A 135,071-nucleotide genomic window follows, 5' to 3' on the forward strand; every position below is an offset into this window, starting at 1 on the left:
ATTCTGTTTGTAAATCACTATTGACAAAAAATACTTCAGCATTTCAATAGATACCCTAAATTTGGTTTAAGAAACAGTCTGTTCTAGAAAGACTATGACTAAGATATGAATGATGAACTAAAGTGAATTAATGAAGTATTAGTGCTCAGACAAATCCTTGCTCATTGTTATAAAATGTCAAAGGTCGGAGTCCTTTGCTGTGTAGAAGTGGGTCAGGGGAGAGAAAAACCTCCCAGGTGGAGAAAATCTCAACTGGAGAATGTCCCAGTTGAGCTTATGTGTTCCTCACGACTAATGCAATTCCAAATAGCTTCCTTTAGCTCCCATAAAAGAGCATGGAAGCAAGCACATTGGCACCCTCTCCTTGAGCAGTGATTGTCTGGTGTGAGGCATGGAAGTTGCCTGGGAGGACTTGACCATCAAGATCCTCCGAGGCCCTTAACATAAGAAAGCTGTGTGTGTCCTGGGACACATTCGCACTCCCCAAAGTTTCAGCATGAGCTGACTTTATCACAGTGGTAGGTTTATATAAAACACTATTCAGTAACAATGGAAAGTTTGTCAGAAGGTGCCTATACATACGCAAGTATTCATTTACATTTTGTTCTAAAAGCTCCATCACTGAGTCAAGCATCTCTATAATCAGATGGGGTGGGTCCTCAAGGTCTTTTAAAAGAGAGACAAAGAGGCTCATCCCAGGGGAAGCAAGTAGAGCCCCACAAGCTTGTTCTAGGACAAAAGCAGCCTCCTGGGAAGTGTTTTTAATAAAATCCAACTTTCAGATCATCCCCTGATCAATCTTCAAGTCATAGCTGACTTCTCAGAAGAGGAGGCTGCCAAAAAAAAAAAAAAAAAAAGCTGCCTCAGCACAGGTTCCATGGAAGACAAGTCCCTTGGTGGCAGTGGTGACAGAGCTCTCAACACAGGCTTGGGAGGCTGTGAAGGCACAGACACTGATGGCCAGAATCAGCAGAACCTTCAGCGGCTATCTGGGGCATCAGTGGTGAGCCACTAAATTTGGCAATGCTGATGACCATGATAACAAACCAAGGAGCCACAAAAGAGAAAAGAATGGCAGCTGTCACATCGCAACTAAGGATGATGCTGTGCACAGTGCGAACCCTCAGCGGCTCTGAGAACTATCTACGGTGGAGTTTAAGTTGGGAGTGGCGGGCTTCCCTAATAGCTCAGTTGATAAGGAATCCACCTGCAATGCAGGAGATCCCAGTTGATTCCTGGATCAGGAAGATTCTCTGGAGAAGGGACAGGCTCCCCACTCTGGTATTCTTGGGCTTCCCTTGTGGCTCAGCTGGTAATGAATCCTCCTGCAGTGCAGGAGACCTGGGTTTGATCCCTGGGTTGGGAAGATGCCCTGGAGAAGAGAATGGGTACCCACTTCAGTATTGTGGCCTGGAGAATTTTCCATGGACTGACTGTATGTATAGTCCATAGGGTCAGAAAGAGTCAGAGAGGATTGATCAACTTTCACTTTCATTGGGGGAGGGTGGTGGCAGGTGGTGGGGGTGGGATTGGAGGCGAGGGCTCACATCAGAGACAAAGAAATACAATAAACTTTTGCTTCCCTCTCCCCAGTTCAAGACTGGTGGGATATGGGAAACAAAGGACAGAATAGAAAAGTCCAAGTTTGTGGAAATGCGAGCTATAAATCTGAGATTCAGTCATCCGTGCTTACAGAAAGCCCAAATGGGAAAATTTTTAACAACATGCCACTATACAGCTGGCAACATTCTCTACTCAAGCTTGTAAATTATAAATTTTTTTGTTGGACTCAATTTTTTTCTTGATTCTTCTCCCCTAGAATGGCACTGCTTATCTCCATAAATATTATATGCTAATTTAGTGCAATTAAAAATGATAAAATAATAAATTAGATAAAGTAGGTAGTATGAAAAATAGTAGTACTATAGTATTATCATTTGAAGGAAAAAATTTGGATTTTCCACCACCTCAGCTCCTGCCAAAATCTCTGCAGCAGCTAATAAGCCCCACAGATGCCAAGAGCACAGGGTCCACTAATTTTCAACTGTGTTTCCTGTTGAACTTTTCCTGATAGAATTCTCACTCCTGCTCACTTCTTCATTGACGGGTAGCAGTGCATTCTTCAAGACCCATAGTTAGGTTAAATGGGCGTAAGAATCAGTTCTATCTCTCAGAAACACAGGCATCAGATGAGACCAGGAGACTATACTGAAGATATATGTAAATTCCTTCCCCCCATATTTCCTACTTTTAAAGGTATGATTGCGTTTATGTATTTGGTTTCGGCTCTGCTGGCTCTTTGCTGCTGCGCGGGCTTTCTCTGGCTGCCGCGATGGAGGCTGCTCTAGCTGTGGCCATGGGCTTCTCACTGTGGCGGCTTCTCTCATCGTGTCGCATGGGCTCTCGGGCTCATGGGCTTCAGTAGTTGGGGTGCGTGGGCTCATTAGTTGCAGTTCCCAGGCTCTAGAGCACAGGCTCGGTAGTTGCGGCTCACAGCTTTAGTTGTTCAATGGCAAGTGGGATCTTCCTAGACTAGGGATTGAACCCATGCCTCCTGCATTAGCAGGCAGATTCTTTACCACTGAGCCACTAGGGAAGCCCATATTTCATGCTTTAGAGTACCTATTCACCACTACCCCCAGCTTAAAGGTAGTAGCCCTGTAGGCCACGTGGCCCTCTTCCCTGGCCTTAGCTGACGAAATGCCAGAAGGACAGCTGAGCCAGGCTGGACCAGCCAGATTCTCTTTCACAGGAATTTGAGAAACTGAGTCATGCACCCCTGGAGAACCAAGCTCGAAGTTGATGGAGACTTGGGGTCCAAGATTATACTCAGGAGTAGCCCTGATGGGTGTAAGCAAGTGAGTGGATGGAGAAGCCAGCCCACAGAAAGAAGAATGAAGTGGCCTTTCAGATAGAAACAGGCAAGAATCTGCATTCCCCCAAAGAGGAGAGATAGTGGGAGAAACTTCTAGTAACTGTCTAGGTCCCATACATCTCAGCTCAAAGGTACTTCCTATATTTGGTGTTAATTCTTCTATGAGTGAGTGAAAGTCTCTTTGCGACCCCATGGACTGAGGCTCCATGGAATTCTTCAGGTAGGAATACTGGAGTGAGTAGCCATTCCCTTCTCCAGGGGATTTTCCTGCCCAGGGATCAAACCCAGGTCTCCTGCATTACAGGCAGATTCTTTACCGTCTGAGCCACCAGGGAAGCCCAAGAAAACTGGTGGGTAGCCTATCCTTTCTCCAGAGTATCTTCCTGAATATTCTAATATAATAAACCTACTGTTCTTGTTTCAGTTTACTTACTTTAAGTAAGTTTTTGTTGCCTGCAAAAAAAAAAAACAAATAATAATAATCAGAGAGATAATTGTAAAATCATAAGATGGAAAGCACCATGTAAGATTGTCTTTGAGTGTCACCTAGGACATGGCAGCCATTAGGGAAAGGCAAGAGCAGTCCAAGTGCACTTTCCAGACCCCGAAAGTGACTGACACCCTCATAAATAAGGTATCAGGATCTGGAGACAGCCAGAGGAACACCCTGTGTGGAAAAAGGTTCAGATTCTTGACAAGGGCTGGTATTCACCACAATTCTTGTTGGCTATGTGGCAGAATCCAAATGTACTCTACTAAAGCAGATGGTGACTGCAGCAATGAAATTAAAAGACGCTTACTCCTTGGAAGAAAAGTTATGACCAACCTAGATAGTATATTCAAAAGCAGAGACATTACTTTGCCGACTAAGGTCCGTCTAGTCAAGGCTATGGTTTTTCCTGTGGTCGTGTATGGATGTGAGAGTTGGACTGTGAAGAAGGCTGAGTGCCGAAGAATTGATGCTTTTGAACTGTGGTGTTGGAGAAGACTCTTGAGATTCCCTTGGACTGCAAGGAGATCCAACCAGTCCATTCTAAAGGAGATCAACCCTGGGACTTCTTTGGAAGGAATGATGCTAAAGCTGAAACTCCAGTACTTTGGCCATCTCATGTGAAGAGTTGGCTCATTGGAAAAGACTGATGCTGGGAGGGATTGGGGGCAGGAGAAGAAGGGGACAATCGAGGATGAGATGGCTGGATGGCATCACGGACTCGATGGACGTGAGTCTGAATGAACTCTGGGAGTTGGTGATGGACAGGGAGGCCTGGCGTACTGCGATTCATGGGGTCGCAAAGAGTCGGACACGACTGAGCGACTGAACTGAACTTAACTGAAAGCAAAGGGAACTGTGTTAGACCCCCAAATGCTAAGTCCATGGGAGGAGGCAAAGGGAAAGGGAGCCAATATCAGGCTTGGAAATCTGTCTTATCTCAGCCCCACTTTCCTTTGTATTAGCTTCATTCTCAGGCAAGCAACCTACCATGACGATAAGACAGCTGGCTCCCGGCAGCTCCAGGTTTAGTCCTGCCAGCTTAGTAACTCCTACCAAGAATGCCTCATAGCTTATAGTTCCAGGCAGACTCCCAGGGATGGTTCTGATGGGCCTGATTTGGGTCATGTGCTTACCCTGAGCCAATCTCAGCTGCTGAGGGAATGCAGTATTTTCTTTTCTTGGGCCTGGGGTGAGGGAGTGGTGCCAACCTCATCTGATTCACACAGACTGAGAGCTGGGTCAGTTAGCTGCCAAAAGAAAATCAGTGGGTGGTGTACCCCAAAATAAAGAGGAAGTCATCCCAGGAGATACCCTGAGCTTGAGCTTCTGAGACTTGAAGGGAGCTTGAATGAGAAAGGAGCTTCCTTTAGAAAGGAAAACCTCTTTATTTTAAAATGGGCAGAGGGACCAAAAGACTGATGGGCATTGGTTACATACAGCTGGCCCTTACCCACTGCACAAATATTTATCAAACCCCTACCACAGAGAGAGGGAAAGAGGTACCTGTGGATGAGTTAGTCACTGTCCTGAGGCTCAGCCTCCCCACCCAGTCTCATCACCAGCTCCCTGAGTCATCCCATGCCCCACCCAGTGAGTTTTGCCTTTCCCACAGTTTTCTTGAATCTCCTGGGACAGATGGCCAGCTCTTGGAGCTGAAAAGGAAAAGGGGTGTCTTTCAGAAAGAGGAGTGCCTCTCCCATAAGCAAAGCTCGCAGAAGAGCTGGCTCAGATGGGTGGGGGTGGTGGTTATTAACTTAGCAATTCCTGATGTATTTAAAATCACATTTTCTCTCTTATAAAAGACTGATTCATAGGTAACTTCTGCCTTTTTCCATTTCTGTTTAAAAACACACACACAGAACACTTACCATCCTTTTAGATCCGTACAGCTCAGATAGCTCTTCCTGCTTGAAGCCTTTCCTTTTCCTCCCTTCAGTCTTCTTTCTCATTTACCTGAGAGGCAGAATGTATCACCTCCTGTACTCTCATAGCACACTGTCAATGTCACAGTTACAGCACTTTTCACACTGTGTGACGGCTAGTCCACCAGGCGGTGGATGCCTCAGAAATGTCAGGAAGGATGCCAGGCTTTTCTTGGGCCCCAGCACTGGACTCAGAGTCTGGTACATAGTCCTCCACAGATGTCAGTGAGTAAAAATGAGCGAACTGTTACAGAGCTCGGAGGTGGAAGAGGTGGAAGATCCTCTATATCAGAGTGTTTTCTTAGAGGTAAATGGACCTCTGTGAAGTAACTAAGAAACTTTTTCTTCTTAACACAATCTTGAGTAGCTCTCTGTGGTAGATAATTCAGGGCCAAGAATATACACACTAAAAGGAACTGTTTTTCAGTAATTGTATAGGATGTGAAGCCTGAGATCTTACAACTCACTTTAAGGGAAAACTACAACAGCTTAATTACTATCGTAATGCATGCAATGTTTGGATACAATATGAAACCCTTATTATACACTTTACAATTAATTTGCAATTAATTTAGATATGCATTTGTGCTGTACAGAATAAAATGCAGAAGTGTAAATATAAATGATGAATAATAAGCCATAATGGACTATCAGGATCTGGGATCCTCTAAAGAACAATAGGCCGTTTGACTTTCTAGTTGGAAGTCATTTGCCGCTGCTGCTGCTAAGTCGCTTCAGTCGTGTCCAACTCTGTGCGACCCCATAGACGGCAGCCTACCACACTCCCCCATCCCTGGGATTCTCCAGGCAAGAACACTGGAGTGGGTTGCCATTTCCTTCTCCAATGATTGAAAGTGAAAAGTGAAAGTGAAGTCTCTCAGTCGTGTCCGACCCTCAGTGACCCCGTGGACTGCAGCCCACCAGGAAGTCATTTGGGGGTGTTTAAATGGCAGCCCACTCTAGTACTCTTGCCTGGAAAATCCCATGGATCATGGAGCCTGGTAGGCTACCGTGCATGGGATCCCAAAGAGTCGGACACGACTGAGCGACTTCACTTTCTCTTTCACTTTCACTAGATGTGTTTGGAGAATTAAAAACACTCTATTATTCCAAATAATAGCAAAAAATCACAGTTAAAAAGGGAGAGGAATTCCAACCTCTTTCAGTATGTCATCTTGCCACTCTCCCTGGTGAATGAGAGGCAATGTTCCCATTTACTCACTTTCCATTTAACAAGTGCTGACTGGGCATCTGTTGTGTGCTACATGTTTTCCAGGTGAAGAAGATGGTGGATGGAAATGTAAGTAACTTGCCCTAAGCACAATGGACTGAAGCTCATTAAAGAAAGTGAGGAGGACTTCCCTGGTGGTCTAAGGGCTAAGACTCCACACTCCCAATGCAGGGGACCCTGGTGGTCTAAGGGCTAAGACTCCATACTCCCAATGCAGGGGGCCCTGGTCAGGGAACTAGATCCCACATGCTGCAATTAAGAGTTCACATGCTGTAACTAAAGATCCTGCATGCTGCAACTAAGACCCAGTGCAACCACATAAACATATATATTTTTAAATGAGAATTTCTAACTTCTTACTTACTCATTCAAAATAACATCTTCCCAGGGACCATTGTTAAAGACTCTTGTCTTTGTACACTTTCCACTTTACAACAAGGTTTTCCATAAATATCTCATGTAGTGTCCACAGTAACCCCTAGTGTAGATAGGACTATTATAGATTCAGTGTTGCAACTGAAGAAGTGAAATAAACTATCCAAGATGACACCAATGGTCAGTTATTGAGCCAGGACCAGGACCAAGGTTCCTGATTCTGAGTCTAGCTCTTTTCCCAGTTATTCTGCGTTTAAACAGGAGGTCAGACTAGTGTAGCTAAAAATGGTTTTAGAATTCAACTCTGGCAAAGACATGCCATCAAGAATCTTTCTCAAGTGTGATCTCATCTATATTTGCATGGGGCCATGAAAAAATACCTGCCACCCACTATGTATTTTCTGGGCCTTCCCTGGTAACTCAGCTGGTAAAGAGTCCACCTGCAATGCAGGAGACCCCAGTTCAATTCCTGGAAGATCCCCTGGAGAAGGGATAGGCTACCCACTCCAGTATTCTTGGGCTTCCCTGGTGGCTCAGACAGTAAAGAATTTGCCTGCAATGCGGGAGACCTGGGTTCGATCCCTGGGTTGGGAAGATCCCCTGGAGGAGGGCATGGCAACCCACTTCAGTATTCTTACCTGGAGAATCCCCATGGACAGAGGAACCTGGCAGGCTACTGTCCATGGGGTTGCAAAGCATCAGACATGACTGAGTGACTAAGCACAGCACACATAAAAAAATGGAAGGAGAGATTGTGGTCATTGGCATCCATCCCTTCCTCCAATAATATCTCTTAATAACTGTTAAAGACTTTCTCCATTCACAGAATCCAGCCATGAGAAGATGAAACTGTATGTGGAACATTGTTGATAAACTGGAGGCCTCTGAAGTTGTGCTTCTGCAAGCTTTCAACAACCACATCAAAAATGCACTAGAGTTTAAATCCTTGGATGCTTCTTAAGTGCTCAACCGGCTGCTTAGAATCAGACACAAAAATCAATGACATATGTCCTTGAAGAAATGAAAACCAAAACACTTTTAGCTTTGCCAAGTCAAGTTTTTCCTGAAGTGTTCCTTGGAGTGAGGTTGATATTTAGCATTCTCAAGTGAGCTGTTAAGCCCTGATGCAATATAAATAGATATAAGTTAGTGGCTGGTGACAGGGGATTTTACTCACGTCTGTCCCTCTGCCCTCTGTCTAGTCTGTATTATGGCCAAACAGCCTGTAATAAATCCTATCCACTCACAGGGCCTGGTGACTGTAAGTATCTCTCACCAGAGCCATTAATGTGTTAGTACCTTCGAGGTAGGTCATTATCTGTGTTGGTGGTCTGTTGCAAACTTTGAAGAGTTGTGAGAAAAGGAAAAAACCTCCAAAGAGTAAGTGATGCAATTTTCTGAACTGAATTGTCTCACTGTTGAATTCATATTACTGAACTGAACTGGGGTCCATTCACCTGATGTAAGCAAAGGCAACCTGACACCAGTTGTGGTGAAAGAAAGTACAGCGTTTATTGCAAAGCCAAGCAAGGAGAATGGCTGGTTCGTGCTCATAGATCTAAACTTCCCAGTGGCTTTTAGGGAAGTGTTTTAAAGACAGTGCGAGGGGTAGGGTAGCAGGTGCCTGATCAGCTTGTGCACAATTCTCTGGTTGGTTGATGATGAGGTAGCAGAGTGATGTTTCAGGAATCTCATGTTTGACGATGAGATAATAGGGTGATGTTTCAGTAATCTCAACCATCAAGCTTCTGGTTCCAACCAGTTTGGGGTCTACATGCTGATGGTCAGCATGTCATTAACTTCTTCCACATGATAGGGATTTTATTATCTACAAAACAGCTCAAGAATATGACTCAGGATATTATCAATAGCCCTTGAAGAGAAACTGAAGATCCTTAACTTGTTTTGTGGCAAACTATTATTTTTGTCTTGCTTGACAGTTTTCCTTTGTTCCTGCATGTTCTCAGTTCTCTAATTAAATTTGCTCTTTGGAATTCCGAGAGGGCCTAGGAGACTAAAACTTTTCTACAAACAAGAGGGACATGAGGAGTGGGCCTTCCCTTGAAAGTTTCCCTCAGGGTCCTGTCAGTTTTATGCTGAAGTCCAGTCCCTAATATGAGGATATTTGGAGATCTGATTTGGGGTGGTAGTTAGGTATAGACAAGGTCATGAAGATATGGCCCCCATGATGGGATTAGCACCCTTATTTTTGAAAAGACACCAAAGAACTTGATTTCTCTCTCTCTCCCTCCCCCCATGTTCATGTACTAAGGAAAGATCATGTGAGGACAGAGCAAGGAGGCTGTCTCAGCTAAAGGATACAGCTCTGACCAGACACTGAGCCTGCTAATCTTAGACTATCCAGCCTCCAGCACTGAGAAATACATTCCTGTTGTTTAAGCCACTCAGTTTTAAATTTTGTATGATAGCCCACGCTGAATAAGATATGTGTATAGTGAAAGTGGATTAAATTTAACACCAGAAAACCTGGCTCATCTCTTATCCTCACTTAACCTCTTTGTGCCTCGGTCTCCTTATCTGTAGAATGGGGAACTATGAATAACTCTCACTCCGCACATCATTTTAATTTTGTATTGGAGTTTAGCTGATTAACAATGCTGTGATAGTTTCAGGTGGACAGCAAAGGGACTCAGCCATACATATACATGTATCCATTCTCCCCACCTCCTTGGGTTTCCCTGGTGGCTCAGTTGGTAAAGAATCTGCCTGCAATGCAGGAGACCCAGGTTTGATCCCTGGGTTGGGAAGATTCCCTGGAGAAGGAAATGGCAACTCACTCCAGTACTCTTGCCTGGAAAATCCCACGGACAGAGGAGACTGGTGGGCTATAGTCCATGGGGTCATAAGAGTAGGACATAACTTAGGGACTAAACCACCAAATTCCCCTCCCATCCAGGCTGCCACATAGCAATGAGCAGCTTTCCCTGTGCTATACAGTAGTACCTTGTTGGTTATCTATTTTAAATATAGCAGTATGCACATGTCCATCCCAGACTCCCTAACTATCCCTCCCCCTCTTCCTTCTTCCCTGGCAACTATAAGTTTGTTCTCTAAGTCTGACAACATCAGAAGGTTCTTGTGAGAATCCAGTGAGGGAAGATTTATAAATTGCCAATAGAATTGCTTTTTTGATCTACTCTTGAGGATCTTTAGTTTCATGACTCAAATGATGTGTTGTTGAGAATCTGTCATTAAAGTTGAAATGGCAAAATTGTGTAGGAAAAATAAAAATGGAAAAAGAGATTAAGAGCTCTACAAAATATTTTTATTTTTAAAATGCTGGAGGTCTGAACCCATGCATGCTAATTGTTTTAAGTGAATGAATTTTTATGGTTTGGTTGTCTAAAAAAAATCTGAGCTAGTTTGAATTCCTGTATTAGAACTCAAGAAAAATCATTGTAATTCTTTTTGCTATGTTATGTGTTATTTTATATTTTATAGTATTCTTTAAGGTATTTGAAAGCTAACCCACCAAGCTCTTCTATCCATGGAATTCTCCAGGCAAGAACACTGGAGTGGGTAGCCATTCCCTTCTCCAGTGGATTTTCCTGACCCAGGGATCAAACCCAGGTCTCCCTCATTGCAAGCAGATTCTTTACCATCTGAGCCCCAGGGAAGCCCTCTGAACTGAACTCATGTGATCACAAATGGCACCTTGTGGTACATGTGATATTTTAGCCTAGCTGTTATGGACTGCATTTCTTACTTTTTGAAAGTATTTTTTTAAATTTTAGGACAATTTAGATTTATTAAAAAATAATGAAGCTAGTACACAGAGTTCCAATAAACCCCACACCTAGTTTCCCCTATTATCAATACCTTAACATTAGCATGATATATCTGTCACAGAAAATGGACCAGTATTGACACATTATTAATAACTAAGGCTATACTTTATTCAAATTTCTTTAATTTGTATCTAATCTCCTTTTCCAGTTCCAGGGTCCCCTGTAGAATATCACGTAACATTTAGTTACACCTTTTTTTATGTCTTGAGAATTCTGGGCAGTGGTTAGTACTTGGCACTTTCACTACTATGGGCTCAGGTTGGGGAACTAAGATCTTGTGGCGCAAAGTTAAAAAAGAATAGTACTGGGTCAGGTATTTTGTAGAATGTCCCTCAGATGGGATTTGTCTGATGTTCTGCTCATGAGTGGGGCTTCCAAGGTGGTGCTAGTGGTAAAAACCCACCTGCCAATGCAGGAGACGTGAGAGGCACGCGTTCGATCCCTGGGTGGGAACGATCCCCTGGAGGAGGACGTGGCAACCCACTCCAGTATTCTTGTCTGGAGAATCCCATGCACAGAGGAGCACGGCAGTTCACAGGGTCATAAGGAGTTGGACATGATTGGAGCAACTTAGCATGCACACACACACACTGCTCATGGTTAGACTGGAGTTATGGGCTTTTGCGAGGAATACTGTTACAGACATTCCAATCACATGAATTTGGGAATACTCTAGGAGAGAGTCAGGTAATTCTCTGGAGTAAGGAAAAATCTTTGTCCTGAAGCACCATGGTCTGCAGTGGACATCTAACACCTAGAGAAGTGAGAAGTGTTATCCATACAAAAAGAAACTTATAGCAAGATCTATTCTAGACCTAACTAATCCCAAGAAGCCATAGATTGCCACAGGTCTGTTCACTATCTTAAATCCTCTTGTTCTGAAGTCTTTCAACATATCTCCTATAGTAAGTTTTCTGTGGGGAAAAGATATTCAGTTTATTATGGAATTTAATGGGAAAGAAGTGTTTATTCATTTTTCTAAGAATCATTACTCAACTAGATATCTGAAAGCTCTGTAGTATCCTGAACACAATTATGTACTGAGAAGAACTCATAAGTTTGCTGCTGACAAGCATGTACCTGTGTGTGCTAAGTTACTTCAGTTATGTCTGACTCTCTGCAACCCCATGGACTGTAACTGGCCAGGCTCCTCTGCCTATGGGATTCTCCAGGCAAGAATACTGGAGTGGGCTGTCATGCCCTCCTCCAGGGGAACTTTCTGACCCAGGGATCGAACCTGTGGCTCCTGAGGCTCCAGGATTGCAGGCGGATTCTCTACCAGTGAGCCACTGGGGAACCCTCAGGTACCAGAGAAGAGTCAAATTAATGGTGTCTCTACCACACCAAGCACCTGGGACATTTTAAAAATGGAGTGGCAACTCCAGTATCCAGACCAACGTTGTGCTGTGACAGGCTGATACTACAATTCAGAGAACCAACTCTGAATTTGAATCTAAGAAAATGTAGGAATCCTGAACTCCCAAGACTTAGCTACCTTACTTAATTTCCTGCAAAGATTGTGCTATTAGTGAAGGGAAAACAATTTTCCAAATATAGAAAAAATATAAATGTTATATAGTACACATGCGTATGTTCTGTCTGCAGTTTGATTTTTGCAGTTGACAGAATGTCTCCATGTATGTGAGTGTTCAGTTACTCAGTCTCTTTATAATCCCACTATAATCTTTATTCAGTTCTGTATAACAAAGCAGATTTATTTATTTACTTAGATTCTATCTGTGCATTATTTTATCTCATTTAATCCTATCTGTTGCAGGTACTCACTGTCCTATAAAATAAGGAAATTGAGGCTTAGAGAAGTTAAGTAACTTGCTCAAGATACACAAATAAAGTCAGGATTCAGGACCAAGGCAAGGACTATTTGACTCCCGAATCTCAGCTCCTACAGGGTTAAACTACATTTGTGTCCATAAGTTATTTCAAAATGCCTTCTGTGTAAGTAAGCCACATGTCTTTTCTTAGAAGCTCTTGTAATTTCCATCCACATGGCATGTGCTTAATCATACTTGAAAATAAGGAAAGAGGGATTTATTTATTACCACTGTCAAGGTAATAAAAAAAATCCAATTGTCTCATAATAATTGACTCATAGGCTAAAAAGGATTCTGGGACCCAAGTCCACTCTATGGAGGAGTCTTACCCCCATCAGTTCAGTTCAGTTCAGTTCAGTCGCTCAGTCGTGTCCAACTCTTTGCAACCCCATGAATCGCAGCACGCCAGGCCTCCCTGTCCATCACCAACTCCCAGAGTTCACTCAGACTCACGTCCATCAAGTCAGTGATGCCATCCAGCCATCTCATCCTCTGTCGTCCCCTTCTCCTCTTGCCCCCAATCCCTCCCAGCATCAGAGTCTTTTCCAGTGAGTCAACTCTTCGCATGAGGTGGCCAAAGTACTGGAGTTTCAGCTTTAGCATCATTGATTCCAAAGAAATTCCAGGGCTGATCTCCTTCAGAATGGACTGGTTGGATCTCCTTGCAGTCCAAGGGACTCTCAAGAGTCTTCTCCAAAACCACAGTGCAAAAGCATCAATTCTTCGGCGCTCAGCTTTCTTCACAGTCCAACTCTCACATCTATATATGACCACAGGGAAACCATAGCCTTGACTAGATGGACCTTAGTCGGCAAAGTAATGTCTCTGCTTTTGAATATGCTCTCTAGGTTGGTCATAACTTTTCTTCCAAGGAGTAAGCGTCTTTTAATTTCATGGCTGCAATCACCATCTGCAGTGATTTTGGAGCCCCCCCAAAAGAAGTCTGACACTGTTTCCACTACTTCCCCATCTATTTCCCATGAACTGATGGGACCAGATCCCATGATCTTCGTTTTCTGAATGTTGAGCTTTAGGCCAACTTTTTCACTCTCCACTTTTACTTTCATCAAGAGGCTTTTTAGTTCCTCTTCACTTTCTGCCATAAGGGTGGTGTCATCTGCATAACTGACGTTATTGATATTTCTCCCAGCAATCTTGATTCCAGCTTGTGTTTCTTTCAGTCTAGCATTTCTCATGATGTACTCTGCATAGAAGTTAAATAAGCAGGGTGACAATATACAGCCTTACCCCCATATCACCAAACAATTCTCAGACACCAGCTAGGTGCCCAACAACTCAACCCAATTCTGGTACCATCTGTCAGGAGACAGCTTCAGATTCCATAGGTTGAAGGCTGGGTCCTATAGGACTCCCCTCAACCCCCAACTTCAGATGCCAGATGCAAACCCAGATTATCAAGTGCGCTTCTGACCTATCAGCCGTAGATTAGTATTTCCCCTGTACCCCCTCTTTGAGTTTGATTAATTTGCTAGGGTGACTCACAGAACTCAGAGAAACATTTTACTTACTAGATTATGTGTTTATTATAAAAGAATGTAGCTCAGGAACAGCCAGATGGAAGAGATAGCCAGAGTAAGATGCAGGGAAAGGGTGTCTTCTCCCCAAATATCCATATGTTCACTGACCCATAAGCTCTCTGAACTCCATCTTTTTGGATTTTTATGGAGGATTCATTCCATAGGCATGGTTAATTAAATTATGCCACTTGTGACTGAAATCAACCTCCAGCCCCTCATTCCTCCCCAGAGATCATAGGTGATGCTGGAAGTTCAAATCTTCTAATCACGTGATTGGTTGTCCTGGTAACCAGCCTTCATCCTTTGGTGCCATGTAGATGTCACCCCACTGACAAAACCAAAGACACCTTTATCTCTCTCAGCATTTAGGGAACTTGAAAGGTTTTAGGAGCTCTGTGCCAGGAACAAGAGATAAAAATCAAATATACATTTCTTATTATAAATTACAGTATCACAGATGCCAACAGTAAGATAAGGGAAGGCCAATCATTCAACAGCCCCGTTAGCTGAAACTATAGTGACTTGAACCTCCGTGTCCTAAAACAGCATATTAATGAAAAATCCGAGGTATATGGAAGTCAACAGACCAGAAGATGATCCCCACTGAAAGATAGTTTGTTATAATTCCCAAGGGGAAGGGATATGATACTAGGAAGCACCAGGGTCAGTCAGGAAGAGGAAGGAGAGGGAGGAACTGTGGGCAAAAGACTTTATGGTCATTTCCATGGAAGAAACAGGTGAGGCAGGGGAGACAGGCTTAGAATCTGCTAGTGTGAGTACTTTCAGCAGGCTCTGGGCAAAAGGGGCTGTCCCTAGGTGTCCATAGCCCTGGAGGAATCAGGGCAGGGGGATAGTAGTCCCAAATATGAGAACTTGATAAAGGAGGTGGTTGGGGGTGGGGGCTCTGGGTTGGCTGGTTGGTATTTGAAAATCATTGGTGGGCAAGTTTACTATCTCTAGGACTAGCCTAAATCCAGGAGCTAGAATCCCATGAGGGTCAGCAAGACCCTAAGATATCAAAACATCAGAAAACAGAAAATAAAAGATACGTAGTTAGTACACTCTAGCTAGAGGATCTCCAGTTCTTCTAAGTTGGGACGGGCATTCAAATCTACCCATAAGCTAAGTAGAAATATCCCAAGCTAATTCAGCTGTAAACAATGGAGATGGGTCTTAATGCCCTGTAAGAGAACCTCTTACATGTAGAGGAAGAACAATAAAAACAAGGCAATGTGTCTCTCCTCCTGCCCTGCAGATAGGTTCATATGTACCATTTCTCTAGATTCCATATATATGTGGCAATATACAGTATTTGTTTTTCTCTATCTGACTAACTTCACTCTGTATAACAGATTTTAGGTCCATCCTCATCCCTACAAATGACCCAGTTTCGTGCCTTGTTATGACTGAGTTATATTCCATTGTATATATGGACCATATCTTCTTCATCCATTCATCTGTGATGACCTAGAGGGGTGGGATGGGAGGGCTGGGGGGGAAGCTCAAGAGGAAGGAGATATATGTATGCATATAGCTGACTCATACTGTTGTACAGCAGGAACTAAAACAACATTGTGAAGCAATTATACTCCAAAAAAGAAAAGTAAAAGAATTTTTAAAATAACAAAAACCTAAATATTGGTAATGACAACTGAAAGATCAAATGCAACTATCTGAGCCTAGACTGTCTGGGTTAATTTAAAGGACTTGCCGCAAGCCAGTGCTTCCCAAGAGGACATAAAATTTAGCACCCATCAACCATTACAAATTAACATTACAAAGATATCATTTTTTTAAAATCCAGTTTATTAGCAAGTTACAGTCTCTACACTAGCGTATGTAGTTCAAGTGCACGCACACACATATACACATAGTAATAGCTTGCCTAAATGTGAGCTCAGCATCAGATACCACCCACCCCTCCCCCAACACACACCAAACCACAGATTCTCAAGAGTCTGTGTTCAATGGGTCCAAGTTGACATGGCTGAAATGGGTCTTTTGTTTTCCTCAAAAGCAATGAGATATATGAAGACAAAGTAAAGTCAAACCTGCCCATTTTGACTTCACAGCTTCCTTAGGAACAGAAGCAGTATTTTCAAATCCAACAGTGCTGTTTACTCCAGGAAATGTTTTCCTCATAGTCACGGCAAAATCAAACACCACAGTATCTCAAATCCAGCAAACACTTTATTCTCCTCACTAATGTCTCAAAACCTTTGGTAGCCAAAGCCTGGAAAAAGCCCTTTGGCAATAAACGTGAATGTTTTACAAAGGGTAGAGAGAAGTTGTAAGAGGATAAAAGTTTCTGTTAACTGCATTGGAGTATTTTTCTTTGGTAGAGTCCTCAAATAAACTTGAATAAATTATACACAATGTCGATAGAAGTAAAAGAAGTAGTCTGTAAAGAATTTCCCGGCAAAATAAGGGTCCGTTGAACAGTCAGCTAAATCCTGTCAGAAGGGGAGTGGAGGGAGAGAATGATTAACATAAGAATTAGTTGTAATTAAAATTATCTACTTATCTGTTTGGAAAAGGAAATGGCAACCCACTCCACTATTCTTCTCTGGGAAATCCCATGGACAGAGGAGCCAGGTGGGCTACAGTCCATGGGGTCTTAAGAGTCGACACAACTTAGTGGTTAAACCACCACCACCACCATTTACCTCTCTATTTATTTAATGGTCCATTTCTTTCTCACTGAAGAGAAAAAAAAAAGAGAGAGCTTACCGGTGCAGCTACCCGGAAATGGTACCCACTGTCGAAGAGTGGTGCTACAGGGAGGCTCCAAATGTGCTGATATCCCTAAATGATGAATGAAAGAGACACCCATCACATAACTACATTTTACTCTTCGCTGGAAAAAGCCCAGGCTGAAAAGCATGCCCTTGACTGCAGTAGGAGAGGTGTTTGTGGCAACAGTTTTTGATGGTGTTGTTGGAGAAGTCTGCAGCTTCCAAAGGATGCCCAGAAGATGCTGAACCAAATCCTGTGACCAGAGTCAGCAAAGGGAAACACTGACATGTGACTCATGGCATCTCTTTCTTTGTGAGGATCAGAGGCTGTGCCACCATTACAGATGCGCTTCTGGAATGCAGAATGCCGAGGAGCTGGCAACTGTTACCTGTGTCATCTCCTGGGAGACTTCCTGTTGACTTTCCATCCCTTTGGCCTCGATTTTACTACGGAAACACATATTTCCAAGGGTGAACTTGCACTGAAAGACTATCAGTGGCTCTGTCGTGCTTCAAGAGACAAAGGGAAGAAACAGCAAATGGAAAAGCAGTTATCAGCGCCCACAGGCTACACCTTGAGAAGAAGAGGGGCTTATGGGAACTTAACTTTGAAATCCATTCAAACTTCCAAATAAGCCTGTTATTACACGAAACTCATGAATGCCAATATACTAGTTCACATCTCATTATAATAGAAAGAAACTCAATCTCAGATCACTACTATTGTCGACTAAATGCTGGTGTCCCCCACCCCCCAAATTCGTATGTTTAAATCCTAACCTCCAATGTGATGGTGTTAGGAGGTAGAGCCTTAAGGAAGTGACAGATCCTGATGGTGAAACCCTGATGAGTGGGGTGAGCGCCCTCATGAAAAGGACCCCAGAGAGCCCTCTCACCCCTTCTGCCATGTGAGGACATGGAAGACGGCTACTTATCAACCAGGAAGTGGGCTCTCATCCTATATCAAATCTGCCAGTGCCTTGATCTTGGACTTCCCAGGCTCCAGAACTATGAGAAACGAATGTCCGTGGTTTAAGCCACCCAGTATTGCATCGTAGACTGGAACTGACTAAAACTAAAACTGAGGCAACATACGACAGTCCTGAAAATCTAGTGTCCTGACTTAAGCCACTTCAACATTAGAACTTCTTCTCTCCATAGATTTTAAAAATAATTTTGAGGTATGTCCCTTGTCTTTGCAGTGGCAGCTGAATTTGCTTTCATCTGACATTTCCAGGATTTGAAATTCTGCAAACTTCTGGTCTGGATACGTCTCATTTGAATCAGAGAGGCAGACAACACAGGTATGGGTGTGGGGAGAGCCCCATTAGGAATTATCAGTCCTTATCCCTGGTGGCTCAGAGGTTAAAGCATCTGCCTGCAATGTGGGAGACCTAAGTTCAATCCCTGGGTCGGGAAGATTCCCCTGGAGAAAGAAATGGCAACCCACTCCAGTATTCTTGCCTGGAGAATCCCATGGACGGAGGAGCCTGGTGGGCTACAGTCCACAGGGTCGCAAAGAGTGGGACACAACTGAGCAACTTCACTTTCAAAGCTATCAGAGTGGAAGACCTGTCAGAAAGAATGGTTCTTCTCTAGAGGTTGGCCTGGGAATCATCGTCAGGAGGTCGGCCCATCTCTGGGACAGCCTACAATCTTGGCTGAGTATATGTGTTACTTTTAGATCACCACTGTTAGAAAAAAAAAAAGATTCCTAAAGCCTGATTTATTGTGGGAGAGCCAGTTTCAACCCCTGGGTCGAGAAGATCCCCTGGAGAAGGGAATGGCTACCCACTCCAGTATTCTTTCCTGGAGAATTCCATGGACACGAGTTATAGTCCATAAGGTTGCAAAGAGTTGATCATGACTGAGTGACTAACACCCACTTTTCAGTGGTTCAAGATGGCCTTCTGCCACTCCAAGGGATATACTACTTCAGCTTACTTCCTTCCATCGAAGCTAGGGACAAATGAGGAAACGCTGTCCCAGGCAGCTCAGAGAGTGCTAGAGAATAGTACACTTAGCTTTTGCCCTGCCTGGTAATACGGTGGATTCTGAGTCATGAAATTTTAGCTGCTTGAAAAAAGACCATTTCAAGGCAAGCAGTTGGCTTGTGTTATTAGCTCATTGTAGAAGCAAAGTTGATGAAAGAAGGAGTATGAAGTCTGAGTGAAACAGAGGAAGAGGCCAGAATGGAGTGGCAGGAAACGATGGAGGAAGAATAACAGAGCTGGGGAAGCAGAGGGAGAGAGGGGAGGGCAGAGGAAAGGGAAAGAAAGGGAGAAAGGAAAGAGAGGGGAATGCGGAAGGGACAGAGGAGAAACTAACATCAAGAGACATAAACGCCATCTTCATGGTGAGTACCTCACTTCATAACGTCTGCGGTAGTCTTTCTAAAGTACCATGATTATTCAAAATAGCTGATAAAATAGATTCGAGTTTTGTGATTTTGGAGGAAAGGTAGTCATAATGTGAAGTGCCTGCTGTGTGCCAGGACGGGGCAATGTTCTTATGGGTCTCACCTCACTGGGGAGGCAGGAAAGTGATGGTCGAATGGAAGGGCTGATTGGAAGCCCATCTCCACCACTTATTTGCTTTTTCAGGACAAGCTTTTTGACCTCTCTAAACTAAGTGCTCCCATCTGCAAAATATAAACTAGAAAAAAACACCAACCTCAGAGGGTTGTTGTGAGGACTATATGACCCAGTAGTAAAGTGTAGTGTCTGACATAGTCTGTGCTCAGCAAATGGTAGTAATTAATTTTGCTATTATTATCACTGATTCTCACAGAGGCTCTCCATGTTATGGTATAATGTCAAATTCATCTTATAGATGAATAAACAGGAGTTCAGTGAGGATAAGTGGTTTTTCCAAGATTACAGAATTAATAAGTGATGGGGACAAAATCTGAACCCCAGTCTGCCCAGCTCCAAACTCTGACTCCATTTTTTTAACTCCCCTGGGGGGAAGTAGATGGTGTCTGCATCAGCATTGCTCCCAGGAGCTCACAGATATGTGCAGCCCCCGCGTCCAGGGAACATGCTATTACTCTAGCTCCCCCCCCAATTCAAAGGGACACAGCCAAGGGCAGTCGGCAGCCTGAGAACATCAAATCCAAGGTCAGGCTCACTTTGCAGGTGTGAGCATACAGCCCAGAGCCTTTCTATCCCTTGGAAGAAGCTTGGAAGGCCCCAGGCTTCATTTTGAAAATCCCTCCCTCAAACTGGCCTACCTCTCAACCCAATCGTTGTTCTTTAACTGAAAACTTTCTACCTCCTAAATTATTAATAAAATTGTGAAGGAAACTCAGGCTTGGTATTCAGATAATAAAAACATAATTATAATATATTAAAAACAGAATTATCTTTTACAGCTATGAACTTACTTGATTTCCAGAGAGAATTTGACATTGGTAGGTGTGTACTTATTAACAGGAATATGGTAATAGTAATTTCCAGACCTAATTAAGGGAAAAAATAAAATCACAAATCAAAATATGCAGGGAAGGATTCAGTCTTTTTTCTATTTTTGTATACTACATAAACTGTGAAATAGTCTATTATATGTGATAGATACAGAAAATCAAGTTTAACATGGCATAGTTTCACGTTTTTCAGAGATATACCTGTTAAATTTCAAAGTGATCTCTTTCAGATTCAAACTCTATCAAATATACCACAAACAGATTCATGGTTTCTTAGAATACACAGAAGAAATGATGGAAAGTCAAATCCTCAACCAAATGCACAAAACTAAACCAATAGGAAATGACTTCAACTTCCCTTAAGGAGACAGAGATTTCAGAAAACAAATGAGGCAAAGGCCTCAAACTTAACAGTCCCTCTGGAAAGCACTGGAAATAATAACTACCAGCTTTGATACAGTAAATCACTCCCTTTTAGACAACATCAGCAGGAAATACCAGGTACTTTCAAAAATGGAATCAAGTAAAATTATTACAGTCCTAATTATCATTGAGTAATGGAGAAAACCACAGGATAGAAATGCTTATACAGGGATTCCTCCTACCCTTGGGGAGGGATGGTTGGGAAAAAGGGGGAGTTCCTTTGATTCATATTGTAATGAAAACTCAAGCAAAAAGGCACATTGTATCTAATACAAGTTCTTATGACTTTCCTATCCCTTTAATTATATACAGAAATAAAACCAGATAAATGGGGGAAAGGGCCAGTCATTTTAAATTCTCTTTAATGAATACTAAACTGAGTTGTTACAAATGAGAAAGCAAAACTAAAAGCAATAGATGTGAATTGGGACCAGGAGGACTTTGTCCTCCTAGAGGAAGCTTAGATAAATAGAAGTCATTTCCTGCTATGTGCCTCCCAGTATCTGCGTGCTTCCCTGAAACTCAACTACTAGGTAGTAAATATGCTCATCTTACAGCTGGGAAACAGGTACACAAGGAGAATGGACTTCTTGTCAGTTGGAATTTGAACCCAAATCTTCTTACTGTTCATCATCACATCATTCTACCAAACCAATTAATGTCTGTCTCTGACTTGTTCAGGCTCACTGAACCTCAAGTTCTTCAACTTCAAAATGGGGATAAGTAATACCAACCTTGTTTGATTTTGTGAGAATTCAATGAGATAATGAATGTAAAGGTCATAAACAAATAATAAAGTGTCATACAGGTTATTTTCAAAAATCAGGTCCAGGAAATTCCCCAGTGGTCCAGTGGTTAGGATGCCCGAACTCTTACTACATGGGTTCAATCCCTGGTCGGGGAACTAAGATCCTACAAGCTGTGTGGCACAGCCAAAAATGAAAAAAAAAATATATATATATATATATAAATGTTTTTATAAAAGTCAGGACCATCAGCCTGAAGACTAAGCTATATCAAGCTTAAAAAGAAATAAGGCTGAGAGGACTTCCCTGGTGGTCCAGTGGATAAGACCCACCTGCCAGTGCAGGGGACATGTGTTCAGCTACTGGTCCGTGAAGATTCCATATGTGACAGAGCACCTGAGCCTGTGTGCCACAACCACTCAGCCCACACGCTGTAACTCCTGAAGACTAAGCACCTAGAGCCTGTGGTCTGCGAAATATGCAGCCTTGCCTGTAGGCTGAAATATGAGCAGGCTTAACTAAACCAGTGAATACTTAGCAAATAAAGCCTCTCCATTCCTAATACCTTCAACTTGCATATTGTGTCTACTGAAGCTTCTGTGCTTGCCCTCTATGCTTCTAGATTCATCCTTATCTTGATGCATATGATACACAAGAGATGAACGTTGCTGTGAACTTTTGCAATGCCTAGATTTTTTTCCTCTTAACTGAAAAGGTTAGGATACGCTCTGTTTTTTCAGCATTTAAAATAATGATATCCCTTGTTATTAAAATATATAAATGTCAGCTCACTCGTAGCTCAGAGCCATCAGTAATAATGTCTTCCTTTTCTATAAAATTAACTAACAGCTCTGTGCCTATGGTATGTGGCCTCCAAGAGCGGCCCCCTAAGCTTTTTGCTCTGGACTTACCCATTAAACCAGGAGATTTTAATCTTTGGAGCCATGGCTTATTGACATTTGCTAATACCAACCATTTTACGATTCTCTCGTCCACCATGTAACAAATGTGTTTTCCACTTGAGGAGCCGTGTAAGCACACATCGATTTTGCCATGTAACATCAGCTTTCATTCCAATCTCCAAAGCCCTGAGCCCTGAGTAAATTCCAGAAACAATGGGAGATAGTGGGGAGGCTTACACACCCGCACTGGAGGCTTCTACTGCAATACCGCTGATCTATTATTTGCTGGATTTCCATAATCTGAATAGAACTGATGGTTGTATCAATCCCTGAATTGAGAAGAAATAAAGAAAGTAAACTCTTCTGCAGAGGAAAAGAGCATTGTGCTCCAGTGCAGGCTCCAAATTACAGAATGTGAAATAAGAGTTTTCTAGATAAATAGATTCCATTCGCATTCAAATGAGATAAAAAGAGAAGGGGAGAAGGCTTTTGTTGCTGTTATGGTATATTTTAAGAAAACTGAAAAAATAAAATAAAACCCAAGCTTCAATAGATAGCCCCATAACATCCAAAAGAGAACCTGGATCATTGAAGTCCTACTAAGTTGAAATTTATTGAAAATGGACAGTGCAATGGGACATGCGATCTGGCCAATAAAGAAAGATATATTTTTTCAAGAAAACAGAAAACCAACTAAAAACTTAGCAGAAGAATAGGAGAGCAGGAAGTTCAAATAAATTATTAAAGATCAACCACAATGAAGATCAACCACAAATGCCTAGCAATATGCAACCATTACCAGCGCTTCCTTAATAGTTAGGTTGCCATTGATTACAAAACAATGTAATCCCCACAGGCGTTTGGGGCGGAGTGCAGCCCCCATCCCTGTGCCTCTCTCCAGTATCGCTTTCGTAGCTTGTTCTTACTCTGCCTCGCTCCACAAAGCCAAAGAAGAGGGTCACTTCAATCTGAACTTACAATCACTCCTCCAGTCGATGTTGGTTTGTGCCTCTGCTGCCAAGAATGATGCGCTTCTGCCTGTTGAAGAGGAAAGTGTCTGTCAGTCTTCGAGCTTGTTCAGGATGAGAAGAAACCCAGCCTGTGCCCTAGCTTGTCAGTCAGTCGAATCTTTCTCCACCCTTTCTCTCTCTCACTTTTCAACCCATCACATCCCTCTGCCACTATTTGTTTGTTTGCTTTAATTGATGTGACTGTGCCAAGTCTTAGTTGCAGCATGTGGGATCTAGCTCCCTGACCAGGGATCAAACCTGGGCCCCGTGCACCGGGAGCATGGAATCTTAACCTCTGGGCCACCAGGGAAGTGCTCCCTATGCCATTCTTACAGATCTGGTTTATTGTCGCTCTTCTCCAAAAAGCCACCTGTTTTGGAATGAATTAAAGTCCTCCAAATTTTCACACATGTAGCCCTAACCTCTGATACCTCAGAAAGTGACTGTGTTTGGAGTTGGGCCTTTAAAGTAATAATTACATTAAAGTGAAGCCGTTAGGATGGACCTTCATTCAATTTGTGTGGCATTTTTATAACAAGAGGAGATTAAGACACGAAAAGCCTTGTGTGTATGGAGGAGAACATTTGCAAGGAGGCAGAGAGAAGGCATCTCTCTACACCCAACTGTGAGCTTCTGGAACACGGCCTCTTGTTCACTGTTATATTCCCACATTCGACAAGGCCACACTCAGCTGTGATGCTCAGTACATAATTGTGGAAGGATAGAAGGGGGGACGTCAGGAAAGAGGGAGGAAGAGAGAAGAGAAAGCCAACTGTGTATCTTCTTTGAGCCCATGAGTGGGACTTCAAGGAATCAGACCTGGTAACCCTTGAATCTTGGACTTCTAGGCTCCAGAACTGTGAGAAAATAACTTTCTGTTGTTTAAGCCACCTAGTCTATGGCATTTTATTTTGGCAGCTCCAGCCAACTAAGACACCATCCTGAATCAGATCACTGCAGCTCAGAGCTCCAGCCTTTCCAGTGAAGGGTGTATTATTATTATGCTGTAGTGTGTATTATTACTGAATCCTCAAAGTGGTGACCAGTTAGTGATATCTTCTCTATCACTGTACCAGTGGGCTATTATCTCTGTTTTGTTACTTAACTTTCATGTATTTTCGCCCTTTCTCAACACCTCCAGGGCTTCCCTGGCGGTCCAGCAGTTAAGACTCTCGCTTCCACTGCAGTGATCATGGGTTTGATCCCTGGTCAGGGGAACTAAGATCCCATGTACTGAGCTTTCTTCTGAGCGGGGCAGTCAGAAGAAAAGAAAAAAAAAGAACTCCAGAATAGGGAACCTTTATTAGCATTCTTTGAATTATCTATAACTCCAAGCATAATGTGATCCACACAGAAAAAAAAAAGCGAGCTTAAGCTTCCCAGGTGGTGCTAATAGTAAAGAACCTGCCTGTCAATGCAGGAGATATAAGAGACAAAGGTTTGATCCCTGGTTTGGGAAGATCCTCTGAAGGAGGGCATGGCGACTCACTCCAGTATCCTTGCCTGGAGAATCCCACAGACAGAAGAGCCTGTTGGGCTGCATTCCACAGGATCTCACAGTCAGACATGATTGAATGGACTCAGCACACACGCAAAGTAAAAACTGAGCTGAAGTCATCTGAGAAGAAGAATCAAATCACTGCTGTGGGGCCAGAGTTTACTGATGGGGAAGGAAGCCAGGGGAGTGGTTATGATCGTCAGAGCCAAAAAGGCATTTTAAAAGCAATTTTGAAAAGGTAACCATTCAGATAATAGTTGTTAAGCCTGTGGAAAAAAAAGTGTATCTTTTTAAAGTGGATAGTGAAAGCCACCATTTGGTGAGTTGCTAAGCTAACCTCACGAAAGAATTTTAAAGTGTTTCAATAATTTCTTTAAATTTGCAGATTTTTTCGAGTAAATGTCCTCTTTATTGCAGTCCTTTATTTGCATTAAATAATATCTATGTTTTTCAGTATAATTTTGGGCAAAACACAAAGACATTAACCTTGTTTAACAAGAGATATAAGTTAATACAACATGTTCTGCTTTCATGGGAATGAAAAAGAAACAAGATGTGAATGTATGGAATTTCAGGAGAGAAAGCAAAGCTACTGTGTATTCCTGAGTGTCTCTGCCTGTCCTGGTTAGTGGTTAGTACTTCTTACATGAAGTGGAATGGCTGGTTTACTTATCCAGTCACCCAACTGTGAACTTTTGGAACACTGCCTCTCACTCATTGTTGTATTCCCACATTCGACAATGCCAGTCTCATCTGTGGTGGTCAATACATATTTGCGGAAGGATAGGAGGGACGTCAAGAAAGAGGGAGGAAGAGAGAAGAGAAAGCCAACCATGTATCCTGTAGAGAAATGTTTTCTCTTCTGCATTCAAAGAAGAAACCCCTAGGGGCTGGGTGCAGAGGGATGCTGGGGGTAGATGAGGAAGCTGGACTTTTTCATCTCATTAGCAAGTGGGAGTGAGACAACTGGAAGGCAAGGCCAATTTGCTGAGAATCTTCCCCAGTGTGATACTTCTCTTTGAGAAGAAATGGACCTTAATATATACTAATTTTCTAGAAAATTGAATATTTATTTCCCTTTACATATAAATATATGTGCTGTCTAAAAAGCCTCAAGATTACTTGGATTCTAGCTCTTCAAATAATAATTTTCAAGCACATGTTTCCTGCTATGAGTTTTGTTTATGATTACTTCCATAGAAGGCTAATTTACAAGGCAAATGAGGCATAAAGAGAAGGGGAAATCAGACTTATGTATCCTGTTTTTCTCCTTACCTTTTATTCTATTTTCCTGCTGAATTTGCAGGAAAACAGCTCATTTATAAAGTCTGGCAGCCGAACTACAGAGTTGCCTTATTTTATACAGAAGCGTGTTTCCACATTCCTGGAGACATAGAATCCTAGGATAGGATTTAGCTTCTGATGGAATAAGGTATTTTTTAATGGTAATAAAAGGGTGAAGTTGAGCTTGCAGCTTAGAATTATGAAAATGGCTTTTCAAAAGCAAGATTGGAACTAAGAAATGTTGTCTCCTATAAAACACCTCTACTTTGTCACTTTTCTGAGGCAAAAGTGTTCAATTCTGAAAGACTGGCTATTGGAAAACTATAAATTCTCCTGTAGTCATACAGGAGTAGCTCTCGTTTTATAAGAGCCTTCTAGCAATATTCCCTATAAACTTAACATACATTCTCAATGGTTTTCATCATAGAGTTGGAGAGGTATTTCACAATCAGCAGATGAGATCTCCCCATAAGCTAAATTAGAAACTTCTGAAGAAGAAAGATTTAAGATGGTGTCCAACCAAAGCATATCCTGTTGTGGTAGAATGTGTATATTGCATTACTTGTAAAACCATACTGATGGCTGAGTCCCAGTACAGCATCTTGGATACCTTTCTCTTTCCTGATTGAAATAGACTCAGGCCAAGAAACAGTCAATAAGCCCAACCAATCCATGACTGAGTCCTTTAACACAGGGAAACATTTTCTTTCAACCACTGGCTCGTCTCAGATCTGGTCTCCAAATCAAAGTAAGCATGACTTACAGATGTTTCTTGCTGTGTGAGATTTTCAAAAGCTTTACCAAATCTCCTAAAACTTATATAATTCTGTTGGTGCTTTTTCCCATAGGCGCTTAACTTTTCAATATCTAATTCTGTTGCCTGTTTTAATCTTTATTAGTTCCATAGATTAAAGTCTACTCCATCATACTCAGTTCCTCAGAATATAAGTTGAATATTTTGAAGTACCTGCTTTCCACTTGTTAGTTTTACTCAAACCTTTTATTAAGCATGGGAAGAGGGGGTATAACCTTTCTGAGACACTTTAAGCAATCAACTCAGGCCCAAAGGAAGAATAATGGCTTGAGCTCAACATGTCATAAAAATGTCAATTTCCTTTTGTTTATTTTACTAGTATTCTTACTCTTCAGAAAGGAGGCTCATAAGTGTGTTATGGGGCTTGGTAAACTATGAGATATTACTCCACATCCTACTGAAGGTTATTCTACATTTTTTTTAATTGAAAAATGTATTTGTAAATTTGTAGTTGGTCTAAATGCCCCAGAAACACCTGATTGAAACAAATATTTGCCTGACTTTCTCCGCTGTTGGATTTAGAAACATGGTGCCCTGGACAGAGTGGGGAGATGGAACATCAGCAGGGGGGAAAATACCTTTCTTCAGACCCCCAAAAATATCCTGAAGTGGGAACGACATCTCAATGGCTATAGGCACACAATGGGATACTACTACTACTACTAAGTCACTTCAGTTGTGCCTGACTCTGTGCAACCCCATAGACGGCAGCCCACCAGGCTCTGCTGTCCCTGGGATTCTCAAGGCAAGAACACTGGAGTGGGTTGCCATTTCCTTCTCCAATGCATGAAAGTGAAAAATAAAGTCGCTCAGTCGTGTCCGACTCTTCAGGACCCCATGGACTGCAGCCCACCAGGCTCCTCCGTCCATGGGATTTTCCAGGCAAGAGTACTGGAGTGGGTTGCCATGGGATACTGCTGCTGCTGCTAAGTCGCTTCAGTCGTGTCCAACTCTGTGCGACCCTATAGACAGCAGCCCACCAGGCTCTGCTGTCTCTGGGATTCTCCAGGCAAGAACACTGGAGTGGGTTGCCATTTCCTTCTCCAATGCATGAAAGTGAAAAGTGAAAGTGAAGTCGCTCAGTCGTGTCCAACTCTTAGCGACCCCATGGACTGCAGCCCACCAGGCTCCTCCATCCATGGGATTTTCCAGGCAAGAGTCCTGGAGTGGGTAGCCATGGGATATTACTCAGCCATAATAAGAATAAAATAGTGCCCTTTGCGGCAACATGGATGGACCTAGAGAGGATCATACTAAGTGAAGTAAGCCAGGAAGAGAAAGACAAATACCGTGTGATGCCACTTAAATGTGGAATCTAGAAAGATGACACAAATGAACTTACTCACTAGAGAGACTCGCAGACACAGAAAACAAACGTACAGTTACCAAAGGGGAAAAGGGAGGAAAGGGGAGAAGAGATAAATTAGGAGACTGGGGTGAAAATACACACAGTACTATATATAAAACAGATAACCAACAAGGACCTACTATACAGCACAGAAAGCTATAGTCAGTATCTTATAACAACATATAGTGGAAAATAATCTGGAAATTATATATATATTATATGTATATTTCATATATATATATATGTAACTCAATCATTTTGCCGTAAACCTGAAACTAACACAATCTTGTGAATCAACTGCAGTGGTAGTAGTGTTAGTCGCTCGGTCGTGTCCAACTCTTTGCGACCCCATGGACTGTAGCCCACCAGATTTCTCTGTCCAAGGGATTCTCCAGGCAAGAATACTGGAGTGGGTTGCCATTCCCTTCTCCAGGGGATATTCCCGACCCAGGGATCGAACCCATGTCTCCTGTGTCTCTGGCATTGCAGGTAGATTCTTTACCATCTGAGCCACTAGGGAAGACCTAATTAGCTGTATTTTCCTAATTTTTTTTTTTTAATGGCTATAGGCAAAGGGGAGGAGGCATAGGGAGCTGAAATTGCTTTCTAGAACCACAGAATAGACACTTTCTGCATCTTCTGGAGTTGATCTCAGGTAGATGCACACACAAGCCCAAATAAACAAAGGTTGAATGGTGGAGATGGGCACCTAGATTTCGATTTCAACTTTACTCGTGATTCACAGCAGAATCTTAAGAAAAGTGCTAAGCTTCTGTTCCATCAGAAGTAAAATGGATAAGCTGGTACAAATCAGAGATCCTCCTGACCTGGGGACTTTGGAACCCCAGGTGACTGCATAAAGGGGTCTGTGGTGTTGGTTGTGAACTTAAAAAGTAACATATCTCCCATAGATATATACCATTTTTCAAATGTTGCTGTTAGATTAACAAAAACAATTCATTTGAAAGCTTAACTGAACTTACATTCTCCCTCTATATATTAATACTTTTTCAGTCAAATAATTGTAAAAGCATAATGGATTCATAATCTCAGGGTTAAAAAATCAGGGCACCACTGGAGTAGCTGCTCTGTGACCTTCTATAACTCTAAATCCCCTAGAGTTTTCAAGTTTCCTGAAGGTGATAGTAAACAGAACATTTCAATCCTTTCCATTTTTTTCTCAAGTGGAAAGAGAGAAGAGGAAACAGTTGCCCAGGGTGTCAGAGAACTTGATAAAGCAGAACTTCAACTCCATTCTTAGCCAGAGAAGTTGACTGCTGTGTCTAGGAGGACACAGCCAGACGCCTGGGGCAGATCTTCTCTCCAGGAGGCTCTCCAGTGTTTCTCGTCACTATGGAAATATAAGGTGAGCAGATATTCATTGTGCCAGAGCAGAGAGCAGCAAATCTTCATCTGATTTGATAAGGTCTGTTCTTCCCAATCTCCCCTTGATGGAAAGAGATGGTGGCTATAGGAGTGAATTTGCACAGAAGTCAAAAAAACTTTTTGGAAGTGAAGATCGGGCCAGTGTCCAACCTCTTCCTGTTCAGGATCCATGATTATTACCTCACATGAGTGAGATGGTCTCATCTGAGCACTGCTCTCAGAAAAGGACACCAAGTGTCCCCAAGGTGGACTCTCACATTAAGGGAAAATTGACCAGCCACAAGGTTCCATGTGCTCTAAACAAGAGATGAAGGTTCTGGGGGATTTTTGTGACAGTATTGGATTTTTCCATATTTAAAACCATTGAGGATGTGATGACTGAAATTAATTTCTTTCTTTAAAATGAACTTTTATCTTCATTGTAAAGTGATGCATCTGTTTCCAAGTTCAATCAAAAACTGCTTTCATGAGAGAATCAGTGTAAACATTGCTTCCTGTAGCTTTGAGGAAAACTCTCTGTGCCTTAGCTCCCTTACTGGGGGAAAAAAGATCATAAAGCTGTCTATCTTTCAAGCTTTCAAGAACTAAACAACTTAGTCACGTAGACTACTTATGACGGTGCCTGGCCTACAGTAGTAATACCTCATAATATGGTGTTACTGATGATGGTGATAACAATGGTTTGTAGAAGCTATTTATTCAAGCTTCAAATATAAAATAATAGAGGAAATTACATGGCTGCCCCCAAACTTCAACTGTTGACCGTAATAATGTCATTCATAATTTGGACTATTCAAAAATATTCTGGTTCATCTTCTCCCAGGCATGTGTAGGTCTGCACTTCACCAACTACTTTTAAATTAGACATAACCAATGTCACTTGCTTTGGCAAATAACATGTAAGCAGAAGTGACTTAGTGGAAGCCCCAACAGCCAGTGCACAATTTGCCCTGTTCTTTTGCCACCTCTGTAGAGATTCTGGAAATATGTACTGAGAAGGAGCTTCATCAGCTGAGTCCCGAATAGCACGATGTACACGATCCCTCTTTTGATCCACATTTGATATATAGAGTCAAATAAATTTTTGTCACATTAAGCATTGTGATTTGGGAGTTGTTACCACAGTATTCTAATTGATAAGTTACACTGATTTGTATGTATTGTTATTATTAGCATAATCACCATTGTTATATTGGGCTTCCCTGGTGGTCCAGTCAGTAAAGAATCCCCACAATGCAGGAGACTTGGGTCAATCCCTGGGTCAGGAAAATCCCCCTGGAGAAGGGAATGGCCACCCACTCTGGTATTCTAGCCTGGAGAATCCCATGGACAGAGGAGTCTGGTGGGCTACAGTCCATGGGGTTGCAAAAGGTCAGACATGACTGAGTGATGCACGCATTACTATTTTAGACACTTGCTAATATGTGTGTATACAGAAGGAATTTTTGAAAAAAAAATAACTTACTATACATTTAGATGTACCGTATTTGATCTTTCAGAGATAATTTTGTCCTTAATCAAGTTTCCATATTTTTTTGTTTGCCCTTGTGGTATGTGGAATCTTAGTTCCCAGATCACGGACTGGACCTGTGCCCCCTGCAGTGGAAGCATGGTGTCATAACTACTGGACCGCCAGGGAATTCTCAGGTTTTTTAACATGAACATTCTGATACTAAAAGAACACCAGTATGTAGGGGGGTGTGTGTGTGTGTGTGCACATGCGTGCATGCATGTGTGTGTGTGTGTGTGTGTGTTTGTCTATGTCCCAAGAAGATAACCTGAAAGTGAAAGCTTTTTTTCATGGACTTAAAGCTTACCCTGAACTCATTAGAATCTTCAAAGCCATTTACATCCTGTCACACTTGGTTTGGATAGAGAGCCCAGATGCTATATCACTTTTTAAGCTCTACCCATCTGCACATGATGACTTCACTTGTGCTACTGTTACTATCTTGTTTGGCAAAGAACAAATGAGACCCTTTCACATGAATCCACCAACACTTCAATATTTTGGGAATTCAATATTTTAAATGTAATCATTTGACGTGAAAGAAAGCTGAGTGATGAAAAGTTGATGCTTCTGAACTGTGGTGTTGGAGAAGACTCTTGAGAGTCCCTTGGACTGCAAGGAGATCCAACCAGTCCATTCTAAAGGAAATCAGTCCTGAATAGTCATTGGAAGGACTGATGCTGAAGCTGAAACTCCAATACTTTGGGTACATGATTCAAAGAACTGACTCCTTGGAAAAGACCCTGATGCTGGGAAAGATTGAAGGCAGGAGGAGAAGGGGAAGACAGCGGGTGAGATGGTTGGATGACATCACGGACTCAATGGACATGAGTTTGAGTAAACTCCGGGAGTTGGTGATGGACAGGGAGGCCTGCAGGACAGGACGTACTGCAGTCAATGGGGTCACAAAGAGTCGGACACAACCAAGCAACTGAACTGAACTAAACTGAAATGATTGCAAGTTTGTGCATTTGTGTTTTTAAAGATCTTGCCACCCCTAACGGAGGAGTGGAACTATTATCTAGACGCATTAACAGACTAACCAAGTAAACATTGGGAAGGGGAACAAACCCCTCAGATTCAAAGCACTAGTCGTTACCCTTTGATTGTTCTTTACCTGCCCATGGCCCCTGGTGCAGCTCCTGCTCCTCCGACCGTCTTTGCATGGGGCTTGAGAGGCCGCTTCTTGTTCTCCAGATGGGGCAGCAGTAAGTCTGCTGACATGGCAGGATCTCACAGAAAGTGATCTCAGGTACTTGGAAGGAGGGCAGTGTGGTTGCCAGGGTTGTATTAGGTGCTGCAAAGGATCAGGCAGAGGGGAGGGTAGTGGCAAGGTTAACCTGAAAGGCTGGTTCTTCTGTTGACAATTCACATGAAACCCAGGCTGGGTTTGAAGGTGACCGATGCGGAGATCTTACCTGAGGGGGAAGCTGTGGAGGACAGAGCTGGCTCCTGAGAGCTTGCGAGGTTGCTGGAGGAAGAGAACAAAACAGTTAACAAAAGAGGCCTTCAAGAGTCCTCCCCAAAGGAAAACAAGACGGGAACTCTTACCCGGAAGGGGCACTTGGGGTACATCGGTCTTGATCTTTTAAGCTGAGTATGTAAAGGGAGATTATCGTCAAGCCACTGTTTAAAAAATGACAAAGGAAAGAGTTACATGGCTGATTTGATTCCAGGTAAATCTCACAGAACCAGCTGCCAGAGATGTGCCCTCCCAGACCACACAGATGAGCGAGCTGGGGGCGGGCGGCCATGGAAACCAGCACAGTTCTGCTTCTTTGCCCTGGTAAGAACAATCTCCCAGTCTTCCTGGAGCTCAGAGGCTCCTGGGGTAGGTGGAGCTGACGCATTTTTCCACAAGCAGCCCCCTGACGCTGGCAAGCTGTCTCAGAAGTGTCTGTCACTAGTGGAAGATTACAAGAGGAAGTGTGTCAAGCACTGGAGGAAGCCCTCTGCTCCTTGCAGGAAAAAGTCAGAGTAAAGTTCACATCCCCCAGTGGAGGTGGCTGCGTGGTGCTGCAGGGAGATGAAAGGCCACACAGATTTAGTCAGCGGTAGGTACCAATCCTTTTGGCCGCTTCTGACATCTTCCTGCAGCCTGTCTTTTGAGAGCGCAGTGCATCAAACTGGACAGAAGGAAAAGCAGTGCCATAAAGTATCCATTTCCACTTTACATGACTTCAAAATAATGAGTGTATTGTTCCCCACAAAGATCGGAACTTATACATCCAAGTGGAGGCTTTCCTCAAAGATCCTGAGCTTTGGGAAGCTATTCCTAATACCACTCACACATCCTAACACTCAGCATCCTCCTCTTTGGGAGAGGGGGGGCAGTGACTGTAGAACTCTGCCATCCTACTGTGTGTGGACAGAAGGGGACCTCACTTGACCTCCTGCCAGCTCGATGTCAGATCTGGTTCCCTAGACTCACTCCTCATTATTTCGTAGCCCAACAAAGGTAGTGGGTTTACCATCGTTAAATATCTACAAAGAAATGTACCCCCCATTTTAATTCAGCTCACAGAGAAAGAATTCCCAGAGTTTTCTCAGAAGCAGCTGGTTACTACCCAGCGGGCATAGGGCTGCTTGGTAAAAGCCATGCTGAGCCCCAAAGATGCCGTCAGATAGAATCTGTTGTGTTGCCGTGGCAACTACTTGCTGTGGTCCAGTCTCCCTGACTTTGTTCTCCCACATTCCCCATTCTCTATCTCCCTACTATTAATCCTTAAATATGTTTTCTGATCCATCTGCCATCTGCGTCAATGCATGGCCCAGGCAGCTTCTAGGATCATACACCAAAATAGACATCTGCTTCTTTCTTTAGGGTTTTGACCCCTCTCGGATACACCACAGGCTGGAAACAAGCCTAACACCACCTATTTCTGGTCCTGGAGGTCAACAACATTGGAATTCATAAGATCTGATGGGCACATTTAAAAAGCAGTCTCTTCATGTCAAAATTAGACTTCCTATACGCTTTGCATTTGGCTTTCATGGGAACCTGTGTCTCTAGAGAATGTTAAGCATGTCTGTGAAAGGTCAAGGTGCTCACTCTGTACTGAACTGAAAATCCTAGCAGAAGACAAGTTCATTTAGGAGAGAGAAAAAAAGTACACCAGCTTCTATAGAAATTCTATTTAGTGGTGTGAAATATTTGGGGATGCTTCCCACAGTGGGCAGTAGCAGGGGAAAAGTTAAAATGCTGAGGGGAGAGAAGGGTACAGAGAGACCAACAATGTCTTCTATAACTAAGAAGTTGCCTTAGTTCAGGGAACCGGAAGCATCTTTGGGCCCATTGCTTACTTAGCCTCTGAGGATAATTGTCTCATCTGGGACATGGCCCAGGAGCTAGTCCTTTCCCACACTAACACAGCATTTTGGAGGGATAGATTAATACCCATTTTACCCTGTGAACAGTCAGACAGGAAACCAGAAGGCAGGGAAGACACAGGCAAGATGACCAGGGCTCAAAGGCTGAGGAGCCATCATAGCGGCAGCATAGGCCTGAAGACCAGAGGCCTGAGAAACACCTCTCATCCCACAGAAGCACGACTCCTCCTCCTGTGGAGGAGGGATGGCAGGCCAAGGGCATCCAGCACTTGCCTAGCAAGTACCTTGTCCTTTCTGTATTTGTTTGCTTTAACTGCTTAGCATGTTTGGCTAGAATTTCATCATATTGCATATCTTGGGATAATCTCATGGTCTCTTTTGGCACAAAATCCAGAAGAATCCTAACAAATGTAAGTATCCAGGGGAGAGTGGATTGTACCTGATTGTTTACTCACTCTTTTCCTCCAAGTAGATGGGAAAGGAGAGCAAAGATTTTGCAACAGTTATTTGCAGGGCAGGACTAAGCAACGTATACACACTTATGCACACACATACGTGCATACACACAAACATGAAAGCCACAAGGAGCCAGTAAAAAATAGTCAGTTGATTATAAAAAAAAAGATCATTTCATATGTAAGAGCAGAAAGCCTGTGCTTTTTTTTTTCCTTCAAAGAATGAGTTTACAAAGGACTCCCTCATCTCTAAGTGAAATCAAAGACCAACACCTGGTTTAAAGGGCTTCTCAGTCTTCAAAGTAGATAGAAAGTCAGTCCCCAGTTCATGTGTGAGAAAGGAAGATGGAAAGAGAAAAAGAGCTTGACGGAGAATAACACTGATGTTTTTCTTACCAAAATGCCATCACAGCAATGAGGGTTATAACCAAGCTCTGGAAAACCCAGTTAGGACATGACTGTTTTTTTCCTGAAAAAGAAACCTATAAAAAATTCAGCAATGAGAAATGACAAGTCAGTGACACCAACTTTGAGAAGGATGTCTGAAGACTCACTCCCCAGGGGATCTTTGCTGCTGCCTTCAGCCTATCTCTCCCTCCTCCGCTCTGAAAACGAAGTTCTTTCAAAGCCAAGTCTTTCCCTTTCCTTGGCACTCCAGGCCACGCGCTCTTTTCCCTGCAGGACAATTGTCTGTGCCATTATTTAGCGCTTATTCTTGAAGTTTTATGAGAAAAGAGGACCTGCCAGACCAGATACTGTCAGAACACAGAGGTCCGTTTCTTTTAATAAGATACTTTCGGAAAACAAAATGCCTTCAAGACATGATAGAATAAATCCCAATGGAAGAATTTCAGGCAGCATGACAAATTGCAGAAAAGGTTTTTGTGGCATGAAATACTATTAATTACTCCTTAAATCATATGTATTAGTATCCAATTCTGCCACCTATTTTTGAGAACAGTTCTGGGCCTATGTCTTATTTATTCTTATACCCCTTCAGCAAATATACATTAAGTACTATGATGAGTAACACTATAGGGGGAAATGAAAATAAGTAAATTACACTTTCTAGGAAATGAATGAGGTAAACCTTCAGGACTGGTATATATTGGCATTAAAAACCTGCACATGAGGAATGAGCCAGAACTAGGATAGACAGCTGTGCAGTTGGTGAGGAATCTGACTAGAGACAGGAGAGGTTTTCTGCCCAGTTAAATATAAACTCTTTAAATACAAGTTTTCCTACTAATGCAATAGAAAGTGTTATGTTTGCTTCCTCCTGGGGGTCCAGGGTAAGAAGGGAATTGAAGGATGGCAGTAGACAAGAAAAAGCTTAAACTGGTCTTTGAATTTCTTGGGCAGATTATCTGCATAGAGAAACTGTTCTTCAGTGTAATATTGTGGGTGGGATTATCTGTACCCTTTTTAACAATTACCCAAATCTTGAGGGCTATTATATATATAATATATTATATTATATATATTATAATATATGTATATTATAACTGACTCATTCATAGGTGCAATAAGAAGCCTCTTTGAATACCAATAGGCATCTCTTGTGGCTCAGCTGGTAAATAGTCTGCCTGCAATGTGGGAGACTTGGGTTCAATCCCTGCATTGGGACGATCCCCTGGAGAAGGGGAAGGCTATCCACTCCAGTAGTCTGGCCTGGAGAATTTCACAAAGAGTCTGACAAGACTAAGTGGCTTTCACTTTCACGGAATACCAATAGCTCAGTTGCTAAAGAATCCACTTGCAATGTAGGACACCCAGGTTCAATCCCTGGGTGGGGAAGATTCCCCTGTAGAAGGAAACGGCAACCCACTCCAGTATTCTTGCCTGAAAAGTCCCATGGACAGATTAGCCTGTTGGGCTACAGTCCATGGGGTCACAGTCAGATACAACTTAGCGACTAAACCACCACTGAATACCAAGAAGTAGATGGTTTACACCATTCCTACATCTCACTGAAACAGTTCTGAGGATGCTCTGCTAGTGATCTGTGCACAGAAGAAACTTGGCGGAATTTACTGAATTGATTAGAATTAAATAGTATTAATTTCAGGATAGCAGCTTCCCTCCCAGCCTACTCCCTAAAGGTGTCAGACTGTTTTACATCTCTGTGGTTTTGTTCCAAATCCTTTGACCTAATATAGGAAAATCACCCAAGACCTGGAGTCAGACTTGGAGTCAAGCCCTGAACAAGTCATCGAAGTGTCATTGATCCTGATTTCTTCATCAATAAAACAGGAAGGATGAAATCATACCTGCCAACTTTACAGAGTTATTGGGTGGATCTAATTAACAGCATAATGGTTCTCAATTCAAGTTTGCATGAAGATTACTATGGAGTTTGTCAAAAATCTAAATGCCCTGAAACATTCTGATTCAATAGGTTTCCATTCAGACTGAGGTGGGGGCTGGGAATCTATAAGAAGCAGGATAATGAAAAGTGTCTGCATCAGTTCCTTCCCTTTCACCCTCCTTCTCCATGTCCTCAGGGAATTTTTACTTGAACTCTGAGGTTTTTCCGACTTCACCCAAGTCAACAGCACACATTGGTATTTTACCAAGCCCCCTGGAAGACTCTGATATATGCCAAAATATGAGAATCACTGAAAGAGTGGGTTTGAAAATACTAATGGTGAACACTTTTACGGCACTTATGTGCCACACCCTCTTCTGAGTGCTTTATGTATACTAATTTATTGAACCTCACAATAATTCTCAACAACCCTATAAGGCAAGTACTGTTCTCATCCCTGTTTTAGAGATGGGGAAAAATGAGGCTCAGGGAGCTAAGTTCTTCACTCAAGATCACACAGCTAATAAGTTACAGAGCCAGGCTTTGACCCAAAAAACAGCTGGCTTCAGAATCTGTGGGGCTTCCCTGGTGGCTCAGACAGAAAGAATCTTTCTGCAGTGCAGGAGACCTGGGTTCGATCTCTAGGTTGAGAAGATCCCCTGGAGGAGGGAATGGCAACTCACTCCAGTTTTCTTGCCTGGAAATTCCATGGGCTGAGGAGCCTGCTGGGCTATAGTCGATGGGGTCTCAGAGTCAGACACAACTGAGCAACTAACACTTTCAGAATATATGCTGTTATTCTCAATGCCCTGCTGCCTCCCTTTTCCTGTCTGTAAAGAAAGGAGACACTGCACAACCTATCGTTATTATTCAAAAGGTCTTCACGGCTACCAAACGAACTCCTTAACTGCTGACCCAGAAACTGAGACTAACTCATTTTCAGCCTTAACCTCTCTCCTCCCTAACAAACTCCCACCTAGTCCCTGAAGCCAGCACCGGCTCCCAGGCCTTGGCTTGTGCCATTCCATCCTGCTCTGGCAGCTCCTGTCACTTTCCAGCCAAAGCTTTGCCCCCTTGAAGGCCCAGCTCCCATGCTGCTCCCGCAGTGCTCTGAGCTTCTACATTATTTATCACTTCCAGGTACAGCTGGTCTTTTTATTCTCTTCTGATTTTCCCTGGCTACTTTAAACTCCTTTTCTCTTTTCTTTAAGATTTTTTAAAAATGTAGACCCTTTTAAAATCTACACTGAATTTGTTACAATATTGCTTCTGTTTTCTGTTTGGGGTTTTTTGGCCCCAAGGCATGTGGGATCTTACCTCCCCAAACCCCTGGGTGGGGGAGACCTGCACTCCCTGCAATGAAAGGCAAAGTCTTAACCACTGGACTACCAAGGAAGTCCCTAGCTTAAAATTCCTTAGAAGAGGCGACATCTTACTCACCTTTGCCTCCACAGGCATAAGACAGTGACTATAAGAGGTCTTTGAATTGAATGGATGCTCTTCAACGTCTATACAAGTCCTGGACTCTGTGTTCACACCCCAACACCCCCGCCACCCATGCACCCAAGACATTAAATCTCTTAATGTTTTAAATTTAGATTGTTAGCCTACAGTGAATATTTGCAGACTGGGTCTCCATTCATGCACTGATTTAACGAATAGTTCTTGAGTACACACCATGTGCCAGTCCCTGGGGACAGAGAGTGAGGAAGGCAGACACAGAGTCTGTTCTCATGGACCATACATTGTAGTTAATATCCTGACAAAACTGTGAAGGAAAGAGATCCCTTAGGTGCAAGATGGTTGCCACAAAGGTCACACAGGAACCAAATGCATGTGCGCTTGCTAAATTGCCTCAGTTGTATCTAACACTTTTTCAACCCCATGGACTGTAGCCCACCAGACTCCTCTGCCCATGGGATTGTCCAGGCAAGAATACTGGAGTGGGTTGCCATACCCTCCTCCAGGGGATCTTCCTGACCCAGGGATCCAACCTGAGTCTCCTGCAGCTGCTGCATTACAGGTGGATTCTTTACTGTTGAGCCACCAGGGACGCCCACAGGAACCAAACAGTACCTTCCAGTCAGGGCCTCCATTGATGTAGACACAGTTCCTTCTTTTCCCTTGCAAACTGGTTAGTACAAAGAGCACCTTCCCTACACAATATTGTTACTATTTTGTGTTTATTGAGTAACCTGCTATGTGCTGGGCATTGTGCTGAGGACTTTAGATCGTTTAATCCTAGCAGTTATTTTTGTAAGGTAGCCACTGTTATTATCTGTTCAGTTCAGTTCAGCTCAGTTCAGTTGCTCAGTCATGTCTGACTCTTTGCAACCCCATGGACTGCAGCCCTCCAGGCTTCCCCGTCCATCACCAACTCCCAGAGCTTACTCAAACTCATGTCCATTGAGTCGGTGATGCCATCCAACCATCTCATCCTCTGTCGTCCCCTTCTCCTCTTTCCTTCAATCTTTCCCAAGATCAGGGTCTTTTCAAATGAGTCAGTTCTTCACATCAGGTGGCCAAAGTACTGGAGTTTCAGCTTCAGCATCAGTCCTTCCAATGAATATTCAGGACTGATTTCCTTTAGGATAGACTGGTTGGATCTCCTTGCAGTCCAAGGGACTCTCAAGAGTCTTCTCCAACACCACAGTTCAAAAGCATCAGTTCTTCGGTGCTCAGCTTTCTTTATAGTCCAACTCTCACATCCATACATGACTACTGGAAAAACCATAGCTTTGACTAGACAGACCTTTGTTGGCAAAGCAATGTCTCTGCTTTTTAACATGCTGTCTAGGTTGGTTATAATTTTTCTTTCAAGGAGCAAGCGTCTTTTAATTTCATGACTGTAGTCACCATCCTCAGTGATTCTGGAGCCCCCAAAAATAAAGTCTCTCACTGTTTCCATTGTTTTCCCATCTATTTGCCATGAAGTAATGGGACTGGATGCCATGATCTTCGTTTTCTGAATGTTGAGTTTCAAGCTAACTTTTTCACTCTCCTCTTTCACTTTCATCAAGAGGCTCTTTAGTTCTTCTTCACTTTCTGCCATAAGGGTGGTGTCATCTGCATACCTGAGGTTATTGATATTTCTCCTTGTAATCTTGATTCCAGCTTGTGATTCATCCAGCCTGGCATTTTGCATGATGTACTCTGCATAGACGTTAAATAAGCAGGGTGACAATATACAGCCTTAATGTACTCCTTTCCCGATTTAGAACCAGTCTGTTGTTCCATGTCCAGTTCTAACTGTTGCTTCTTGACCTGCATACAGATTTCTCATGAGGCAGGTCAGGTGGTCTGGTATTCCCATCTCTTTAAGAATTTTCTACCATTTGTTGTGATCCACACAGTCAAAGGCTTTGGCATAGTCAATAAGGCAGAAGTAGATGTTTTTCTGGAACTCTCTTGCTTTTTCAATGATACAAGGGATGTTAGCAATTTGATCTCTGGGTCCTCTGCCTTTTCTAAATCCAGCTTGAACATCTTAAAGTTCATGGTATTATCTGTTTCCCAATGCAATTAAGTAAACTTTCCCAAGAACACTTCTGCATGTTTATTTATCCATGTATTTATATCTGTTGGCATAATCCAAGAAACTTGTCTGCACCATAGCATTTTAGTACTTTATAGTAGAATACTGAACTCTTCTTAAATCCTCTTAGAATAGTTCAGCGATGTACAAAAGTAGAGAGTAAACCAGGACAATGGCCCAAATATCAGGTCAGCCCTTAACAAGATATAGATGAAGGTCATAAATATCTTCTGGGAACATCAGTGGATCTGAGGCATAAGCTGATGTTCACCACTTTCTATGAATGCACCTGGGAAGAGAGGACTGAAGCTCCCCTCTCACTGACACTTCTCTGCCATGGAGAGGCTGTCCTTTAAGCTAATAAATGATTAACCTTCACTTTTTACTGTAAATGTTATCCTATTTGATGAAATGCTCCATTCATTAATAAAATTGCCACATTTTAAGCTTTGCAAGCAAGTGAATACCTAGTCTCTATTTGCATATAGAGTACCAAATATCAAAGGGAAGAGAGAGATTTAGAGATTAACTGACATCCCTTTGGGATCTTTTGGAACCAAAGATAAGGGACTAAGTCGAGTTAAGGAATACATACAGGTCTTATAACCCAGGGCCATCTGCTGATGAATTTCACTTGTTGGGGAATATACACACAAAAACTGGCAGAGTAATATTTCTGAAATGAATGTCCCTAACCTCCTCTCTGAAAAACCAATTAATATCTATTAAAGGAATAATATTTAAATGACTTTGTGCATAAGGATACATACTAGAGAACCCATCAACAAATAAACGATGAAAAAAATTCTTGATTAATTTTCATAAACTCCATTTTAGTAGAAAATATCATCTCTGTTCATTATAAATATAAGTCTATTTACCTTGCTGGTTTTTTTGGAAATGGTCCTTTTTGGAGAAGATGCACTAAGAGCTCTGCTAAATTTGCTTTAAAAAGAGAAAGAGAAAATTAATTACAAATCAAATGCCTCTCTGGGAGTTATATGACAAAGGCCCAGGCTGTCACTAGCACAGTGGTATGGCTCATTTTTGTAATACAGTGGTAATTTTAAAAAGGAAAGTCAAGGCAACTGAGAGTTCTTTTTGCGTAAAAGAACTTTAGTAAATATAAGTAAATGCATTAAAATGTACATTTCCCCTTTTCTCAAAACTATACCCCAGAAAATATGCACTTACCTCCTTAAGTAACAAGAAATTGAATAATTTTTGTCCCTGAGGATCAAACATGGTTTTCTAAATTTAGAAATGGTCCCCTTTCCTTGTTAAAAAGAGAGAGGGTCTGTTTGTTAAAATGTAGCACATCCTATAATCACCACTCTTAAACAGATCCATTATATTTTGTTTCATCTTAAAAGCAGCAACAGAAAAAATAAGAAAATTATCACATAAAATAATTGTGTTTCAAAACATTCATTCTAAAAGAAGAATAGAGACTTAATTAAAACAAAGTAATGGTTGCTGCTTGGTAGACAAACCATTCAGATTGTTATAGAAAGGTCTTTCTAGTTATAGAAAGACCCTCATTTTCCCTTTCTCCAAATTTCTGTGGCAGTCGTGGAGGTACCTGATTGAGCTCGCCTCACTGGCAGAAGACTTCCAACTACTGAGCCGCTTTAGCCTGGCCAGCCTTCTGTTCCATATTTCTAACTCTTCTATTCTTTCTTCAAGGTTGTTGGTTAATTTGCAAAGCTGCTTCACTGCACCCACATTTTCCATGAAGATCTGGTCCTAAAAATGAAAATAATTCAGAGCAGATAAGTTTACAGTTTGAGACCACTAGACAAGTGTCCACAGCCAATCTAAAAACAGTGCAACACTCCACTGAAACTGGTTATACACACACACACACCACACACATACAACCTCAAGTTCATTCAAGACAAATCTGGAGGCTTGAAACTGAAAGTGATCTTGCTAAACTTCTGGTTGTGCAGTAAAACTGCTTATGTTCAATTTGCAATAAAATGGAAATATATCCTTGCAATCTAACAGAGAGAACAGAGCTGAAGGACATTGTCAAGTTTTGAATCCAAAGATTTATTTTCAATGGCCATTATGCTCTGTTTAAAACTCATAAAAAGAAAGTTAGAACAGGCTTCTGAATGTTGATTTGTGTGTGCATCACTAAATCATCATAAGGAATGACTCCAGTTTTCCCTGGTAAAATGTACATCAAATTGCTCAGGTGAAGGGGCTGTTCTCTGAGCTCTGCCACCTGCTAGATGTGAGGCCCCAGTTAAATAGAACAACTGCTCTGAGCTTCAGTTTCTTCATTTATAAGTGAGAGAACAATTCTTGAGGTGTTAATTCTGTCTTGCTATTACATGCAATTTATATTTTAGCTTAAACACAATTTTTAAAATAACAGTTAATTCTTCCTAATCAGAGAAAGTTATTGACATGTCAGAAAGAGCAAGAAAGGAGAGACCAACCAAAACTATGGGGTCCCAGACATGCCCTTCCCTGTCCACACACTTCAGCCATCATAGGAACATGTGTGTCTATCCTGCGTGTGCATGCTCAGTGACTAAGTCGTGTTTGTCTCTTTGTGACCCCATGGACTATAGCCCACCAGGCTCCTCTGTCCATGGGATTTCCCAGGCAAGAATACTGGGGTGAGTTGCCATTTCCTTCCCCCAGGGATCTTCCCAACCCAGAGATTGAACCCATATCTCTTGTATCTCTTGTATTGGCAGGAAGATTCTTTACCACTAAGACACCTGGGAAGTCCCATAATTAACAATGCTGCTGCTGCTGCTAAGTCACTTCAGTCGTGTCAGACTCTGTGCGACCCCATAGACGGTGGCCCAGGAGGCTCCCCCGTCCCTGGGATTCTCCAGGCAAGAACACTGGAGTGGGTGGCCATTTCCTTCTCCAATGCATGAAAGTGTAAAGTGAAAGTGAAGTCACTCAGTCGTGTCCGACTCTTAGCGACCCCATGGACTGCAGCCCACCAGGCTCCTCTGTCCATGGGATTTTCCAGGCAAGAGTACTGGAGTGGGCGGCCAGTGCCTTCTCCATAATTAACAATACTATATCATATACTTGAAAGTTGATAAGAGAGTAAATCTTAAATGTTCTCACTATACATACACACAAATGTAATTATATGAGGTGATGGGTTTGTTGATAAACCTTATTATGGCAATCATTTTGCAATATAAGTGTCTATCAAATCATCATGTCGTATACCTTAAACTGACATAGTGCTGTGTGTCAATTATATCTCAACAAAGCTACAAAAATTCAGTTGTGAGGGAGGATAGTTTATTTAACTAAAACAAGATTGGAGATGAATTGATAACTGTGGAATCTGAGTGAAGTATATAAATTTTATTACTGTATATAAAGTATATAAATTTTATTACTCTTCTCTCTCATTTTGTATGTTTGAAATTTTTCACTAAAAAAAAAGGTTTAAAAATAAATACATCACAAAATAATAACAATTTAAAAAAAAATCTCCTGACAAAGGCTCTTCTAAATTTTCTAATTCTGGTACAGATTTTCCTTTACTTCTAAATTTGTTTTATGAAAACAACTCAGAAATCACGAAGATAGGAATGACATTCTATGGTTCTAAACCATAATAAATGTCATATTACAATTTACTGTAATGAGTAGAAAGCCTTAGAGTAGAATTATAACTGTATTATTTAGAGTGGGTCACAAGGTCATATGATGTCCACTTAGCAGTCCAACACAGGCTCCCAAGCATCATCTCTGACTCTCTCCCCCAGAGGGAAATCCATCACACAGTTCATCATCCAAAATCTCCTGAATCTACCTACTTCTCTCCATCCTCACTGGAATTACTATTTATCATAATATTTAAAAAAAAAATTTCTTGGCAACTGGCTTCATTTTTTCTCCTTAAAAAAAAAAAAAGCTTGCTTGATATATTAATTTGTGATTTAGTTCACACTAAAACAGACTGTGGAAAATGATGTTGATGTCCTCTCTAAACCACAGTCAGTTTTTTCTGCCATGCTTCCCCACAGGACTTTTTATGCTGCCTCACGACACATGAGCGATGGCTGCATTTGTTTGGTCACATGTCAATAATGAGGAAAAGCCAGCTCTGATTTCTCCAACTCAAATTTGCCAGCACCGTGCATCTTCCATGTAGATCCAATGGGCAAGAAGATAATTCATGTGTTTTCCTATTTAAGAGGAAACAGAGCTGGAGAGGGGATTTACTACTGCCTTTCGATAGTAATGATGGCTTTGACTTTATGGGCCCAAAGGCAGATTACCAAAAAAAATAAATTTCTAGGACATGTCATGGGGATTGACTCTTATTAGAAGACTTCTGACTTATCCTCTATCACCATAGTGAAGTCAGTACAAATGTATTATTCAAAAACATTACATTTTTAATCAAAAACGTAATCTAGAATTTTCTGAAAATGACCTTTTCTATGCAAGTGGTAAGGTCTCCATGAGTTCAATTTAACTATGAATGTGCACCTAGATGGCTGAGGAACTTTTTCTAAGTATCCAACTTGCATGTAGAGGTTCATATTCATTAGGACTGAGAAGTGCATAGGGTTGGGAAATTTTGAAAAGCTTCCCCATCTGATGCCCACTGTTGGTTAAGAACTATTTTGTAACTGAATCTAATTTAATTACTCAACTCTGTCCGGTTATTAGTGATCATTTCAAATGAAACCCACTACCTCAGCTGAAATGTAGCTTTACAATCGTGATGTAAAAATGATGAAAATTAATATGTACATTATTATGTATGAGGTAGATGGTTGGTGAGACCTTACTGAATAGCGTGCGTGAGTGCATAGTTGCTCAGCCATGTCTGACCCTTTGTGACCCCATGGACTGTAGCCCGCCAGGCTCCCCTGTCCATGGGATTCTCCAGATAAGAATACTGGGGTGGGTTGCCATGCCCTCTTCCAGGGGATCTTCCCAACCCAGGGATCAAACCCATGTCTCATATGTCTCCTGACTAGCACCACCTAGGAAGCCCATTGTATAGTACAGGAGAAAGAAAGAAGGTACAATCTGTTTATAGGACATTTATTAAGTCAATCTTTAAAATGCATACCAATATACATTAGGTGCAGAAAAATACCGTTTGATTCCACTTATAGGAGACACCTAGAATAGTCAAATTCATAGGATCAGAAAGTACACTGATAGATGCCAGGGGCTGGGTTGCATGGGGGAGGGAGGATGGGGAGTTAGTGTTTAATGGAGATAGTTTCAAATGAGGAACGTGAAAAATTCAGGAGATGGATAATGGTGAGAGGTGAATATACTTCATGTCATTGAACTATGCATTTGTGAAGTTGCTCAGTCATGTCCTACTCTTTGCAACCCCGTGGACTGTAGCCTATCAGGCTCCTCTATCCGTGAGATTTTCCACGCAAGAGTACTGGAGTGGGTTGCCATTTCCTTCTCAAGAGGATCTTCCCGACCCAGGAATTGAACCATGTTACAGGCAGATGCTTTATCATCTGAACCACCAGGAAGGTAAATATGGTTAAAATAGATGTTTTATGTTATGTGACTTTTACCATAATTAAAAAAAAATTTTTTAATGATTAAACCAGATTGCCACCAAAAATTGCTCATAAGTCTGGGGGTAGGGGTAGTCTTTACCCAGCATTTAAAAGACTTGCTTTGGGGTAGGGGTATACATGGACAGTATGAGCATATTTTTTGGAAGGACACTCAGGGCAGTTTGGCAAGTGTGTGTGCACAGAAAAACAACAGGAAGAGTTTGTGAAACCAGAGACCTTGTTTAGCCTAGACGTGCCTCTGTCTCAGCCTTGCCTTTCACACAATCCCCTTCGCAGGCTGCGCTCTAATCATACCTAACTTTGTGCCCCTCATGGAACATATATCATGTATCCCCTGGCCTCTGACTGCTCCCTCTGCCTAGACCAGCTGTCATCCCTCTTCACCCACCTGCCTTTCACTTGGTGTCATGTTGACCAGTATTATAAACCCCTGGAGACAGGGCCTGCCTCTCGTCCACAGCAGGTTCTTCAGCACCGGGCATAAATGAATGAGCGTTTTTACAGCTGTGATTCAAGAAGCCCTGAAGCACTGAGACAACACAGCCTTGCTCTCTGGTGAAACTGAAGGGAGTGGCCAGACTTCCAGTCTGTTTCTTTACCTGAGGTTTCTCAGAGAAGCGAAGTCTATGTTCCAAATTCCCTTTCCATGTTAGGACATTCGAGTGAATTAAGCAAACCAACACTGGTGTCTGATACCCTCGGTGGGATAGGCCAGTGACTTGCTGGTCACCTGCCATGTGACTTCCACTCTGGTGGTACATATCCTCTCACCGCCTCCTCACCCGCTAGGAGACACTGCAGAATGCTCCCGGGTCCCTTGCAGGACTGACAGTAAATGAGCCCCACATGGTGGAGCAGCCAGGCAGCGGACTTGATTTCTCCTCTCTTTGGGAATCCCAGCTTGTCTCCTGTCTAAAAACTCTAAGGAAGGATAACTAAGCCTGATAGCAGAGAATGCTTTGAGAGGTTGGAACAGACTCTTATCGCTTTCCAGGGAGAGTCACAGACTTGAAAAATCTCTCCTTGTGGCATCTGATGTTGCATAGACTGATGTTTTTATAATAAAATCATGGGAATAAAGCTGCCTATAATTGAGTATTATGAAAATGATTGTCCAAGGGAGAAGAACTGTCTTCTAGCCAATGGGTGTGCCTGGCAATTGTTTAGGCTTTGGATAAACTCAGCTTTAGATCTTTGTCCAAGAGTTTATTTGTGGACAGCTCACCAAGCTTTGATGTGGATTAAAAAAAAAAAAAAAAAAAACTAGAATCCCCAAACCAGAAAAGCAGGCTCTGAGATGATGTGGGAGCTCAGACTTCAGCTCAGTTTCTAGCAGGTCCCTGGAGGCGAGGTTTCCCTCTTCCCGGGCAGTTTTCTCTTGCAAACAGGGCAACTCGTGGGCTCACTCCTCTGGGTGTTGTGTTTTCACCTCTGCTTTACGTGGGAGGAGCACAAGTTCATAAAACTGTTTACTATTATGTGTTTTATTGTTGCCCTTTGTTTGTTTGCTTTAGAATTCTTGCTTAATTTTCATTATCTCTGTTTCAATATAATTTTCTGTGGAAGGGCTTGAGTCCTTTGACTGAGATAAGTTTCCAGTTGAACAAACACATGGCACAGTTTGTTGCAGTTCTTTGATTTCTTGTCTTCCCTGGGTGGCCAATGAGCTCCTTTTGTGGGCAGCGTCTTATGACTCCTCAGGGCCAACGCATGGCACATGCAGTTCAATAGCCAATTAATGGACAGAATCAATAGTTCTTTTTCAAGGACCTGGGATGTCTTGAGTGTGTGTGCTCACTCAGTCATATCTCATTCTTTGTGACCCCAAGGACTGCAGCCTGCCAGGCTCCTTTGTCCATGGAATTTTTCAGGCAAGAATACTGGAGTGGGTTGCCATTTCCTTCTCCAAGGGATCTTCCTGATCCAGAGATGGAACCTGTGTGTCTCTTGAGTCTCCTGCACTGGCAGGTGGGTTCTTTATCACTATGCCACCTGGGAAGACTGTCTTAAGTACAGGGAAAAAACAAAGTAAGCTAAGGTAGACAGGATCTTTACCTTCACAGACCATGTTTTCTAGTGGGGAGATTAGCCAAGAACAAGTAAACCAGAAGTAAATAATATAGTTTTAAGTTGTGATTAGCACTAGGGAGGAAGCCATTGAAACAAAAAATAATTGTTCCTCTCTTAAGCCATTGGTATAGATTTGGCCTATTTTATTTAAGAGAGCAACGATGGGAAACAAACACTTAAATAACAGCATCAAGTAGAAAAGTATATTCTTGCCCTGAAAAAGAAAGGTAATCCAATGGAAAACTGGGCCAGGCAATTCACATAAGGAGAAACCTAAATAGCTAATATAAGAAAGAGATGTACAACTTTATCACTCATCAGAAAAACACAAATTAAAACAGTAAGAAACCACTTTACCCACATTAGAAGTGAAAAAAATAGAAAGTCTGAAAATGTCAAGTATTGATGAGGACACAGAGAAGCAGTCAGCCTCATGTACTGCTGTTATGAGTTGGAGCTGACTAACACTCTGGCAGCATTTTGTAGAATTAAGGCTGTGTATATCCTATACCACTTCCGGAATGCATGCCAGAGAAAACCGCCCACATATTCACAAGGAGGCTTGTGTGAGAACATTCATTGCTGCATAGCTGTGGTCAACAGAGTTGGAAGAGTCCATCACTGGAAGAGAACATAAGGATACAAGCCAAGGCATTTCATGCATCAGAGTAAGAGCAGATGTATATAATTCAAAGAAATTTAAAACACATTCATGGAACACTAATAATATTCCAGACAGCCTGACTATCCAAGGATATATATGAAACACATGAGCATGGCTGCCATTGTTGTTGGGGGTTGCATGGAACAGGAGGATGCGGAGAAGAAAAAATGTAAGAAAGAAAAAGAGAAGCACAAGGAGGAAGGTAGTACCTGCACTCTAAAGTTCCAGAGATAAAGACAAAGAGGAAAATCTACTAGAGAAAAAACAAAGAAAAGAAACAGATTTTACATCTTGAGAGATACCACTCTGAGTCCAAGGTTTCTTTACCTACTCTCCAGTGCTCTTAACTCAGTTTGTCGTTTGAAGGCAGAGTGATGGACTCTACGTGGTTGAAAGTGAGCTCAGCAATCTAAGAGCTTCATGGATGAAGGCTAAGCAAACTGAACTATATCTACAGGGAAGAAGCTGTTCTGACCTAGCGGCCAGACTTTACAGGTAAAGAAAAGCCAGGACTCCTCAGAAAGGGACTGGAGGATCCTTAAAGACTTTATTTTTTAAGAAACTGCTGCTGCTGCTAAGTCGCTTCAGTCATGTCCGACTCTGGGCGATCCCATAGACTATTCAAAAATATTCTCTTTGAAACTTTTGGCAAAGGTCCGTGTAGTCAAAGCTATGGTTTTTCCAGAAGTCATGTAGGGATGTGAAAGCTGGACAAGAAAAAAGGCTGAGCAACAAAGACTTGATGTCTTCAAACTGTGGGGCTGGAAAACATTCTTGAGAGTCTCTGGGACAGCAAGGAGATCAAACCAGTAGATCCTAAGGGAAATCAACCCCAAATATTCACTGGAAGGGCTGATGCTGAAGCTGAAGCTCCAATACTTTGGCCACCTGATGCCACTGGAAAAGACTCAGATACTGGGAAATACTGAAGGTGGGAGAAGGGGAAGACAAAGAACGAGATGGCTGGATGGCATCACCAACTCAATGGACAAGAGTCTGAGCAAACTCCAGGAGATAGTGAAGGACAGGGAAGCCTGGTGTGCTGCAGTCCATGGGGTTGCGAAGAGTCGGACACAACTGAGTGACTGAACCACCACCACCACTTTGGTAAATAAAATGTGAAATTCCAGGTATTGAATTAGTAAAGGCATGAATAAATGGGCTACCTGATCTTCAAAGCTTTGCCACCACCTGCTGACACAATATTTAAATTGCAGTTTTAGGTGTCTGGAACAGTGCTTCTTTTCCCAAAATTTTATTACAAAAGTTTTCAAGCATACAAAAAAAAATTCAAGCATGCATTAGAAAATTTTTAATTGCAGAGTAAATGCCCACATACCACCTCCCACTTTAATGTCATAATTAGCATATTGCTCTAATTCCTTTATCACACATCTGTCCATCCATCCATCCATCAACCCATCTTGTTGAAGTGCATGGAAAAAAATAAATGAGCAATTACTTTTTAAAGATATAGCTACAAAAAGAAACTTTCCAAGAAAACAATAAATGTCTTGTGTGTATGTGTCTGTGTGTGTTAGTCGCTCAGTTACGCCCGACTCTTTGCAACTCTGTGGACTATAGCCCATCAGGCTCCTCTGTCCATGGAATTCCCCAGGCAAGAATACTTGAATGGATAGCCATTCCATTATCCAGGGGATCTTCCCAACCCAGGGACTGAACCTGAGTCTCCTGCATTATAGGCAGATACTTTACTTTCTGAGCCATCAGGGAAGCTTAGTACATGGCATATTTCTCTCTAAAATTAAGAAACAAGAGAATTTTCTCCCTGCTCCCAGTGTAAAGAGCTCCTGGGAAAGATGATCTACATGGATTTCCCTAGTAGTCCAGTGGCTAAGACTCCATGCTCCCAGTGTAGGGGGCCTGGGTTTGATCCCTGGTCAGGGAACTAGATCCCACATGCTGCAACTAAGAGTTCACATGCCACTTCTAAAGATCCCACACACTACAACTAAGACCTGGTACAGCCAAATAAATAACTTTTTAAAGAAGATAATCAACAGACAAGTGGTCAGTGGTTAAAATATCCAGAGTTGGTTGCAAAAGCATATGAGCTTTAATCATTCGGCTTGGAGTCAAGTCAATCAGTGAGTGCAACAGGGTGTACTAACTTCTATGGGAAATATCACTGCAAGTAAGGACTGAATTCTATTCCTCTCTTGATGAGAAAAGAAGGGACTTAAACTAACTGCTGGGACGGGGCAGAGCAGAGGGGTGGCACTCCTTAGTACCACATTCCCAGATCTGATATCAAGGGAACCAGAAAGCTGGAATTTGTGTGAAGATCTCCTAATTTTATTTATTTGTTTATATTTTTGGCATGCAGGATCTTAGTTCCCTGACCAGGTATTGAACCCATGTCCCCTGCAGTGGGAGTTCTGAGTCCTAACCACTGGACTGCCAGGGAATTTCCATACTAATTTTTAAAAGCAAGCAATGAATTTGAAAATTTCTTAAACATGGTGAGGTAAAAAAGTATCTGCAGGCCAGACTTCACCACAGCCTTCCCATCTGTGACCTGTGACCATAACCTTTTCCTTATGAATTAATACCTTCACCCCTGTCTGCAGCTCCCCCTCAATCCCCTAATTGCTCGCTCACGTTCTATACTTTCAGTCACCTCCATATGTCTTCATCTGAAAGTTCAGCTGGCATCCCAAACTCGAAACTGAGCTCATCTTTTCCCCCAGAAAAACACCTCTCCTTCTGACTTCCTTATGTGAACAGAACCATGTCTCACTGTGATTCAAAAACTCATGCATTAATATAAGCAAAGTCTTATTGAGAACCCACAAGGTATCAGATACTGTTTTAAACAACACAGGATGGGGACTTCCCTTGCAGTCCAATGGCTAAGGATCCGCCTTCCAATGCAGGGGATGCAGGTTCGATGACTGGTGGGGATACCAAGATCCCACATACCATTGGGCAACTAAGCCTATGCACCGCAACTACTGATCTCACAACTACTGAGCCTGGGCACTCCAGAGCCTGTGCTCCACAGCAAGAGAAGCTCACACAGCACAGTGAAGACCTAGCACAGCCAGAAATAAAAAAATAACCTGAACATACCCACACACACAAACACGCACACGAGATCGAGGAGGCACATTCCTAACCTTGAGAAACTCTCAGTCCAGTGGAGGAGACGCTGAACAGAAAAAGAAGGATAACACAATGCGACAAATACTCTAGATGTCTATCCAAAGTGTGTAGACAGGAGCAACCCAGGCATCATGGAATTCATTAACTCAATCACCCAAGATCTCTCAAAATCCTAAACCCTGGGGTTAATGCCACATAGAAAGTATTGGAGATAGAGTGTGGAAAAATATAGAAAGATTTGCTCTCACACAACCACCCAGGGAGCTTGGCAAAGAACAAATAGGCAAATAAACGAGCTCATGTCAGATAGGGACAGAAGTCTCCAGGATGCTGGGAGCAAGTTTGCCGTGTATCCCGTGTTAGAGGCCCCGCTGAGGGGGAACACGAGGCCTGCGCCAGCTAGAGGGAGTGCCCTTTTCAAATCACTGCCAAGGCGCTCTACACCCTCACAGTGGCCCTGGATCTTAGAAACAAAGTGAAGTCAAGCACCGCAGACTCTTTTAGCCAAGGTGGTCAGGGAAGGTCTTGCTTTGCGATCCAAGTGATGAGATCATCTGAAGGGAGGGTCTTTAGGGCAGAGACCAGTCCACAGAACACCTCCCAGGCAGAAACAAAACTTGGAGTGTGAGGAGCAGAAAAAAGGCTGGTGGGGAGGAGCTGGGAACAAGACATGCGTGTGTGTGCAGATACATCAGATTCTGAAGGTCTCAGCTCATTCAGATGGTGTTTGGGGGCCGAGGGGTGTGAGTGTTAGGAAATGAGTTAGAAAGGGAAGATTCCATCCAGATTGTGGAGGGTTGTAGTCATAAGCCAGCGAAGATTCAACGATGGGAAAAGGGGATTATAGGATGAGATATTTGTTTTGTTTTTAAGGAAAATGATTCTCTTGGCATCTAGTAGGTCAGTTACAGGGTTGCTATGATAGCCAAGGAGAAAAATGGAGAGAATAAAGAAGGGAGCTGACATGCACGAGATAGTGCCAAAGTGAGAACAGCAGGACTGGGTGTCAGACAGATACTATGGATGAGAAAAAGGAAGGTTGGGGGCCCTTTATGATCCGCTTCCCCCCTTGGCCACACTGGGTCCCCACAACCCGCCAATGCCTCCCTTCCTCTGTCTCTCAGTCTCGTCACTTCCCTCCCATCTGAGAACCCCTGCCTAGTCTCCAGGGAGCCCCTCTCCTTCCTATGAACTGAGGTAACACTTCATCTATGCATTCCACAGATTCATTACATCTCATGTTTTAACTTGGAGCTTTTTTTCTTGTACCTGGCACATCACCCTGCTTAGACTGACAGCTACTTGAAGGCAGGAACCAAGTGTTGTTTTTCTTTGCCTGACTCAAGTAGACAATTCTTGCCACATTACAGTTGTAGGAAAAATAGAATCCAAGAGAAAAAGTGGCCACAAACTAAGTTATGGCAGGGTGGCTTCTAACATGCAGTCTTAAACACACACAAACAGATTATTCAAGAACCGGTGCTTCATAAGATGAACCTCATCTTTATATAGACTGCGTTGTGAATTCCTTTAAGGCAGCTGTTACATTTATTATGGACATTTTTATTATACCACGTATACCTAATAACAAAGCTCAAGAAATGGAACCAGTTGTTCCCAAAGAATCATGCAAGCCAAAAGGCAGAGCCCCAGTAGGCTAGCTCAGGAGACTATGGTGTCCACGCTAAGGCTCCCTTGCTCTCAGTATGAATCCCGAATCCTCTTACCCCATCTGCCATGCCTGAGCTTTCACTGAGCCACCCAAAACATGAGAAATTTGGAGAAGCAGCACATCACCCCAGGAGAGGTTTATCTCACAAGGTCATCTCTCCTGTTGAGAAGAGAAAGGGTACTTCCCTGGCCATCTAGGGGTTAAGATTCACCTTCCAATGCAAGGGATGTGAGTTTAATCCCTGTTTGGGAAGCTAACATCTCACATGCATCATGACCAAAAAAACAAAACATAAATAAAGCAAAATCAATGTTGCAACAAATTCAATAAAGGCTTTAAAAAATGGTCCACATTAAAAAAAAAAAATGTGAAACTCATATGTTAAACAAAAAAGAAAGGAAGAAGAGAAAGATGAGTGGCTTACATCAACTTTGGCTGACATCCCTAATCTCCAACTTTGGTTGGTTGGATGGACAATCTGTAAAGATCCAGAATTCTCTTTCCTACTTCAGCTTCAAGGTGCAAAGTCTAGGTGAAAATGATAAAGCAATCACGGAGCACAACATTTCAACATTTCCAGGTTCTAGTTTGCATTTTAGCTCCAGTGAGAATTTCTTTATAAAAGAGAAGAGCAATGGAGTGCAGAGGGAGAGACTTGTTATCTTAATTGGATCTCCACCTATTATTATAACACACAAAGCCCAGGAAATGCTATAGAAGGTCTTGAAAACAAACAGGCCTGGACAAAGCAAGAAAGGTTGCCATGGTGTGACATGAATAGGGAGGAGCCCAGGAAAGCAAGAGTCTGTCTGTACATCTTTCTCGTTGCACAGCTAAGAAAGAGCCTGGAGGTACTTCCCTGGCAGTCTAGTAGTTAAGACTTTGCCTTTCAGGGCAGGGGGTGTGGATTCGGTCTCTGGTCAGGGAACTAAGATCCCACATGCCTTGCAGCCAAAGAGCCAAAACATAAAACAGAAGCAACATTGTAACAAAATCAATAAAGACTTTGAAAATAGTCCACATAAAAAAAAAAAAAACAACTTTAGAAAAAAGAAAGAGTGTGGACAATAGGAATCACATACCCTATGCCTTTTTTTTTTTTTTCCACATGCATGCACATTTTATTTAATGCGATCTCATGGACTATAGCCCGCCAGGCTCCTCTGTCCGTGGGATCCTCCAGGCAAGAATACTGGAGTAGGTTGCCATCTCCTTCTCCAGGAGTTTTTGCATATGCATAGGCAATTTCACAAGAGAATGAAGACCTGAAAACATGACCGGAGCAACAAGCTAAACTTCTAAACTTGTTAGACAAAGAGACAATACATTCGTGAAGAAGCGACACGACAGAGAGATTTGGGTTAGGGATAGAACAAAGTGAAGAAGTACCTAGTTAAGGTTTAGTTAAACAAGGTTTATTTATGCAAAATTCTTTGCCCGCAATTCCAAAGGGCTTCCTTCCTCCTGGTACAGGTAGCTGCTGCTGCTGCTAAGTCGCCTCAGTCGTGTCTGACTCTGTGCAACCCCCGAGATGGCAGCCCACCAGGCTCCACCGTCCCTGGGATCCTCCAGGCAAGAACACTGGAGTGGGTGGCCATTTCCTTCTCCAGTGCATGAAAGTGAAAAGTGAAAGTGAAGTCGCTCAGTCGTGTCCGACTCCTAGCGACCCCATTGACTGCAGTCCACCAGGCTCCTCCATCCATGGGATTTTCCAGGCAAGAGTACTGGAGTGGGGTGCCATTGCCTTCTCCGGTACAGGGAGGGGACCTCTCATATCACCCTGTGCTACTCCACTACAAAAGATAATCTGGGATGAACTTATAATGTAGAAGAGGGATATTCCAGAGCTTTGAGGTTTAAACCAGCAATTCAAGTCTGTCCTCAGAAGTGAGTCAAAGAAGAAAGCCGGGCTTTAGAGTGTGGGGATGTTCATCTGCTCTTGGTGTCACTGATGCTGTAAATGACTGTGGCCTTGGTGGCGTTGCCATAGACCACATCACCACAAGGTCCTCTTCCTAAGAGAATCGTCCCTTTTCCTTTCTGGACTCTTGTCAGTTCTAATCATTTATAAACTCAGTGCCCCCTTGGCATGGATGGCTTTTCAGGTGATAAGTGAACCTGGTTGCTTGGAATAGGAATGCCACCCCCCCACCCACCTTCCTAGGATTCTGGGCTTGGTTTCCTAGCAATGAACTTGGGGTATAGCTTCCCCACGGGAAGTGGGGCATTGGCCCTCAGAACTGCTAATCTTCTTGACTGTCTCCATTCAACTCATCTGGGAATGGGAAACTACTAGGCCAGAGGGAGAACTATTAGGCTGGCCAAAATGTTCGTTCGGGTTTTTCCATACCATCTTACAAGAAAAACCCGAAGACATTTTTGCTGAACAGTGACAGGCCTAAGGTCCTCAGCAGGCGCTACCCACACAGGCAACATAGAAATCTCTATCCTGAATGTTCCAGGGAAGGACTGGAGACAGAAGTAAGACAGCTGCTACCAGACGAGACCCCGGGAGCCCCCACCTTGGCAGCCTGGTGACGTACCCCAGGACCCTGAGGCTGACAGCTGGGCTTCTGCTCTTTCTCTCACCCCAGGAAGCAAGAGTGTGAGGGTGACTTTATTCTACATGTACCTCTAAATATATTTTATGTTTTCATATATTTTTAATGGCTTCCCAGGTGGCTCAGTGGTAAAGAAACTGCCTGCCAGTGCAGGAGATGCAAGAGACGCGGGTTCGATCCCTGGGTCAGGAAGATCACCTGGAGGAGGAAAGGGCAATCTGCTCCAGTATTCTTGCCTGGAAAATTCCATACGATACCTCTGAATATATTTTATATTTTATTATATTTTATTATATATTTTATAACATTTTATTTTATATATAAAATAGTTTGTAAATTAAATAAATTAAGTAAGTTAAATACAAATTTTGGTGTTGTTTTTATTATTAAAAATATATTTCTGGGTAACTCCCTGCTGGTCCAGTGGTTGGGATTCGGTGCTCTCAGGGGCCCCAGGTTCGATCCCAGGTCGGGGAACTAAGAAGCCACAAGCCATGTAGCATGGCCAAAAATCTTTTTTTTAATTTCTTCAAATACATTTCTGATGATAACACCTCTCAAGTGAACCTACATCTGAGAGACTGCAGAATTTCTCCTATGGAGGATGTGGTCCTAAGAGGCAGGAAAGTCAAATTGAAAGTGAAATTGAAGTTGCTTAGTTGTGTCCAACTCTTTACCACCCCATGGGCTGTAGCCCGCCAGGCTCCTCTGTCCATGGGATCCTCCAGGTAAGAACAATGGAGTGGGTTGCCATTCCCTTCTCCAGGGAATCAGAGGCAGGAAGAAGTATTAATAACTCAACTTCTACTACTCGGCCCTTGCAGCCCAGTGAACAGGCCATCTGATGCTGTTATCTAAGAGATTGTTGTCTAAGAACTTGTAGGTAGAAGACTGAAAGGGCCTACCTGGCTACTCCAGATGTGTCTTGCTGACCGGCAGGACTGGCAAAATAGGTTTTACCTGGAGGCTGGTTAGAAATCCAGGATCTTGGGTCTCACCTTGTTCTGGCTGAACCAAAACCTGCATTTTAATAACGCCCCCACCAATGGCACCCCACTCTGGTACTCTTGCCTGGAAAATCCCATGGATGGAGGAGCCTCGTGGGCTACAGTCCATGGAGTCACTAAGAGTTGGACACGACTGAGCAACTTCACTTTCACTTTTCACTTTCATGCATTGGAGGAGGAAATGGCAACCCACTCCAGCGTTCTTGCCTGGAGAATCCCAGGGATAGGGGAGCCTGGTGGGCTGCCGTCTATGGGGTCGCACAGAGTCGGACACAACTGAAGCGACTTAGCAGCAGCAGCAGCAGCCACTGATTCACGCTCACTTTGAAGTTTTTGAAGCACTGCCCCGATGAGCTGACAAATTACAAATTAGTCTTCACTCAAACATCTCTTCTGACTACCGTGAAATCCCCATGTCAATCAGCCTTCCCTCTAGCACCAAATATTATAATGCGATGGAAAGCAAATCAGCCACAGAGTGAGTCTGCAAACCTTGTGAAAGATGCAGGATTTCACAGAATTAACAGATGTGATCTGGGAGAACCCCTCAAATCATAACCAAAGCATCAGCTCGTAAGGAAATGGCAGACTCCTTAACAAGCGAAGAGGAACTAATCTGCAAGGGTGGTGACTTTCCTTCACAAGAGAACGATTTGAAAAAAAGAGAGAGAATGATTTAAATATCAAAGAATTTCGACAGGCCCTTGGGAAAAAAAGATGAAGCTCATGAATATCTTTGTAAAAATGACCCACTTTATGATTGTGCTGTGAAAGTCAAACATACAGTTTTGTTGAAAACCTATGCTCAAAAAAAAAAAAAAATTCAACACTTCATTCAGTCTTCAATCATTCTAAGAGTAGCACATTGTGTTAATTATAACTTAAAGGATATCATGTGAGAGAAATGACACATTTGCAAGGTTTAGTCTCATTTTTCAAGACAAAGTCTAATCAAAACTGGCTGTCACTATTTCTCATGATGATGAAGGGCAGTCCGGGTGAGTGGACTTTCCCAGGCCCACTGCTCCTCGGACAAGATCCGTGGTCTCCAGTGTTGTGTGTGGTCTTTCCCCTTTTTCGCTAACGCGACTTCTTTTTTGGTCCCTATGACCAGTGTGAGACAATTAATACTTGCTTACTCTACAGCTCAGTGAAGAATTCTTTTTACTGTCCCATTTCCTGGTTGGATATTCAGGGCACAGTGAATATCGAACATGGAATAATCTGGCCACAGAAGGGGGTTCACTTGTGGGGTTCAAGTCCTAGGGGAGCTATCTGTTCAGGGGTTACCTTATCCACCATGAGGAAGTTCTCCAACGTCTCTCCGTTTTCACAGGTGACATCGCCGACCTCCCTCACAGCTCTGGGCAGGATCTCTCGCACCTCCTGGGCGATCATTCCTAGACACAAACACTCCATCAGGTTTCGTCAGGAAAAGACCTTTCCCCGAATGGGAATGGTGAACAGGATGTCTTTGCAAATAGATACTTATCCCTCCTCAGTGTTGGCTTTGATCTACAAGGCATTTGAAGCAAAAGAGGAATTGGGATCCCAGAACCACTCTAAGATTAAAATATGTATACCTATGACTGACTCATGTTGATGTTTGGCAGAAACCAATGCAATTTCGTAAAGCATTCATCCTTCAATTAAAAAATAAATGAATTTTTTTAAAAGTGGGAGTGTTGTTTTCTCCACTCTTTCTTGAGACTCTGAGCCCAAAGTTGGAAAGGATAAGTGCCTTAAAATCCCTGTGAAAGAGACACATGTACCCCAATGTTCATCGCAGCACTGTTTATAATAGCCAGGACATGGAAACAACCTAGATGTCCATCAGCAGATGAATGGATAAGAAAGCTGTGGTACATATACACAATGGAGTATTACTCAGCCGTTAAAAAGAATTCATTTGAATCAGTTCTGATGAGATGGATGAAACTGGAGCCAATTATACAGAGTGAAGTAAGCCAGAAAGAAAAACACCAATACAGTATACTAACACATATATATGGAATTTAGGAAGATGGCAATGACGACCCTGTATGCAAGACAGGAAAAAAGACACAGATGTGTATAACGGACTTTTGGACTCAGAGGGAGAGGGAGAGGGTGGGATGATTTGGGAGAATGGGAATTCTAACATGTATACTGTCATGTAAGAATTGAATCGCCAGTCCATGTCTGATGTAGGGTGCAGCATGCTTGGGGCTGGTGCATGGAGATGACCCAGAGAGATGTTGTGGGGAGGGAGGTGGGAGGGGGGTTCATGTTTGGGAACGCATGTAAGAATTAAAGATTTTAAAATTTAAAAAATAAAAAATAAAAATAAAAAATAAATAAATAAATAAAAAAAATTCCTGTGCATAGACGTAAGGCTGGAGCTTAATTTTCTCTCTTTTTCTGCAGGCGGACTCTGATCCCTAAATGGTCCTTGTTTCTTTAGAATTCCTGGTCTGGAGTATAGACACCACTCTGCCTTTCCTCTGACTGGACCACCAGCCTGACCACCTTCCCCCCTCTACCCAGAGGCTGTCCAGGGCTGTTTGTTCTGCTGTTTGCCCCTTAGCCCTCATCCCATGAGCAAGAGGACTCTGGGGAAGAGAAACAACGCATTCAGAATCGTCCACCAGTACCTTGGGGTGCAGGAGTTGGGGCTGGGGGGTTGTTGAGTAAAGATGACACAGCAATTTCTTTAACCTGCCCTGTTCTGGTGATTATAGCTTTCACAGGGGACATGTTAGAACGACAGGATGCTGTCAAGAGCTATGGGCATACAGCCTCTAGATGAAGTGGGAATTAAAACGTGAATAGTCAAGCACATAAAATCAAGAAGCGAGTTTGTGTGTGTACCTGTCTGATGGGCAGCGTTTATTCCCATTGCAGACGCAAATTCAGGCTTGTAGTCATATTCGACAATCCTCATTTGGGCTATTCTTCTCAGCTGTTCGTTTGTGTCAACCTAATGGAATTAAAGAGCAGATTTCACGCACGTAGATGTTTGTTATTCAAATTAACACTCAGGTGACCCAGAGAGACAAAGAATGTTGGCAGTGGGACTGTCCTTTCCTTTTGCCCAAACTATTTTAAGAGAAATTTATGTTTTTCTCCTCCAAGAAGCGAAAGTTTCAAAATTCATGTCAGTGACCTCCATCCACTGGTTTATAAAATGAGCCAGAATTAAATGGCTAAATTACAGGGGAAAACATTTTTAAAGACATAAAGGACCTCCCTGGTGGCTCACTGGTGAAGATTCCGCCTGCCAGTGCAGGGGACACGGGTTCGAGTCCTCATGGGGAGGAACAGCTGAGCTCCTGCACCACCACGACTGAGCCCACGCTCTAGATCCCACCGCAACTACTGAGCCCAGGTGCTGCAGCTGCTGAAACGCGAGTGCCCTAGAGTCTGTGCTTCCACGAGAGAAGCCACCGCAATAAGCAGTCCACACACTGCAGCTAGAGAGCAGCCCCTGCTCGCAGAAACCAGAGGCAAATCCCATGCAGCAGAGAAGAGCCAGCAAAGCCGAAGACAAATAAGACAAATGAAAGTTAAATAAGTCACAGGGCAAAAGGTCCTTCATTCACTACTCTGGCCTCACCTCTCTCTGCTAAGAGTTAAACCATCTTTTTGAGAATGGAGCTGGCCGACCTTAGAGAGAAACAAGTGCTGTCCAAAATGGCAAGGTATCATTTCCAAAGGAGAACATGGTGTAAGCACTCAACAAACACAGCCAACCTTGTATTTATAAATTAAAAGAGCAGGGCTTAGTTCAAGTAACACCATTTGACGAATGGGTATATAATATATCATTGAATTGCTGGCGGACATCTTGCTGGAGAAAACTTCTTCAAGGCGCAGTTTGCAAGCCCAGATGACCCACCAGCAGGTCCCTCAAAATTCAGGGTTCCTTCCTATAGGTGACTTCTCCCCTAAACCACCCTACCCAGAGGCCCTCCTCTGAGCTGACCACTCTTACAGAAGTAGTTCAAACACTCCCAACTATCACTGCAAATTGCTCAAAATAAATTTCATGGGTGCTAGCAAAATGGTAACGATAAAGACAATATAGTGGAATTTTCCTAGGGCTAAATGTGCTGATTCAAAGACTTCTTTTTCAACTAGAGTTTTTAAAAAATGAATTCATAGTAATAGCATGATCGATTTTTTTAATGACCTAATTTGACAAGTTAAAAAGTTGGCAGTACTATGTGGGTCCCTAAATTTTCTTTTAGGGAACATAACTTGATTATGAAACCAGCATCTCTTGGCAATTAAAAATATACCACCTGGACATCATCTATATGTTGGAACAACTAGAAATGCTTTTCTGTTGTTTTAAGAAATCCCTGCTTTGGCCCTTAACTCCTCCCTGCACTCACTCTGTCAAGTGAGCAGGAAAATTCTTCCAACATTAGAAAGGCTCTCTGTTCATCCATTTGGCTGGTATCAGAAGTTGTGACTTGGTGCTTAACTGGATAAATGGACCAACTTTATTTCAGGTACTTGTCAGGGAACTCACAGCTGTTTTGATCATTGCTGTCATCAAAAGCTTAGTTCAATTCATTCATTCACTGCTTCATTTGACTAATATTCACCAATCACCTTTGATATAGCAGGTACTACACTAAGCGTTGGAACTTCAAAATGATTGTTCTTTTAAAGTCCATGGTCTAGACAGACTCATCCCATAAGATTATATTACAATGTGAAAAATGCAGGTGAGGATGGAGTTATGAAAAGAGAATCCCATCAACTCCAAGGAGGTACCTAATGTATTCTAAGGGGACTGTGAAAAAGAGCTTACCAGAGCTGGTGAAGCCCAACAGAGACCTTGGCTTATTTCAGTTCTCAAACACACTCTGCCCCTCCACAAGGTCAAGACCTTTGCTCAGGGCATTTCCTGCCTCAGAAGCACTTCCTTCCTGCTCCTCTACCTCCACGTCCCCAATTTAAAACACCCCTTCACCAGAGAAGCATTGCTTGACCTCCAAGACTAGGAAGGCTCCCTCTGCCTTACATGCAGGCATTAATCAGTTCATCACCAAACAACTAGTGAGTTACCTCTACGGTCTTATTCTATTGAATAGATACCCTTGTGAGGGTGAGGATGTGTTTGAGCCCATGGTTTTCTGTTTGTCACCATATCACCAGTTTCTATAACGATTCCTTGCGTGTAGTAGGTGCTTAACTAATATTTATTAAATAAATTAATAACTTTAAGATAGGAGTGGGATTTCGCTGGTGGTCCAGGGCCCGGGACTCTACACTCCCAATGTAGGGAGCCCAGGTTTGATACCTGGTCAGGGAATTGGATCCTGCATGCTGAAACTAAGATTTCTCATGCTACAGCTAAGACCCGGTGCAGCCAAATAAGTAAATAAATAAAAGATAGAAATTAGTCAAAGGCAGGTGTCAGCTAGGGAAGGGAGTGGAAAGGGTAAGAATAAGACAGAGATGCTGGGCAGAAAGAACACCATAAGCCAAGTCCTGAGGCAGCAAATCCCCTGGATTAAGACCGAATGCAGAGTTTGGTGTGTCTAGACTGCACAGCTGATGGCCAGAGCAAGGAGAGTCTTGCCAGCTGTACCCAGATGGAGCAGAGTCTCACATTGCCCTGTGTGTACCTGTCACTGTGAGCCACTTCATTCATTCAACAATATAAAATGAGTAGCTACTCTGTGCCAGATACTATGCCAAGCCCTGGAGACTCAAGGAGTAGTTCTTATCTAGAGGTTAAATTTTCATGAACGTTCCTTCCCTGAGGCTGAGACCTGGATCTTGACCATCTAAGAACCTGCAGGGCACCTGGCACAGTGTCTGATAGGTAACAGGCACCCAGACTTTGAAGGAAGGAAAGAAGGAAGGAAAGAATGGAGGTAGTGAAACGGCAGAACCATCACTGACACCAACAGAATCGAAGGCAGGGTCAATCAGGAGACAGTTAGCCAGGCCCCGCCCTGGCCCCGACTCCCTGCACTCTTGGGAGACCTGTGCCCACTTGGCCTACTTCTCATTATCCCCTTGGTTCCTGCATGATGGCCCATCAGAGAGCAAAGCGGAGGCAGTGCCAGTCTCTTTGTTGCAGAGGGAAGCCAGAGGAGAATGTGCCCTCATGCCAACAGTCCAGGCTATACAGAGGGAAAATAACTCCTGCTGTCTAAGTGGGATTCTTGACTTTGTTTTCCCCGAAGACATATTCCCAGACATAGCAATTAGATTCACTAGGACTACTACCATTGTATTCAGACAGATTTGTGGCCAAAGAAAATTTTAAGGGTTGACTTGGGGAGCTAAACACCTTCTAGAACAATCTTTATCTAAGAAAATGCTCTCATGACTTCTAATGCTGGATTGTAGACTTTCCAAAGCTAAATATACACAGCTTGAGTTGCATGTTCCCTGTGGCATGTACAGTGGCCCAGGGAAACCCCCAGAGACAAGGGCTGTGCCTCCTTGGAATCCTCTGCTAGGAACTGTACCCAGGCCACCATTCAACCCCATGCCTTGCTCAGTGGTGTGTGTTGAGTAACAGCCTAGTGAGTGAATCTGGGCGTCTGATCTTGCCCACAGCAGCTTTGGAAAGTTTTGACTGTGAATGCAAATGGTTGTCTCTGTCATGCTATCCCACACTCAAGGTTTCCATACCATTAACTCAAGCATTGTACCGCGGAGAAGACATCACAGACCACGGACTCCAGTCTGTTTAGGGAGGGAGATCTCGTTACACATGGCCCACAGCCCAGGCTATCAGTCTCCCATCAGGAGCAGCTTGAATGGCACCAGCTCACCCTGAACTTCTGATGTGGCTCATGGCCCTGAAGGGAGACTTTGCATGTTTGGCTGTCTTGAGCTCATCACACTTTTTCTTTCACTAGCACACTGCTGGTGCAATTGGGAGAAATGGTCTAGACCATCGTTCTAGACCAACTGAAATGGTCTGGATCATTTCACCTTAACTGACTTTTTTCCCCCTGGCTTTTCTTGTTTAGGCCTTTGCTGCCTTATTTTCAGCCTTTACCACAGAATTTGACTGATGCACTCTACGTTCAACTTCTTTATTCATTAATTTTTTGCATTGACATTGCTATTCTTCATGCCCCTTTGGTTCTCAGCACACCCTTTCCACCCTAATTTTGCTCAGTTTCCATTGTAAAAGCTGTGTTTCTTCTCCAGGTTATTATCGCCTCAGTAAACGCCATGTCTAGGTAAGTGAAACTGCTCTTTCCAGAGGCCCATCTCATTTTCCAGAGCTTCTGTTTTGCAGGTTTTAGTCACATCTGCTTTACCGTCTCTGTGTCTTGGATATGAGTCCACATAAGTCAAAGAAATCTCCTCCAGGCCTCTCCACACAGGATGCCTGTGTACTTATTATCTGCAAAGCTCCCTCCCCACTGCCTCGAGCAAGGAGATGCAGTCAGGCACTCAGCAGCTGACATTTGTCCTCCCATCACAGTACCAGGCACCGGTGTAGCCACAGCAGTTGTTTCACAGCAGCTAATCCAGAAGCCAGCTCTGGTTATCATGCCTCCTTAAAGAATGGGAAAAAGCTTCCAGCCCTATGCTTCCAATCAGATCAACCAAGCTTCACTTCCTGGCATGTTTGGAAAAATGGCCTTCTTTTAAAAGTTGGGAAAATTGAGTCAGGGAGAAGGGAAGATGAAGCTCACGTATCTGTCAGCACCATCATCAACATTACCATCATCTCTCTGGCGAATGAGATAGATAAGATTTCTAGAGGCATGCATTTTATAAGTGTGGATAGACTTATGAAAGACAAAAATATTAATGTGAAATAATGGATGAATTATGTATATAACTTGCATTTTTATGTCAATAATAGTAATATCCATTTATATCTGCTTAGCTGTATACATCTATAAAATGTTTCCCATATATGAGCTTAGAAAAATCCTTTAATGTGAGCGAAATGAATATGTGTATTCCCCATTCACAGAATAATAAATAGAGGCATAGAGCATGTCTGGGCCAAAGTTCCTGGGCAAGTAGGTATCAGAATCAGGGCTCAGACTAGCCTCCTAACCAGGGACTTGCTTTTCTTTCTTCCTTCCTGTTGCTCTGGGCAGGAAGGGGACACAGGAACATCTCATCTAGAGCCTTGATTGGGTGACACTGTACTTTATGGAGAAGCTTCCTGGAGGGATTTGAGAAGTTCCAGGGAACCTTGTTATTTTAAGACAATATATTTTCTTCAAACCAAGGAACATCATTCAATGAAGACATTTGATAAACGGTAGCAGGAGGGATTATGGAGGACTCTCCCCACTTGTCATCTTCCGCTTACATTTAGATAAGGCCTGGTGGGGGACTGTAGAGCCAGTTGCAAGGATGAGTTTGAGTTGGTGTGATCTGAAGCACAGACAGTTCATCTCTTTTTAAAAGGTAGAAGCATGGTATCTAAGGCTGGTATCTGGAAACGTATATGAGAACCTCCCAGCCCTGAGAGTTCCCATCCAGCTAATAGGTCACAGCTCTTCTAACATGAACCGCAAATTTGCAATCAGTATAAAAGTCTACCATTACAGCCTTTCTCTGGGATTCTCTCAGCCAACGAGGACATTCCTTGGCTAGTTTAGAAAAACCCATGCAGATCTGCACTGGGAAAGGAATGCAGTCCGGTAGCATGGCCAGTGATTTACAAATTAAGTCTCCTATTAACTGAGAAAGAATACAGAAAGGAGATTTAAAAACACCATTCTGCCACTGCCTCAAAAATATTTACAGGAGACGCAGTATGTGTGAGAAGGTGGGGAGGGGGCAGAAGCAATGAATGGGCAACAGAATTAAGGTTGGAATGACCTGGCATTTTCATCCTGACCCCTTAGGTCTTCATAGCATTTGTGACTTTCCAAGATGATTCAGTACTTATTGTCTCCATGGGTTAAAAATTATGGGGTTAGGCAGAGAAGCATCATCTCTACATTATAGACAAAGACGCTGGCATTTCAGTGGGGTTAGGCATTTTTATCCAGGCAAGCCCAAAGTGGACAAGTAGCCTCCTGCTTTCAAGGCCTGATTTCTGATTTTTATAAGGCATGCATGCCTCATTACAGAGGGAAAAAGTCTTGACCTGGAAACTGGGGATGATGGATGGGGTTGCCTGAGTGAGGACTGAGGAGGTGAAGTTTCTCTAAGTGTTCTCAGAAGGATGCTGAGCAGGGAAGACAGTGGCTGGCAGGCCTGGTACCAGGGACTCTGGGAGGAAGACGGTGGAGAGGCCCAGGAGAAATATGAGCAAGAACGGACCTAAGACAGCGCTCAGAAGATGAACAGGGGGATGAAAGTGTGGAGATGAAAAGGAAAGGCAAGCTCTAGTGGCTGACAACAGAAAAGCAGCAGCCTGTGGAAAATAACTCGGAGACTTCTTGCTTGTGAAGCCAGTGTCACGCTGTCACGGCCCACTACTCCTGGGAGGTAAATGCATTCTCTCGGGTAGGAGCTGCATTATAGTTTCAGCAGAGACACCTAACAACTCCAACGCTCATAACTGTTAAGCGCCCTGTTTATCTCACGCCCGCAGGTGACGTGGAGAGCCGCCTCGTGCCCAGTGTGTCAGAGGCCAGGAGAGCCCAGAACTCCTGACTAGGGTGTCAGAGGAGGTGTCCGAGGCCTGCCCCCTGCTCACCTCCTGGACGTTCTGCTTTGCCCGGCTGTCAGAGGGATGCATAATCGTCCCCATCACTTTCATGTTGCCACAGACAACCAGGGCTTCGTCTGGTGCATCTGTGTTTATGCCCACTCGACCGTGACAAACGACAGACTCTGGAACTTGTCCTCGCTGCCATAATGCATCAATGTCATTTTCAAATTGCCCAGGGTTGGAGGCCTAGAAAAAAATACATGAATACATTACAATTAAAGTTATGGACATAGGAACAAATGATTGCTGTATTCCTCAAAGGAAAGTGGAATGTTTGCTAAGTTTTTCACTTGAGAATCATTTGTCAGATGGGACATTCTGATATATTCTAATAATTGCAGCCCAGGAGAACAAGGAAGTCTCCTTTAAATGCTTTGTATCCTCCACAGACCCCCGCCCCTGACTCCACCAGCAGGAGCTCAGCATGTGATGGTTTGCAACATCCGGTCTCTATATGGAACTAAAAATGTGTCAGTTATCGTAGGTGGATGATAAAGAAGAAGAAAAAAACCTCAAAATGAATATCTTTTTAGGGAAAATAATAATGATTTAGAACCAGAATATTATGTCAGAAAATATTACAAGTGTATTAAAGCTCAGATCATTTTTAAAAGCCCTTGCATGAATGCTAAAGCTAGCCCTGTTATAGTTTCAAATCACCTTCATGTTTATGATTTCATATACAGTTGACAAGCAAATGACAACACAAGCATAATTCATACACCTCTGCTGCTGCTGCTGCTAAGCTGCTTCAGTCGTGTCCAACTCTGTGCGGCCCGGTAGACGGCAGCCCACCAGGCTCCCCCGTCCCTGGGATCTCCAGGCAAGAATGATGGAGTGGGTTGCCATTTCCTTCTCCTCAGCTATTCCCTAAGCACAAATGATACTGAAGGAAGCATTGTAACAGCTACATTTGCTGAGTGCTAATCCACACCCCAATTCCATGAGATAAGACCATTATCTTCCTTTTACTATACTGAGACTTTAAAAGAATAAGCCTATTTCCCAAGGTCACAAATCTAGTAAGTTCTAGAGTTGCAGTTATACTTCCTTTGATTATTAAATAATGATTCTAACTTTGGCTTTTGTGTGGTATTGCATAGAAGCAGCCCTGGCTGAATGCAGTCTTCAAGGAAAATCCAAGTGGATCTATCAGACTAGAGAAAGCTTTGGAGGTTTTATTGTTATATAAAAATTTTTTGTCAAATAATTTTCTACTTTACTGCTTTCCCTCTGCCCCATTTCCTTGTAGCCAGTGAACATATTTCCACATATCTTTTCAAAAACTATTTATTTATATACTTGGCTGCACTGGGTCTTAGTTGTGGCATTCAGGAAATTTTGTTGTGGCACGTGGACTCTAGTTCTCTGACTGGGGATTGAGCCCTGGGCCCCCTGCAGTGGGAGCGTGGAGTCTTAGCCCCTGAACCACAAGGAAAGTCCCATATTTCCACATATCTTTGAGTAGGGAATCAATGAATCCATCAAAATCCTCACAACAAAATTAATGTTTTTAAAATTATTACCTACCCTTCTCTACCTACTCTCTTGGTATTATTTGAATGTTTTTACTGTAGTCGTGTGTTACTAGTTTACAAATAGTAATGAAAAGAAATCTCAAAGTTTATTGCGAAGTTCGGGTTCAGTTAGGAAACTTAGGTGTCTTCTACTTCCAGTTTCATTGCCACCTGTCTGAACCCTGATCTGCTTGGAAGACTCAACCACTGACACCACACAGACAAAAGCAGGGAAAGAAAACACAGCAACTTTGAACAGTATTTGGTGTGAATTCACTTGAACAAAGAGCTTTTCTGGAAGGTCCCCAGAGCCTCCTTGGTTGTGAATGGCAATTTGGCTTTGACTCAAATCCTCTTATAGTGAGCAGTCAACTAAATCCAAAGGTATGCCATATAAAATGCTGATGTATTTTCCTCTACTATGAACATAATGAGCCACTTCAAGGAAACAAAACAGGACAGTGATGGATTTTCTTTTTCTTAATGAGCTCTGGGATAATTATTATCCTGTTGGTAACCTGATAGTACTGGAACAGCAGATATAAGTAGGCTCAATTTGGGGGGAACAATTATAAGAATCTCACTTGGCTTTCATCAAATGAAAACTCAAATTCCTAAAACATATTCAAATCATTTTGGAATGGTCCATAGATCTACAAGGTTCGAAATACAGAGCCTTGAAGAGGATTCCTCCTCAGCAATGTGTGTGTGTTCAGTTGTGTCTGACTCTTTGTGACCCCATGGACTATAGCCTGCCAGGCTCCTCTGTCCATGGAATTCTCCAGGTAAGAATACTGGAGTGGGTAGCCATTTCCTTCCCTGGGGATTCTTCCTGACCCAGGGATCAAACCTGGGTCTTCCGCATTGCAGGCAGACTCTTTACTAATGGAAAATGTTATTATAAAATCTGTGAACTTATTTCCTTCTCTAGTAACAGGAGTGTTAATGTATCAAAGCAAACTGAAATGGAACCACAGAAAAACATTCTGGGATCACAAATTTGTGCTTAGATGTGACCCAATAGTGGTTGATTGCTCTCAAATGCCAAAATAAAGTTTATAGAATACTTTTATTTGCCACAGCCTTACATATTTAGGGATGACCTGAACATTTTGGTTTGTGTTGTGACACAAACTGGCTGTGTGACTTTGGGACACTTACTTAACGTTTCTCTACAAGTTTTCTCTGATGAATACAGATAATAATGTCTTTACCTATCTTGCGGGGTTGCGGGAGTTAATTGAAATCATGTATGCATGAACACTTTGTAAAAATGAGGATGAATGGTCTCAAATTCATGCTCAATACAATCTGCTGTGCATAGTAAGCACCATCCAACCTGTAGTCAATCAATCTGTCCCCTCAGTAGCATCTGCAGGGCTACACAATTCCGAGGGAGCTCTGTTCACAGAGAATACAATGGAAATGGCGCCCCCTGCAGATGCTTGGAACAGGAACCATCACTAGTAGCAACGTTTGGAAAGGAAAGCTGAATTTCTTTGCTTTATCAGTTTGGGCTTCTAAAGAGCAGCCAAAGAGCATAATAGAAAAGCTTGAGCTGAGGAAGGCAAGAAACTTTTGAAAGGACTATTGAAAATTGGCCTAGAGATGTGATCTACCAGGGCTACTCAAAGTGTGGTCCACAGGCCAGCAGTATCAGCATCTCCTGGAAGCTTGCTGGAAATGCATAATCTTGAGAGAGTAGCAGTGAAACATATACATCACCGTATGTAAAACAGATTGCTAGTGGGAAGCTAGTGAGAGTCCCTTGCACTGCAAGGAGATAAAACCCATCAATCCTAAAGGAAATCAGTCCTGAATATTCATTGGAAGGACTGATGCTGAAGCTGAAACTTCAATACTTTGGCCACCTGATGCAAACAACTGACTCTTTAGAAAAGACCCTGATACTGGGAAAGATGGAAGGCAGGAGGAGAAGGGGATGACAGAGGATGAGATGGTTGGATGGATGGCATCACCGACTCAATGGACATGAGTTTGAGTGGACTCCAGGAGTTGGTGATGGACAGGGAAGCCTGGCGTGCTGCAGTCCATGGGCTCACAAAGAGTCAGACATGACTGAGTGACTGAACTGAACTGAAGTGAGGAGGAAGTTGCTTTACAATACAGGGGGCTCAACCCGGTGCTCTGTGACAACATGGAAGAGTGGGATGGGGTGGGGGTGAGAGGGAGGTTGAAGAGGGTGTACATACATAAGTATATATATGTATACTTATGGCTGATTCACATAGCTGTCCAGCAGAAACCAACACAATATTGTAAAGCAATTGTAAAATTAAAACTGAATTTAAAAAGATAAATTAGAAAAAAAGAAGTGCATATTCTCAGACATCTCCAACCTACTGACCCAAAAATTGTGGAGGTGGGACCCAGGCATCCGTGTTTCCACCAGCTCTCCAGGGGATTCTTATTCTTAACATAGTTTAAGAATAACTTCTTAAAAAAAAAAAAAGAATAACTTCTTTATGTCATACACTAGTTCCATACCACTATGAAAGGGCTCATGAGTTACCCCTTCTATAGTTAGTAGGCTGTTCTGTTGAACTCCAACTGCACAGTGAGACAGACATTGCTCTACCCACTGATTCCTTTGGGTAAATAAAAATTCATCTGAACTTCAGAAGAGGGGTGTGTGTGTGTGTGTATGTGTGTGTGCGCACAGCTCGATTGTGTGTAGGGGAAGGGAAGGGAGGTTTGTGGTCAGAAATGGGCAAGGGCCAGGGAAAACAGAGATGGCACCTGGCGTGGCTCTGCTCTCCCCTCATCCCTCACCATCCTTGCATCTGCATTCTTTCCCTTGTCTTTCCCAATCCCGGGTCTGGCTTTCCCACCTTGTGGTACTGTGGTTGCAGAGCAATAAAAGAGAATTTGGGGGGGGGGTCTGCCCATTTCTATTCTTCTGGAAAAATAAGCTGGAATAAATTAGTGGTTTTCAAAACTAGGAAACCCTGGCATGTCTTGGAAAGGTGGACAAATCTGATCATCCCTCCTGCTCGCAACATAGCCCTTCCAACCAGGTTTAATTATGTGTTTTAGGAGAAGAATGGAGCTGAAGGAAAGTCTAGCTGTTAATAAGGAGAATCCGAAGGAGCTCTGCTGGGGAATGCTCCCCAAAACAAAGAGCTGGGAAACAAATCTGTTCTTTGGAGTGAGCTTTAATTTCCATTAAATTGGTCAATTTACAGTATGGGACCAAAATATCTTTCCAAAGCTGTTTTGATTGACAATCTGGATGAACAATTGCTGGATCCTGCCCCTGTTTCCCTCTCCTCAGAGAATTCTGACAAGCTTGGTCTCCTGAACTCCCCCTTGAGGCCTGAAATTCATCGACTGCAGTCTTCAAGCTGTGTGCGTTGCGCTTAGTCATTCAGTCGTGTCCAGCTCTGTGACACCAGCGACTGTAGCCCACCAGGCTCCTCTGTCCATGGGGATTCAGCAGGCAAGAATACTGGAGGGGTTGTCATGCCCTCCTCCAGAGGATCTTCCCAACCCGGGGATCAAACTCAGGTCTCCTGCATTGTGGGTGGATTCTTTACCATCTGAGCCACCTGGGAAGCCCAACCTTCCTCCATACATTCACCCTTGTGTTAATTTCTGCTATGGGAAAAATGACTCAGTTCTCAAAATGAATCTGGATTTGCTAAACGCAATTTTCAGGTCTCCATATAATGTGGTCAAGTCTTATCTTTGTCACATTTCTCTTCCTTCATTCTAGAACTCGAACTAATAGACCCAGACCTTGGCCCAAGAGGGCATATCTGGCTTTTTTGTAAAATATAGGCTGGTCTGCCCTCTGCTCAATCCATGGTACATATACCTGTTTAGTACCCTTTAGAATCTCAGGGGCAGGAAACGTGCTCTCTAAAACTCACTGATTCAAACAATAATGCCATTTCTTAAATTCAGTTTTTCTGTTAGTTGGTTTAAACATTATATGCTTAAATAATGCAAAAGTCTGCATTTGTTTTCACTCTGCATTTGGGGTTAGAACAAAATAATCTCAGTAAGATATTTCCAGTGTGAGAAAAGATATTATTGCGATCATATTTTTTCCTCATTGTTGTTAGGGTAACCCTTGAGTTATCCAGCATACATATAGAATAGGGTATTCTCTTTAACCAAAAATTATGGGTAGAAGAAAGCCATTGAATCTGGAACATTCATTTTTAAAAATAAAAACTTAGTGAATAATATGACATCCAATCTATACTAAGCAGAATTTTTTCAATAGTCATACTTAACATGAATTGCAGAAACTTTGGACTTCTCAGGGTCATCATTATGAGTTAAATTCTCTTTGAACTTTGGGTACGAGAAAGAGCCCATTAACAGAGAGTTCTGGGAACAGCGTGTCCGGCCACGTTCCCCTCTCACATTGCTGCTGTGGAGACTTGCACGGCAGCCTAAGCAGAGCTTTGCAGGGGCTGTCGGCAGGAAATGGAGAAATCTCAACACCAGGTAAATTATTTAAAGTACGCAGGTGACTAGCAGACTGCCTGACTTAAGCATGAATTTGACCACTCAAAGCAGCAGTTTCATGGTATCTGATCTACCCTAACATTAAAAAGAAAGGCACTGCCTGTATTTGTTCCTTCCTGTGAGGAATCAGAAAAAATAAGCAACCTAGGTTTCCAGACTTGACTTTAAATCACATGTATTAGCACACCAAAGCAATCCCAGATGACAGCAGGTGAGGTGTCAGAGACCACCCCGAACCTGGGTGAGGTGTGGGCTTAACCTCTGCCCTTGGCTCATGACCTAAGGAGGGGCCCCACCTGCCTTTGCCCCAGAGGATGCTGTTTTGCCGAAGCTTAGATCTGGCCCCAGAGAAACACAGTCCGGGTATGCGTGCTGGCGGGCACACAGCCGGCCTCACCCACGGATATCTGGACGCACCAGTGTTTTACTTCATTTCCATCATTACTTTGCTTCCAATAAAACTCTGAGATGTAGTTTCAAGAGTTCCACTAATAGATGGCTTGTTATTTTTTATTGACTAAAGGAATTACACAGAGGGCCCTTTGTTTGAGAACAGCTCAAGGCAAGCTGTGGAAGACTCACTTCCCCAAATGGGCAGCACTTGCCCCCAGGCCTAAGTTTAACAGCCAGTTCAGTGGGCATGCCCCACTGTAAACCAGTTTCCCTACTGGAGTGTGCACGTCTCCCTGTGACACTTCAAAGACCCATCACCAAACAGCCCCTCCCAGGGCTGCCAGGCCTGTGGTTACCTGTTCCCTCATGGCCCTGGCATTCTCTGTGCTGGCCAGCCTGGCCTCACACAGCTGCAGCTGCAGCTGCCAATAGCTTTATGTTTTTGTGCCTGCCAAGACTCCCGCCCAGAGCTGTGACCAATCATTCATTCAGCAAAACATGCTGAGCCATTACTATGCTCTGGGCAGCAGCCTAGAAGTCTCTGGGGTCACCGATCAGTCTGGGGCATGGGATGCCTTCCTGCCTATTCCCCCAGCCTGTGGACTTGGGGTCAGAGGGAACTGGGTTGTAACCCAGGCTCCCTCATTTACTTACTAGCTTTGTGCTCATGGATGACTTTCTCTCCCTCTTAAGGCCCTCTTAAGAACTCTTAAGTTCCTCTGGGTGCAAAGAATGTAATGTAAATGTGAAACAATGTAGAATGATGTCATACAGAAATTATGTAGCCCAGTGCCTACAATATACAGCAAAATCCAGGGCTTCTCAGCTATGGCACTACTTACATTTGAGGAGGAGTAACTCTGTTGTGGGGGCTGTCCTGGGCATCGGAACGTGTTGAGCGGCATCCCTGGCCTTAACCCACTAAATGCCAGTAGCACCCCCAGTTGTAACAACCACAAATGTTTGCAGACATTGCCAAATGACCCATGGGAAACAAAAGTTGTGGTTGAGAACCACAATGTAAAAACTAAAATAACAGTATCTGCTATTACTATCATTATCTTTGTCATCACTGGCAATTGAGAAACTTCATGCATACTTCATGCATTCCACTAAATATGTAAAGTCTACTTACAGGGGGAAAAACAACAACAACAAAAAAAAACATGGGATCCTGAAAAGTCAAAGAACCGCACTTACCCTTACAATGATCCGTTCAGAGATGTGGGCAGACAACAGGTAGAACTGGCCTTGGTTAGCAGCATACAGTCCAACCACCAACATGAAGTATCTAGTTCAGAAACAACAGACCAATGCCAGCACATCAGGAAACAAGAGACACAGTGCGTGCCATCAAACTGATTAATTAACAGAGAATTTACCCAGATGGGTTTACATATTCAAAGATTTTCTCTTCCACTCTAAGTTGCCCCTCTTGTGAAACCACAGAGGAGTTGGTTCACTCACTGTTGTTCTGGGTCTGCCTTTCACTCAGCTTGAGGGATGAGTGTGCTGTTTTGTACAACCACAACAGCCATCGCTGGGCAGACTGGGCTTGGCCCATCAGTGCTGGCCTAGTGCAGGCCTTACCCTGCTGGATCCCAGGGCCCTCAGCACAGCACTGCTCACACACACTGCTAAGTGCTAAGTCGCTTCAGTCATGTCTGACTCTGTGTGAGCCCACAGACAGCAGCCCACCAGGCTCCCCCGTCCCTGGGATTCTCCAGGCAAGAACACTGGAGTGGGTGGCCATTTCCTTGCACACGCACAACAGAAAGTCACCTTAGAGGTGCGTTTGTCCAGAGCCATCCAAGCTACACATCCTAGGCCCCAAGGCAGGGGGGTGGGGTGGGTGACCCCGCAGGGCTGGCCCAGCCGCACAGGTTCCTTCACATCCTGATCTGCTCTTGGTCATGTAACCTGCCCATTTCACAGCCTCCAGTCATGACTTCAGTCAAAAACCAGAACCCTCTCTTCCGACTGTTATCAAGGCGATCTTCCTCACTGTTTTAACTGCTTCTTCATGTGTACCACTGATGAGACATTTTTAAGATTAGACCATTTCTTCTTTTTTTTAAAGAAGCATGATGTGTTTTTAAAACTTTTTATTGAAGTTAGTTTCTGCTATACAGGAAAGTGAATCTCTTATATATATATGTCCACTCATTTTTAGATTCTTTTCTCACATAGATCATTACAGAGTATTGAATAAAGTTCCCTGAGCTATACAGTAGGTCCTTATTAGACCATTTCTTGAAAGTCAAAATATAAACTGTCCCTACCAGAAAAGCATTTACTTTAAGAATTGCATTAAAAAAAAAAAAAAAACTTTGCCAACTTCTTCTGTAGCACTCTAAACAGTCTCCAGTCCTTAGGGAGTATGACTTTCCCCCTGTAACTAAAGTATGTCAATAATAGTAACAACTGTTACAATGATGATAATAAGTAGCTATCATCCACTGAGTGCTCAAAATGGGCCATGTGCTGGACTAAGCAGTTTATCTACATTATTTCATTTAGAACCCCAAAACAACCTTACTGGAGAAGGGTATGGGTATTGAACCGTTTTTACAGGACAGGAAAATGAATCTCAGGGAGGTTAAGTTCCATGCTCAAGGTCACCCAGCTAGTAAATGGCAGTATCAAACAGTCAAACTCAATTCCCTCCAACTCCAAAACCTTTGTTCTAAAATCAGTGGTTCCTAAACTTGAGCATGCATCAAATCAGTTGGAGCGGGGCTTGTTAAAATATAGACTGCTGGACCTCACCCCAAATTTTTGATCAGGTAGGTTTTTAGTGAGTTCCAACAACTTGCATCTCTAATAAATGTCCAGGTGATACCATCTCTGCCGGTCCTGGGAGCACATTCTGAGAATCACAGGTGTAAATCATTAATGCAAATGTATTTTCAGTCAAAAAAGGATACAGCAGAGCTTAGGAGCTCAGGGCATTAAAGTAGTGACCAGCACACAGAATTCGAGAAATGCCATCAATCCTCAGCCCTCAGCCAGTCACAAGACATGAACACATGGTCCCTCTAAATGCAGCTGTCTCCAACCTTCTTGGCACAAAGGGCCAGTTTCATGGGAGACAGTTTTTCCATGGACTGGGGTGGAAGGGGCATGGTTTCAGGAAGATTCAAGTGCATTACATTTATTGTGCACTTTATTTCTATTATTGTTACATCAGCTCCGCTCCAAATCATCAGGCATTAGATCCAGGTGGTTGGGGACTGCTGCAGAAGGATCACGGCGAGAATGAAAACAAGCCACCCGGAGGCTGGGCAGGAGAGGAGGCATCGCAGGGTGTGAGGATGGAAGAAGGACGGTGTCTAAGGGTGAATGAGATGTGGCAACCGCAGAGTCAGAGAAGGGAGGAAAGCAGCTGAGGGAGGCCAAGGGGACCAGAGGGGGGTCTGGGGGCCCTGAGCTGTCAGGTAGCATAACCAGCTACCCCCCCCCCACCCACCCCACCCGCCCAAGGCATACACACCACGCCAGTACCTCTGGTCAGGGTTTGGCTTCCCCTTCTTTCTCATGTTATTTGCTGTGGTTTCACTGAAGTGTAACCGGCCCAGAGTTACTTTGGTGACCTGGTCGGCCAGCAGGTTAATTCTAAAGCAAACAGCAAAAATACCAAGAGACTGTAAGAGAACATAGTTCTTGATCACATCTGATTCATTCTTAGATTCTGAGGTATGTTTAGTCCCCCATTCTTATCACACTGTGGAGGACACTGATTTTTAAGATAATACCCAGCCTGGTCAGGAATGGCTGCCAGGGAGTTACTCTTTGCTTAGTCACTAAGTCATGTCCAACTCTTTGAAAACTCATGGATTGCAGCACACCAGGCTTCTCTGTCCTTCGCAATCTCCTTGGCTCAAATTCACATCCATTTAGTCAGAGATGCCATCCAACCATCTCATCCTCTGTTGTCTCCTTTTCCTCCTGCCCTCAATCTTTCCCATCATCAGGGTCTTTTCCAGTAAGTTGGGTCTTCGCATCAGGTGGCCAGAGTATTGGAGTTTCAGCTTCAGCGTCAGTCCTTCCAATGAATATTCAGAGTTGATTTCCTTTACGGTTGACTGGTTTGATTTCCTTGCAGTTGAAGGGATTCTCAAGAGTCTTCTCCAGCACCACAGCTCGAAAGCATTATTTCTTTGGTGTTCAGCCTTCTTTGTGGTCCAGCTCTCACATCCAAACATAGCTACTGGAGAAACCATAGCTTTAACTATATGGACCTTGATCAGCAAAGTGACGTCTCTACTTTTTAATACACTGTCTAGGTTTGTCATAGCTTTTCCTCCAAAGAGAAAGTGTCTTTTAATTTCATAGACTAGAAATGCTCATTCAGCAACAGTTCAAGCCCAGAGTACCTGGCTCTGAAGGGCTTGTGCTCCTGGGGCTCTTTGATCTCGACAACAGGAGAGAAACCCTGTTATCTGCGTCACTTTCGCTACACTGCTCTCCTCCTGACAGAAGCAGATCCTCTAGGTTCCTGGTGAACTCCTTCGCATCTCCTTCACGCATTTGCCCTCTCCTGACCTGACTGTGGGAAGCTGTCTGCTCCTAAGGTAGACCACACACAGCCTCCCAGCGAGGGAAAACCAGAGGTACCAGGCAAGTTCAGAGCTGTCTGTACACGCTGGAGCTGCAGGCTGAGCTCACACCTGCTCTGTCCAGGCTCTAGCACCATCTTCTTCCCCAAATAGGACTGACTCAGGCTCAAATCATCCCCAACCAGTCAGTCAAAAAGCAAGTCTCACTTATTTGATATGGCAAGGTCCACTGTATTGTTTTGGATGATCCCAGTCCTGTGGCTTTCTTTTTTTGAAATATTATTTTCATTTATTTCTTGGGCTGTACAGGATCTTAGTAATGACACGTGGACCTGGTTTCCTGACCAGAAATTGAACCCAGGCCCCCTGCATTGGGAGCACAGGGTCCTAGCCACTGGATCACTGGGGAAGTTCCCCACATTCTTTCTATTTTAGGGCTCATTAAGCAATCTAACAGCAGTGCTTTAAGAAACAAGATAAATGAATTATAAGCACAGCATGGATCCAGAACCTTAAAATCAATTCAATCAGTAGCATGCTGATTTAAATGAAAAATTGAAAGAAAGATCTAATTATAATCTGTCTCAGGAAACCGAAGTTGTTAGCAAGGTTGTCAGTAATAAATATTCTGTAAATAATGATGACCTAAAAGATGGGGCTTTTATACAGATTTTTTTTGCAATTATTTCAATATATCTTACCTACTTTTGTTGATAAGCATGTGTTCATAATACTAACACATTATTACTAATTTAGTTTGTATCATGGAATTCTTTTAAAATAAAATAAATTTGGCAATAGATTTTCTTCCCAAAATATGTTCACAAGAGAATTCAGAAAAGAAGTTCTTACTTAACAGGATTGAAAATCTTTTTGCTTCTGTCTGCTTGGGACTGTTCAATAGCAATTATTTGATTGGTGGCTTCTACCTATGTAGAATAACAAAAAGTAATTACTTCATAATTAATTTCTTTATTAATTAAAACATTCATTAGTAAATAATTTTCAATTACTTAAAAAATTTCCCAAGGCATTATGTTAAGCACTTGGCAAGAGGCACAAGTCACTGAAAGAATGTATAAGACAAAGACCCTGACCTTAAAGCAGTGTGCTATTGGAGAGAAAAGAAACAAATACCTGAAGAGCTAAACAAAGAAAACACAAGACAAGAGAGAACTTCAGGTTAACAGGGAGTATAGAGCAGACTATGGATCTTCACGACCCAGGGATTGAACCAGGGTCTCCTGCATTGCAGGTGCATTCTTTACCCACTGAGCTATCAGGAAATCGCCCAAACACAAGGGCAAGGCAGCTCAACAGCTCCATGCACTCATTCATTCATTCATTCTTTCACTTCGTACATGTTTGCTGAGCACCTGCTTTGAATCAGGCATTGCATTAGGCAATAGAGGTGAGAAGACAACACTAACAGAAATCTCAGCCCTTTCAGAGCTTATTAATAAGAAATAACAATAAACAGTAAAAATAAATAAAACATAGGAAATGACATTTATTCCATAGTTGCTACAAAGTCTTCTTGTTATTAGTGAAAAGTAGCAAGTGTCTGCTGTTATCTGCCCTATGACTTGTAGATATTTGCATAGTCACTATCTTTCTGGAAAGCAATTAGGCAACCAACATCAAGAGTTTTAATACTGATTATATGTTCAATGTGCAATGCCTATTCTGGCGTTTATTCTCATACAAAAATGAATATGCCTGGATGTTCACTGCAAAAAAAAATTTTACAATAAATTTGTATTACCAAAAAATTTACAATAATACAGGAATTAATATGGTATCTTGATATAATGGAAAACCATATCATCTTGGTAAATAATATTTTATAGTCTTTAATGATATTATATAATGCTATTTATTTTAATAATAGAAAAAATAAGAAAAAATTAAGTTATTAAATTGTGGATCCCAAGTATGAATGAATTTTATCTCTTCTTTCATACTTCCCTATTATATTCCATAATGTCCACAATGGACTCATATTACTTCCATAACCAGAAATATATGTTTTATTATTGTGTGCTTGCTATTTATTTTATTTTGGTTTGGTTTGCATTGGTTTTATTTAAGAGCTTGGTTTGAAGCAAGAGCAGCTGATGTGTTTAGCTGTGAAGCGCCACTTTGGGAGACTCGGTGCCTGAGCCCAGGTTAGTGATCAGAAAAACATGTATGCAGATAATGGATATTCCCCACCCTAAGGAGCTGGATCTGAGGTAATAATGCAATAAATCCTTGTTGACCCCTCAGAAGTCATCCTACCTGCATTCTAATCACAGCTCTATTATTTACAATTTCGGGTGAATGGTGTGACTTTCCTGGGCCTCAGATTCCCCTCTGTTAACTGGGAAAGAGGGAGCGTCGAATAGATTAGTGGTTCCTTGGCTTTTTAAGTTGCAGACTTCTTTGAGAATTTGGTGAAAACTGTGAACCAACTGCATATGGGAACACACCAGCCTCAAAAAGAATAAACGAATTACACTCAGCAAAAGAAGTCCAAGATTTATGCACGAAAAACTTTAAAGCTGTAGTCTGAAGTGATGTTCTGCCAGATTCTGAACTGGCAGCGTCTATTTCCTGCGTCTTGAAGTATTTATTCTTAGAGCCCATTCACCATGCTGTGAGGAAGCACAAGCTGTCCCACAGAGAGGTCTACATAGAGAAGAGCCCAAGGCCTCCCACCTACAGCCCTCTTTGAGCTCCTGGCTGATGGCCAGTAGACTTACAGACACTCACGTGAGCCATCTTGGAAAGTGGATCCAGCTAATGACTCCTGAGTAGAGCCGAGCCCTGACCAATGGGCAAATTTTTGATCCAAACCAATGAGTGTTATTATTTTCAGTTGCTAAGTTTCGGGATAGATGGTTATGTAGCAACAGACAACAGGAACACTTACTAAACATTGGCTGAATGAGATGAAACTAAATAAAAGACTTACCTTAACCCCAAAAGGTTTCAAGTAAAACATTTCTATTGGCTTTAGACCCATTTGGGTTTTGACAAATTTTGGACTTCCCCAAACTTGAATATGGATGGTGATCTGAAAATGGTTCTTCTTTTGGCAAACAAAAGCTTCATCTGCTGGCGAAAAATTAAATCCTTTGTCTGTGACGACTCGATAGCCTACGTCGGGTCTATGGAAAGTGGAAGCAAGAAACCAGTCTTACAAATATTTTCTACACATTTTCTTTCATGAACAAAATTCATTATACAAACATTTTAGGAAAATACATTTTGGAAAGTATCTTTTGCTATATCTGAAAAGTGTGAAAGTGTTAGTTACTCAGTTGTGTCCGACTGTTTGCAATCCCATGGACTGTAGCCCGCCAGGCTCTTCTGTCCATGGAATTCTCCAGGGAAGAATACTAGAGTGGGTTGCCACTCCCTTCTCCAGGGGATCAAACTCATCTCTACATTGCAGGCAGACTCTCTAGCAACTGAGCCACCATGGAAGCCCTCTTGCTATATTTAATCAATCAATTTTGTTAATTTTCACCAAGGAAATGAAAATGGTATTTCAGAACACAGCTGGCTATCTCACAGCTTTTTCCCTTCATGAGAAGGAAGTACAATTCTTCCCAAATGGAATCATTGTCTCCTCAGCCTGCCTTTTCGCTTTGTGTTTCCTAGATTTCTAACTTGACTCCACTATACAATAGAAAGACATTGCTTAGAAGTTGAGAAATTACTATATTACTCAGACATATCAAATATCTGGGATAGAATTCATTTTTTTCCTTCTTAAGAAAAATCTCTCATTTCATCAGCATCACCACACTGAAATAGTCCCTCAGATGAATGACTACTCAGCTTCCTGGTAGTCAGATGAAAAAAAAAGCAGACTGGTCAGAACTACCAGGAATAGCTTTCAACCAGATTAATCAGAGTCAGTCAAACTACTGATTGAAAACATGTTTTCACTAAAGTATGGCCATTTCCTTTTTATCCTTCTGATCTGATCATAGCACTGAAAACCTACCTATGTTGTTTACTTCTGCAGAAAAAAAAAATAATAGGATGATGGTGGGTTAGCTAATCAGACTCTTGCTTTATTTGTTTTATCAAATCATGTTCAAGAGCTATACTTTACATATACGTACATGCTAACTTGCTGCAGTAGTGTCCAACTCTTTGCAACTCTATGGACTGTAGCTCACCAGGCTCCTCTGTCCGTGGAATTCCCCAGGCAAGAATACTGGAGTGGGTTGCTATGCCCTCCACCAGGGGATCTTCCCAACCCAGGGATCAAATCCACATCTCTTATGTCCCGCAGGTGGGTTCTTTACCATTAGCACCATCTGGGAAGTCCTTGTGTATTATATACTTGATTAAATACTTTTTAATGTTAATAAAAATAAAACCTATTCAACATGCAACATTATCAAGTAGAAAAGAGAACATAAATGGTGAAAACTTTGGTAATTTTTTCTGTGTGTGTTGTAGATATGAAACATAATTTTTAATGCATCAAGTTTCCTAAATGTTCCTCAGGAAAAGAGCCCCTTCCTAGAACAACACACAGATGGCAGTTCTTCCTGCTTTGCTAGCTCTCTGCTACTATGTGGGTCTTCGCTTCCTGGGATCTCAGTTTGGATGGCTGCCATTTAATAAACAACACAGACTTTCTAAATCTTTTTCTAATTTCAGTGACAGAAATATGAATGGGTCTCTTGGGAAAAGAGCATTCATGTTCTTGGCAAGCTAAGCACCTCACCAATGGATCAAGTCACTAGGTCACTGATTACCCTCAAAGTCTTCTCAGGTGGCACAGTGGTAAAGAATCTGCCTGCCAATGCAGGAGACGCAGGAGACGTGAGTTCTGTCCCTGGGTTGGGAAGATCCCCTGGAGGAGGAGGTGGCAACTCACTCCAGTATTCTGGCCCAGAAAACTCCATGGACAGAGGAGCCTGGGGGCCACATGGCATCGCGAAGAGTCAGACAGGACTGAGTGACTGAACAGGAGCACGAACTGATCAAAGGCCCCACAGTCACAGCGCCCTCCAGCAGCAACGGGAAAATCCACTGAATGAAGGGTGTGAAAAAAGCAGGTATTTTAAGGCATCTGGGACTTTACACTGACTCAGGTTTCTGTAATTTGCTTGTCAAAAGGCTAGATGGATTGAATTGTATAGATTTTACTACAGAGGGTAGTAAGAACAGTTTTGATTAAGAAAAAAAACAAAGAAATATTTTTGTGTGTGATCTTCTATGTTTCACTGTCAAAAACTCTGAAGAAAAAAGGTAAGATTTGCAGCTCAGGTATGAGCATTAGCCTGAAATTTAAAGACAGCTGTAAGCAGACACTATATCAACCCATAAAAATTATACAGTTGAAGAGTATTCTGAATTTTTAAAAATTGTCTGATTATAAAAATTATGCTATTTACCTAAGAGTAGTGATTCTGCTTTTGCTATCAAAAGTTAATTATAAAATCAACTAAACTGGCCTTTTTAAAGGTCTTTAACACAAGTTGTAAATATCATTCAAAAAATGTAATAAAATTTTAATCCCCTAACTTTATAACTTTTAGGTTATTTAGAAAAATTGTGCTTTTGTAACGAGTTACATCTACTAATCTAAGCAGAGGCAAGTGATTTTCCGTCTCAGCGATGTAAGTAGTGAATTTAAGACTTCCTCAGTTCTAATCCAGATGAATATCGCCTATCTTTTTTGCTTAAGAAAAGTGAATTATGGCTAAGCATTCAAAATAAATCTGCCTCTACATCTTTGAGTTGATACTATTCATGTATCTTTTTTTTCCAGATCAGTGAAGCATAGATTGACTGCTCAGATAAAGTTAAAAAAAACCTACTCAAGTAAGAAAAGAGATAACAGTTACCTTGAAAACTTGATCAACTCAGATACATTACAGACTAGGAAGCATTACAGGTTTTGATTAAAATACTGTGCTTATGTGTGACAGTTTCATACCTGGGTACTCATACGTAAGATACTATATGGAACAACTGCCCCCAAACCATTAAATGAAGTCTGACTCAAAACCAGGACCTTTGGATCCTTCTTTTCTTTCTCTATTGCACACAGCGGCAAAGATACAAGTTGCAACATTTCAGTGATACAACTAGCAACTTGCTTGTTTTTGTCTCCTATTTAAACACGTTGAGTCCGAAAGTCTAACTCCTCAGATTTTAAGGAGAAGATTTCTTCCTTCTAGTTCATCCAACATAAAATTCCAAGTGATAAGTTTTGCTCTTAAAAAACTGTTGGGATTAACATATATACACTACTGACACTGTATAAAATAGATAACTGATGAGAACGGACTGTACAGCACAGGGAGCTCTAGTCAGTGCTCTGTGGTGACCTAAATGGGAAGGAAATCCAAAGAGGGATATATGGATAAGAATAGCTGATTTACTTTGCTGTACAGTTGAAACTATAAGCAACTATACTCCAATAAAAATATAAAAAATAAAAAATTATCTGGCGTTTGAAAAATACCTTGAAGACCCTCAAGTTTGTCGCCCAGCATTTCTCATTTCATGCTATATTTATTAATTGAAAATCATATTCTTTACCCATTAACACACTTTAGTGTTTCAAGAAGGCATTTACAATCAGTGAAAATTCTAGAAGAGCTGGCCAAGTAAATTATATCCTAAGGAATAAAGAGAAAGCTTAAAAGATCTTTAAGAGCAATCGTGCATAAGTCTACATTTATTTCTTGAAACTATAATGTCATAAGAATAGGATGAAAATTGATTTCAGTCTCTTAATATAAAGCCACCCTCAGCTATGATCACTACAGGCTATATTGACAATAAACTAACAGTACTGAATTGCAACATTGATGCTGGGGGAGCTAACAATTTAATATGCCCCCCCAAATAATTCTATGAAATTTTTAATTGACTGCAGGATTAAATATAAGTGATTTGGGAAATCTCCATTTTCCAGCTTTTAGTTTAAACTGGGCATTTGATCTCAAAAAGATTCTCTCTTCCTCCATCATTTAGTGGGTAAATTATGAGTTAGAATTACAAATCTGGATTCTTGAAGACCAAAACTCATGTCCCAACTGTTTATTGTTAAAATGCAAAACATAAGGAGCAAGACACAATTTCTCACTGACAAACTCCATTTGATCAGAGGTAGCATCAAAGCCCAAATAACTTGGATTTAGCCCTGCCTTGCTCCCCAGCCAACCATAGGGTTAGCCCTGCCTTGCTCTCCAGTCAACCATAGGGGTTCCCTAAGGCCACTTACAGTTTTTCATATTGACTGTTTAATAAGCTATGCCAAGGAACACTTCGGTATGGCTGCCACTTCAAAGCAGGAGAGGGCTGGTCCGCAAGCATCATGTTCTGTGTCTCACTCTCCAGGTCTTGCACTTCGATGCTGTGACTCCTCCCTGTCACTGCAAAGAAACTGGTATGTTAGATCTTCCCTCAGAGGCTGTTTTTCCTAGACTCACAGACAACTGCATGGAGTGAATGCATAGTCCACGTATGAGGCAGAATGACCCTGTGGGGAATGACAAGTGTTGGGAAGCAGGGGCATGTGGCTAGGTTTGTTTTCTCATCTGTAAATTGAGCAGCTTGGGGCAGTGATTCTAAGGTGACAAGGTGAGCATTTGTTGCCCTCAGTGTCTATCTACTCTATTTCCGATATGGCATCTCTTCATTCCCAGTCTGTTTGGTTCTAGTGAATCCCATTTCCAGCCCAAAGAGGTGCAGTTTGAGTGAAGTCCATTCCCAGACTGAAAGGGTAGGGAACCCAGGCTTAATCAATAGAACTACAGCGTTCACTATTTGCATCAGTAATTGTACATACATGGCCTAATTCAATCCAAGAAACGTGGGCCTCTGTGCTTTAGGGGAGATAGGTTCAGAGATGCTGACTCTTTTGCATGAGGTTTGAATCTAAGACACATCCCCCCAAACTGCTGGCACCATTCTGGGACGAGAGAAAAGCCTGTCTGGAAATGAACCGGCACAGCAGAAGGTAGAGTTGAGAATGAACACACCCAGTCCCAACGGCATAGTTTGAGTTCTGGCACCCAGTACTAAATCTTGGGTTACAGGAGCCAATAAAGCCCCTCGTTTTGATTTTTTGTTTGGTTGCTGCTTCAGGCAGTTTGAGGGTTTGTTTTTAAATTGGTTTTGTCCTTTGCTTCTTTCTTTTTGCTCTTTACAACCAATACATTCTAATTTGTTACAGGTCCCTTGTGACACCAAGATTCTGTGGTCTAGCTTTTTTAAGTTATTTATTCACTTAGTGTCTTACTTCCTTCAATTGCAAAACAGAAATTAAAACAAGTGTCCTGCCCGTCTTGCAACAGCACACAAGCAGAATATCATAACACAAGTGAAAGCACTTTTAGAAGCTAATATTAAAACCAAGATAAATTAGCAGAGAATGCTTTGTTAGAAGTTAGTATTAACTATATGAAACTGCTTCTTTTGTACATCAAAAATGGTCCAATAACAGCAATTTCGCATATGCAAGTTTCTAGTTTTGCATAATCCTTGCAAGTTGTCTAATTTGAGTATGCCTCCAAAACTTATGATTCAACCACAGAAAAATTTTATGTAAATCCTATTAAGATGTTTGCTGTTTCCCTTTTCTGTGAGCTCCCTACCATCACTCATGCCTCATACCAGGAGTGAAAGGGAAATAGTGTGTGTACATAAAAACTGGTGATGGCTATAAGCAACAAGTCAGGATATAACACCACCTTCTATACAACATGCACTTAGCCCACTCACCGTTCTGTCTTTCTTTATACTTTTATTGATGACTTCTTAAATAAATACCAGAGCTACTTCAGTTTGCTTTGTATCCCAAATGTCCCAGAAACTGTTTTTCATGAGATATCACTATTAGATGTCACCTAAGCAGAACATCTATTTTTTGAGTTCTGTGTACAACCATTTTGGAAAAGGATTTTCTCAAAATCCTGAAAAACTTTTTCCCAGCTAAGAAAACATAAGGTCAGCAATCCTTGGAGTTCTCCACGTCCTCACTCCTCCAAAAGTCACCTGTCTTAAACTTTTCAAAACAAACAAAAAACCTTCTGTGGTTCTCCTGTTCATACCAAGTTCAAAGAAAGGGAGAAACTAGTTCTTCCATCCTTGCTTTCTCCCTCCTGCAGCAGAGAGAGGATAAAGGAAGTTCAAGAGCTTGGAGTTTGGAACCATATGGGACTGGGTCTGAATCACAACTCCACATTTTACTGGCCAATTAGGAAGCGGTCTAACATCTCTAGGCTTCAGTTGCTTCACCTGCAAAATGTGAGGAACAATGTGATGCCTCCCAGAACTGCTGAAGGAAGTCAGTGAGTCATGTCTGCAAGTGTTTGCCAGCGTGTCTGCCTCCAGAGAGAGTTTAAACAACGGTGCCTTTGGTTAGTGTTAGCAGCGCTGTCCTTATCACAGGTACTAGTTTTTCTCAGGTGACTCAGTTCTTCCTAAGAAGCTTTAGCAAATACTTCTTTCTTGGCCTCCGTGGCAACTCTGATGTGAAATCATGTTGCGGGCCTGCGTGAATACCTAACTCAGACCCTTTCCTACTCAAGTGTGGCAGTAAGGTGGCAGGGGAAGCAGTCAAGGGTCAGCTCTACCCCTCTGGGTGCTGGCAGGGAGGGTAGGCAGGGGGCAAGAGGTTCTTTACTACTAGTGCCACCCAGGAAGCCCTTACTGAAGTATAATATTCATGAAAAAGAGTGCACAGGTCATTAGTACACAGTTTGATACTTTTTAATAAAATGAGTTAAACTGGGTAACTACCTCTAGATCAAGAAAGAGGATACTTTTCAGCACTCTAAAAGACATGCTCATGCTCTCTCCTGGTTACTACTTTCTCTTGCTCAAGAATAATCACTATTCTGATCTGATACCATAGAGAAGTTTATAGAAATTATGTAATATCATCTGTGCTCTTAGGTATTGCTTATGTGATCATTTGTCATTGTTGCAAATGATAGTAGTTCGTTCGTTTTCCTTGCTGTATAGTATTCCATTTGTGGCTATTATAACTAATGCTAGTATGAATGTCTGTGGGAACTGTCTGTTATGGGCATTTGTATATTCAGTGTATTCCTAGAAGGGGAATCACTGGACCATTGGATATTTTTCAGTAGATGTAGCCAAAGAGATTTATAAAGTGACTACAAGGTAAGGATTCTTAACCCCATTTAACAAATGTAGAAATTGGGGTTCAAAGACCAGAAACACTTGTTCAGTGTCAAAACTGTTACCTGGAATAGATGGATTCAAAACTTCTCTTCATGCTGCACTGAGGAAGTCTTGAGAAACGTAACAGAAGAGAGAAGCGGAAGTGTGAAGGCAGCAAAGTCTCAACTTTTGGGAGAAAACTCACAGCTTGCATCTGAATGTCTTTCAAAATATTTTCTTTTACTTTACTTTTTTTTTTTTTTTTTTTTTTTTGCTGTGCTGCATGTGGGATCTTAGTTTCCCAATCAAACTTGCACCCCTGCAGTAGAAGTGCAGTCTCAACCACTGGACCACCAGGGAAGGCCCTATATTACTTTAAAAAAACAAAAAACTCTTGGTGAAGTAGAAATTATGATTCTCGTGTGATAATCAAGAAAGTCAGGCTTGAAAAGTCCATGATTCCTGGAGACACGAGACAGGTACTTTTCCTGATTCTACACTGGAAATTCTTTCTCTTTGGGCTAATGACCATGAGTCTGTAGTTAAAAAACACTCATGCATTTGAAGTTTAAACCATAGAGGGCCATGAGCTCTCTTATATTTAGAATTTTCATCAGACAGGACCCGGAATCCTCTCATATTTGGGGTCCAGACCACATGGGGCCAGGAACCAGATGGCAGAAGCCTGCCCAAGACCTACTCTCTCTCTAAGCAAGTTTTTACATCTGCCTCCAGCAACCCAGTAATTCTACGTTGTGAACCCAATAAATGGGCGTCTTGGAACCCTTGACCAACATGAACTGCTGAGAAGAAATTCACCAGAAAAACCTTACTGATTGATTTAGGACATCTTCCTGCATCAAAAATTCTGCCTGTAAAACTAGCTCCTCCTTCCATTCCCCATATGCCATTTCTCCAGGACCTTTGTAAAACTCTTGGTCTCTACAACAACAAATATGAGTTCCCCAGTGGAAGACTTCTGCTGAAAGCATAGCATTTGGATTAAGTGGGTTTTTTTTTAATTCCCCTGGGAACCTGCTCATTTTCATTCTGGAATTGCTATCTGGCGCCGATTATCTTTAGAAGGCTTTTCAGGGACCTTTGAATAGAATTTAAATAAGGAATGCAAGATTTCTGCTGTGCTGGGACATTTCAGTTACTTCTCTATGACTATTCTCCAGAGAGAGTGACACATCAATGCCCTCCCTAGGGACAGGCTGCAGCCCATCATCACAGGATGGAGCTGACTTCTGAAATGGCCAGGAGAATTTGAGTAGCAATCTAGCTGATGAGAAAGCTCTTGGAAGGTTTGGGTGACTTACTCAAAGTACTCTCAGTGAGCTGGTGCATCTGTGGGAGAGTGAACAGATGGTCCCCTCGTCTGGCTAGAAATTTACTCAGCTTTTGTGTTTAAGAAGCACAAATAAGCAGCAGGCAGTACGCAAGGATCCTTGAAGAAATCAGAGTAACCATGCATAGGAAGGTAGATGGAGAGCTCTATATTATTCAGAAACAAGGCTTTAATTAGCGTTCTGTGTTTCTAAGGTTGAATAAGGAAAATCAAGGCAGCTGCTGGCCATGATGGGACCATGCAAAAGACAAGAAGGCAGTAGAGGTTTGGTTTATATGATGGCTGGATGCCCGGGGCAGTACGACCACAGCACGTCCGGGGAGTGATGATGTGTGGGACTTGGCCAAGTGAAGTCATCATCCAGCAAAGGACTCCCACAGCCCGTGATGGAGCTGAGGCCAGATGTCCCTAAACAAACCATCAGGCTCCATGGGACTCAGAGGACCAATTCTCATCACGTGGCTGTGAAAGGCAAAGGCAGCAGTTTTCTCACCTGAGCAGGCGAGAAGGCCACGGGCACCTCCTGTCTGGGCAGCAAAAACCTCTGGAGTGCGGGGACAAGAGTTGCAGGGGAGCCTTAAGAGGAAAATCTTGGGCTTCTGGCCAAACCGATGAGTAGGAATAAAAGAGACGTGATTTGGTATCCTGAGCTGGGGGCACTGTTCACACTGCCTACGTTAGCTATTTACAGTGGGTAGTAAGATTGGCATGGAATAGTGTCCTTTCCCCTAATAAGTGTCATAGCACTTACTCCAGAAATTCAGAAGTTCAAGGCTTCAGGCTCAAAAACTTCAGTTTGTTCTCAATTTGATCAGGTCCCTAAGCTCAAAACATGATGCACCATGTGATATATAAGACAGAATGAGGTGGGCTGACCACTTGGGCATCATATAACCTGGTGCAGCTAAGAAATTAAGAGCCGCTTACTCCTTGGAAGAAAAGTTATGACCAACCTAGACAGCATATTCAAAAGCAGAGACATTACTTTGCCGACTAAGGTCCATCTAGCCAAGGCTATGGTTTTTCCAGTAGTCATGTATGGCTGTGATAGTTGGACTGTGAAGAAGGCTGAGCGCCGAAGAACTGATGCTTTTGAACTGCGGTGTTGGAGAAGACTCTTGAGAGTCCCTTGGACTGCAAGGAGATCCAACCAGTCCATTCTGAAGGAGATCAGCCCTGGGATTTCTTTGGAAGGAATGAGACTAAAGCTGAAACTCCAGTACTTTGGCCACCTCATGCGAAGAGTTGACTCATTGGAAAAGACTTTGATGTTGGGAGGGATTGGGGGCAGGAGGAGAAGGGGACGACAGAGGGTGAGACGGCTGGATGGCATCACTGACTTGATGGACGTGAATCTGAGTGAACTCCGGGAGTTGGTGATGGACAGGGAGGCCTGGCGTGCTGCGATTCATGGGGTCGCAAAGAGTCGGACACGACTGAGTGACTGAACTGAACTGAAAAGACTTCTAAAATAGTTTTTGTTGTTGTTTTAGTAGCTCAGTCATGTCCAGCTCTTTTGCAACCCCCATGGACTGTAGCCCTCCAGGCTCCTCTGTCCATGGAATTTCCCAAGCAAGAATACTGGAGTGGTTGCCATGCCCTTCTCCAGGGGATTTTACAAAATGTCAAAGATCTATTGGGAATCTGCTAATTGGAAGCAAGTGCTAAGGAAGCTCAACTCTCTACCTTCTTGCTCCCCTGGAGAAATCCTCTCAAGTCCTGCTTCTCCCAGTAATTTCCTTCCCATGAGCCAGTAGCAGCAGCATCGCCCAGGAGCTTGTTAGGAATGCAGAATTTCAGCCCACACCTCACACGCACTGAACCTCAGCATCTGCATGTTACTAAGATCACTGCTGTTTGCGTGCACGTCTGTGTTGAGAAGGATTCCACTGAATGAAGCACTGAACACACCAGCAGGCTCTGCAGGTGCTGCCACACTGCATGGCCTCCCCAGGCCTAGAGCCCGGGTCCCCCAAGACACAGCTGCCCCCAAGACTGAAAGGACCAGCATTTCATCTCTGCCAGAGAGAGACAGTGGCATCTTTTCCCAGGAGCACCTGTATGACCCCACCGAAGACTGCATGAAACATTACATCAGGAAGGAAGAAACAGGATTTCCCTGGCGGCTCAGTGTTAAAGAATCTGCCTGCCAATTCCGGAGACACAGGTTCCAACCCTGGTCCAGGAAGATCCCACATGCCGTGGAGCAATTAAGCCCGTGTGCCACAGCTACTAAACCCATGCTCTAGAGCCCAGGAGCCACAGCTACTGAAGCCCAAGCACTCCGGAGCCTGTGCCCTGTAACAGGAGAGGCCCCTGCTCACCACAACTAGAGAAAAGCCCGCATAGCAACAAAGACCCAGCACAGCCAAAATGTAAATACATAAATAGAATTATGAAGATGGAAGAAATAAACTCCCAGAGCATATCATCGCCCTTCTATGAGAGAGAAAGTGGGTTTTAGGGCTACTCCAAGGCTGGTGAAAGTCCCTTATTTAATGGCAGCAAGGGGCCCCGGGTTGGCTCACTGGGTCTGGAGTGGTGGGTCCACTCGCGACAGTCCCCGGAGTCCTCCAGCACCTGTGCGCACTTTCTCTTCTTGGTTGGTGGCAATGAGACTCTAGAATTAAGAACCCAAAATAAGGTTAGGATTTTTCTTTGTTCTCCATGTCACATTAAATCAAATGAAATTTCCCAGGACTCTGCTCTTGACCTTCCTAATTCTAGTTAAAGTTTCTTGCATCCTACTTGTCTGTAATAGTGGGTTGATACATGGAATGGAAGCTCCTATTCCATGAGCTCTACCAGTCTGAACTTAATTTTCCATTATCCAATGGGTCTGGGATTCCTGTATTTGAAAAAATAAACAGACAACATTTCCAAAGGCAGAAACCAAGGCAGAAGACACTTAAAATTTAAGGGTACATTTTACACCTGAAATTGTTTTTCACGTGGAATTTTGTCACAGTGTTGGATGGCCTTTACTCTTTTGATCATCCTCTAGACCCAGAGGAAGGAATGAAAGAGAGGGAAGGAGGAATGGAAGGGAACGAGGAAGAAAGAATATTGATTGACACATGAATACTGATTGAAAGACAATTGACACATGAGTTTCAGGAGCTTTCACAAATTACTTGAGTGGTCTAGCTGAGGCTTCAAACGCAAAGAGTGCTTTCTCACTCACCCAGAATTATCCCTCTACATTTCTGACATTTTGACTTTCCATCACACTTGGGTTCAGTGGGTTGTTGTTTAAAAACTCGTCTAAAGCCAAGGGTACTGGGTATCTGATGTGTGTCTCAACACTGCCATCTACTGGAAAGGACTATACAGTTCATTCTACCAGCACTGGGGAGAGGGGCTGGCTGGACTTTCAAAACTAAGTATCTACAAACATCAACATGAATCAGCCATAGGTATACATATGTCCCCTCCCTCTTGAACCTCCCTCTTCCTTCCTCCCCACCCCACCCCTCTAGGTTGTTACAGAGTCCCAGTTTGAGTTCCCTGAGTCATACAGCAAATTTTATCTACTTTACATATGGTAATGTAAGAAATCAACACAATTCTGTAAAGCAATTATCCTTCAATTAAAAAATAAATAAATTTTCAAAAATTAACTTAAAAATAATAAAAAAAAAAGAAGACAAACAAGTAAACTAAGTTTCTAGCCCTTTACCCAGGACTGTGGCACAGAGGCTGCTGATGGTGAGAACAACCAATTCCCCCAGACACAGACTGGTCCAGGGGGCTCATGAGGTGACTGGCGTCTGGGTAGCAGTTGTGAAAGGCGCTGTGGGGATGGCCAGAGCTGCTCATTTCAGACGAGCTGTGCGACTGGTGTGCAGGCGGAATCCCAGGTGCATTTGCCGAATGGAGGAGGCCAACTGGTGTCCCCGGGGCTGTAGGTGTCAGAGTCGGACAGCACGCACCTGGGGGAACACGCAAGTGAGGGAGGCCTCTCTTTCCCACCACACAGGGCCCAAGAGAAGTGCAAGACTTGTGAGAGGGAGGTGTGTCACACTCACCTTTGACCTGTGGAGGAGAGCAGGAATCTGATGCAGAATAGGGTGGGGTGTCCGGGAGCTGGCCTTGCCTGAGGATGAGAGACAGGCATTGCTTTTTGTTGTAACCTATTTCATCATTATAGTTTTGTCACAAACTGGTAGTGTGTGCAGCAGCCCCCAGGGAGGGTTCTAGGTGCTCCTGGGGGCCAAAGCCCACCAGACCACGCCCAGCGTCTTGTTGACTGGGCTTCAAGTCGAGCAGACCTGGGTTTGAATCCCAGCTCTTCCACTTCCTAGCTGTGTATCCATGAACAAATTCTTACGCTCTCCAGGCCTCCATTTCCTCACCTACAAAGTGGGAATAATCATGATGCCTCTTCAGAGCATCATAGTGAAAATTAAATGAGATACTGTGTATAAAGCCCATAACATACACCCCAAACACAATGAGTACTCAATAAAGTCTAATTAACATTAGCGTTGCTTCTTGACATTCTCAAAGCACTTACACCAGAGAGACGGTTGGGCCAAAGCAGTATAAAATATCACTACTAAGGCCCTGGCTTTCCATCTGTGTTCTGGGGAATCCTAAAGGTCTTGGAAGGAGTTCAGGTGTTTTATAAAAGAAAAATTGTAAATACCTGGAGGGGAAAAAATTACAACTTTTTTCTGTTTTATATATTAAGGTGCAAGTAAAATTTTATTAAATGAGTACCACCACTAAAAAAAAGTGTGAAAATTTCTGTTTAAAAAAAACAACTCTACATATGTATACTTACGTATACCCACTGTTGTATGGCAGAAACCAACACAACATTGTAAAGCAATTATGTTCCAATTTTTTAAAAAATGTTATTACAAGATAATGTCTATAAAAAAGTAAAAAAACACAAACCTATCTTTCATGTTCAAAAAGTTTCTTATGGCTCTGATTCCAAGTGATGTATAAGCACCACCATCTTCCACCTGACTCCCTTGCTGGAGAGTAAACTATCTTGTTTTTCTTGGTTAAGATTTCAACCTCATGCAATAAAGAGAGAAGTGAAAGTTGCTCAGTCGTGTCCAACAATTTGCTACCCCGTGGACTATACAGTCCACGGAATTCTCCATGCCAGAATACTGGAGTGGGTAGCTGTTCCCTTGTCCAGGGGAATAAAGACAGAAGCCTGTCTTTATAAAGGTAATATAGAAAAAATATAGAAAAGCTATATTTTCTCCTCAAGTTGGTCCTTTATAGTTTATTCATTTTTATTAATGAGAGAACATTCATTATCCTTCCTCCCAAAGCTCCACCCAAATGAAAGTAAAAAGGAATAAAGAAGCACTAGCATAAAAGGACACAGAGTCCATGAGTAGCGACCACAACCAACCATATTCCAGTAACAGCGTGGCAGACAGAAGCAGGGTAGATGGTAGCCGAATTAGCAGAAGGGAAAAGCAAAAACAAGACTGCCTGGGGATGGCAGAGGGGATGTGGGAGCCAACAAGACTTTTCCAAGTTGAATATAACTCCAGCAAAGCCCAAAACACTGATGTCACCAGCAGCCTCTGAACCCAGGGATAAGGTGGAGCTAAAAGTTGAAAAACTGGGACTTCTCTGGTGGTCCAGTGGTTATGAATCTGAAGGTTCCCCACCCCTGGTGGGGAAGCCAAGATCCCACATGTCTCAGGGCAGCTAAGCCCACATGCCACAATTCAAGAGCCCTCATGCCATGCTGTGTGCCACAACTAAGACCCTATGCAGTCAAATAAACATACAAAAATATGAAAAATGAAAGTGAAATAAGTGATTGAAAGTTTAAAGAAGGAATAGCTGGACCCTTAGATCAGCTTCCCCAACCTGCATAGTCTGGCAACTACCTCCATCTCCCCAACAGAAACTGGAAAGATTTTTATTCTCCAGAGAAACAGATCCCGGGTGATTGTAGAGCTTTGGGACCAAAAATGGAAGGACTCATTAAAAGTCTAAATGCTGAAAGGTGAGACCCTTCTTCAACTTGGCTTTGCAAGCAACCAAGCTGATTTCCCACAGTAAGAAGATTGCTTCCTAAAAAATTCAGTGTCCTCAGGACAGGAGAGGGGGGAATGAGATTTGGAATTGAAAAGAAATAAAATGTCCAATCCCTGCCTGATCACCCTATAGTGAAACTCATTCTTTAAGATAGTGGTTTGCCAAATAACTTCTTAAACAGGAAAAAGCACTAAAAGACCCGACATTTTTCAGAGAGCCTTAACCACTGAAGACAGAACAACTAGATTCAAAAGGAATGCAAAAGAGTCACAAAGAGTTCTTCTACATCTAATGACTGGTAAGCTTCGACCAGACTTGACCCTCCCAAAGATAAAATAACAACTCTGGGAAATTTTATATATATATATAGTTGTTTTTGTTCAGTTGCTTAGTTGTGTCTGACTCTTTGTGACCCCATGGACTGCAACATGCCAGGCTTTCCTGTTCTTCACCATCTCCTGGAGCTTGCTCAAACTCATGTCCATTGAGTGGATGATGCCATCCAACCATCTTGTCCTCTGTTGCCCCCTTCTCCTCCTGCCCTTAATCTTTCCCAGAATCAGGGTCTTTTCCAAGGAGTCATCTCTTCACTTTAGGTGGCCAAAGTATTGGAGCTTCAGCTTCAGCATCACTCCTTCCAAAGAGTATTCGGGGTTGATTTCCTTTAGGATTGACTGGTTTGATCTACTTGTAGTACAGAGGACTCTCGAGTCCTCTCCAGCATCGCAATTTGAAAGCATCAATTCTTCAGCACTCAGCCTCTTTATCATCTTTTTTATGGTCCAACTCTCACATCTGTACATGACTACTAGAAAAACCATAGCTTTGACTCTGGAGCCTGGTGGGCTACAGTCCAGAGGGTCACAAAGAGTCAGACACAGCTGAGGAACTCAGCACACACTCATGCATATACCTGAAAATACTGAGAAGTAGACAACAGGAAGAAGATCTTGGAGGAGTTCTGAAACTTAGAAGAAAGTAATGGCATAGGGTGAGTTGGCTATTTACAGCTTTCAGCCTTAGGGCCAATTGAATAGCTAAAACTCCAATGTGTATTAGTTGCCAGGTTTCTCTGTCCTTGGGATTTTCCTGGGAAGAATCCTGGAGTGGGTTGCCATTTCCTTCTCCAGGGGATCTACCTGACCCAGGGATCAAAACCCAGTCTGCCACAATGCAGGCAGATTCTTTACTGTCTGAGCCACCAAAACTCCAATAGAAACCCACAGTCTTTCAAGACTGAAGAATCAGAGAACAGAGCTGGGGGCAAACATAGCTACTGAAAGTGAAAGGGAAATCCTGGGAAAGAGAGATACAGAGAGGGGAAACCCTAAATTCTGTGTAAAAACCCTGGTCAAATGTGTGGCTGAACCATGAGCCATCAACATGTCTTACAGAGGAATAGAAGTAGAAGAGATTTTTTAAAAGACAAATAATAAAGTGGCAGAATTAAATGCAATATCAATAATTGCATTAAAGGTTAATGGATTATATACTCCCATTAAAGGGAAGATATTGGAAGAATGGATTTTTAAAAACCAAGGCCCAACTATATGTTGCCTACAAGAAACATTTTAAAGACTGATAAGTTGAAAATTAATGGAGAAAGAATATGAGTATGGGAAGGCAGAAGTGATTTCATGGATAACAGCTAAAATAGACTTAAAAAATAAAGAGACTCATTCAATAATAATAGGATAAATGGCAAAGTGTGGTGTCCTGGGGGTTGAAAGGAAGGCAAATTAAAAGGAGTGCAAAATAGATGTTCTCTTGAGCTAGTTGAAGTTAGTACATCCAGGACATCTGCATGCTGCCTCCAAAGCAGCCAGGATTCCTTTCAGATTGCAGCCAGGCTGGATTCAGCACTTACTGAGTGCCTAGTATGTGCTCATGACTCTACTAGACACCAGGCAGGACTTAACAGTGCTAAGATGTGGGCTTCCTGGGACTTCCTGGCGGTCCAGTGGTTAAGACTTGTGCTTCCACATCAGTGGGCATGGGTTTGATCCCTGGTGAGGGAAATAAGATTCCTCATGCCCTGCGGTAAAGCCAAAAAAAAAAAAAAAAAGACATGGGCTTCCCATGAACACCCAGCTGGGACTATTCACAGTTCTATATCCCAGTCCTCAGTTTTCTCCACTGACTCCACCCGACACCTTCACATACCATTTGCACCTTCTCTAAAGCTCTATTGCACAGTGACATCACCTCAGCAGAGTGCCCTGTACAGAGTTATTACTTAATAAATATGAATTACTGTTTTTACCTGACATATGGCCGTAAATATGTGTGTGTATATAAATTCATATATCAAGAGAGTTTTCCCGACCACTAGTCTAACCTGGTAGTCTTCCCCCACCCCTTGCATTCTACGCTCCTACCCTACACTTACTTTTCTTCATCTTACTGAACGACTTTATATAATCCGTCACTGTCTTTCTCTTCCCACTGGAGTCTGTAATGACCTTGGAGCGCTTAGAGTGAATGCTGAAGGCATAGGAAGAGCTCTCCCCAGGAGCAGGCAATAAGGAAATGCATTGTCTTCTGAGAACTTAAAAACCAATACTTAAACCCACAGAAAGTCAATTTGCTATTTGTCATTATAACCACACACCACTAAATCAAAGAAAAGTGCCTGGGTGCCCTGCAGGGCAGACTGCTTTACCACACTGCCCTCGGTAAACTGTTACCAGGAACTTCATTGTTTTGCTTACTGTTGTACCCCATCATGCAATTACAAAGATTGCTGTTACTGAAAGTATTTTCTCCAGATTTTCATGTGTATGATTCATGTCCTCCCATACAGACATTCACTTATGAGCGTGTCTTAATACTGTGTGTGTGTGTGTCTCCCGCATTGTGCCCACTGGCAAGCATGTAGAAGTGAAGTCACTCAGGCGTGTCTGACTCTCTGCGACCCCATGGACTGTAGCCTGCCAGGCTCCTCCATCCATTGGATTTTCCAGGCAAGAATACTGGAGTGGGTTGCCATTTCCTTCTCCAGAGGATCTTTCCAACCCAGGGACTGAACCAGGGTCTCCTGTGTTACAGGCAGACTCGTTAAAGTCTGAGCCACCAGGAAAGTCCATGTCTTAATACTGTGTGTGTATGTGTGCGTGTGTGTGTGTCTCCTGCATAGTACCCACTGGCAAGCACGTAGTAGGCACTTAATAAATAAATATTTGATCAAGCTTGGTACCCACCACCTGGAAGCTGGGATGGGAAAGGGCCTTGGCAGAAATGTCATCACCAGATAAAGTTGCCCAAGAAAATCATTTTATGACAGGGCAGTGGAAGCAAGAAAAGCATGGTGCAAAGCAACTATCCTACAATTGAAAAAAAAAAAAAAAAAAGACAAGTAAGCTGCCACCCCTCATCTTCAGCCTTATCTTGGCAAACTGCAAAGACCCTGACCCTCTCACCACTCTCTCCTGCTGCTTGAGAAATAGACAACCTTTAGAGAGGACCTACTCTGGTCCAGTCACTGAGCTAACTCTTTGCATGTGTTGCCTCATCTAATGTCTGCTATGACTATCTTTGCCCCTAACCCCCAGACAATGAAACTGAGACTTGATGAGGTTAAGTAATTTACCCGAGATTATTCATCTGGCAGCCAAACTGGAGTCAAAAGATCTAGCATCAGAGTTTATGCTCGAAGAGATCAAGGTGTTGGCGTCTCTGGTGGCTCGGTGGTAAAGAATCTGCCTGCCAATGAAAGAGACGTGGGTTTGGTCCCTAATCTGGGAACATCCCACATGATGCAAAGCGACTAAGTCCGTGCACACAGCCACTGATCCTGTGTTCCGGAGCCCGGAAGCCTGCACGCCTGGAGCCTGCGCTCTGCAACAGAAGCCCGTGCACGCAACCATAGCGCAGCAACCAAAGCCCAGCGCGGCCGAAAAGAAAGAAATGAGACTATTTTTTTAAAAAAAATAATATGGTGTTTTTCGATACAGATATTTAAATATCTTAAACTCTTGACTGTAGGTTATGTCATTTTTTACAAATACCTTTAGAATTGATAAGTCATTGGTAATGCTTTAGTTCAGGATTCTGTTTAGCTTTCCTCCTACTGCATCCGTTTGAACCCAGAAATCAAACTGGTCGATGAACCCAGCCTTCAAAACGCTCATCTCACAGAGTTACACAGACTATCCCACTCTCTTTCGCAACATCACAGCGAAGAGTTGATCAGCCCCACTATACCAGTGGCAGAACTAAAACATGCAGCTGGTCATTGACTCCTAACTCGTTTTGCCATCCAACTCCAATAAGCCAAGTCCAAAGTGAAACCTGCGCTTCCCTGGTGGCTCAGCAGTAAAGAATCTGCCTGCAATGCAGGAGACATGGGTTCAATCCCAGGGTTGGGAAGATCCTCTGGAGAAGGAAATGGCCACCCACTCCTGTATTCTTGCCTGGAGAATCCCATGAACAGAAGAGCCTGGTGGGCTACAGTCCATGGGGTCACAAAGAGTCAGACACGACTTAGCGGGTAAACAACAACAAAGCGAAACCCAGAATACCAGATGCTTAAACTCAACCCTTAGGATGAAATGACATGAAACCTGGCGTTGATTCTTCATGGGCCTAATATGTCTGTAAGTTCCTCTCCTGTGAAGTCACCCGTGGAAATCTGTGATTGGGTGTCGCCTCAGTGCCCTAAGTTAGTTCCCTCTTACCCATCAGCAGCATCTCGAGGCCAGCCTAAAGCTTGGTGTGCCATTTACCTCCTTGAACACACTCAAACCAGACTGGATTACTTGGTTTGGGTCTTGGGAAGTGGTGGGGAAGGACATATATGCATGTGATGTAAAGTAGGGCTTCTCAGACTGTAACGGGTATGTGAATCCCACAGGGATCCTGGTAAAAGAGCAGATTTAGACTCAGCATTTGGGGTCAGGGCTTGAGGTATGACATTCTTAGCTTTCAGGCGATGCTGATGCTATGGCAACCTCACCCACACTTTGTGTAAAGGAAGGAAGAAGGAAAACCTCTGAGCATTTTTGAAGAAAACAAAGCCTGTCTTGAAAGATCCACTGGTCACTTTTCCAGAGTCTTCCTTCCTCTACACACATACACATACACACACACCACACACACACACACACACACACACACACCACACACACAAACACACACACACACAACCACACACACCACACACACACACACACCACACACAAACACACACACACACCACACACCACACACAAACACACACACACACACACACACACCACACACACACACTACACACACACACCACACACACACACCCCACACACACCACACACCACACACACACACACACACACACACACACACACACACACACACGCACACCTCTTGTCCTATTTCACTGTAACCTCCAGGAGTTTATGCTGCCCCCTAAGTCTCTAGCCTCCTGCTCTACAAGCAGTACTCTGTACCTGGACATTTCCCAGGGTGTTCAACCACCACAGTTCACCTTTGTTTTTGGTGGGTAACTGTCAGGCTAACCTAGCAAATCAGAGGACTTCAGCCTGCTCCTCCTGCTCCTCCTGGTCAGACAGCTGCCCTGGACTCTCCACACAAGGAAACACAGGGGCGAGGGCAATTGTTAGAACGTCTCATCCTAACAATCCCCAGTTCAACATGCCAATTAGGGTCACGCAGAAAGATGAGGTTGTCCTGAGCAGCACATTCCAGTGCTGATATGTGGGCCCATGCCTCCCAAAAGGGACTCCCAGCCCCGTAAGTCTGAGAACACTGCATACAATTTCCCTTTCACAGCTGCATATTAGCACAACAAAGGCTCTGAAAAGTCCTGCAGTGAAGAAATTTACCTAATTTTAACTCAGTAAGTCACAGGCTTATTTATTATTGACCATGGAATTTTAATTTTTTTCCCACAGCATCTTATGGGACTACTTTTCCATAGAGCTTTTAGGGACCGCTGTTTCACATAGCCACAATTTCATTTTTTAATGTATCTGAGATTTGAAAATATACCTATGAGATTCAAATTTGCTTTCAGAAATTGTGTAGCTTAATAGTCTCTTAAGTTGCTTAAAAGTTGTCATTGATAATTTTTAAAGTCACAATTCAAGGGCAATATGGTGGCTCAGACAGTAAAGCATTTGCCTATAATGCAGGAGACCTGGGTTCGATTCCTAGGTTGGGAATATCCCCTAGAGAAGGAAATGGCTACCCACTCCAGTATTCTTGCTTGGAGAATTCCGTGGACAGAGGACACTGGTAGGCTACAGTCCAGGGGGTTGCAAAGAGTCGGACACAGCTGAGTAGCTAACACTTTCACATAGTAGAGGGGAAGTAACACAGTGTTTGTAGTAAATTCATGCTTGAATCCCAGCTCTGCTACTTATTAGCTGTGAACCCAGGAAAGAAAACCTACATCCCAGGACTTCTGTGAGGAATACAACTAACCTGCAAAACGAGAGCCTGGAATTTAGAAACACTCAACACGAGGTATTTGAATACATTATCCAGATTTATAATGATCACTGGACCAGCTCAGCAACTCCATGAGTACAGACTGGGGCTGCTTCCACTTGTTCTCTCTTGGATTTTTATTGCAGCTCCACTTAACTCCATGTACCTGAGCAAAGGTAGGTTATCTAATCATAGGACTTCTCTTTAACGTGCGAGAACTCTGACAATCTTTGCAAACAATGGTTCAGGATCTGTCTGAGTCACAGCTTTTAGCACACAATTTTAGACACACCTCATGTGTTTCCCTGAGAGTCATGGAGTCTAAAAACATCTCCAAAAATATCAATTAATCCAAAAGATGCATGTAGAAGAAAAGGCAGGTGTTCTAGCGCCAGGCACGTTTTAATTCCAGCTTTGTCTCTGATTAACCGATGAAGACTTACTTTGCATCTCAGCCTCTTCATGTCTAAAATATGGACAATACTGTGCCTATTTTGAAGAGTTAATGAAATGTGTAAAATCAAATATGTAATTAAATAAGTGAATAAATTACAAAGAATAACACCTAATAATTGGTGTATGTTCAACAATATTAACTCTCTCCTCTACTTCACTTCAAACTCTCAAAGGTAGAAAGTAAATCTGATTGAGCAAACTATGTCTGAATCTCAATAGCAATCATCCATGGCGAGATATCTGGTCTTGCTTGCAGGACCATTACTATCAGGGAGACTAAGACCCAATGACAGGTTTCTGAACACCCAGGTAGAAAGACAGCTCTTTGAATAAGAGTTAAGACTTGTTCACTTTTCCCCACAAACAGCTAAAGTTCTTTCTGCTAGTTATAAAAGTGATCCAGATGATTAAACAGATTCCGATGGGATAAGCTTTACCTTATCTTAAGAAGAAATCACGTGAGGGAAAGAAACTAGATAACTTCTGACAGACTGTTTATAGGCAGAGATGGTTAGGGTAAACCCACTTGCCCATCCTTCTCGCAGGAATAATGGCAGCTACCTGGATGGACTGAGAGGAATATGAAAGCAGGCACAGGGGCAATTTGTGTCTGGTGTCAGCCCATGCAGCCACCTGGAGCAAACAGCCAGCTCAGAGTGTGGGTCAGATATGTGGCAACCCATCAGTTGTGTGTGTGTGTGTGTATGTATGTGTGTGTGTGCTTAATTAGCCTGCAAAATGTTGAGCTTCCATTCTTCCCCACAGTCATTTTGGCATGGATGTTTTTTTGTTGGCAAAGAGCAACAAGAGCCAGGTACCAAAATACCTGCAAACAGCTTTCCCTGTTACTATTGAGATTCATGTCTTGTTTCACTCTCTGTCCTTCATGGGGAGAGATGGAAGGGCATTTATAGGAACGTCGATGTGGGCTCAGCAACAGGAAGGAATGACAGAGGAGGGTCAGTGAACTTAAAGACAGATTAATAGAAATTATCCAATATAAAAAACAGAGAGGAAAAAAATGAACTGAGCCTCAGGGACCTGTGTACAACATCAAAAGTCTAACATATGCATCACTGGAGTCCTAGACAGAGGAAAGAAAGACACTGATACAGAAACATAAATGTGAAGAAATAACAACTAAAAACTTCCTAGATGTAATGAAAAATAGAAATTTACAGTTTAAGAAGCAGAGCAAAACAGTATAATCTCAAAGAAAACCTTCCCATATCCAGACACATTATAATAAGATTGCTAAAAATGTTATCTTGCAGGTAGAGAAAAATGATATATTACATATACAAGGAAGCAATGATTCAAATAACTGCTTATTTCTCATCAGAAACCATAGAGATCAGAAGACAGTACTGGGGGGAAAAGAACTGAGAACTCTAAATCCACAATCATTCTTGAGGACTTTGGCATTTCTCTTACAGTAATAGATAAAAGCAGTAGAGAAAAATCAGGAAAGCTGTGGAAGACTTGAACAACAATATTAACCAGCTTGAATACTTGACCCAACAACAGTGAATGCACAAAGCGCACAGGGAACATTCACAAGATAGATCGTGTCCTGGATCATAAAGCAAATCTTAACAAATTTAAAATAATTGGAATTATAGAATGTGTTCTCTGTCCATAAGGGAATTAAACAATGAATCAGTGACAGGAAAATTCCAAAATATTTAGAAATTAGATAAACCAATTCCAGCAACCCATGAGTTAAAGAGGATGTCTCAAGAAAAAATAGGAAATATTTTGAGCTGAAAGAAAACCAAAGAATAGCATATTAAAAACTGAGGAAGGCAGCTAAAGCATTGAATGATTAAATCAGAAAACAAAGAATGGTCTCAAATCAAGACCTAAGCTTCCAACTTGAGAAAAAACAACGAGGAGCTCACTAAGCCCAAAATAAGCAGAAGGAAATAATAAGAATAGAAATTAGTGAAATAGAAAACAAACACAATGGAGGAATTCTTAAACTAATTAATGGCTTCATTAAGATTGCAGGACCCAAGCCCACTATATAAAAAACAAAAATAGTTCTATATGATGGCAATGAATAATTGGAACCTAAAATTTGGGAAAAAAATTTAGAACCACTATTATTTACACTAACTCAAAGAAAAATCATGAAACACTTGGGTATAGATCTAAACAAAACATACAAGATTTGTAGCTAAAACTACAAACACTGATGAGAGAAAGCAACGAAAGCCTAAATAAACGGAGAGGTATAATATGTTCACAGGGCCTCCTTGGTGGCACAACAGTAAAGAATTTGCCTGCCAAGGCAGGAGATGCAGGTTCAGTCCCTAGGTTGGGAAGATCCTTTGGAGAAGGAAATGGCGACCCACTCCAGTATTCTTGTCTGGCAAATCCCATGGATAGAGAAACCCAGGTGGGCTACAATCCATGGGTTCTCAAAAGAGTCAGACTCGACTTAGTGACTAACCAACAATTATGTCCATGGCTTCAGTCAGTTCAGTTCAGTCACTCAGTTGTGTCTGACTCTTTGCGACCCCATGAATCTCAGCACGCCAGGCCTCCCTGTCCATCACCATCTCCGGTAGTTCACCCAGACTCACATCCATCGAGTCCGTGATGCCATCCAGCCATCTCATCCTCTGTCGTCCCTTCTTCCTCCTGCCCCTAATCCCTCCCAGCATCAGAGTCTTTGCCAATGAGTCAACTCTGTGCATGAGGTGCCCAAAGTACTGGAGCTTCAGCTTTAGCATCATTCCTTCCAAAGAAATCCCAGGGCTGATCTCCTTCAGAATGGACTGGCTGGATCTCCTTGCAGTCCAAGCCCATGGCTTGGAAGACTCAATTTTCTTAAGATGTCGTATATGCATGCTCAGTTGCTAAGTCATGTCTCTTTTGAGACCCCATGGACTGTAGCCCACCTGGGTTCTTCTGTCCATGGGATTTGCCAGACAAGAATACTGGAGTGTGTTGTCATTCCCCTCTCCAGGGGATATTCCTTACCCAGGGATCGAACCTGCCTCTCCTGCATTGGAAGTCAGGTTCTTTACCACTGTACCACCTGGGAAGCCGTTAAGATGTTGATTTTCCCCCAGATGGATCTCAAGACTTAATACAATTCTAGTCCACATCTCGGAGAAGGCAGTGGCATCCCACTCCAGTACTCTGGCCTAGAAAATCCCATGGATGGAAGAGCCTGGTAGGCTGCTGTCCATGAGGTCGCTAAGAGTCGGACACGACTGAGTGACTGCACTTTCACTTTTCACTTTCAATCATTGGAGAAGGAAATGGCAACTCACTCCAGTGTTCTTGCCTGGAGAATCCCAGGGATGGGGGAGCCTGGTAGGAGACAGTCTATGGGGTCACAAAGAGTTGGACACGACTAAAGTGACTTAGCAGCAGCAGCAGCAGTCTACATCTCAGCAAGATTGTTATAGATGTAAACAAGCTGATTTTAATATTTATGTGAGGTCAAAGGAACTAGAATTATCAAAGTACTTTTGAAAAAGAAGACAAATTTGGAGAACTTATACTATATGGCTTTAAGACTTATGATTACAGTAATCAAGATAATGTGGTACTTGCAAAATAATAGATACATGGCTCAATGGATCAGAATAAAGAGTCTAGATACAGACCCATACAAACACGGTCAGCTAACTTTTTTTATAACAGCATAAAGACCATTCGATAGAGAAATATTATCCAACAAGGAATTCATAAAGCAACTGGACATCTATACACAAAGAAATTAATCTCAACTTGTATCTCAAAACTCGTACAAAAATTAATTAAAAATGGATTACAGACCTAAATATAAAACTTAAACTTTTAGGAAAAAAAAACAGAAGAAAATCTCTGACAACTTGTTAGGCAATATCTATATTTCTTAGATATAAAACACAAAAGAAAAATTTGGTCTATTGGACATCATCAAAATTTAAAACTTCTGCTCTGGGAAAGACATTGTGAAGAGAATGAAAACACAAGTTACAGGCATGGAGAAAGTACTCATAATCACATATCCAACACTGTTCTAATATCCAGAATATTTAAAGAATTCTCTAAACTCCAAAATAAGAAAAATTTAGTTTTTTAAATGGGCAAAATATTTGAACAAACATTTTAACAAAGAAAATATATGAAAGGTAAACAACGACATGAAATAAGGCTCAACATCAGTTGTTGACAGGAAAATGCAAATTAAAACAAACCGGGATACCATGATAAACCTATTAGAATGGCTATAATAACATTTTTTTAAAAACCAATAATTCCAAGAACTGGTGATGAAGAGAAGAAATTGGCTATCTCATATATTGCTAGTGGTAATGCAATTTTATAAAGTTAAGCTTGTACTTATAACATGGTCCAGCAGACTTTATCCAAAGTGTTACCCCAGAGAAATTAAAACTTTTGATCATACAAACACCTATGCATGAATATTTATAAGAGCTATCTATAGCTGTCAAAACTGGAAATAATCAAAATATCCTTGAATGAGTAACTGGACAAACTGTTACAACAGAGCTTGCTGCTGCTGCTGCTAAGTCACTTCAGTCGTGTCCGACTCTGTGTGACCCCATAGACGGCAGCCCACCAGGCTCCCCCGTCCCTGGGATTCTCCAGGCAAGAACACTGGAGTGGGCTTATCCCAGCAATAAAAAAGAATGAACAACAACAGCAAAAAGAATGGAAAAAAAAAAGACATTATGCTTAGTAAAAGAAGTCAGACTCATCGTATTATACACCATAAGGCCTCACTTATATGACATTCTGGAAAAAGCAAAACTACGGGGACAGAAAAAGAAAGATTAGTGGTCAGCAGGGGTTAGGGGAGCATGATGGGTATGAGCACAAAGTGGAAATGTAGGGGACATGTATCAGGTGAGGAATGGTTGTGTGTGGTAACCATGGCAATAGTTACACAACTCTGTGAATTTCTCAAAATTCACAAAACCATACACAAGACAAAAATTGAATTTTATTGCTTATAAGTTGTTTCAAAAGAAAGTGGGCATGGCTATATAAATATTAGAAAATAAAAGCAGAAATCAATGACACAGAAAACAGAAAAACAATTAAGAATATAATTTTAACCAAAAGCTGGTTCTATAAAAGCTTAAGAAAACTGATAAACCTCTTGATAAATTATCAAGAAAAAAAGACATGAATATCAATGATATGATATCAATAATATCAATGACATGATATCAATGACAACACCTGTTGTTCACTATAGATTCTACAGACATTAAAAGTATAATAAGGAAATGTGATGAACAATTTTATGCCAGTAAATTTAATAGGTGATAAGTGAAATTTACAAAGCCATTCAAAGACATAAACTGCTTAAGCTGATAATTAATAATTGATAACCTGAATAGCCCCATGTCTATTAAAGATACAGAATTGGAAAAAAGGATCTTCCTATTTAAAAAAAAAAAAAACAAGCAAAACAAACCAAAAAACTCCAGACTTAGTTAGCTTCACTGATGAAATTTGCAGGTTTATATTAATAGAAGAAATAATACCAACTCTACTTAAGCTCTTCTGAAAAACAGAAGAGGAAGAAGCACTTCCCAGTTCATTTAATTATTTCATAATTTTTTAAACACCAAATGGAGAGCAGTGCTCTCATTACTTACAAGGCTCCCAAATCGAAGTCATTGCCCAAGAACTCCTCCAGTAGACTTGTATCCAGGGTGGGGTTCCCCAGAGTCCCATTGGCACCTTGAGCTGCAAAGGCAAATTGAAAAATCTAGAGATTCATGAAGATTTCAGAATGGTTGATCACTAATATTTCAAAGCAACTGAATGGCATAATATATTTATTGAGAAATGTAGTCTTCCTTCCATTCAAATATTTCCTTCAGAAATCTTTTTAGATGTTACCCTCTTCCAGTAGCCTTCCTTGACCACCCAAGGTTGGCTTAGGTGCCCATTTCTGTGTGCTTTCATTAACACCATGTATTTTGCCTTATGTACTATTTTAATTGCTTGCTTTTGTGTTTGTTTCTATATCTAAATTCTCTAACTTCAGGGACTGTGTCTTTCTTATTGTATCTACAAGTATCTATGGTATAAAAAAAAGAAAAGATTTATTGGCTGGCTGGCTAGCTGGCTGGCTGGCTGGACTGACGATTGGTTTATTGGCTGGACAGTTTACTTCCAGTTAAGTCATCAAGAAGGTCAATATCTGGCCTCGTGTTTTTGTTAGACTTCCCAAATATAACACAACAGTCCTGTCCTTTTTCTGGATTTACAAAATGAAAATGAGCTTATTGATTTCCTTCTGATCTTTATAAAGATACCAGAATATTTAACAATACAAAATAGGTTATAAAGAAGACAAAACAATCTTTCTTTGCAGATAACATGACTATATACCTAGATAATTCAGGAGAAACAATTGACAACACAAGGAAATGATCAGAAAAGTCAATAAAGTAGACAGTTAAAAATTAACTACAAAGACTAATTACTTTTGTATATACAAAAAATGACCAGTCAATCATTCAAATAAATATAATGGGGGAAAAGAAGATTCCACTCAAAATAATGAAAAGCCTAAAATATCTAAACATATATTTGGGGACAATATATTTTTTTTAAAAAAAAGCTAAGAAACTCTATGAAGTATCATAAAAAGAAATTTGACAAATGGAAAGGCCATCATTATTCTTAGACTAAAATAATCATTATCAAAGAGCTTTTACTAGACATTATTTAGGATGTCTGCCAAACTCACGGTCATTTTCTAAGACATTTCCCCTTATAAAAAGTCTTGAGCTACCCTTACAAGTACCTGAATCAGAGAAAAAAAAAATTGGTTGGACAGTGACCAATTCAATTATTTCTCCTAAAATTTGAACTACTAAACTTTAATGCTGGTGGGTAAGATTAAGTCACATAATAGCTCTGGCAGAGGACTAGAGTGATAGTCTAAATATTTCTGCCAGGTTCTTTGCCCAGATCCTTCACCCAGGTCCTTCATGATTAGAGTGAGGATGGTTGTTCCCCTTTTTAAAGTCTTATATGCATGCAGTGAACCCTTTTGAATTGATTTGTGTGTTATCTGAAATCAAATACTCCCCAAGGAAATGGTTCTGAAAATCTTCTGGAAAAGTAAATAAATAAAAATGACCAGAAAACTTATGGAGCGGGGGGGCAATAATTACTAAGAAATACACAGATGAACACATCAAAGGAACACACATGAGCCCAGGATATATCAAGAAATATTACATATGTATGGACTAAATCTGATAGACAGAGTGCCTGATGAACTATGCACAGAAGTTCGTGACATTGTACAAGAGACAGGGATCAAGACCACCCAGGTATAGAGACCATCCCCATGGAAAAGAAATGTGAAAAAACAAAATGGCTGTCTGGGGAGGCCTTACAAATAGCTGTGAAAAGAAAAGAAGAGAAAAGCAAAGGAGAAAAGGAAAGACATTCCCATTTGAATGCAGAGTTCCAAAGAATAGCAAGGAGAGATAAGAAAGCCTTCCTCAGTGATCAATGCAAAGAAATAGAGGAAAACAACACAATGGGAAAGACTAGAGATCTCTTCAAGAAAATTAGAGATACCAAAGGAACATTTCATGCAAAGATGGGCTCGATAAAGGACAGAAATGGTATGGACCTAACAGAAGCAGAAGAGATTAAGAAGAGGTGGCAAGAATACACAGAAGAACTGTACAAAAAAGATCTTCACAACCAAGATAATCACGATGGTGTGATCACTCACCTAGAGCCAGACATCCTGGAATGTGAAATCAAGTGGGCCTTAGAAAGCATCACTATGAACAAAGCTAGTGGAGGTGATGGAATTCCAGTTGAGCTCTTTCAAATCCTGAAAGATGATGCTGTGAGAGTGCTGCACTCAATATGCCAGCAAATTTGGAAAACTCAGCAGTGGCCACAGGACTGGAAAAGGTCAGTTTTCATTCCAATTCCAAAGAAAGTGAAAGTGAAGTCACTCAGTCATGTCTGACTCTTTGTGACCCCAGGGACTGTAGCCCACCAGGCTCCTCAGTCCATGGAATTTTCCAGGCAAGAGTACTGGAGTGGGTTGCCATTTCCTTCTCCAGGGGATCTTCCCAACCCAGGAACTGAACCCGGGGCTCCCCCACTGCAGGCAGACACTTTACCATCTGAGCCACCAGGGAAGCCCAATCCCAAAGAAAGGCAATACCAAAGAATGCTCAAACTACCACACAATTGCACTCATCTCACACGCTAGTAAAGTAATGCTCAAAATTCTCCAAGCTAGGCTTCAGCAATATGTGAACCGTGAACTTCCACATGTTCAAGCTGGTTTTAGAAAAGGCAGAGGAAACAGAGATCAAATTGCCAACATCCGCTGGATCATCGAAAAAGCAAGAGAGTTCCAGAAAAACATCTATTTCTGCTCTATTGACTATACCAAAGCCTTTGACTGTGTGGATCACAATAAACTGTGGAAAATTCTGAAAGAGATGGGAATACCAGACCACCTGACCTGCCTCTTGAGAAACCTATATGCAGGTCAGGAAGCAACAGTTAGAACTGGACATGGAACAACAGACTGGTTCCAAATAGGAAAAGGAGTATGTCAAGGCTGTATATTGTCACCCTGCTTATTTAACTTCTATGCAGAGTACATCATGAGAAACGACGGGCTGGAGGAAGCACAAGCTGGAATCAAGATTGCCGGGAGAAATATCAATAACCTCAGATATGCAGATGACACCACCCTTATGGCAGAAAGTGAAGAGGAACTAAAAAGCCTCTTGATAAAAGTGAAAGAGGAGAGTGAAAAAGTTGGCTTAAAACTCAGCATTTAGAAAATGAAGATCATGGCATCTGGTCCCATCACTTCATGGCAAATAGATGGTGAAACAGTGTCAGACTTTACTTTTCTCGGCTCCAAAATCACTGCAGATGGTGACTGCAGCCATGAAATTAAAAGATGCTTACTCCTTGGAAGGAAAGTTATGATCGACCTAGATAGCACATTAAAAAGCAGAGACATTACTTTGTCAACAAAGGTCCAAGGCTATGGTTTTTCCTGTGGTCATGTATGGATGAGAGAGTTGGACTGTGAAGAAAGCTGAGCACCGAAGAATTGATGCTTTTGAACTGTGGTGTTGGAGAAGACTCTTGAGAGTCCCTTGGACTGCAAGGAGATCCAACCAGTCCGTCCTAAAGGAGACCAATCCTGGGTATTCATTGGAAAGACTGATGCTGAGGCTGAAACTCCAATACTTTGGCTACCTCATGGGAAGAGCTGACTCATTTGAAAAGACCCTGATGCTGACAGGGATTGGGGGCAGGAAGAGAAGGGGATGACAGGGGATGAGATGGCTGGATGGCTTCACTGACTCGATGCACCTGAGTTTGGGTGAACTCCGGGAGTTGGTGATGGACAGGGAGGCCTGTCATGCTGCAATTCATGGGGTCTCGAAGAGTCAGACATGACTGAGTGACTGAACTAAACTGATGGACTAAATATATATATATTGTGTGTGTGCTAAGTTGCTTCAGTCATGTCTGACTCTTTGTGACCCTAGGGACTGTAGCCTGCTAGGTGTCTCTGTCCTTGGGATTTTCAGGCAAGAATACTGGAGTGGGTTGTCATGCCCTCCTCCAGGGGATCTTCCCAACCCAGGGATCAAACCTGTGTCTCTTAAGTCTCCTGCATTGACAGGAGGGTTCCTTACCACTAGCACAACCTGGGAAGCCTCATAATACATATTATATTTACATATATATATATACACACACACAATAGGTACATGATAAGCATATCCTTTCACACTAGTGAGGAAAGATTAATTATTCAATATATGTTGTGGGGAAAATTGGTTATACATCTGGGAGAAAAAAACCTGGATTATTTTCTTGTTCCCATGCCAAAATTCCAGATAGATGGAAAATTTCAACATAAATAAATAAAACCATAGAAAGAAAACATCAGTGACTATACTTATGATCTTGAGATAAAGAAGATTTTCTCAAGCATGGCACAAAAGCCAAAAATTATTTTTAAAAAAAGCCTTGATAAAATTTCATTATATACATGTTTTGTGCAGGGAAGAATTTTTAATGGTTTATTTTGAAATAATTTCTAACCTAAAGAGAAACTACAGGAAGACAAAGAAAGTCACACACAACCTTCACCCACCTTCATCAATTGTTAACACTGTGCTGCATTTTTATTATTCTCTCTCTCTCACACACACACACACACACAGACACATACTCACCTACACATATCATTTTGAATCACTTGAGAACAGGTGCCTTCATCCCTGACTCCTTCAGTATATCTTCCTCAGTATAACCATTATCTTTCCAGCCACAATTCAATTATCAAAATCAGAAAACTTACTATTGATACAGTTTTATTATACAATCTACATTCTACATTCAAATTTTGCCAAATGTCTTTATAAATGTCATTAATAGCATTTTTTTCTGGTACATAATTAAATCCAGGGGAACGTAATACATTTAGTTTTCATGGCTCTATAGATATTTTTAAAGGCTATAGGCTAGTTGTTTTATAGAACGTGCTTCAGTTTTAGTTTGCCTCATGTTTTCTCAAGGTTAAATTCAAATTTTGTGTGTTTGGCAAGAGAATTACATAAGTGATATTACATCTTTCTTAGTGCCTTATATCAGGAGGACCATAATATCTAATTATTATTGATACTAATTTTCACCTCTTGGTTAAGGTACTACCTGCCAACTTTCTCCACTATAAATTTACTACTATTCTTTCTGTAATTTGTGGCAAAATACTTTGAAATTATGCAAATATTCTGTTCCTCATTAAAGTTTTACCTAGTAGTTTTAGTATCCATCAAAGATAATAAGCATTTTAATCCACAAGGAAAGTTAAAAACAAAGTGAAGGAATATTTTCAGTATACATGAGAAAGTAACTATCCATAATACCCAAAATATTCTTTCAAATCAGTAAAGTAACAGCTACACTTCAGTAGAAAATAGTAAAAGACTTAAAGAGGCAGTTCATAAAATGAAAAATCAAACTGGTTAATAACTGCACATAATATATTAAACTTTACTAAGAAACAACTTAAAATATAAGAAAATTTTCTTTTTTCTTATAAAATTAGCATATATTCAAGGAATTAATAAAATCCACTGTTAATGATGATAGAAATAAGATGACCCTTTTATGCACTGCTGACAGGAATACATATTAAATAATCTATCTAAAAAGAGCTGGCAGATGTTTCAAAAAAGCTGAATGTGTGTATATACTCTGATCCCAAAATTTCACTTAATATACTTATGATAATAGACTTGCTATAATAATAGAAAATTGAGAATAGATGACCATTAATTGACATTCATTTAATGAAATACTATGCAGTCATTTAATAAATTCTATAACAATTCAAGAGAAAGTAGGTTGCAAAATCTTTACCTACCCAATTTGTTTTCAAATATAAATGCAACAGACAGACAATTCCAAAATTTAAAAGTTTAGAGTATAAAGCCTCATGACTTCCTCTTGAAAATAACTCCTTGGCAGTGAAATTCTACCAAGCAAAAATGATTCAAAAGAAAGAATGCAGAAATATAGAAATTGAAGGGGCAAAACAATGATGAACAGTGAACACAGGACTTGAACTGAATAGCTGAGGGAAATACGGTTACAGATCACAACGGAAAAGTAAGAAGCCCTTAAAAAGGAAAAAGCATCAGCAACAAAATTCACCAGATAGGGAGGGGGAATGGGGAGACGTGCTATCAGTCCCTCTGTCATTCACATCTCAGAGCTCGTCTTCATTGCACTAAATCTCAACCATTGAGTAAAGAACTGACTGTTCCAGCTTTGCAGTGACTTTCAAATCCCCTTTCTTAATCTTGGAAGAATCATTTAGAACTATCTCTAATAGTGAAGAAACAATTATTTAAATTCTATAATTCCTTCAGTTTCCCTTCAAGTTCTTTTTATCTTCTTAAATTCAATTTTAATTGAATAAAATTAATATTTATATTTATTATCAATATTTTATTTAAATAGTACATGTGAGCTAAGATCCATGTTCTACAAAATTATTTCTACCATCTATCTAGTTATCCATCCATCTATAGATATTCATAGAGAAGATGAAACAATATTGTACAACTGTTGACAGTAAGTAGATGGTAGGATTTAGAGTGATTTATAATTTTTTTTCAATTCCTATTACACACTTTGGAAAATTATTTTTCACTTTGCACAATTTTGAATAAAATGATTTTCTAAAACAAGTGAGAAATAAATTGCTAAAATGAATAAAAAACATAAAACCTAAACTAAACCAAAAGCCCTGGAGTAAATAGAGAAAATTTCCACTCATGACTATCACCCTATACTTGCATAAAAGATAAAAGTCCCAGTGGCATCATGAGTTATGTTCTAAAACATGATAATTCTTCTGCCTGCCATTTTCACAATTCTGGAACATAAAGAAAGAAGTTCAGTTCAGTTCAGTCGCTCAGTCGTGTCCGACTCTTTGCGACCCCATGAACCGCAGCACGCCAGGCCTCCCTGTCCATCACCAACTCCCGGAGTCCACTCAAACCCATGTCCATGGAGTTGGTGATGCCATCCAACCATCTCATCCTCTGTCGTCCCCTTCTCCTCCTGCCCTCAATCTTTCCCAGCATCAGGGTCTTTTCCAATGAGTCAGCTCTTTGCATCAGGTGGCCAAAGTATTGGAGTTTCAGCTTCAACATCAGTCCTTCCAATGAACACCCAGGACTGATCTCCTTTAGGATGGACTGGTTGGATCTCCTTGCAGTCCAAGGGACTCTCAAGAGTCTTCCCCAACACCACAGTTCAAAAGCATCAATTCTTCGGTGCTCAGCTTTCTTCACAGTCCAACTCTCACATCCATCCATGACCACAGGAAAAACCATAGCCTTGACTAGATGGACCTTTGTTGACAAAGGAATGTCCCTGCTTTTCAGTATGCTGTCTAGGTTGGTCATAACCTAGGTTGCGGACATTTCCCTGGTATAATTTCAATATGCATTGTTTCAGCTGTCTATCCCACACACCCGTATCCCTCATGTAATCCAGTGCCTTGAATTCCTCCTAGGGGTAGGGTACCTCAGTACTAGATCACTGCACTGTTTATATGAGTTGTCGGAGGGCCATTTCATCTTCAGCTTTGGGCTTGCTAATTCACCCATGGCATTAAAACAAAATTTTAAAAATCTTAAGCACCTCACAAATGGGAAAAATTGATGGGTGCTGAGACAGGCAGAAGAGAGGGAGGGGGAAAGGGAAGAGACAAAAGAGATCACCAGCTCCATTCAGTGACATGAACTCAGAGGGAGATGGACGGAAGATATCCCTAAAGGTCAAGATGGTCAGAAATGACCTCGTAGTGGGGCTTTGTCTTGAGCTAGACTTGGAGAAAGGAAAAGATGGAGATGAGAAGAGACTCATTCCTTCTCTCATTGATTCAACCAGTACTTACTAAGCATCTACTATGCACCAAGCATTGTACAAGGTTCTGAGAACACAGCCTTGAGAAAAATTAACAAGATCCACTCAGGAGGCTTGCATTCGAATGGAGGGGAAGCGAGCAACAGTGGGGGAGGAGGTACATGACATATGAGAAACAATAAATAAATAGGATCTTTTTGGGTGGTGATGAAAATAAAATAGGATGGCATGATAGGCAGTTGGGGAAGGAGCTCCATTCAACCTGGAGGCTTTTCTCAGGAAGGCACTAGCTGTGAAGAATTGAGGGCAGAGTATGCTAGGAAGAGGGAACAGCCCCCAAGAGCCCAGGGGCTGGACTGAGATGGCTTGTCAGAGAAACAAACCATTCTAGTGTGGTCAGAGCACAGGAGCACAGAGGAGGAGGAAGGGAAGGTGCTCAAAGCAATGAGAAGCCTTTGGAAACTGAAATAATATGCTTCACATTTTTTTATTTGTTTGGCTGCACTTGGTCTTGGTTGCAGCACACGAGATCTTCGTTGTGTCATTGTGGGATCTTTCCTTGCAGCCCATGGACTCTCTAGTTGCCCCTCAAGGGCTCAGTAGTTGCCCGTGGGCTTGGTTGCTCTGTGGCTTGTGGGATCTTCCCAGAGCAGGGAATCGAACCCGCATTCCCTGCATCGCACAGTAGAGTCTTAACCACTGGACCACCAGGGAAGTCTCCCTCTAAAATTTATAAAAGGTCACCATAGTTGCTTTGCAGGAAAGAACTATCCAGGACAAGAACAGTAGAAGGGAAATCAGCTTCAAGCCTGTCGCAGTTGTCCAGGGACTTTCAGAGGGAGTTTGGAGTTCTTACTCTGGAAGGGAGAAGCACTTTGCCCAACTTGACCAGTCCTCTTAACAGCTCTAGAGTGAGTGAAGTCACTCAGTCGTGTCTGACTCTTTGAGACCCCATAGACTGTAGCCTACCAGGCTCCTCCATCCATGGGATTTTCCAGGCAAGAGTACTGGAGTGGGTTGCCATTTCCTTCTCCAGAGGATCTTCCCAACCCAGGGATCAAACCCGGGTCTCCCACATTGTAGGCAGACGCTTTACCGACTGAGCCACAAGGGATTTCCAGTGTACAGAGAAGGCAACATGATTACACAGGTTAACTAGCTCCCCCAGGGTCACACAGCTGTAAATGACCTGCAGCCAACAGGCCTGCCCTGATTCCTGAAAGTGTTCTCGCTCCCATCCACATCACTACTACCCCCAGCCTGTATTCCTCCTCCTCCCCAACAATGCCAGCCAACTGAGGGAAAGCAACTTGCTTTCAACTGGGCTTTGGTCAAGACAATTGCTAAGAGAAGCAGATGGAGGAAAAGATCTGTTTAGTTTTCCACCAAAGCCCCTGCTGGAGTCCCATCTGCTTTATACAGCCCACCCCACCCCACCCCCAAACACATACACACAACTCCCCACAGAGAAGTAGGAGGTGGCCCATAGATTCTCAGACCTGACCTCTGTGCTGCTTGCATTACCTCACCCACCCTCCCCAACCTCCATCCCTAGGTAGAAATAAGAGATGGTCCACGGCATCCAGGACCTGCCTGTGTGACTTGTCCAAATTCCTTACTGAACCAAGAGAGATGAACCCCAGGCTAGCTGGCTTTCTCTAGGACTCCAAAACCACAGCTGTGCTTTCCAGACCCAAAGGAAATTATTCCACAATATTAATCTGTAGTGTCAGATAGAATTGTTTTCAGGAGGCTTTACACACACCGGGTGACACCCAAATGGCTCTTAAAATACATCACATGCTTTTTAAAAAATAATCACTTTGTTCTAAATGTCTTCAAAGCTGATCTATAACACCCAAACCTGCAAAGTGTGTGTTCTTGAGCATTCCACCCACTGTCAGGAAGGCTCAGGTCCAAACCTTGATGCCACCCTTTTCTAGATTTCTCTCTATGGCCCGGAAGGGCTGTCACCATCCTGCTCACAAAAGCTGTAACTGCCCAGGCCTCCAGGAGTCCCAGAGACCCACTCCCTTCATTGCTCTAAGGAAGCAAGGTCCTTTCACCCTAGCTCTCTGCCCCACTTCGAGGCACAGTGACAGCTGCAGGATGCTCACCTCTGCCCCTGGCCTCGGGCAGACCTCAATCCACCAGGGATGCCACAGACAAATCTAAGTTGCATCCACAAGACTCACTCATAGGCATGCATGTGCCTTTGGGGACACAGGGCTTCTCCGAAGTTATGAACAGGGGGCATACAGCAAGGACCTCCCTTTCTGTCTCCCTTCCACCCACCCAGCCACCACCAACCAGTCCTGTGTAAGGACCCTTCTTGTTTCTACACAAATGACCCCTTCCAATATAACCCCCTCAAACCCAGGTTCCCCCTGTTCCTTTTTAACTACTCTTTCACTCTTTATCCCAAAACAGTGCTGCCCAGACTATTCACACAACAGGTAAGATGACAAAATTTGTCTGTTGGGACAATTCTAGGATTAAAAAAATTTTTTTTGGCAGCCCCAGGTCTTAGTTTCATCATCTGGGATCCAGTTCCCTGACCAGGGATAGAACCAGGGATCAAACCTGGGCCCCCTGCACTGGGAGCACAGAGTCTTAACCACTGGACCACCAGGGAAGTCCCTTTAGGTTTTTTAGAGACTCTAAATAGCAACCAGTGTTCCCACCTCCTGCAACCCCCACCCTTATTGCCCTTTGAACTTAAATGTAGAGCTTCCCTCTGATGTACCAGCGCTCATGAGGAATTGTAGCATCATTGTTCGTAGATATGCCAAAGAAGGAGGGGGAGGGGAGGGAGAGGAAAAGATGGAGGACGGGAAGAGAAAGGAGACATTCATTTGCTTAAGGGTGTGTGCTCAGTTGCTTGAGGCACCCCTTTCGCCTTCAGTCTTTCCCAGCATCTGGGTCTTTACCAATGAGTTGGCTCTTGGCACCAGGTGGCCAAAGTACTAGAGCTTCAGCTCCAGCACCAGTCCTTCCAATGAATATTCAGGGTTGATTTCCTTTAGGATTGACTGGTTTGATCTCCTTGCAGTCCAAAGGACTCTCAAGAAGAATAATAATCATAGAATAAAGATAATAAGAGCATTTACCTCAGGGAATTGTGAGGATTAAATGAGATAATGCATATAAAGGTATGCAGCATAGTTCTCAGCTCAATACTGTCCTTTGTCATAACCATCCATTGCTGTGCTCAAGAAGTTCATAACCCAGTGAGAAAGACTGACATGAAAGCACACCATAGCAGCTTGATGTGGCAACTGAGTGTCATAGGGCATTACAGGTCACCTAAACAACTCAACAGGAGCAAAAAGGTGCCAGGGAAGTCTTCCAGGAAGAGGGGTCCATGGAGCTGGAACTGTCAGCAGGGGCAAATCCTGGGGCTTTGAATGACATGAGATTCTTTCTTTAATGTTCCTTACTGAAATTGTTTTTTAAATTAATTTTTATTGGCATATAGTTGCTTTACAATATTGTGTTAGTTGCTGCAGTACAGCAAAGTGAATCAGCTATGTGTATACATATACCCCCTCTTTTTTGGATATCTTTCCCATTTAGGTCACCACAGAACATTGAGCAGAGATCCCTGTGCTATGTAACAGGTTCTCATTTTTTGCTGACATGTATACTGTTTAGTCACTAAGCTGTATCTGACTCTGTGACCCCATAGGCTGCAGCCCACCAGGTTCCTCTGTCCATGGGATTCTCCAGGCAAGAATACTGGAGTGGGTTGTCACTTCCTTCTCCAAGGAATCTTCCCCATCCAGGGATTGAACCCGGATATCCTGAATTGCAGGCAGATTCTTTATCATCTGAGCCAGCTGGGAATGTCAATCCCCATCTCCCAGTTTATCTCACCCTCCATGACGCCCTTAGTATCCATAAGTTTGTTTTCTGATCTGGTGCCATGGAGTTGGGGTCGGAAAAGTGGAGGAGTGTGCAGTGGTATGCTGGAGCCAGCTTGTACAAGCTTGGGCACGTCTCTTCCCAACTCCATAGTTAGAGTCTAGTAACTTGAAATTGGCAGTAGTGGGAAGATTTACACCATGGAAATTGGCAAACATTACAACTTGAGGAATTTCCTCCAAAGGTTTGTTAAACATTTACCAGCACATCCCTGGATGTGAGTAGTATTTGGGAAAAGAATCCCACTGAATTTAGTTACTGATTGGATCCTCCTATCTCTGTTTTGTTGGCTGGTTGGGAGGTGGTGTTTGTGGGTGGGGAGCCTGAGAAGGAGCTGGGGGGGGTTCATCCACTCTAAGCCATGTAGTGTCAACCCTGAGAAGTGACCTGCAGGGCACTGCCCCAAGAAAACCTCCACCTAATGACCTAGAATCCTGGGAGTCTCCCCAGTCTTCCTTGTACAAATAGTCCTGCACTGATCCAGGAAGAAAGAAGCTAATCAGTTCTTTCAGGCGGAGGTAACATGGCCCAGTGTTGAAAGCAGTCACCCAGTTAAAAGACTGTCTCTGAACTTTAACATGATATGAATCACCTGAAATTTATGTGTCTGATAATGAAAGATAAAATGAAAACCTTTATTCAACTTGAGTAAATAAATGGATCAAGCACATTGTGTAACAGGACGGCAATATCCACATAGCTTTTCAGAAACTGTCATGGATGCAAAATTCTAGAAAGGACTGCTGAACACTTGGCTGTTGGCCTCAGAGAACAGCAGAAGATTATCCAGGAGCCTGCATGTGTCCATCAAGAACTGGTCCTATGGATGTACTTCATCTGCTTTCCTGACTAGATTAGGAACCTGTGCATGGAAATCTATATCTTGATTTCAATTAGACACTTAACAAAATTGTTAATTCACTCATCCAATAATAAATATTTTAATGAAGTGTTTGTGTTAGGCAGTGGGATATAACTATGAGCGACACTCAATCTTACCCTCGAGCCCGGGAATGAGAGTATAGACAGTAAAAAGGCAGGACTAAGGGTGATACATAAGGCCCAAGAGACATATAGGAATGCCTTTCCCATTCAGCTGGGGGAAGGGCAGTCAAGGATGGCTGTACTTGTAGCTCAGACACAGAAATGCAGAGGAAATTACATTAGAGTTGGGTGATTTGTATCTGGGAGAACAACTGAACTCCAGCATGCTAACCCAGAGAAAGTCCTAAAATTTACTGTAAAGATGACTGCTCTTACCCTTCTCAATAAGGCCATTTGTAATTTGAACAAGTATAGAAAAGGCAAACCTGCCACATACACAGATGGCCCAAAGGAGATGAGCAACGTGCAAATACAGTATAAAGGAGTCAGGTCACTACAGATAGTCAAGCCGAGTGAGTTAAAGCCACTCAGTCATGTTTGGCTCTTTGCGACCCCATGGACTATACAGTTCATGGAATTCTCCAGGCTGGAATACTGGAGTGGGTAGCTTTTCCCTTCTCCAAGGATCTTCCCAACACAGGGATTGAAGCCAGGTCTCCTGCATTACAGGCAGATTCTTTACCTGCTGAACCACAAGGGAAGTAAGACAGAAAAAGATAAATATTATATGATATTGCTTATATGTGGAGTTTTTTTTAAATGGTACAAATGGTTCAGTTCAGTTCAGTTGCTTAGTAGTGTCCAACTCTTTGTGACCCCATGGACTGCAGCACACCAGGCTTCCCTGTCCATCACCAACTCCCAGAGCCTACTCAAACTCATGTCCATCACATCAGTGATGCCATCCAACAATCTCATCCTCTATCTTTCCCTTCTCCTCCTGCCTTCAATCTTTCTCAGCATCAGGGTTTTTTTCCAAAGAGTCGATTCTTTGCATCAGGTGGCCAAAGTACTGGAGTTTCAGCTTCAGCATCAGTCCTTCCAGTGAACTGATTTCCTTTAAGATTGATTGGTTGGATCTCCAAGGTACGGATGGACTTATTTACAAAACAGAAATAATAGAGTCACAGAAGTAGAAAACAAACTTACGGCTACCAAGGGAGAAAATGAGAGGATGGATAAATTGGGACATTTATGTACACAATTCTATATATAAAAGAGGCAACTAATAAGAATCTACTGTTTATTACAGGGAACTCTATTCAGTAGTCTGTAATGACCTATATGGAAATAGAATTTAAAAAGAGTGAATATATGTATATGTACAACTGATTCACTTTGTTGTACAGCAGAAACTAACACAACATTGTAAATCAACTATACTCCAATTTTAAAAAGCCAGTCAGACTATATTACAAAGCTACAGTCATCAAGATAGTATGGTACTGGCACAAAGACAGAAATATACCTCAATGGAACAAAACAGAAATCCCAGAGATGAACCATGCACTTATGGACAGCTTAGCTTTTACAAAGGAGGCGAAAATATACAAGGGAGAAAAGACAATCTCTTTAACAAGTGGTTCTGGGAAAACTGGTCAACCACCTGTAAAAGAATGAAACTAGAACACGTCTAACACCACACACAAAAATAAACTCAAAATGGATTAAAGATCTAAATGTATGACCAGAAACTATAAAACTCTTAGAGGAAAACATAGGCAGAACACTCTCTGACATAAATCACGGCAAGATCCTCTATGACCCACCTCCCAGAGTAATGGAAATACAAGCAAAAATAAACAAATAGGACCTAATTAAACTTAAAAGCTTTTGCAAAACTAAGGAAACTATAGGCAAGGTGAAAAGACGGGAGAAAATATTAGCAAACAAGGGAACTAACAAAAAATTAATCTCAAAAATACACAAGCAGCTCCTGCAGCTCAGTACCAGATAAATAAACGACCCAATCAAAAAATGGGCCAAAGAACTAAACAGACATTTCTCCAAAGAAGACATACAGGTGGCTAACAAAAACATGAAAAGATGTTCAATATCACTCATTATCAGAGAAATACAAATCAAAACCACAATGAGGTACCATCTCATGCCGGTCAGAATGGCTGCTATCCAAAAGTCTACAAGCAATAAATGCTGGAGAGGGTGTGGAGAAAAGAAAACCCTCTTACACTGTTGGTGGGAATGCAAACTAGTACAGCCACTATGGAGAACAGTGTGGAGATTCCTTAAAAAACTGGAAATAGAGCTGTCATACGACCTAGCAATTCCACTGCTGGGCATACACACTGAGAAAACCAGAATCGAAAGAGACATGTGTACCCCAATATTCATTGCAGCACTGTTTGCAATAGCTAGGACATGGAAGCAACCTAGATGTCCATTGGCAGACAAATGGATACGAAAGTTGTGTCACATATACACAATGGAATATTATGCAGCTATTAAGAAGAATGCATTTGAGTCCATTCTAATGAGGTGGACGAAACTGGAGCCTGTTACACAGAGTGAAGTAAGTCAGAAAGAAAAACACCAATACAGTATACTAACACATACATACGGAATTTAGAAAGATGGTAACGATAAACCTATATATGAGACAGCAAAAGAGACACAGATGCAAAGAACAGACTTTGGGACTCTGTGGGAGAAGGTGAGGGTGGGATGATTTGAGGGAATAGCATTGAAATATGTATATTACGATAGGTGAAACAGATCACCAGTCCAAGTCTGATGCCTAAAACAGGGCGCTCAAAGCCAGTGCACTGGAACAACCCAGAGGGATGGGATGTGGAGGGAGGTGGAAGCGGGGATTCAGGACGCGGGGGACACATGTACACTGATGTGTCCGTGGCTGATTCATGTCAATGTATGGCAAAAACAACCACAATATTGCAAAGTAATTAGCCTCCAATTAAAATAAATTAATTAATTTAAATTTAAAAACATTCAGGTCAAATCTCAGCAACTGAATTGATGGCTGACTTTGACAAGATGAAATTTAGTAGGTTAAGCATTCAGCTTTCCATTGATTTTCTCCATTATGTAAATATGAGATGGGGAAACCTGAATTTTAAGTAAATGGTTGATAGAGACATCAATTTAGTCTTGTCATCATGAAGAAATACTGGGAAAACAAACAAATTTCCTCCAGAAATCATTGAGGACAGAACTGGGAAGGTAGGTCCCTGTTCCTGTAGACACAGGTCCAATATTAATGACCTGGGCCCCATACCTTAAGAGGAACGTCCACAAATAGTAGGATGTCTGAATGAGAGCAAATCAAGTGAGAAAGAATCATAAGTCAAGCCACATACAAGATGATCAATGGAGACAAATATGAATAATAACAGTAAAACTTGGTAAATTCGCTGAGCATGTTTTATGTACCCACACCATGCGAAGAATTTTACATTTACTCTCTCACTCATTCCAAACAATAATTTTATTCTGCCAGGTAGGTACAAGTATTATTCCTGTTTTTCAGAAGAGCAAATAGCCTCAGCAAACTTAAGCAACTAGCTCAAGTTGCAATAGCACAGTTGTCGTTGCAGGGGTTCTTTTTTTTTTTATGGCAGGGGTTCTTATTGCAGCGTTTTCTACTATAACATAACATACATGTTCCTGAACAAACTTGCACTCTGCAAAATCATGCGAAGTAATGAATGAGTAGGGGAGAAATCACTCAAAACCTAATAAAAGCAATAACATTCCTAGTAAAAATTTAAAGGACACATCAAGTTATAATTCATACAGTTAAGTACTTCAGAAAACACAGGGATTCACCCTTTATAAAAAGGTCGTTAGAAGGAAGAGTTGTGGCTACTGAATGTTGAGGGAAGAGAAGAGGGAGGAGGCAAATGAAATTAAGATAACTGGTTTACATCACCTGCATTAGTGCCTACCCTTCCTGGGCTCAAGGACTCTCCTTTGTCTGAACACATTAAGTTTCTGTTAGGAGGAAAAAAGGTCGAGTGTCTGCTGTTTATAGGTTAGAAATATAGTTCTTTCAGTATTAACATTGTTACAATTCCACGTGACTGTGTCCTGAATTGCTTTTTTCACAAACTCAGTGTTGTTCAGTGTAAATAATAAACGATGGCTGATTGGCTCAGTACCTTTGGAGATCTGTCCTTGTGGCACAGCTTCTGGGAGAATCATCTAACAATTCACAGGATTTAAGGTAGGAGAAGGAACTGGTCTGTCTACTCAGTTTTCATGACAGTATTTCAGTGTCTTCACTAGCTGATTATCAAGTCCATACTTCTTCTCCTTTAAAATTAATTATTTGAAATATAAATTAAGCAAGATCCTCTGGCCTTTCGGGGAGCCTGGGGATCCATTTTTCCAGGAGCCTTCCAGCCTTTCAGCATAAGGATTAAACTTTTATGCTGTGTCCATTTTCTTTTAACAGCACATACTAATGTTAATACATACAGGAAAAATAAAACAGAAGAAGAGAAATAAAACACAATCAGCATGTTAACCATATTAATTTAACTGTGGAAGACAAATCTGGGAAACAGAGACCAATCACATTTCTTTTAAGTAGTACAGGAATACAACAAGGACTCTCTTTTATGTCCAAGATTTGAAGAATTATTGCTGTGGTTTATTCTGTGTGCACATGTGTACTCGATCATGTGCAACTCTTTGCAACCCGTGGCCTGTAGCCTGCCAGGCTCCTATGTCCATGGGATTTTCCAGGCAAGAATACTGCAGTGGGTTGCTATTTCCTCCTCCAGGTGATCTTCCCGGCCCAGGGACAGAACTTGTGTCTCTTGCATCTCCTGAATTGGCAGGTGGATTCTTTACCAACTGTGCCACCTGGAATTCCCGGTTTGTTCTATTAGAAAGTCTAATTCTCAGCTCAGTTCAGTTCAGTTCAGTTGCTCAGTCGTGTCTGACTCTTTGCAACCCCATGAACTGCAGCACGCCAGGCCTCCCTGTCCATCACCAACTCCCGGAGTTCACTCAGACTCACGTCCATTGAGTCAGTGATGCCATCCAGCCATCTCGTCCTCTGTCGTCCCCTTCTCCTCCTGCCCCCAATCCCTCCCAGCATCAGAGTCTTTTCCAATGAGTCAACTCTTCTACCGAGGGTCAAAACAGAGAAGGAAGGAAAAGCAGAAGGAAGAAGGAGAAGGAGAAGGATGAGGAGGAAGACAGCGCAAAAGAAGCAGAGCTAAAGCGGGGCTGCACACCCACAGTCAACAGGAGGGTTGACTCATCTACAAATCAATGCCTCCTGGGCCTACACTGCACAGATTCCAAAAAATGTGACCAGGAAGCTGCTTGTCCTGTAGCTTTCAATGTTCCTGCCTGTGTCAGCAAAGCCTTCCTTCCTGCCAACCCAGACAAAGGGGACAGCCTGGCAGAGCACTGGCTGAGGGCCGAGTCTTTAGCCAGGTGTAGGACAGACTCATGTCCTCTTCAATGCAAGAAATAAAGGAGAGAAATCCAGAAGACTTAGGATCTTGAAGAGAGATTGGGCTCAGATTTGTTTATTTATTGATTTGGCAAATATGGTCAAATGCCCACTACTGTGCTTGTCCCCAGCTGCCAAGTCTATAGGAATGAATGAGACATAGTTCCTTACTACCAGGAGTCCACAGGAGATAGACACAGAAAAAGGTAATCCAGGCTCTGAAGGGTGAAATGCAAAGTGCCCTGGGATACACGGGAGCCCTGACAGGTGGATACTGAAGCAGGGACTCCAAGGGTGAACTAACTGCCCTTATCCAGGTGAATGAGAAGGGGGAGGGTGTTCCAGAAGGAGGGAGCCCCATGTAACCTGGAGGTAAGAAAAGCAGGAGCTTTGGAAAATCACAAGTCAGTCAGACTTGGGTTAAACTCCAGTTCTTGAACCTCTTTGGGTCTGTTTCCTTTTCCAAAAAAGAAGATGGGTTTTACCACCTTAGAGTGTCACTTGCAAACTAAAAGTGATAACATATATAATCCCACTACGAACAGACTGTACTCAGGCTCCCCTGAACTTTTCTCAGTGAGGTCTGTTTCCATGTTTCTCTCTTCATTTTGCAGTTTTAGCAAGAATCCTAATAAATCAGTTTAACCCGAATCCCTTGTCCTTCGGGTCTGATCACCCTCAATGTCAACCCAGCCCCTCATCCTCCACCATCCCCCAGGTCACCATCTGACTGCCCAGCCTACTTTCAGGATTAACCTGCTCCCTGACTATCAATTCCCACTTGCTGTATTGGGAGTTGAGCTCAGTCTCCTTCCCTCACTGAAAAATTTCACCCCAGTGGTTATTACTTGTAACAGCCCTTCTCTTGAATAAAGTCCTCCTTTATCATGCTTTGTGCTTCCCAGCTGGCTCACTGGTAAAGAACCTGTCTGCCAATGCAGAAGACAAGGGTTTGATCCCTGGTTTGGGAAAATCCCCTGGAGAAAGAAATAGCAACCCACTCCAGTATTCTTACCTGGGAAATCCATGGACAGAGGAGCCCAGCAGGCTACAGTTTATGAGACTGTGAAAGAGTCAGACATGACTTAGAGACTAAACAGCAACAATATCATGCTTTAACAAGAAGCATTGAATTTTTGTCCTTTAATACTATTACTGTTTGACACATAATAAATATTCTTTCCCTTCCTATCCCTTCTGTTCTTCATCCCCACCCCCAAACACAGAATTTATGTAACTTGATAGATTTGTTTCAAAGCAACAAGATTCTCTAATCCACCAGGGAAGGAAAAGAGAGGATCTTTGTGTTCACATTTTGCCTCTATAAAGTCTCACACACAGAATGCATATGGAGCAAGAGGAGTAAAATTCTCAATAATGCTTTTTCACTAGTTTAATATGCATAATGAGACAAATAACCATGCAGATTTAAAAAGCTTTTTCCATATATGCTTTTGTAAGCTTTTAAAGATATAAATTTTACTAGAGTATTTTACAGGATATTATATTTTTTTAATTCATTTTGGATTTCTAACCTTTACTTAAACTAATTCAGTTCAGTTCAGTTCAGTCACTCAGTTGTGTCCGACTCTTTGCTACCCCATGAATTGCAGCACGCCAGGCCTCCCTGTCCATCACCAACTCCCGGAGTTCACTCAAACTCACGTCCATTGAGTCAGTGATGCCATCCAGCCATCTCATCCTCTGTCACCCCCTTCTCCTCCTGCCCCCAATCCCTCCCAGCATCAGAGTCTTTTCCAATGAGTCAACTCTTCGCATGAGGTGGACAAAGTACTGGAGTTTCAGCTTTAGCATCATTCCTTCCAAAGAACACCCAGGACTGATCTCCTTTAGAATGGACTGGTTGGATCTCCTTCCAGTCCAAGGCACTCTCAAGAGTCTTCTCCAACACCACAGTTCAAAAGCATCAATTCTTCGGCGCTCAGCTTTCTTCACAGTCCAACTCTCACATCCACACATGACCACAGGAAAAACCATAGCCTTGACTAGACAGACCTTTGTTGGCAAAGTAATGTCTCTGCTTTTCAATATGCTATCTAGGTTGGTCGTAACTTTCCTTCCAAGGAGTAAGCATCTTTTAATTTCATGGCTGCAGTCACCATCTGCAGTGATTTTGGAGCCCAAAAAGATAAAAGTCTGATACTGTTTCCACTGTTTCCCCATCTATTTCCCATGAAGTGATGGGACTAGATTATCTACATGTAAAAACAATAGAAGTAACTAAAACTTTGAAATCTTTCAAAGAAGTAGAGAATACAATTTTGTTAGGGGAAGCTCAAAGCCAGCTTTCCAAACCCTGCCAATCCATGGCTGAATACCCTGTTTGAGGTCAGTGGTTACCAAGGTCATCAAAAAACATTTTTCATATATATTTTACAGTGCCCCAGCCTTTTCCAAAAGACAACTGATAGATCAAAGAACCAGTATTCTTACAAGGAGAGCATCACAGAACAGAAGTAAAATGAAACAAGTTCTCTCCTTAAAGTGAATTTGCAGTGCCCCAACTTCAGAACTTCTTACAGATTTATTGTGAAGTTAGCATAAATGCTTTAGACCATTCAAGAACAGACAATAATACCAATTTATTCCTTTTAACTTTGATTCTATCCCCAATCAAGGAATGCCCACAAAACACAAATATGGTATTAAGTTTCTTTATTCTGTTTTTTTTTTTTTTCTAAAAAATGTTGATTTCAAGATCAACATGGAAAAGCTGAACCTTTGCAATAAAAGGAACTACTCAGTACTTTGTCCTTTGTTGCTTGGCAACTAAAGGCTATAAATGGATTTTATGATTATAAAGGCTCTGGAATTAATGTGAACATGTAAAAGTTGTAATAACTCCATGGGGACAGAAGTATTCCTTTGAAAAAAATGTATGTAGCTTTTACTCATTCTTGTTTCAAAATAAATAGAACAATTTTGTTCCTTCACACTTGTAAATGCTATAATTAAAAATCAATAACTATCATTTACCTCATCATTTCAATATTTTATCATTAATGCTCACAACCCCAAGAGGTAGGCGCTATTATCCCCATTTCACAGATGGAGAAAACTGAAACTTTAAAATATTAATTTAGGGGACTTCCCTGATGATCCAATGGCTAAGACTCCGAGTTCCCAATGCAGGGGGCCTGGGTTCAATCCCTGGTCAGAAAACTAGATCCCACATGCCACAACTAAGAGTTCACATACCACAAAGACCTCGCATGCTGCAATGAAGATTGAATGGCTCAGCTAAGAACTGACACAAGCAGATTTTTTTAAAGTTGAGATGACTTTAAAACAATAAAAAATAAAGAGTATAAATAGTATGATCCGAATAAACACACCATAAGATCAACACCAAAATGTGAAGAGTTGTTATCACTAAATGGTGTGATTAACAGTGATAACTATTTCTTGTTTTAGGTTATCTGTCTTTCCCACAACTGTTCATGTATTCAATGTTTAGCTCCCAAGACATTGTGGAGTCTTCCAGAAGGTGACTTCTAACTCCCAAGTTGAGAAGTTTGACATCAATAACACCAAAGAAAGTGGTGGAGTCTCTGCTCAGAAGCATTTGTCTGAGTAATTTTGTTCCAGGATTCCCTAGAGTTGCTAATAACGCTGGCAGGTCTCAAACGTAGGATGTGTGTGGTGACAGAAGTTAGCTCTGACCTAGTTACAGCACATTTTAAATTCTAATAAAATCGCCTTCACCTTAGGGATCCCAACATGAAAGAATAAAGGATTTTTTTTTTTTTCTTAATGGCAACAAGCCCATACCTCTTTGTTCTGGATGCTTCATGATAAGGAAACATAGTTTCCACCTGCCAGCATCAGATAGAAGTGTTCAGATAATTATAAGCTGCTTGCATTATCTGGGTGGTTCTTCTTATCCTTGATGTGTTCTTGTTCCCAGTCTCCTGAAAAGCCTATACTGTTTCCAAACAGAAACAGAGGTGATCTCATCAATAAACAAGGAGCTGCTATCTCTGTGGGATAATTTCAGAGATACTAGGATGCAACATGATGTCTAAAATTCCACCATTAGAGATCAACCAAACCTACCCTTGGAGAAGGTAATCTTTTTGATTCATTTGATCAAAACAAATGTGTACTATGAAAGTACATTGGATACGAAACGCTTTAGAGATGTCAGGTGGCATCAGCTCTTTCACCATTTGTACCTTCTGTGCAAGCTCAGGTTTTATTGGGACAGAAGGAAGAGGGAAGAAGGATGCTGGTTTGTGAGAGGTGAGAAAGGGGTGGTCCTAAAGTGAATGAAAGACAAAGATTGAGAGACTGGTCAAAGATGCCCTTCACCCACAAGACTCTTCCCCAGGGCCAGCCCTCTACCCTGCATTCAGTTGCTCAGAGCTTCTGCTTCCAACCACAGGAATTCAGAAACATCAACCAATCAGAGTTGGTTTCACTTTTGGAGAAGTAATATACAGGAATCACTTGAGACATTTATGACTTTACCTTTGGTAATAATGGAACCTGAGGCTTTCCACCAACCGGCAGCGCTTCGTATAATCTGCCTCTGTTTTATTCACTGAACCTTTATGCTGTGTGTGTGTTAGTCACTCAGTTGGGCCTTACTCTTTGCGACCCCATGAATAGTAGCCCACCAGGCTCCTTTGTCGATGAGATTTTCTAGACAAGAATACTGCAGTGGGTTGCCATTCCCTTCTCCAGGGGATCTTCCCAATTCAGGGATCAAACCCGCATCTTCTGCATTGCAAGCAGATTCTTTACCAAATGCTAATTTTTCTTCTTCTCATATCTGAACTTACTAGATGCTCCTAACCTAGAGTTTAAACTACTGAGTAGAATAGTCTTTATCGATTTATTCTATAAGTATTTCTGTCTACTATACGCTGATACCATATAGGCACTTTTCCAAGCTACATTTCTCTTGTCTCAACAATTCTCCCAACACCTTGGAGACTTGAGGACTTTGGCGCCTTTCTAGACACCTTTCCAGATGCAGTCTATCTGGGGTCAGTCCCTTGAGTCACTGCTTTTCTGCTCCAGAGTTTTCAGCACTTTCTTCACTTCCAAGAAAACTTAGCACCTCCATAATATTCCTGTACAATGCATGGGTTGCAGATGTTTTTGCCTAAATCCCTACTACCCTACTTTAATAATACCTAATTAGAATTTTAAATCTTAAGCAGAGAGAGGAGGGCAGAAAATATATTGATGCTTGTTTAACAGCAGCTTCCTGCAGGGCCTGTTCCTCCTCTTAGATCTCAGGAGCTGTCCAGGGCTTCCTGCACGTGCACAGCTTCTGGTTCTAGGAAATACCTTTCAACCCTCAAGCTTCAATAGGTGAGCAGGAGTTTCTTCAGCTAGTTTCCATCTTTTGCTTTTCCATGTGATTCACTCTTAGGAGAGTCGGCCCTCCTTGTCTGCGAGTCACATATTTGCAGATTTCAACCAACCAAGGATGGAAAGTATTCGGGGAAAAAGATCCCAGAAAGTTCCACAAAGCAAAACTTGATTTTGCCACATTCTAGCAACTACTCACATGGTATTTACCTTGTACTGGGTATTATAAATAATCTAGAGATTATTTAAAGTATGATGTACATAATTTAATATGCAAATACTATTGCCATTTTATATAAGGGCCTTGAGCATTTGTGGATTTTGCTATCAGAGGGGCTGGATATTGAGGGACAACTGTATGTAGTTTTCCCATTTCTGCTCAGTCACAGCAGGAATCTCCTCTTTATTTCATGATAAGCCAACAAGCATTTGAGAACCTGCTTCCAGACCCTATGAAGAGGATGAGCTAAAGAGCTTCTCCCCAACTAAGAAAATTTCTTCTTAAAGATTAAATTAATGAACTAAAAATATTCTCAAATTAGCTTTTATAAACTACAATCTAGTTTAGAATAATTTTTTTCTTCATTTCCATGAAAAGTAATTCTCAAATTAGCTCTTATAAACTAAAAGCTAGTTTAAGATTTATTTATTTTATTTATTTATTTATTTCCCATGGGAAATAAAAGATGAATCCTGATATCATAGTAGTCCAAAAGAAATACCCATAGGGAAACAGATTTAGAATGTAAGGTCACAGATATCAAAATGAGTGAAGTAAACTGAGGGATGGGATATAACATACTTTATGTCATATTCATTTTTTACCCAGGGGGTTGTAAGAATTAAATGAGATAATGGTGTATAGTGAATGAAATAGTACTTCAGTTCAGTTCAGTTCAGTTCAGTCGCTCAGTCGGGTCCGACTCTTTGTGACCCCATGAATCACAGCACGCCAGGCCTCCCTCTCCATCACCAACTCCGGGAGTTCACTCAAACTCATGTCCATCGAGTCGGTGATGCCATCCAGCCATCTCATCCTCTGTCATCCCCTTCTCCTCCTTCCTCCCAATCTCTCCCAGCATCAGAGTCTTTTCCAATGAGTCAACTCTTCACATGAGGTGGCCAAAGTATTGGAGTTTCAGCTTTAGCATCAGTCCTTCCAATGAACACCCAGGACTGATTTCCTTTAGGATGGACAGCTTGGATCTCCTTGCAGTCCAAGGGACTCTCAAGAGTCTTTTCCAACACCACAGTTCAAAAGCATCAGTTCTTCGGTGCTCAGCCTTCTTCACAGTCCAACTCTCACATCCATACATGACCACTGGAAAAACCATAGCCTTGACTAGACGGACCTTTGTTGGCAAAGTAATGTCTCTGCTTTTCAATATTCTGTCTAGGTTGGTCATAACTTTTCTTCCAAGGAGTAAGCATCTTTTAATTTCATGGCTGCAATCACCATCTGCAGTGATTTTGGAGCCCCGCAGAATAAAGTCTGACACTGTTTCCACTGTTTCCCCATCTATTTGCCATGAAGTGATGGGACCAGATGCCATGATCTTAGTTTTCTGAATGTTGAGCTTTAAGCCAACTTTTTCACTCTCCTCTTTCACTTTCATCAAGAGGCTTTTTAGTTCCTCTTCACCTTCTGCCATAAGGGTTAAAATGCCTAGTAAATGTTCAGTAATCATTATTAATCTGGTTTGAATTTAAGATAAAACAAAATCTAAGTTAACTAACTTAAAACTTGGCAAGTGTTAAAGGATATATATTTTTAAAGATAAAATCATGACTTATACAAATAAAAGATGAACACATGTCAAAGATTTTCATTTACTTAATTAAGGAAATTAAGATGTTACAACTGATTCAAGGAATATTCAAACAGCAGATCTAGATCCAGGCATCTAGAAAGGTGAACAAAGATAGATGGACAGATAGATAGACCTATATAGTATATAGACAGAGAAGCAGATAGATAACCTGAGTCTAGCTATGCTATGGAATGAATTTAATAATAACTGGAAACCTGGGTTTTACTGACGTTGTTGTTTAGTGGCTCAGTCGTGTCTGACTACTTTTGCAATCCCATGGACTGTAGCCTGCCAGGCTCCTCTGTCCATGGGGCTTCCCAGGCAAGAATATTGGAGTGGGCTGCCATTTCCTGCTCCACTGAAACTCTACTGAAACTATAGATCCCCAAATGGAGATAACTGATTTACATATCTAGACAAAATTCATTGCATTGATATCAATTATCTACAATTTACAGTTTCAGAATAGCTCTAAAACAGTAAAAGGTGAAAATCCCATAGAATTTGATAGCCCAGAGGACATGATACAGGCATAGTTTTCTGTGGAAGATACCTAGTAATCTTTTTCTCATCCATGTTAATGTCTTCTACAATTTTTCTTTATGCAAAATAGAAACTCTAAGAGAAGAGTTTTGCGGAATTAAATCCAATGCCCTTTATTTAAGATTACCTGTGACATAGTACATTCCAAGTTTGAAGCACTGAGATAATAAAGAAGAAACTAAAAATCTCAATATCCCTACTGCTAAGAGATAACAACTGCTAATACTTGTAGTGTAATCATCCAGTTGTTACCATGTATATGTGCATGTGTGTATATATAGTATGCTGCTGCTGCTGCTAAGTTGCTTCAGTCGTGTCCGACTCTGTGTGACCCCATAGATGGCAGCCCACCAGGCTCCCTTGTCCCTGGGATTGTCCAGGCAAGAACACTGGAGTGGGTTGCCATTTCCTTCTCCAATGCATGAAAGTGAAAAGTGAAAGTGAATATGTGCATGCATATGTGTCTATATAGTAACTCTTTTCAGGTCAATTTAAATAAACTCTGTTCTAGAAATATATATGTATAATTATAATATACCAAATTTTAACCCATGTTTCTGCTTTATATCATTAACATTTTCGTTATCATCATCATTTTTACTAACTATAAAATATTCCATTATATAAAAGAACTATAATATATTTAACTAATTCACCACTAATTTAAGTTATAATCAATTTTTGGTTGTTATACATTAAAAAATGTACCTCTCCTCTGACAACTTTTCTCTCGCAGTGATATCAGCTTTATTAAAAAACCAAATATTTCACATAATATCTGAGCTTCCAGTGGATGTCGAGATCCCTGGAGAATGTGATCCACCTCTTCTGCTTTAGTTGATGGGCCTACTTATTGCATCACTGGCAGGCAATAAAATGAGGCCTGCCAGTTGCCTAGAACCACTCTTTGTTCTTGTCATTTTCCTGAGACACACGGTAAAGATTTAGCATAATCAGCATGAACTCTCACGTTCAAGGTCATTTAATTCACAATGATATTGTCAGTCCAGATACTTTTTAATACAAAAGTGTTCATAAGGAAAAATATATTATTTAGGATTCAGTTTATTAGAACAAAGAGTTTAAGGAAACGAAAACTTAGCTTTCAGGTGGGTAACAAATTAAGAAAACTTTTCTTGTTTTCAGACCTTTGTTTTTTATATGAGACTGTACTTAATTGGAAGATGATATATAAA

At 42.1% G+C, this 135,071-nt stretch overlaps 1 protein-coding gene across 1 annotated transcript; it reads right to left on the minus strand.

Moving 5' to 3' along the window:
• Nucleotides 16,248-109,216, minus strand: MYRFL (myelin regulatory factor-like). Its single transcript, XM_018049033.1, has 25 exons — nt 109,211-109,216; nt 108,108-108,220; nt 93,600-93,667; nt 93,251-93,503; nt 92,100-92,191; nt 85,312-85,462; nt 81,022-81,217; nt 78,918-78,994; nt 77,011-77,121; nt 74,707-74,797; nt 67,082-67,282; nt 60,292-60,400; nt 58,732-58,841; nt 42,366-42,529; nt 41,665-41,728; nt 35,337-35,422; nt 32,707-32,781; nt 32,574-32,626; nt 32,273-32,452; nt 23,284-23,343; nt 22,547-22,634; nt 20,196-20,270; nt 17,200-17,320; nt 16,806-16,880; nt 16,248-16,528 (listed from the first exon to the last, which is right to left on the minus strand). The coding sequence occupies exons 1-25, from the start codon at nt 109,214-109,216 to the stop codon at nt 16,442-16,444; spliced, it is 2,706 nt and encodes a 901-aa protein (XP_017904522.1). The 3' UTR covers nt 16,248-16,441.

This window comes from Capra hircus, chromosome 5 (assembly GCF_001704415.2).
Source record: "Capra hircus breed San Clemente chromosome 5, ASM170441v1, whole genome shotgun sequence".
NCBI classification, from domain to species: Eukaryota; Metazoa; Chordata; class Mammalia; order Artiodactyla; family Bovidae; genus Capra; species Capra hircus.

Excerpts from the sequence above, each read along its gene's own strand:
- MYRFL (XM_018049033.1), bottom strand. Across the intron at positions 93,668-108,107 it reads GACTTCGATTTGGGAGCCTT|GCAAGGCCAGCTCCCGGACA; the intron begins GTAAGTAATGAG and ends TCTCATCCTCAG. Across the intron at positions 17,321-20,195 it reads AAATTCTCTCTGGAAATCAA|CACGACAGAGCCACTGATAG; the intron begins GTAAGTTCATAG and ends TGTCTCTTGAAG.